The following is a 134,389-nucleotide window of genomic DNA, read 5'->3' as shown; positions in this document are numbered from 1 at the left end:
AGCCATCTCATAATTCTGGTAACCTGCCCCTTGACTGCCTCTTCTCAGTCAGTCCCTGCAGCCCCACGGTGAGAAGAGGGGGCAGGGAAAGTGGGCTGGCATCACATGATGTCAAATATGTTTGCCCAGGGGCATCCCCTCCCCCCAGGGCTGTGGGCAGGTTCCAACCCTGGCACCTGGATACCCTTCCTGCCCCCTCCCCACATTCCTGCCTGCTGTCTGGAAGCCGGGGGGATGGACATGTCACAGCCAAGATAAAGGACTGGAGTCCAGTTGGGTCTCCTAATACGAAGCTTATCTTCATTATTTTACAATGTTTTGTCAATGCACTACAGACCAGTACAATACAGGCCACAGAGTACAAAATGTCAGCGGTTTTCAGCTCACCTTGCCCTACCTGCCAGTCCCACCCTACAGCCCTGCGAGCCCATTTTAGATTTCTGACCTCTAGAATAGATTTGTGTTGTTTTAAGCCACTAAGTTTGTGGTAAGTTCTTACAACAGAAATAGAAAACTAATGCAATCATTGATATTCATATATTAATAGTGTCTTACACTCATTGTGCTTTACTCTTTTTTTAAAAATTTATTTTTTTAATTTATTTATTTACTTTTGGCTGTGTTGGGTCTTCGTTTCTGTGCGAGGGCTTTCTCCAGTTGTGGCAAGCGGGGGCCACTCTTCATCGCGGTGCGCGGGCCTCTCACTGTCGTGGCCTCTCGTTGCGGAGCACAGGCTCCAGACGCACAGGCTCAGTAGTTGTGGATCACGGGCCTAGTTGCTCCGCGGCATGTGGGATCCTCCCAGACCAGGGCTCGAACCCATGTCCCCTGCATCGGCAGGCAGACTCTCAACCACTGCGCCACCAGGGAAGTCCCTTTTAATTTATTTTATTTATTGATTTATGGCTGCGTTGGGTCTTCGTTGCTGCGCGCGGGCTTTCTCTAGTTGCGCCAAGCGGGGGCTGCTCTTTGTCCCGGTGCACGGGCTTCTCACTGCGGTGGCTTCTCTTGTTGCAGAGCACGGGCTCTAGGCACGCGGGCTTCAGTAGTTGTGGCGCACGGGCTCAGTAGTTGTTGCTCGCGGGCGCTAGAGCACAGGTTCAGTAAGCGCACGGGCTTAGTTGCTCTGCGACATGTGGGAATCTTCCCGGACCAGGGCTCGAACCCATGTCCCCTGCATTGGCAGGCGGATTCTTAACCACTGCAACACCAGGGAAGCCCCTGGGCTTTACTATTTACCAAGCATTTTACATCCTTGTCTCCCTAACTAGATTATAAATTCCTTAAGGATACGAACTGTCTTTTCTACTTCTCTTGCACCCCAATACTGGGTGGATGAGGTGGATGAGGGTTCCACATCCTTGGATACCAAGGGCTGACTGTGGTGTCTAATATCTAATGGCTCTAGGAACTTGGTAAAGGAGGAGGAAAGAGGGAAGGAAGGGAAAAAGTGATGCTTATTCCGCATACATTCTGTCCCAGGCACTATCCTAGGCATTTTACAAGCTTCATCTCATTAAATCTTCACACTCCTTAAAGAAAGGCGGCGGGGAATGGAAAGAAAAAGAGAATCTCTCTATTTCATAAGTTCAGCGTTTCATAAGTCCTCATGTTTCCCGTGTTTATTTCCCTTTGGGCTTCACGGGTTGTCAGGAAAGTTCCATTTGAAAACCTCTATCCTTTAAGCCAAGGGAAACACAGAAATGCGACCGCTTTGCCCACGCTTGGCCAGAGAGAAGAAAGAGCTGGGTCCAGAAGTGGGTTGAGAGTGAGGCTTTGAACCAAGAGAGTTGGGTGCAAGACCAGCTCTGCAACCCACTGGCTCCATGAACTTGGGCAACTTACTTACGTTCCCCAAATCTAAATCTCTTCTGCTAAAAAACTCATGCAACATTCACTACACAAATGTGTAGTGAGCTCTCACTATGTGCCAGGCACTATCCCTGGTCCTAGAGAGATGAACAAATGAACACAAAAGGCACAAGTCCTGCTCTCATGGGGCGTACTTTCTAGAGGGGTAGAGAAAATAAATAGGACACATAAATATGTAGTATGTTTGTCAACAATGCTAAGGGGAAACAAATGTCCTTCATAGGTGAGTGGTTAAATAAAGGGCAGTACATCCAATATCATGGAATATTCTCAGCAATAAAAAAAGGAAGAAACTATTGATACACACAAGAACTCTCACGGATCTCAAGGGCATTCTGCTGAGTGAAAAGAGCCCATCTCAAAAGGTCACATGCTACATGATTGCATTTGTATGTCATTCTCAGAATGTCAACATTTTAGAGATGGGGAAAAGATTAGAGGTTGCCCAGGGTTAGGGGTGGTGGGTGTCTGGGTTTGACCAAGGAGAGCAGCATGAGAGAGATCTTTGTGGTGATGGAGTATTCTGTACCTTGGTTGCAGTGGTGGTTACACAAATCCACACATGTATTTAAAATGGCCTAAAACTACACACACATTGGACCAATGTCAGTTTCCCGGCTTTGATGTTGTACCATAGTGACGTAAGATGCCACCATTGGGGGAAACTGGGTAAAGGGTGCATGGGACCTCTCTGTACTGTCTCTCCAACTTGCTGTGAACCTATCATTATTTCAAAATTAAAAGTGTTTTTTAAAATATGTAAGAAAATATAAACTACAGTAGGGAGGAAGGGTAGGCACTATGTGGGCAGCGGGTGTTGAAATTTTGGATAGGGCATGACAACCTCAGAGGGTAGAAGGGTGGTTTAAATGCAATGTGACACGAACCTAGAAATGCTGCAAATACTCAGTAAATGCCAGCTTATTATTGTTTTTATTAGAGACCTTAGGGTTCTGTTTAAATAACTCCTTTTTTAATTGATAATATTGCTGTGGTTATTTTTTTCTAGGTCCATAACTTTTGAAGATGCACAGTAAAATATTTACAGATGACATGGCATGAGGTCTGGGATTTCAAGATAAAACACAAGGCAGAGAAGCAGAGGGATGTGGATGGTCAGGATTGGCGAGGGTTTGGGCTGTGATGGTGGCAGGGGTCCCTTGAATTCCGTCTCTAGGACACAGCAACCTCTCAGCCCAGAGGGACCCCAAGCACAGCAGGAGCCAGTTCTCCTGCGGGTCCCTGAGGTCAAGACCACGCCCACATCATCGGCTTTTGGTGTTGCAGAGAAAAGGATGTGCCCTGCCAATCCGGTGGACCCACATCTTTGGCTGGGGGTCTGTAGGAGTCCATCTGAAAGGGCTTCTCTTTCTGCTTTTTGAGTTGAGACCATCTCCTGGTTTGCTGTTTAGAGCTGGTTTTAGGGTTCGTCCCTGTGTTGCTTCTTTCTTTTTTTAAATTTATTTTATTTTTGGCTGTGTTGGGTCTTCATTGCTGCACACGGGCTTTCGCTAGTTGCGGCGAGCGGGGGCTACTCTTCGTTGCGGAGCACGGGCTCTAGGTGCGCAGGCTTCAGTAGCTGTGGCACACGGGCTTAGTTGCTCCGTGGCATGTGGGATCTTCCCAGACCAGGGCTCGAAGCCGTGTCCCCTGCATTGGCAGGCGGATTCTTAACCACTGCGCCACCAGGGAAGCCCCCCTGTGTTGTTTCTTAATGATCTGTTCACTTAGAAAATCGGGTTCTAAGGGCAGGCAGTGCAGCAGGATGATGTGTGTTTTCCCCAAAGTTGTTTTAGCAGCAGAAACTTTTCTCCCCCCAAACAAATCCTTATGTGGCAACCAAATGTATGAAACAGACCACCTTTCTACTTTTTTACCGTGTGATCTTGAGGAAAGTGCTTCTCCTCCCCTTCGGTTTCTTTGCACAGCCCTTTACAGTTGATCAGCTCAGCTCCAAAAAGTAGACGGGCTAGACGAGGTCCTGTCTTGGAGCCAAGGAACCTGGGAGGAGAGGGTTCCGTTATTTGCTCCAAGTCCTGTGGTTGATAAGCCGTGGGGCCACTTTCTCCCTGAGTCCTCCACTGTGCCCTCGGAAGGCTGGAAGGGTGGTCTCGTCCCTGCAGCCCTAAACATGGGGTCCAGTGACGCGTGTAAGTGCAACGCCTGTGCGTGCTGCAGGCAGTCAGAGCCAGCCCGTCTCCAGCTGGAGAGAACCACCTGGTTCCAAGCCCTCAGCCTGCCACTGGCCACCCAGGGGACATTCACGGCAACCAAGTTTCTTCAAAAGAAGGGAGTTTGCCACTGCCTTCAGGCATCTAAGGAACAGTGGCCTGTGCGAGGGGTCTTTATCAATAAAGATAATAACAGTTAACAGTATTTATTGGGTCAGGGCTCAACATGCATTTCTCACCCAATCCTCCCAACCACCCGACTGTTAGGGTGTCACTATGATTATTATCCCTATTTTACAGATGGGGACGCTGAGGTCTAGGGAGGTGAAATAACCTACCGGAAGTCAGACAGCCAGTCAGTGATGGAAGCAGGCCCCAAAACTCAGCTCTATCTGATGCCATAGGCCTTGATTTTTCTTTTCAGTTTTTTGCTTGTTTGTTCTTGGTAAAAAGTATCACACAACAATCCCCCTTCCCAGTGGAAGAGGGTTTTCCTTCTGGCGTAGTTCTCTGGAGCTATTCCCTGCATATATATTCCTTTTTTTTTTTTTTTTAATTTATTTTTTATTTTTAATTTTTTTAATGCTATTCTTGTCTGCTTACATTCTTTTTAGGTATGTATGTATGTATGTATGTATGGCTGTGTTGGGTCTTCGTTTCTGTGCGAGAGCTTTCTCTAGTTGCGGCAAGTGGGGGCCACTCTTCATCGCGGTGCGCAGGCCTCTCACTATCGTGGCCTCTCGTTGCCGAGCACAGGCTCCAGACGCGCAGGCTCAGTAATTGTGGCTCACGGGCCGAGTTGCTCCGCGGCATGTGGGATCTTCCCAGACCAGGGCTCCAACCCGCGTCCCCTGCATTGGCAGGCAGATTCTCAACCACTGCGCCACCAGGGAAGCCCATATTCCTTTTTAATCTTACTCCAAATGGAGGCTATACACACTACTCTCCACCTGGCTTTTTCACTCAACCGAGCATCTTGAAGATGGTTCTGAATCAGCACGTACAGATTGGTCTTGTCACTTTTCATCTGCTCAGTATTCTGTACGTATGGCCATATCGATCCTTTTCTTCTATAAATGATCACTCACGTGGGCTCCAGAGATTTCTCACCCTCAGCACGGCCAGTGCCATTGCCCACACTCAGCCAGCACTCCTGACTGCCTCTTGTCAAGCGACGTGGCCACGACCCCTCCCTGGGCTAAGATTCTTCCAGTCCTAACCACAGCCTCTGATCCTTCAGCTGGAGAAGGGCCAGGGCAGGTGTTCTCAATACCTCCTGCCATGGGTCAAAGGCCCTGCAGGAGAGTAGGAGGGCCGGTGAAGGGTCACCTGGTCCATTTGCATCCTCCAGGCCCAGCCGAGTACAGACCTCCCAGAGGAGACCCACCCACCTGGCGCGCTCCTCCCTTAAAAGAAGAAACACATGGGAATACCCTGGGGTCCAGTGTTTAGGACTCTGCGCTTTCACTGCCAAGGGCCCGGGTTCAATCCCTGGTCGGGGAACTAAGATCCCACAAGCTGCGTGGTGTGGCCAAAAAAAAAGAAGAAGAAACACGTGGCACGTGCAGGTGGCCCTCACACCCCATCACTGTTTCCTGCCCTCCCCACTTGGGCACCAGCTTCTAACCCCGTTATCTATCTTGTCCCCTCAGGCCAACTTTCCTTCCTCACGTTCTCTCTGCGGATAGTGGAGCAGATGGTGACCTTGTTCTCCAGGGTCAGTGCTGCCTCTCCTGGGAGAGTGGCCTCAGATGACCCAGGGACTCTGCAATGAGGAGGGGGCCCTGGTAGGCAGCAAGCCTGGGGCCTGTGACAGGAGCCGCTTGGACATGAAGCCAAGGCAGGACGATGGGGCCATGGGCAGATTGGAAAATCACCTCAAACCCAAAGTGCCCTCAGTGCCCCAACCAAGTCAAATGAAGCACTGACTGAACCACGACAAAGCTTCAGTAGTTTTCTTTCTATTCTTACAAAGCTTAAGAGAAGCAGGAAGGGGGAGAGGAAAGACTGCATCCTTCTCAATGTGGTGCTAATGAACATGCACCTTGGGAGCAGAGAGATCTGTGTTTGAATCTTAGCCTTGCAACATACCAGCGACACGACCCAGAGCTACCCACTTCAGGCCTCAGTTTCAATAGCTGTAAAATGGGGGTAAGGATACTAACCTTATCAGTTGCTGTGACAAGCCACGTAGAGCAATTTTTACTCTGCCTAGCACCTAGTAAAAACTCAATACATGTTAGCAATGTTGCTGTTTGTCTTGGGGCAGGTTCTCTAGAAGCAGAGGCTGAGACCAAGATTCTTGTGCAAATGCAGGTATGGGCATACCTTGGAGATACTGCAGGTTCCGTTCCAGACCACCGCAATAAAGCGAGTCACATGAATTTTTTGGCTTCCCAGTGCATATAAAATTTATGTACACACTACACTATAATTTGTCAAATGTGTAATAGCATTATGTCTTTAAAAAAAACCAATGTGCATACCTTAATTTAAAAATAACGCTGTTGGAAAAATGGTGCTGATAGACTTGCTCAACGTAGGGTTGCTGCAAACTTTAATCTGTAAAAAGAAAATGCAGTATCTGCAAAGTGCAATAAAGCAAAGAGAAATAAAACGAGGTATGCTTGTACTGAGGGAGTAAAGGAAGCAGGACAGGCAGCTGGGCAAAGATACCGTTTCAGGGGAAGTCCTGCCTCAACCTGACCCCACGAGGAAATCTGGAGTGTACATTATGCACAGAGGTGTCCTGGGGCTGGACTGTGACAGCCTTGCAGCCATCAGCCATTGGCCAAGGATATGAGGGGAAGGAGAGCTGCAAACCTGCCAGGCATCTCTGGATGAGACTGCCGGGGCAATCCTCCAAAGAAGAATGTAACTGTGAGTCCTTAACAGCCAAGCTCTGCAGCACTTGGAGGGTGGGCACACCCACCTGGTGAAAGACATCTGTGCAGGGCACCAGCAGCATCTGCTAGGTTGTTGTTATCATAAATAGAAGTAGCTGCCCTGAGCACTGTGTTGAGGAAGAGTGTGAGGCTGAATGGTGGCTCAGTGGAAAAGGATGACTTGATCGGGACTTCCCTGGTGGTCCAGTGATTGGTTAAGACTCCACACTCCCGATGCGGGGGGCCCAGGTTCCATCCCTGGTCAGGGAACTAGATCCTGCATGCCGCAACTAAAAGATCCCGTGTGCTGCAACTAAGATCCGACGCAGCCAAATAAATAAATTTTTTTTTTAATGACTCGATCAACTAGTAATGTCTGCAATGGGCTTGGGAGGGGAAATTATGGCAGTGATTTTGCTCATAAACTTGAGGACCTTTCCAGCTCTACTTCTCTAGAATAAACGCTGACCAACTACTCATTCATTCACCATATATTGATAGAGGAACTACTGAATGTGACGTACTGCACCTTTGCAGGGCCTTCAAGGAGCTTATTGTCCAGGAAAGAAGAGAAGACACGTGCACACACAAGAGGTACCGGCTCACACACGAATGAGCACAAGCTAATAGTTGCTGAACCCACACCCTCACTGCCAGCCATTCGATAGGGCCTGACAGGAAGGGCTGTGTTTTCCAGCAATGCAGAGCCATTCTCAAAACCTAATCTAAAGAATTCAGTCCCTGGGTTTTGCTCATTTCCTCTTAACATGTGTCCAACTCTTTGGGCCTCTTCCATTGTTCTCCTGGTGCTATACAACACGTTTATTAAGGCCTCGGGCTTTGGACCCAGAGAGAGCTGGGATCGAATCCTGGCTCTGCCACTTACTAGCTGTGTGACCTTGGGCAAGTTACTTAATCTCTCTGAGTCTGTTTCCTCACCTGTCACACTGATCTAACAGCAGCTGCCCCATACAGCCAATGTGACATTTGCTGAGGTGGCATTTGCTTGCCAAGGAGGACATATGTCCCAAGTGAAAGAAGTGTTTCTGCAGAAGTGGGGACCTCCCAGCTCACTGAGGAAAGTAGCACAGTAAGAGAGGCTGGTGGGATGGCCCCCGAGAGGATGGGAGAGGGGCGGCCACCTCGGCTACCTTCTCTTCCAGCTCTCTCTGCCTCTTTCCCTCTGCTGGGTCTCCAGTGCCTACCCCTGCCTCAGTGACCTAAGAGCCCGGCCCCCGGCAGGCTATGATCCTGGCCCAGTCGGGGGAGTCTCTGAGCCTCTATCCTCAGTGCTGCCTGGGCTGCAGCAGGAGCCTGGGAGCCGCGTCCCTGCTGAGGTTGCCGACGCGGCCCCCGAGCCCCGAGAGACCCTCAGTGCCACACCAGACTTGGAGGGGGCTCAGAGAGCCTGGCAGGGCCCGGAGGGGTGCACCCCATTCTCCCAGTGAGAGGAACTGGGGTGGCAGCTGGAGGGACACCTCACCGCAGCCAGGTTTGCCTCCCTCTGGGAAGTGCCAGGAAACAGGGGGAGTTGTGGGGAGGCGACCCAGGCATCCCCGAGCCCCTAAGTGTCCTTCACGCCCCCCCAGAGGCCGCCGGGGAGGAGAAGGGGCCTCCAGCCCCCTGCGGACATTCCCAGTCAGGAGCTCCAGGGACCCCACCAGCCTCGTCAGACAGGTGCTGGGAGGGGGCTGGCAGGGCGAGCAGACTGGGCGGGTCAGAGGCACGCCTGCATCTCCCCCTCGCTCTTTCTCTCTTGCAGCCTCTCTTGCTCGCTTCGTCTCTGTGGGTGTCAGTCTCTGTCTCTGTCTGTGTCTCTGCCCCGAGTCCATTTCCTCTGTCTGGCTCTGCCTCTCGTTCGTCCCAGCCTGTCTCCGGCACCCTGACCTCCCTCTCCCTCCTGCCCCACTTCCCTTTAGCCTCCTCTCACCTCTCAGGTTTTTCTCTCTCTCAAAAGAACCCCAGCCCCGTGAGGTTTCGGGAAGGTGGGGTTTGGTGACTCAGAGGCCAGGGTCCCAGAAGCCCAGCAGTGGCGCAGTCGCCGGCTCCCCGGGAGGCCACGGGCCCAGGAGCCGCGGCTGGGACCACCCCTTCATGTGGTCTATTTAACTTCCTCGTTTCTGACGCGTCCCACATGGAGTGGCCAACAACCAGTCCGTCCTCTCCCCCAGGGTCCCTTCTTTCCAGGGGACTTTGTCATCCGAGAGCATCTTGTCTCCAGAACAGGGAGGGCATGGAGTGGCGTGGTCCCAGCCAGCAGGGTCTGGGGCAGCTACCCGGGCTTTCTGGGTTTTTCCCACAGTTCATCCAGCCCAGCTCGGTTTGGAATCGGCCGTGTTTGGCACATACTGGGCTGGAATGGCGTCACGTGTCCTGAGATGCCAGAGCCGTGAGGATGGGGTGTTAGGTGTGAGGAGACCCTCCTCATCTGTAGAAACATGTCTGAGACCCTGGCCGCCGCTGGGACTGGGAGCAAAGGGTGGTCCCCAGCGGGATGTCTTGCCCAGCCTTGGCCCTTGGGCCTGGGTTGGTGGCACAACTGGCCCTGGATTCAGTTGGCAGAGTTGGGTCGTATTTGTTCTCTCTGCACCACCTGGTGGCATCCAGTGCCACCTGGCACAACGGATGGTACCCCTGGCACCTCTCAGCCGCTGGCCAAGACCTTCCAAGTTCACCCCTTGGTAATTTCCAGGTGTCCAGCTGTCTGGGCCCCATTTTAACTGGAAGTAGGCTGGCACAGAGCTAAGCGAGCACTCCCTGCCAACTTCCTCACCGCCTAGCTTTTGATTCTAAAGCCATCTTTCTGCCAATCCCACAAAAGGAAGCCCAAACCAGCAACAACAAGAAGGGAAAGAACAACAGTAAAAATGTGATGGACTCAGTGGATGTTTACAGCAGGTCTTGTGGGTCCAGAGAGGTCCTTTTGTGCAGTCTGGGCTCAGCCCATGACCAGGACGGAGCATCTGGGCCGAGTTACTGGCCCGGCTACAAAGGCGTCCCCTTCACAGTGGCTCAGGACTCGCCAAATATTCCAGAAACAACAAGAGGGTTTGAGGTTGAAAAGTGCAGTTCAGGGATTTTGTTCATGTTCTTGTAAATGATACACAAGTATTCATCTGAGAGAATGGGAAAAGCTTAGGCAATTTAAACACAATGCAGCAAACAAGGGCAAGGCGATGATGACAGTCTTGGACTCAGTTCCTCGCGGGGCCCCAGCCAGGAGCAGTTTTCGGAAAAGGCCTGGTCCTCTCTGTGGCTGGTCTTGAAGTTGGGTGCTGGGACATTTCTAGAGGACTGGGAGGGGGTTAGTGACATCACATCTCTTTGTACCATAGTTTGTGCAAATTCTGAAAGGAGTGAAGGAATGAAAGGAAGAAGGAATAAATTTTTAAAATAATCTTTTTATTCTCTAAAGAAGTATGGATTTGAGCTTTGTCTCTGTCCTCCTAAAGCTGCTTACTAGGTGTTTCTCTGTTCATTTTCCCCCTATCCTTCATGCACCCACTGCCCAGGTCTGAGGTCGCCATTGGCTATTTTTTTCTGTTTGCCCATTGCCCAGTTGAGGATGTGTTTATGGTTTTTTCGAATGACCTCCCCCACCCCGGTCCTATGAATTAAACAGAGATAGACAGACAGATGAGATAAATATAGAGAGATAGATTGATATTTATATGTATCTCTCTCTCTCTGTATCTATATCCATTGATTGACCTATAGACAGAGGATATGATCAGAGACCAGGAATTCAAGGCTCTGTCACTTACCTGCCCAGAGACCCCTGCTGGTCTTCAGCGATATTAGGGACCACCCCTGCCTAGGAGTGCTCAGGGGTGTGCTAGAAAATATTTAACAACAGGCTCCTGGGGGAAGGGGAGGGGGGAAGCCCTGATTGTAGCCTTTGCTGATTTCTGTGGTGTAAACATTCCCACCATGGCTGATGTCACACTACCAGTGTGATGTCACTGAGTGTGGAGTTGGGAAGAGATGCACATAACTGGCTCTCACATAACTGGCTGTTTGCTGGATCCAGCACACCACACGGGAGATCATTACGGGGTGGATACAGATGGCCTCTGTCCACTGCAGCCGCAGGGGTTTGAGGCCCTTTCCTCTCAGCCGGCTCTTACCCTTTCCCCTCAATTCCTGGTCCACCTTCGGTCCCTCCTCTTCCTCCAGCAAGTACAGACCAGAGGGTCAACCGTCCTTATCAATCTGCCAACCAGCCCACAGCCAGAACATCAGGCCTTTTTTTTTTTTAAGGCAGAACTATAAAGCAAACCACATAAATGTATTATTTTCCCCAGATATGTAAAAAGAAAGTGTATACTTGTTACTGAAAGCAGACAGTGAGGGAAAGGACAGGGTGCCAGCCGCTAAGGGAACAGACCCACTGAGGTGGCCCAGCTCCAGAAGGTCATGGCCTATAACTTGTGGAGTTTGTGGTTGATGGGGTGGGGATGCCTCAGGAAAGGAAGAGGTGGCAGAGTGGGCGACAACGGGCCAGCCCAGAGCCCTGGGAGGTCCCACAAGGAAAGGGAGGCCGTCACACGTATGCCGGGCCGGGCTGGGGAAAGGAGCCCCAAGCACAGTCTGAGAGTCTCTTAGTACAAGGAGGTCACATCGGAAGCTCATTTAACGTAGAGGTTCAACTCCACGCACTCAAGAGAGAGAAGTGACCTTTTTAATAGTTGAGGCAATTCCACGAACCATCCCATGCAGGGGCGTACTCCCTGAGTGAGCCTGAGGGGAGCACGTGGGTCTGATCAGCTAGTGTTACTGCCCTACTTGGGGAGATCATCTTGCCCCTGCGTGTAAGTCTGCTGTTTAAAGACGTGCATTTTTCACCCAGCCTGGCCCCTCCATAGAGGCGACTACTGGGCTAGGACCTGTCCTCAGACCCAGGAGTCTGTCCCACCCTGGAAGGAAACCAGACTGGTCTGTCTTCAACAGAGTGCCTTCCTGCAGGGGTTTCCAAGGGAAATTTGGACAAAGCACGATTTTCACCTGATGGGAAGGCGCAGAGGGAAGGGGGCAATGAGGCTCATGAACATGAGGGAGGGAGACGATAGGAGACTGTGGAGTAAAGTCAGTCCCAGCGGAGCCAAAGTCACCACTGGCTGACCTCGCCTTGACCCTTAGGGGGCTGAACAGCCCCCATCTCACCTTCACTGAGACTTTCACCCCTCTCCACTTTATGGTGAAATGAGGCATATAAGGCTCCCCCTTAGAAAAATTGGGGACCCCTGAACCAGATGTGCACTGTTTCCCCAGCATATAAGATGCTTTGGGGTGGTGCTCAGACACAAGCAACATTAAGTCAACATTCTAGGAAAGTAATTTCCTTCCCATTAATTTGTGAATCTTTCTGGCTATCTTACAGGGAAAGCTGCCACTCCAAGTCCCATGGAGCAGGGGGCTTAAACAACAGAAATTCATTTTCTCACAGTTCTGGAGACTAGAAGGCCAAGAGCAAGATGTCTGTAGGGTTGGTTTTTCCTGTCTCCTTGGCTTGCAGACAGTCGTCCCGTCTTCTCCCTGTGTCATCACATGGCCTCCCCTTTGTGCACTCCTGCATTCTAATCTCCTCTTTTAAAAAAAAACACCAGTCAGATTGGACTAGGGTTCCCCCTAATGGCCTCATTTTAACTTAATCACCTCTTGGGATTTCAACACATGCATTTCAAGGGGACACAGTTCAGCCCATAACACCCAGGTTTAGTGCTGACATCACTCTGTCTCGACCTTCTCTCCTTTTTAGAAAAGAGAGAAGACCTCAGGCTTAGAGACTTGAAGGCAAAAGAACCTGAGTCAGAGCTAATCATGTCATGTTTCCAACAACTGTACATTGTCTTCTAGGACATTTGACACTGATTGGCCACTTATAGCAGTGATTTAATTTAATTTTTAAAAATAAGTACACTTGAGGGGCTTCCCTGGTGGCGCAGTGGTTGAGAATCTGCCTGCTAATGCAGGGGACACGGGTTCGAGCCCTGGTCTGGGAAGATCCCACATGCCACGGAGCAGCTGGGCCCGTGAGCCACAACTACTGAGCCTGCGCGTCTGGAGCCTGTGCCCCGCAACGGGAGGGGCCGCGATAGTGAAAGGCCCGCGCACCGCGATGAAGAGCGGTCCCCGCACCGCGATGAAGAGTGGCCCCCACTTGCCGCAACTAGAGAAAGCCCTCGCATGAACCGAAGACCCAACACAGCCCAAAAAAATAAATAAATAAATAAATAAAGTAGCTATAAAAGTAAAAAAAAGGTATGCACATCTTAAATTTAAAAAAAAAAAAAAAAAATAAGTACACTTGACAAGTGAGTGAACTCTTCAGTATTATGAGGTGCATTATGAAGGTGGTACACAGAGGACTAAAGTTTGCGGAAATGTGATCTAGCCTAAGAGGCTTAGCAAATGGGATTGGATTGATGCTCAATGGCTGGCTGTGTTAGAGCAAGAACTGGAACCCAGGGCCCTACCCCCAAGCCCAGATCCTTTGCAGCAGACCCAGTGCTATGCCAATGGGCATTTGGTGCCATGCTCGGGGGAGTGGAGCTCTGTGGTTTGGTGTCTTGGTCCGTTTAGGCTGCTATAACAAAACACCATAGACTGGGTGGTTTATAAACAACAAACACTGGGCTTCCCTGGTGGTGCAGTGGTTAAGAATCCACCTGCCAATGCAGGGGACACGGGTTCGAGCCCTGATCCGGGAAGATCCCACATACCATGAAACAACCAAGCCCATGAGCCACACCTGCTGAACCTGCACGCCGCAACTACTGAAGCCCACGCACCTAGAGCCCACGCTCCACAACAAAGAGAAGCCACCGCAATAAGAAGACCGCGCACCACAACGAAGAGCAGCCCCCACCTGACGCAACTAGAGAAAGCCCACACGCAGCAGTGAAGACCCAACACAGCCAAAAATAAATAAAATAAATAAATTTTTAAAAACAACAACAACAAACATTTATTTCTCACATTTCTAGAGGCTGGAAATCCAAGATCAGTCTGCCAGCAGCCTTCTTCTGGTTACAGATTACTGACATCTCACTGTTATCACATGGCAGAAGGGGCTCAGGTTCTCTCTGGTCTCTTGCATAAGGGCACTAATTATTGATGAGGGCCCCACCTTCATGACCTAATCACCTCCGGAAGGCCCCCACCTCCTAATACCATCCCCCTTGGGGATTAGGATTTCAACATATGGATTTGAGAGCCGGGAGAACACAAACATTCTGACCATAGCATTTAGAGAGAATTGTCTTACAGGTGAGCCCACCATATCCAGGCTGCAATACACTGGACACGTTCCTTAAACTCTCTGTGCCACTGTGTCTTTATCCACAGGGTTGTGGTAGAATTTAAAATGCTAATATACATATGTGCTTAGCCTAGTACCTGGTCTGCAGCGAGGCCTTGATTAATATTAGCTATTGATCATGACCATAAAAAGAATCATGGGACATCCTCTGAAACAACTGAACCCCAGGTGTGTGTGTTTATTTTTTAAAGAAAAAATCTAGAAACAAACATCCTGTGAGCACTTCCCGTACAGGTACTCAAGCACATGTAAGCACCCGCTCTGGGTAATGAACGGAACCAGTGAACTGCGAATGAGTGATCAGTTTCCATCTGATGCTCCTGGGGCACATGTTAAAATGCAGATCCCTGGACCCAGAACAGGGACTCTAGGAGGAGGACTTGGGAATCTGTTTTAACAAGTGCCCTGCGTCATTCTGATGTGCTCTATGTGTCAGAACCACTGACCTAGAGCCAAACTTGTCTGCCTGTATGGCCTGTGGGCTGGTCAGCCTTTTGACAAGGCCCAGTGTGGGCCCTCCTAGCTACAAGATGAAAACAACCTTTCTCAAAAATGTACATTGTTGGAAGTATTTTCCCATAATTGACTGTAATATGGAGATGTGGGGGGGGGGGGTTGTTTTGCTTTGTTTTGTTTCTTTTTTTAAGTGAAGTCTTTTATTTTGAGAGAACAGTAGATTCATACACAGTGGTAAATAATAGAGAGAGAGAGAGAGAGAGACCCCATGTACCCTTCATCCAGCTTCCCCCAGCAGTGACATCTTACAAAACTCTAGTACAGCACCACAACCAGGACGGTGACATGGATGCTGTCAACTTACAGGGCACACCCATCGGCACAAGGATCCTTCATGCTTCCATTCCTGCCCCACCGGATCCTTGACCCCTGACAGCCACGACATAGAAAGGGAGGCCGCTGCAGAGGGCACACAATGCAAAGCCTCCAGCTCAGCGGTAGGAAGGAGAACCAGTGGGCTGAGGGTGTGGCAGCCTGAGCCAAGGGGGCTCATTTTTTTAGGAAAACACTTCAGAGACAAATCTGTTTAAGGGGAAGCCTTAAACAAGGTGTGCGTGAAATTGAAATCTATAAAGACCCAAGGGTGAGGTGGAAAGGATGTGGGAATGGGCATCAGGGTCCCATGCTTTCTGCCGGCCTCTACGGGGGGGGACGGCGAGGGGAGACAGAGGCAGGGGGAGACGTGGGTGAGGAGTGGAAGAGGGGGCTGGGTGGAAACCCAGGGAGAGATCAGATGATTTCTGCTTCTCAACATCTGAAACGAAGGAATCAAGAGATCAGCCAGCCCCTTCCCTCTCTAGACCTCTGTGATAAAGTTTTGCACAGTGAGTAGCATCTTGGAACCTGTTTTTTCTACAGTTAAAGAAAAAAACCAGTCCAGTGAACTGGTTTCACCTCTGAAGAAACTCTGCGGTTTCTACAGCTTGAACTTGAGCAAAACTGGAACATCAGAAAATTCTTCCCTTCTGTGGCATCTCTTAAAATCTTCCAGTGAGATGCCTGATCTGTTCCCCCCACCCCATTTCCATAAAGAAAGCTGGGTGAATGAGGTTGTCTCAAAAAATATATTTTATTGTCCCTCTTTCTGCTCCCTCTGCCCCCTTCCACTGCCCTTGCCTCCTCTGGGACCCACAGAAGGACGGTTCCTGCTGGAAGGGGTGACCTTCAAGCCAGTCTCTTCTTGAGATGAGCTGCCCAGCAGTTTGTTTGCTTTTCTTTTTCATCTAAACTCCAAATACCACAGAACCAGCACCTGCAATTTTCCCTAACACATCCTTTGAACTTGCTGCAAGTTAAACCATAGAAGGTTTCATTTCTCAGTTGCAATGTATGTCGCCTTCCCCCACCCAATTTGCTTCCAAGAAACACCCCGTGTTCCTCCTTTCCTACCCCGCCTCCCAACAACAACAACAAAATGGAAATACAAACTTCAACAGCGCCCTTGCTTGGCTCTATGTAAACAGCATAGCGAGAATAAAGCCCAGGCTCCCTCGCCCTCCTTCCTCTCACTTCTGAGCCGGGAACACCATAAATAGGGACCGTGCTGAGGGGCAGATAAGGCACATCCAGGCGGGAGAGATGTAATTAGTGGCATCCTTCCTTTGTGTGTGCAGAAGACAGCAGAATGCCGCCACCCACATGATGCTTTGGCAAATGTACTGTCACTCATTTTCACAAACAATTCAATGGGTTTTTAAAAAGTGCCTACAAAAGGCAAAGAAAGGCAGGGGAAAAAAACCAGAATGACAACTCAGCCAGTGTTCCAAAGTTACTTGAGAGTTGCTTTGGGGACAGTGAAGCCAAACTGACTTGATGACTCCTCAAGCCAAAGTTCAGATGGTCAGAGAGACTGGGGTTCACGGGACAGGCAGGGGGCAAAGCGCCAGATTCACAGTCAGAAAAATTAAGCTTGAATACGCCCGTGTTCTTCATGCGGCTGTCACATGCCTCTGAGTCTTACTTTTCCCATCTGCTTAATGGGCATATTGATACCAGCGTTTTACCTCTAGACTTCTGGTGAGGCTCAAAGGAGATCACTTGGAAGAGTGAGTGCTTTGGGATCTATAGGATAGGGACTGTTGTTTAAGGAAGCCAGAGTGGCAAATCACCCTGCAACACTGAGCATTAACTCTTCCACAGCGGCAATCCTTCTGGCCTCCCTTCATTAAGAACGAGGGTTAATATAGTAACCCAGAACATACACGCTCCAGTCTCAGAGCAGCTGCACGGTTGACGAGGCACAATCCAATGTGTTTTCCTTTTATTTCCTCCAAACCCTGAAGGAGATCCAAATACCAAGTTCTGGGAACTTGTTAAAATCCCTGTTTCTCTCCCACCCTCTCCCCTCACCCCCGGCAGTCGCCCTGGCACCCCTCCGTGCTCCTCTCTCCCCTCTTCCCCACCTTTCTGTAGGATGGAGCTCAACCTAGCCTCTCTGGCCTAGAAAGAATCCTTTTTACGTGTGAGGTGGTGATCCAGTTGGCAGTGGTGGGATTCTTGAGGGCAGCTGGTTACAGAGGAAGTCTCCGGGGTTAATATTTATTTTGTATGCCAAGGCGATTGTTTCTTTTGATGGTGTCCTCAAAGCTCTCCGGGGCCCAAACTTAAGAGTTTTTGCAAATGTTGAAAACAAATTATGCCTTTGGGGATTTTTTTTTTTTCTCCTAAATCTCTCTTTTAAGCTCGTTTCCTGCTTTCCCTCAGAGTGAAAATGAAGATTTGAGTTCCTGCCTTTCTTGAGAAGCATCTTCCAGAATATAAACCCGCAGCCTCTCAGAGCTGAAAGAGGTTTCGGGGTTCAGCTAGTCCAATCACAGGTGATGTCTGAAGGCCCTGTCCCACGCCCCGCAGGAGGGTGCCCAGCCTCTGCTTGGATGCCACCAGGGAGGGGGCATTCTCCTCCTACTTGAGGCTCCGCAGATGATGCCTGACTTCTTCTCAAGTAAGCCCTCCCTAAGGGGTACTCTGGCCTCTGTGTCCAGGCTCCACACCTTCCCACCCCACACACCCAGCTCTCAGGGGAGGTTGTAGGAAGGAAATGACCCAGAAATTCCCACATCTCCTGTACAGGAGATGCCCCCAAATGTCTGAGGAGAGGCAAGTTTTGAAGGAGAATGATTTAAACTTGATCAACCAGAATTCCAGTGGCTTCTTCTCAGATTCACAGCTGAAGTTGTTTCCGAGAAGGGAATTGGAAAAGCACTGAAGTCAAGAGCACGGGCCGCAGCCGGGACTGCTGAGAGAGGCCAGCTCCCAACATTTCAATTGAGATGTTTAAGTAATCCACCAAGGAAATATTGACATTCTCATGGAAAAAGAGCCCTCAACTCCCCTTGCCTACTGAGATTGAGGGAAATGGCCTCTTTGGTGTGGAATGGGAGGGGAGAGTCAATATCCCTGGAAAACTGCAATGACAGGGTTTAAATCCACCCTGATGTTAAGTCATGCCTTGGAGATACATTATTTATGTCCCTTTCCTCTCAGTGGCTGGAGAAACTCAAGGGCAGGGCTGGCCTTGTTCATCTCTGGGTCCCACACTGCCTGGAGCTCAGGGACTGTCACATGAGATGTATTCAACCAGCACCTATTCAAGAGAACAGGTTTTCTAGAGAGGGGCATTCACAAGGCCACTGAATCACTCTATTGGCTGGATTAAGACCCAGGCCTTGTTCACTGAAACTTTATATTGTCTTTTTCCATTTTCTTCTCTGAGAGTGAACTCTGAGTCAGAGATAACCTCAGAGGACTTGTCCTAACACAGTGTCTTTGGGTTACTTACACCACCAGGGATGCTCCCTTTTTAAACAGGTACCTGAAACCGCCCGGGTCAGTTTCCCTGGGGCGGGGCTCAGGAGTGTTCATTGCAGTAAGGTTCCCAGATGTTTCTGATGCATAGTGAGGTTAGGAAGCACTGCTCTAGGTAAGGAGGTGGTGTTCTCTGTTCATTTAGTTGAGACAAACCTGTGCTTGTTCACTTTGTCTTCTGGACGCTTGTAATCCTTGCAGCTGAAGTTAGCAGATGCTGGATTCATACTGCGGTTCCCAAACTGCCCACCGAGGCACCCAGAGGCCACCGCAAACTGACAGGAGTGCCAGAGGATATCTTATACTTTCAAGGGAAACACAGGGATAGCTGACACTGAATTAACTCCAGATGGTTCATGGTTTCAACACTAGATCATGTTACATTCCTTCTGATGGAGCCATATCTCTCTAAAGCTGGGTTTTCGGTGGCTGCTGCGATAAAAAGGAAGTACCGCATGAAAATCGCTATGGGACAGGATCTAAGGGTGGTGGCGTCAAGCTGATTCCAAGGTTTGAGAAGCTGGCTGGAGCCCACAGGTGCACACATTCCATTAGTAAGTAATTTTGGTTATTTTTGAATGAAATAGAAATACTCTCTTTAAATTTTGATGTATGTGTGTGATTTTATAAATCAACTATGAAGTTGTTAGGACACAAATACTTATTAAATTGTTTGGACCTGTTTAATAAATGGAACAGTTAGTTTGGGGTTTGTTTGCTTCACCTAAGAACACTCTGAAAAGATTTATGAGACTCCAAGGGCATCGTGAACTGAGAAAATTCAGGAGCCTCTGGACTAAGGAGAAAGGTCAGCATACATAATGTTAATTTATTCTCAGAAGTAAAGGAAATACAAGCTAAATGACACCATGAAGAAACAATAAAACAAGTCAAAAATGTGGAGCATTTTATACTATACTTAGCCTGGTTTCTTCGAAAAAGGCAACGCCATTAAACAAAAAATAAAAAAGATTGGGAAACTGATCTAAATTACAGAGAGACATTACAATGCTAGCTCCTTGATTGGATTCTGGTTTGAAAAAAGGACACTTCAAAATATCCTTTAGTGGGGCTTCCCTGGTGGTGCAGTGGTTGAGAATCTGCCTGCCAATGCAGGGGACACGGGTTCGAGCCCTAGTCTGGGAAGATCCCACATGCCGCGGAGCAACTAGGCCCGTGAGCCACAATTACTGAGCCTGCGCGTCTGGAGCCTGTGCTCCGCAACAAGAGAGGCCGCGATAGTGAGAGGCCCGCGCACCGCGATGAAGAGTGGCCCCCACTTGCCGCAACTAGAGAAAGCCCTCGCACAGCAACGAAGACCCAACACAGCCAAAAATAAATAAATAAATAAATAAATAAAATTAAAAAATTAAAATGTCCTGTAGTTTGAGAAGTTTTAATACGGAGTTGGTATTAGATGATATTAATTGTTCAGTTTACTAAGTGTAATAAATGTTATTACTTTAGGTGAACCATTGCATCTAATTTTCTTTAAAATAGTTTGGCAAAAAAATATGAACATATAGAGGAAACATGGCTAATAATTATTAATAATAATTAGTGGTAATTATTAACAATGATTAAATACAGACAATGGTTTTATTGTAATCGTATTTTTACTTTTCTGAATGTTTTGAAACTCTTCCTATAAGTAGTTTTCATAAAGTAACGGGTTAGTGGTAAACTGAGCAATGCAACTGGTCAGCACTGAAGAAGCAGGGATGTAAAGATATGGATGAATCCACTGAAATCCCTCCCAACTTTGCCACAAAATTGTACAAAGGCAGAATGGCACCTTGGCTGTTAACTATTTTGCAAAGTGACTAATTTTCTTAATGAAAAAAATCAGAGGACAGTCTCAAAGAGTTCTGTGCATGAAGGAGGGGCCACTTTATTCTCACTCCACACAGCTGGACAAGGAGTTGGGGACAGGGTACCGAGATCGCCATCCGTGAGAACCGAGACAGGAAATACAGAAGGTAGGATGAAAAGCACAGCTTCTTGAGAAGATGCCCCTTAAAAGCTGTCCCCCAGATGCTGGCATTGTTCTGTAGCTGGACCTGGTAGTGATTCCATGTGTGTAAACAAATGTGGACAGTCACTGAGCTGCCCACTCGAGATTTGTATATTTACCAAACATTAATTATTCCTCAGTTTTTAAAAAAAGCCCTCCCCTTACCCGTAAAATAATAATGCAGCCCAGAGAGCTGGGGAGGAAAGAGTGAAATTTTAACCTCTTACTTGGAGGCTTCAGAAATAACTACATTTCAGAACAAACACCAGAGATAAAAGATGAGGGTTTGGAGATATACTTTTAAAATCCACCGATGAGAAAGAGAGAAATTTAATATCTCAACAATTTTAAACCTTTAAGCCTCTGTGCACAAAGCTAGTCATTTCTTGATCTCTTTGTTAATGCAGCTTTTGTACCAGGCAGTTTACTGTACAAAGTCCTGCAGTTCTTTAATAAACTCACATCAAAACATTGTTTCCAAGTGCTTAAAAGAAAATTAACAGTGACTTTAGAAATGAATGAAATGAACAAAACAGTCCTCTCCTGATGGCCTGTCTGGGTCTTTGGGGCCAGCAGAGGCCAAGGTTGGGGGCTGGGAGGAGCGGGGCCGGGGGGAAGAGGCAAAAGAAAACCTCAGTGTAAACGCAGGAAGTGCCTTGTGCTCCTGCCTAAACAGCTGTGGGACCGAGGCGGCTAGGAAGGGTGCCCACCTTCCTGCCACTCACACCTAGAAGCCAGGGCGGTGGCCCTGGTCAGCGGGCATGGACCTGGCAGTTCCAGGGCTGCCCCATCCCCAGACCCAGGCTCTCGGAAGGTGATTAGCACGAAGACCCTTTCACAACTGGACCTGGGGAGGGGGGCAGCGCAGGGCGCCTCTGGTGGGGTGGGGACCCCTCCCCGGGGGTGAGTGTGGTGCCCAGGGCCTGGTAGGGTCCTCCCCCGCTGCCGGCCCCTCCCCTCAGAGAGCCCAGCTGCGCCCTCTCTCCATGGCTCAGCAGCTCCCCCGTGAGCCCGAGCCGGGAACTTCAGGAAAGCTGTCCCTGTGCCGGGTTCCCTCTTCTCGCAGAAGCAGAGTCGGGGACATCCTGGAAAGCACGAGGGCGGCTCCTCCCAGGGGAGACCATCATTCTCGCAGGCCGAGGGAAAGTCGCCTAGGATACGAGCAGCTCCCCAAAGGACATCTACTGGATTCCCTTCCCTTTCCTTCGGACGCAAAAGGGCTCCAGAAGAGACCACCAGCTCCCTGTTTTCACTGCTTTTTTCCCGGGTCAGACGCCAACCCGTTCTGTCAGAGACCCTCTCTCAGACTTCCTGCCTTTTAACTTGGCCACTTGGCTGAACTAGGAACCTGGCTCCAGGTTGGCAACGGAGCCCCCTCCCGGCCTTGATACCCAATCCCAGGCCCACCCTGGTCTCCCCTTCCCTCCCCAGCTGCCCTCCATGTCCTCTGGTGCTGACCCTCTCCTGCTCTGAGACCCACTCACTTTCTACATCAATCATTTGAGCGGTATTCAGATCCAGCTCCCTGGCCCTGGGACTCTTCCTGTGTTCACTCAAATGACGTAGAGGAAGAGCCCCAGCCAAGGAGTCAGGAATTAGCCCAGACTAGGAATCTGCTACATCTTCCCTGTGTGACCTTGAACAGACCACATGACTCTGGATCATTAATATTTATTGACCCCCACTATGGACCAAGAACTGTGCTATGTACATTATATGTATTATCTCATTAAATCTCATTGAGTCAATGTTATCCCCATCTAACAGGTGAGGAAATTTAGGCTTGGAAAGATATGTGACTTGCCCAAGATCACACAGCTAATAAACGTTGGAGCTGGGTTAGAATTTAGGCAGTCAAACTCCGAGACATGATCTTAATCAAAATTCTCATGCTAGTCAATAGTAAAAAAGTAATAATAATAATAATAAATATAATTGAGAGAGATTCTTCCACTGCTAAGATTCTGCGGAAAGCTGCAAAATTTAATAGAAGTGGACCCACATTTTCGTGTCTCCAGATGGGCCATGACCTTAACCACCTAAGAAAATTCAGAGAAATACTGCCTCCAGGAGGGGAAAGGACAGCCCTCCTGGGAGACCAGGGTCTCACCTCTGTAATCACCAGGATCTGTAAATACAGATATTTACAAGGCAGCCAGTGGCACTATATTTCTTCCCCCATTCTTCTTAGGAGGGTAAGAGGGGTGACATGTGGACCAAAAGCCACATACTTGCAAAGGCATCCTTCCTCTGGAGACCAAGAAGCAGCAAATTCTTTTCCTGGGAACATCTCCATCAAGCAGACATCTGTTACTCTTAGGCGATCTGTATGCCATAACAGTTTAAAAAACAGAGTTTAAATGCTTAAATAAGAAGGAAACAGTTTGCCCGCGTTGCAAAATAGCATATAAACTGTGCTGGAATTAGCACAAGGGAAACATTTATCTTCCCTAGATAATCTTGAAACTGGACTTTTTTTTTTTTTTTTTTGATGGTGTATAATTATGTTTACTGGCATGGAAAGATGGTCATGATATATCACTAACTGGGGAAAAAAACTAGTTGCAAATACCAAACCAGACTTTTTAAAGGAGCATTTGACTCTACCTCCCTTGCTGGGGCAAAGTACTCTCTGCATATCCTGCCAGGGAAAAAGAAGAATGGGTCAAGACCAGCTGGGTGGTGGCCTTGTCCCTGAGAGAGCAGAAAGAGAGTCCCATTTTTTAGCTGGATTGGGCAAAGATTTGTCTGAGCTGAAATCTGGCCCAGCCTGGTATAGAGAAAGATGGTGGGCTGGGAGGGGGTGTGGGGAGGGGTCTAAAAGACCTGGGTTCCAATCCTGGCAGCACCAACCATGAGCCATGGTGACCTGGTGCAGGTTCAATGCCTCCAAAGGTCAGCCCCCTTTGATACAGTGGAAGCCACACCCACTGCCCAAGTTTGACACCATCTGCAGTGCACCTTGCACAATGCCTGGCACGTGGGAGGTGCTCAGGAAGTGGTGGGCCTCCCAATTCTGCAATCACAAGGGTTGACCATTACCAAAGGGCAACACTGGAGTGCCAGGCTGTGAGTGAGACCAACCAAAATTTGAGATCCTGACCCACTTCACATTCCTTTGTTCACTCAAGGAACATTTATGGAGGGTCTATCAAGTGGCTGCTCGGGGCCAGGGAGTAGACCCACCTCTGGGAACTCAGTGAAACACATCCCGTCCCTGTCCTTGGGGAGAGAGGTCCTAAGCTGGTAACAGAGAAATAGCCACGTGCCAGGGCTCTGAAGTCGCTGGGAAGCGGGTAGGGGGATGCTTAGTGGGGTCCTCGGGGAAGACCTCTCCCAGGAGCTGACATTTGGCCTGAGACAGGGAGGAGCCAAGGTCAGGAGGAGGCAGCCTGTGCAGAGGCTGCAGGAAGCAGCGTCCGTGCCCTGCTCACATCTGAAATGAGCTGTAGAGGGACAGAAGGTGAGCTGGGGCGGGGCTCAGCTCTCCTGGCTTTGCAGTCCTGAGGCCATGGTCATGATCTGAGCTTTCATTCTGAGCACAAAGAAAGGCCCAGAAAGGGCTTATCCAGGTGAGCAACCTGGTCATGGTTGTGCTTTTAAAAGGTGGATCTGGATGAAGATGGGGAGGGGGTGTGGAGTGAGGAGGACTGACCTGTGAGGAGGCTCCACCGGGCAAGACACGAGAGAGGCAGCTTGGTCAGGGCCCAGGGCCGTGGAGGTGGGAAGGATGGGTGCATTCAAGATAGATTTTGGAGCAGAATCTAGAGGACTTGCTGATGGATCAGACTAGAAGTCAGGAAAGGGGAGACCCTCAGGCCTCTTCCAGGTCTCTCGTCCCAGTGGCTTTCTGGGAGTTGGGAAAAGGTCCCCCCTTTCTCCAGGTGGATGCAACACTGTGAATGCCCCTGCAAGCTCCCAGCGAGGGTACCCAGCAAGACCCTCACTCAGAGGCCCCAAGGAGGGACCCCCAGGTTTCTGCTTCAGCAACTTTGGACTTGCAAAGTTTGCAGTGCCTGTGGGAATCCAAGGAGAACCATTTGGGGACCATTTCGACAGAGGTTCTACCCCTGCCCCCATCTGTGTGTGAGGTTTCTCCCCTTCCTGCCCAGGCATCAGCCCTTTCACAGTGCTCACTGCAGTGTATGAGAAGAAACACAGTTTTAAAGCCCTGGAAGCTAATGGTACAACAAGACCATTTAGCACTTAAATACATGCAAGTTCTAGAACATCCGCAGCCCAAATGAAAGTAAATAATGACAGAATGCGAGTCATGACTGCGCTTGCCGAGCATTTGCCAAGCGTATAAACAGCGTGCTCGCAAATTCAGAGCAGGGACCTGGGAGTTGGGTACCAATTCATCAGCTCCCAACTCTAACACGTGAAGGGACATATTAGCAAAATCGTAATGGGAAACGTAGTTAACTAAGTCTTCATTCTCTGGAGTTAACCTGAGACTGGAATTTAAAAAGCTTATCCCCATAAGAACAGAGAGTACTCATTCTCATGTTTTTTGAATGAAATCACTTCACTGCCAGTGTCAACATGAAGCTTAATTAACTCCCTGATATTTAGGGAAAAGACAAAACAACTGAGCATGTAGACTTAAGAGATGAACACAACCAGCCGGTCCTGTCCCCTCAGTCTCTCTCCCAGGGGCTGGTCACTTTCTTTCTTGCAGCGGAGTTTTTGGTTAAAAACCCCATCTCATCTCCCGACCAGCTGCTGGCAGGGTTGATGCTCTATTCTTTATTTTTTTTTGAACTGTGTATAGTATGACTTTTGTCTATTTTATGGCTGCACGTCACAGCTTGCGGGATCTTAGTTCCCTGACCAGGGATCGAACCCATGCCCGCTACAGTGGAAGTGTGGCGTCCTAACCACGGGACTGCCAGGGAATTCTCCATGCTTCACTCTTTAATCCCCCTACATTCCTATAGCTAGTATTTGGCCTGGGATGTAGTAGGTGCTCATTAAGCATCTGTTGTACGAGTAAAGGAGCATCTTTACCAAAATGCCAGTATTCACCCCAGCCCTGGGCCTCCCTGGGGCCCTGTCCAGGCAGAGGATGAACCAAAAAGGGAGCTGGGGTCAGGAGATGGAAGGTTTGGTTCCAGCCTCAGACTCCACCACTCACAAGCAAGTGTGAGTCGTGTCCTTTGTTTTGGTTTTCCCATCTCTAAAATGGGAGAAATAGATGTTCTCCCACTTTTTAAGGTTTTGTGTATGAAGCAATGGGAAAGAAGCCTTTGGAAAGGTGTTCTTCAAGTGTGAGGTGACCCCCGCCCTGCCTTGGAGGGGAGTTCTGTGATTGAGAAGGCAAGATGGTGCAGGAGTGTGAACCGCAACTGACTCTGAGAAAGCTGGGCGGGTCAGCAGAGTGGATCTGGAGGTATCATTAATGACTGAAAAGTCATAGAGGAAAATGTCACCAAGGCCATGCTCTCTGCATACAGGAGGTGGAGATTAGGGCACAAACTGTAGAGCCAGCAGAAAATGTAAAAGGTGAATGGCCTGTTATAAGGCAATAGGGAATGATGGGGCCTGTAGCCAGCTGGAGATTACATTTGCGCTCTGCCCAAGGCAATTGCACTGAAAGCTTTCAGACACATGCCTCATCAAACACAACATCTATGGCCTGTGGGTTGAGATTTTGAGACCCTGCAGACTGTTGTCTTAAGCGTATTTTACTCTGATGCTTTGACCTCTGGGTCCTGGCTGGCACTGGAAGAACTGCCCCTCCCAGTGCTAGCTGATTCTTAAGAGATAGAAAACAACTGACAGATCCAGAGTTCACATCCCCAGGTCCCTTCTTTATGGGGCTCTCACACTCTGGGCCACCCGCCCTAATGACTCAGGCCCAGGTACCAGTTAGGGACAGTCCCTAAGCCCCAGAGCCCACGGAAATGATACAAACTAGCCAAACCTACCCTTTGCCCTGCCTTTTCCAAGGAAACCACAATAAAGGCTTTTGCCTACGTTTTCCTCACTCTCTCCACCTTCTGCCCGACCCTGGTGATTCCCCACATGGCCCTGCATGGTGTGACCTGCTCCTTTCTCTTAAAAACTATCCTTTCAATGATAGTCGTCTCCTGATCTGCTGGGCTCACCATACCTGAATAATAATAAAAGCTACATTTTAGAACACCTGTGAACTGCAGCATGAATTGTCATGGCTGCTGTACTCCCCCCATTGAATCTTGGCACCTAACACGATCCCTAGCACATTGCAGACACAATTTAAATATTAATCAATAAATGGACGGATGGACAGACATAGGGTGAAAGTGAAAAGCTGGGTAGAAGCCTCGGTCTGGCTACACAGATTCCCTACACTTCTGTCTCACTTCTGCAATGGCTTTAGGAAGCTGAATTCTGTACCTGCCTCAGTTCCGCGATTGGCAGGGACGCAGGCAGCCCGGCCAGAGCAAGCTGGGGGAAGTGCTGTGAGAAGTAAGTCATGGCTGACCATAAGCAGCTCACCCTCCCACCCGCATTCAGCTGTTCAGGCACCTCCTAAGCCAGAGGCTTTCTTCTGGCAGACAGTCTTCCAGCTAACTCTGGCTGTTTCGTTCATGTGCTTATGAAGAGCTCACCACCTCAAAGGGCCTCTGAACCCAGGGGTAAAAGGGTAAAAGCCAGAAAGAGGGTTCCCAGCCCACCTGCAGTCTCTGGGACCCGCCCAGCACAGGCTCTCAAAAGAGAGCACCAAGCAGCTCGCTCAGTTCCCTGGCACCTTGAAATTATCCTGCATCTGCGACAGTGCAGTGGGGATGTGGGTCTGCATCCCTGCACTTTTCTGGCTAGTAAACTGCACGTTGAGCTAGAGAACCCATGTTGTTTTTATTCCTTACTCTTTCGAGTGCATCAATCTGCTCTGCTTGAAGATGGACTGAATTTCCCAGATGACAGGGCCCTTGGGTGTCATTCACAGCATTACTATCTCATCCCAGGCAGAGAGAAGGCATGTCAGGGATGACCTGGGGGAGGCAGAAAAGCCCCTGTCGGGGGGATCAAGCATTTGCTGTTTCTGATGAATGCTCAGTTGGGTGGTTTGGTTGGCAGCAGTGAATGGCTCCCTAAGACCATCCCTTCCCCAGGCCCAAGATGGAAGGACAGGGGGCATTCGACCACAGTGAATGGACAGTGAGAATCCGGGGAACGGCCCAAGTGGTCGCCCTAGGAGAGGGTGGTCAGTAGGGTGACTATGCAAACTGGTTTCACCGAGAACAGAACCAGCTGATGCCTATTATCCCAGCGTAATGATTAAGCTCACTCCCCTTCTCTCTCAAGTGTCCCGGTTTGATTGATAAATCATACAGTCATGCTCAACAGCAGGGAATTTTGCAAATGGGAACGTCTGACTTGGAAGGCTCTCAAGAAAGAGTCTGGTTGCTTTGTTTGTACAAACAGGAGTTTAAGTTTTGGCAAACATGCTGGAGAAGGTCTGGCAGCAGCAGATGGCAGGAACAATGAGCAGAAGGGAACTGCACCTGACCTTGGGCTCCGCTGGGGGTACCTGGGCCCAGCAGGATTTCACTCACAGCCTCTTCACCCAACAGGGGACTTCCAAAGACAGCATTTCCTTCCTCTGGTTGAAGTCTCAAGCCCAGAGTTAACAAGTCTAGCAAGGGGTAGGCACCAAGAAGAAAGGGTTTCACCAAATGGGCTGCAAGAGAAGGGAACATCCCCCCAACTCCATCATCAGCACGGGCCAGTGCCACCATCCCATTCAGCACCACCTTGCATCACCATGGGGACCCTGAACAGTCTCCCATTTGTCTTTCTTCCCGGTTGAGATCTTGTTTCTGTCAAAATGAACTATTTATCTTTGTTGCACGAAATGTCACGGATTATGGGCAAAACCAGGACAAACCCACGCGCAAGAAATAAGAGCCCTCTGATGATACCCACACGCAGCTCCCCAGACCTTTAGAGGCTGTGATGAATTTCCTTTCCCCAGCACTGAACTTACTCTCTAGAAGTATTTAACCCAAGAGGCACCTGACAGACAAACCCCCAGTGACCTGAGTTTGTCAGATCAGTTCATTCTTGACCTGATTCACCAAGTGAATCTGCGGACACATGTGACCCACCCACCGAGGCAGGGCAAAGACTTCATAGGTAAGAGGTGGCTGTTAAGTTTCACCTGGTGGCCTCACATGAAGTTTAATCAAGCTGTAAAATACTCAAACTGTCCAGTGTTTTAAGGACTCTTCCCCCTTTGTGTGTGTGTGAGAACTAAAACTTCAAAGCTATTTGTCTTTTTATGTAAGATTAGCCATCATGCAAAACTTACTGGTCAAGCAGGTAATAAAATACACATATCCCATGGAAGGGTTTTGCACATGTCAGTCCTTGCAGATAACAAAGAGGTTATAAACCCTGCACGGTCCTGAGAGTGAGTTCCTTCACTTCCGAAAGCTGCCATTCTTGCCGGTGTCTTGAGGGCTCATGTATTATAAATTCTCGAAGCTCTTTTCGCTGCAGTCTGGGCATCGGGTGGATCTTCGTCCTCTTCCTCCGTTCGCTTGTGTTTTAAGAACAAGTCAGACTTTAAGAATCGGCTGTAGCTGTCATACTTCATAAGGTTGAAGATCTAAGGGGAAAAGGAAACAAATCTGAAGGGTGAGGTTAATCAGGCTATGAATCATCCAATCAAATATTTATTAAATACCTATCATGTGCTGAGGAAAATACATGCCAAACACACAAAGAAAGTTAAAGTAAGTCGTGTGCTAGACAAGCTGGATTTCCTGGATGTTTTAGGTCATTATGAAATTATCTCAATGGAGTATAAGAGCTTAGAGAGTCACACGAAACAAACCTATCTATATCTTCCACAGTAGTATTAAGTTCGCACAGCACTGATTTATATCCTTGTATCAAGAGGCCCTTTAAGAATTTCCACTTCATTTGGGTAGATAATACAGGGATGTATTGCTCCAGGAACTTGAGATGGCAGAAGAGAAACCATTTCTCTAGAGACGACAGTGTAAAGGCCACTGTCACTGTCATATCAGATGATGTCAATATTGTTAAGACCCCCGGAAGTCTGGCATCCAAGATCTCAAACCTATTATTATGCCCAGAAACAAAATGGGGCTTATTCAATGTAGGTCAGGGAAGTGAAATGGCAGTCCTGGCGAGCAGAGGCTTCGGGAACAGGCCTTAATTAAAGAAAATAGCGGTCAGCTGCGGAATGCAAACACTTGCTTGCTCACACAGTTCCAGGAGTGCGTCTCTGGGAAAGAAATCATTCCAAGGTACGCTCATCAGGTGCAAGGGGAGAAACCCTGACACATTAGAGGGCTGCCACCTGCCTCACCCCAAGTCCTCAGACAGTTGCCCCCTCTCTTCTCAGCCACGGTCCCTCTTCCCAGCATCCCCTCTCCACCCACCCCATCCTTTGCCACCACCCTCCTCCCTTGCCCTGCAAAGGGGTGGGAAGAGGAGAAGCAAAAGGGAAGCACTTTCTGGTGGTTGAGGGATACAGTCTCTTTCGAGAAATCTCTCTCCATCTCTCTCAGACCTTTCAACCGAACTTTCAGGGCATTCTGCAGACCGAAAATCCGCCCTGCGCACCCTGGTGCCTTCACTTATTGCACTACCAATGGGCTCAACAAGTGGAAAGTTCCAGGGGTCTCTAGAATGTTGCTCACTGCCAGGCAGGTTATCAAGTGGGTGGTAAAACGTCTTTTAAATCTGTCCTCTCTCAACAGGCACACAAACTACTTTGTAAATGAAATGTCTGATGGTGTCCAGGGACTCAGAACATCTACCTGGGGGCTGGGAGAACTGGACCTCGGCCTTGACACCTTCATTTTCCCAAGACAGCTTCAACCATGGGAGAACCACTTAAATCATTTTGCTTTCAGCAGAGTTTGGGTTTTCTTTAAACTCTTAAACTACTGCCTGCCCTTCCCTGGGTGTCCTCACTGCTCAGAAAGACCACACCTCTGTAAGCTCCCACCTTGTGCCTCTCCGTGGCAGCCATCTATTTTGTAGCCATCTTGTAATCCTAGACTGATTTGCTAAGGTTTGGAGAAATTATTCATTAAAAAAAAAAAAAAAAACCTCCCAGAAAATACAAGAATCATAGCCAGGGGTGAGGCGGGGGATGAGGAATGCCATTATCATTTCATGCAGGTGTTGCCATCCCTCACCACCTGCATTATTCGGCCCTTCCAGGCACAAGAGCCCCCAAAGGGAACTTTGAGATGCCCACCAAGTTCACAGTTTGGAACGATGCTCGAAAAGTGACTAATGAAACCAGCTTCGTGAGTGCCCCTCCTGGCCCCCAGCCCCGCACCCCATCCCGACCAGGTCCGCAGCGGATGGGACCCAGCTCTGCCAGCAGGATGCGGTTCGACCCAAGTGTCTCGTCTGTCTCCACGTGTGGGAGTGGAACATCCTGTTTGCCTGCCGTGGCTCTTCAAAGAAGAGAAGCAAAAAGGCTGGGGCTGGAGGCACCTGGGCCAGGCCGGAGGCAGTGGGGGAGGGAGGAGAGGAGGTGGCTTCAGCCAAGCGGCTGGCAGGACTCACTCAGCCTCCAGGAGATGCCAGGACACTGCAGGCTCGGCTGCCCCTTTGGCACTCCTGGCGTCAGCAAGCGTGAGGGGAGGGGGCTGTGAGCTATTTAACAGGAGCAGACGGGCCACTCCCTGCCGTGGGCGGGTGTGAGATGCCCGTGAAGGACTTCAGGATGGGGCTGCCCTCTCCATGAGCCCTCACCTGCTTCCAGGTGCAGCTCCTGGTGCCGCCAAGTCAGGGGATGGCAGCTGCAGCCATCAGACTGGGACAGATTTGAAGAAGAAAAGGGATGCTGATTCCAAGAGTCTCATTTTCTGGGGCTGTGAGCTGCCTGGTATCTCTGCATGGGGTCTTCACTGCCACCGGCAAAGGGTCTCCTGGGCACTGGCCTAGGAGCTCATGGCAATAGGCAGCTCCCATCCCAGGTCTCCTCGTGGTTGGTGCTCAGTGAAGATGGCTTAGAGGATAGAGAATGTCCTAAATATCTCTTTCAAGAAAGTGGCCAGGACTTCCCTGGTGGTACAGTGGTTAAGAATCCGCCTGCCAATACAAGGGACACAGGTTCGAGCCCTGGTCTGGGAAGATCCCACATGCCGCGGAGCAACTAAGCCCGTGCGCCACAACTACTGAGCCTGCGAGCCACAACTACTGAGACCGTGTGCCACAACTACTGAGCCCGCATGCCACAACTACTGAAGCCTGCGCGCCTAGAGCCCGTGCTCCGCAACAAGAGAAACCACCGCAATGAGAAGCCCATGCACCGCAACAAAGAGTAGCCCCTGATCGCCGCAACTAGAGAAAGCCCAAGCTGCAAAGAAGATCCAACACAGCCAAAAATAAAATAAAAATAAATAAAAGTTTAAAAAACAAAGTGATTGATAAATTAAAAAAATAAAAAAGAAAAGAAAAGAAAGAAAGTGGCCAAAGACCAGGTACCCAGCTGCTGACCACAGCCATCTTTATCACGGGGCAAATGGCCATGACGGAGGTCCAACAAACATTCACCCAGTGAATGAACAGAATCCACCCACCGAGCAATGACAGAGGGCTGGCAAAACAGTTCAGGGTGGTAGCAGCCCCACTAAGAGCACCTTCAAAGCACACATCAGGCGATGCACGGAGCATCCTCTCTAATCCTCACCGAACCCGAGGACCCCAATCACACAGGGGAAGGAAGGAGGACTTGGAGATGTGGTGTTTGGGCCCAGTGGCTGGTATATTGTCAGCTCGGCTGCCGTGACAAGTACTAAGGGCTGGGTGGCTTGAAAATCAAAAATTTCTTTCCTCAGAGTCCTGGAGGCTGGACGTCCAAGATCAAGGTGACAGCAGCGCTGGTTTCTCCTGGCTTGCAGGTGCCCATCTTCCCCAGGGTCATCTGGTCTCTGCTCTGTGTGTGTCTATGTCCTGATCTCCACTCCTTACAAAGACACTGGTCAGGCTGGAGTAGGGCCCACCCCAAGGACCTCATTTAACGTTAGTCACCTCTTTAAAGACCCCCATCTCCCAACACAGTCACATTCTGAGGTACTGGGGCTTAGGAGTCTGACATATGAATTTGAGGGGAGACACAGTTCAGCCCATAACAGTGAGGCAAAGAGGACGCAGGATGCAGACTCTGGCCGTCCGGCCCTCCAGCCCCCACTCCTGACCTCCAGGCTATCCTGCCCCTCATATGGCAGAGCAGGAGGCAGTCATTAAAAATGAAGAGTGCATAGGAGTTTAACATGGAAAAACGTACCCGAGTGTGAAGTGACTGAACACAGAATTTTTTAAATGCACGTAAACTAAAAACAATGATCCCAAATACATTCTTTAACGAGTGCTTGTGTGTATAAATGGGAAATAAACATCCCCAAAGGTCAGTATAGTAGGTTGAATGGTGTTCTCCCCCCCAAATTTAGGTCCACCTGGAACTTCAGAATGTGACTTTATTTGGGAATAGGGTTAGTTGAGGATCTCAAGATGACATCATTCTGGACTTAGGGTGGGCCTAAATCCAAGGCGTGTTGTCTTAAGAAAAGGAGAGACACACGGAGAGACACCCAGAGAGAGGAAGGCCATGTGAAGGCAGAGGCAGAGATTGGAGTGATGCAGCCACAAGCCAAGGAACACCAAGGACTGCCAGAGGCCACCAGAAGCTGGAAGAGGCCAGGAAAGAGTCTTCTCTCCAGCCTTTAGAAGGAGCACGGCCCTGGCGACACCTCAGTTTCAGGCTTCTGGCTTCCTGAGCTGTGAGAGAAAAAAATGTCTGTTGTTTTAAGCCACTCAGTTTACAATAATCTATTACGACAGCCCTTGGAAAGGAACACAGTCAAATTATTGATTTCACCTCACTCCTGCTTGAGCACAGAAAATGAGATGGCCCTAGGGGTTCCAGAAGGTTCCACAAAACCAGGACTCTCTGATGGGGAGGACTGGCCTCACCGGGGCTGGACCGTGACCATCCCCTGACCATGCGCCTCTCGTTGTCCGCAGGGAAGCGAAAGAAGAAGGTGGAGACCCAGGTGGGCGGGGGGCGGGGCTGCAGGCAGCCTGCGGAGCAGAAAACTCAAGTTGGCAGCTAAGTTGCATTCCCTACCTTTTTTTTTTTTTTTTTTGCCATCACAGTTGTGGCCCAGCAGGTTTCAGGTTTCGGCAGCCCCACATCTGGGGGCTGGACGCCAGGACTGTAAATTGCTTAGTGTCGTGACCTTGGGAGCCAACCCTCAGGCTGCTGGCGGTGGGACTCGAAGTGAAAACAGAGAAGGGGGTCTTCCTGCCAGGAGGTCCCCCCACTCAAAGTCGTTATACAAGACGCCCCGCCCTCCCCAGATCCCAGACCGCGCGACTGATTAGCATTCCCCTTTCTGCAAAGGAAAATATCCACGTGGTGCTTCAATTTGAGACTATTCCGAGTCTGCTGCTCCAGAAAAGGACTCCCTTACGGACGCATATTCATCCGTATAGACAATGAGAAGCTTAACCAGCCTTGAGGGCCCCTCCGTGAAGGTTTCATCCCTGTCTCGATCAAGTGCATTTCAAGCCTAATCAATCTTTTAACCCGTCTTAGGGGACAAGGCCATTAGAGGCCTAAACTAAACACGCATCCTACCTCCTCTTCAAAGCCCTCCACCATGTTATTTCAACTGGGTACCAGGAGGAAAAAACATGAATCCTTTACTGCAACAGAAAATTTTATTAATGGGATTTCCTATTTGCTTTAAGAACCTGGTTTAGTTTTTACATGAAAAGGACTGAAAGAACACATAACTGTCCATGAATTGCAGTTCTAGAATGCAACTGCACACCTAGACCGCAGACATGCTTTCACACCACACGGACAGACACAAAGCGTGAAGAAAACCAGCCTCCACATCCAGCCCTCAGGCAAGTATCAGCGGGGCGCTGCAGAGACTGCTGGGGCCAGGCGCAGATGGGGACGTCCCCACCCCCTGATCAAAGATCACCGCCCCCTCTGGGGATGGGGGAATGGGGTGCGCTCCCCCAGGGGATGGGGGAGAAGGCCTGAGGGCAGCTGGCAGAGAGCAAGTAAGAAGATAAAGCTCAGGTCAGCCCTTGTCCCAAAGCACCAGGGAAGGCCACACAGAAGGTTCTGTCACCTGGACAGTGCTCCTTCTTCCTGGACAGGCCCCCCGCCAAGGTGGACGCCGTGCCAGGGTGAGAGCAGGAATCCAGGAAGAGGCCGAACACGGACAGAGACAGAGACCCCTGCCCGGGGAGCAATCCCCTCGCACACCCATGGGTTTGGTGCTGTCTCACTGCCGCGGGGTGGGGAGGGGGCGATTTGTCCACTTGTTCCTGGAGTCCTTTTTTTTTTAATTTTTATTTTTATTTTTTTTATTTTTTATTTTATTTTTTGTTCCTGGAGTCCTTAATACTCAAATCCAAAGCTGAAATGACATGCTTTCTACGTGGGGTGAAGGCGTTTTATTTTCGCCTTTGGCCATCAGGGAGAAAGTTCAGTGCTATCTGGCACCCATCCCCCACCCCCTCTTCTTCCCCTAAACACCATTTTAAAGTTGTAAAAAAAAAAAAAAAAAAGTATTTCAAATGCTGTCCTTCCCTCCCCACCCTCAGAAGCCAGAGGGCCATGGCAAACGCCAGGATCCAATGCTCCTTCCACTTGAATGAAAACCCACGAACCGCTCTTTCTGGCTTTGCCCGTTGGAACATGTCATTCTCTGGACTGGGCTTGACCGTTGAGAGCAAAAGGCAGCTGGCACCAAGACTGAGGTGCCCAGTAAGTCCGGTTCCAGCTCCCACCGCACCCAGACTTGGAGAAGCGAGGGGCTAGGGGAGGGAGTGGACTCCTAGACGACCCCAGAAGGTGTGGCAGCCCCTCCCCCACACCCCTGGGTCCTCACCAGCTGGCCCAGCCCTTCTTACTGAGGTCTACAAAGGAAGCGCTTCTCATTTCTTGGGTTCTGGGGAAATTCAAAGAAACAACACTGCTAAAAAGGGGCCTGGTGCATGGTTCCTTTCGCTGTCAAGGATGTGGCTGGGAGTGCTGACATCTCACTGAAGTCTTTCGATTTTTTTTAAACATCAGAGGTTGAGGACTTCCTTTTCAGGGGAGAAAACCACCTCCACTCTGCCCTCCCCAGACCAGACGTAGCACCAACCCCGAAGCCTGGGTGAGGGCATCCTGACAACACTCAAAATCTGCAGTAAGTGTAGGCACTGGGGTCCCTAAGATTTATGGAAGAAGAATGAGCAGCCCTGCCCGCCTCAAACCTGCAGGCTTCTCTTTCATGGTCTGAGAGAGCAATGACCTTGACCCTTCCCTCTTCTTCAATCTCCTTGCTATTCCAGGGAACCCATCATTCTACTCTGTGGAATTCAAACCAGAGGCTTCAGAGCAAGAAAGATGTGTAAATTGGCACCCAGAAACTTGCAGGAGCAGAATTCTGTTTTAAATTTTTCATATGGCACAACGTCAAGTCACTGAGCAGATTTCAAAGTGTTCCGTTTTCAAACATTCGGGGAAGGGTCTGGAAGGATACACAACATGAGGCAGAAAGTGAGAGGGAAGAGGCAGAAACTGGGGGATTTTAGCTTTTCATTTCATCTCCTCCTGGATTATGTGAATTTTCTTCTCTTCATCTTAACAATGCATGTAGTAATTTAACAATTAAAAATAATTTAAAAAATTAACTTGTCCAGAATCCTGGGCAAGGCAGTAACAGGATGTGCTCATGGCTAGTGCTGGCTTAGCGGGTTCCTGTGCTGGCCTTCCTCCCTGGAGTTCTAGCCATGTAGCTGAGCAGGACACATGTGTCCAGGCCACCAAGCTGACACGGCCAGAACAGACTGGCGTTGTCATTTCTTGTACATGTTAGGCTGCTGTGACTAATTTGATCCCTTCATGTCGTGGGTGACTCTCAGTGCCTTAGTGACTGATGGGAATATTCTAGAATCAGCCAGGGCTGGAGGTACAGGAGAGCACAACTGAGCAAGGGAGGCGAAGGTGGGAAAGGAGAAGAAGGTAAGAGTGTTGGTTGGTCTTTAATCACCAAAGACCATGCTGCTGTCCCAGCGCCCAGGAAAGGAAGATGGCGGCACAGACCAGAAGGAGAACAGTAAGAACAAACACCACTGCTTCCCGTGGATCATGGGCCTCAGTGTGGCAGGAAGAGTCCGGCTGAACCAGAAGCGCTGGGTTCACGCCCCGTTTCCCCTCTTCCAGCTCTGGGACCTCAGGCCAGTCAGGTCACCTTCCCCTCAAGGGAACTTTGTCCCATAAAGTGAGGTGCCAGGTTCCACCTTCCCCAAGACTACTTGATAGTCAGATGAGATGCACACACAAAAGCACGGTGTAAACTGTGAAGAGGTTCCGCCTTAATGTTTTCCCAGAATTCACTGAAGTGTAGAAAACTGACATAGACATTATTTGGTGCTTTTTAAAAGGTGGGGACCTAGCCAGGCTAGGGCATGTGGATTCTGCTACATTTCTGAAAGTTACGCTGAGCCAGGGTTTCTCCACCTGGGCACCACTGACGTTCTGGACCAGATACGTGTGTGTGTAGGGGGTCGTGGCGGGAGGGGGGGGCGGTCAGTGCTGTCCTGTGCATTGTAGGGTGTTTTGACAGCAACCTGGCCTCTGCCCATTAGGTGCCAGGAGCGCCCCCCCAACTCCGATCATGAAAACCGAGAATGTCTGCAGACATTGCCCCATGTCCCACGAGGGGCAAAATCACCCCCAGTTAAGAACTACTGCATTAAGACAATTTAAAGGACATGCACAGTTAACACCTGTGGAGGGCTGGCTGCACGCCAGGCGCTGCACCAAGTCAGTGTTTCACAGACGTGAGTGCATTTCATCCTCACAACTGCCTTACCATAACCTGCATTTCACAAATGAGGAAACTGAGGCTCAGGGAGGGATGGCATCTTAGCCAAAGCTTCAAAGCTGCTAAATTCTAAAGTCAAAGAAAACTCGGCTCTACGGAAACAAGGTTGTGGCCATCAGGGAGCAACTTTTTAAAATGGGGCATTGGGACTTCCCTGGTGGGGCAGTGGTTAAGAATCCGCCTGCCAATGCAGGGGACACGGGTTCAAGCCCTGGTCCGGGAAGATCCCACATGCCGCGGAGCAACTAACCCCATGCGCCACAACTACTGAGCCTGCGCTCTAGAGCCTGCAAGCCACAACTACCGAAGCCCGTGCTCCCCAACAAGAGAAGCCACCGCAATGAGAAGCCCACGTACCGCAACGAAGAGTAGCCCCCGCTCACCGCAACTAGAGAAAGCCTGTGCACAGCAATGAAGACCCAACGCAGCCAAAAATTAATTAATTAATTAATTATTAATTAATTAAATGGGGGCATTGAAGGCTTGTGGACTGTCTTGCTGCTTGGAGAGGCAGCCGTGTTTGCCGAAAGCCCCACGTTACCGATGAGGCCACAGAAGCCACACCGAGAAACAGGACCCGCCTGGGGTCAGATGGAGGCAGTCCTGGAACATGAGCTCCCACTTCCCCCTCCGGCCTAACTTAACATACAGTGACAGTGACAGTAAATCTGAGCTCAGCGTCCAGGAAGTGATGGGCAGGGAGGGGTAAGGGAGGGGGCAGGGGGTTAGGTCACCCGGGTACAAACAATGAGCCACGGTCAGGAGACTGCGGGTTCGCAGCTGAGTTTCTAGTAGCAGAGATGGCTCTGCACCGAGTCATCTGCATTCTCTTGCCTGGCTGATGAGGGACGGGCACAGCCGGAGCTGGGGATCAGAGCCAAGGTGCCTGGCTTTCAAGAGGACCAAACCTTATGAGCCCAGCCGGTACATTCTATAAATAGTCACCGTTGAAATTAAACTGGTTGCCATGGCCTCAGGGCCTAACCCCAGCCAGTTCCTCCCAACTTAGCTTCTTCATCTCCCTCCCTCACTCCACTGCAGCCACATACCCAGTGGATTCCTGCCCCAGGGCCTTTGCAACTGCCATTGGCTCTCCCTGGAAGGTCCTGCCCCCAAGTCTTCTCACCCAGCTTCCCGTTGCCGCTCAGATCTCAGGCATCTCTTCAAGGAGTCCTCCCTGATCACTAGACCCAAAATAGGCCCCTCTCGGTCACTCTTAGCCCGTCATCTGTTGTATCCCCTTCTGAGCATTTATCTCTGTCTATCCTCTTGGGTGGACAGGTGCTGATTTCCTCACTGCACACACAGTTCCTAGCACAGTCCCTGGTACATAGGAGGCCCTGCATCAGTATTTATAGCATAAAGGAATGAAAGAAAAAACAAGTTCACACACCAGCAAACCAACCAGAACTGAACTAGACCTCCCAGGGGAGTTTTTAAGACAAAAAGCCACTGCAGTGAAGTGCAATTCATTGAAGAAATCAGCTCTTTGTAAGATCACCTCCTCCTTCCTGCTTCCCACAACTTAAAATTGTCCAACAGCAGCCTTTGACTGTAGGCTAAAGTTCCAGGGAGATGCCCCCAGTACTACCCTCACCTCTCCTGGCTTTACCTGCACGTGCCGGGCACACAACTGGGCCACGTTGGCAGAGCAGGATTAAATCAGAGAACAGTCTCTCTAATTATGAATTTTCCAGGTAATAAAGTTTTAAGCCCCCAAACTTCTCTTAAGATATCATTTATGGGGACTTCCCTGGTGGTCCAGCTTTAAGACTCCACGCTCCCAATGCAGGGGGCCCGGGTTCGATCCCTGGTCAGGGAACTAGATCCCTCAGGCCACAACTAAAGATCCTGCATGCTGCAATGCAGATCCCACGTGCCTCAACTAAGACCCAGCGCAGCCAAATAAATAAACAAACAAATAAACAATTTTTTTTAAAAGATATCATTTATGATGGAATTCTTATTAAAACGCCTAACACATTCTTCAGTGAACACGCTGACCACAACTTAAGTTTTGCTTTATAATCTGGGGTCATTAGGATCACTAACTGCATCACCATCCTGTAGCACAGGGATGCCCCCAGTGCGGTGTGTGGGGCTGTGAGAGTCCCCACGCTCAGTGGTTCCCAATCACTGTGCTGTGATTTTGTGTTTAGTATCATTTCTCTGCTTCCTCCCTGGTTGTCAGCCATCACTTCTTGCTGCCCCTCACTCCACAGCCTCTACCAGCACTTCAAATGGGCTGTGAACTGAAAAACCAGAACCTGTTAGAACTGTGTGTAAACCAAGAATCAACAGGACCTGAATGAAGACCTGAGAGGCTCTCCTTTAAATGAGATTCGTGGATGTCAGGTCATCTCATCTGATGCTCAGGGAAGATCCTCCCATCCTTCTAGGCTCCAGCTGTGTCCCGAAGTCCACGCTGCCCTCTCAGCAGCCTCAGGGGCTCGGGGTCACTGCCTGCCATGGGAAGGGGCTGTGGCCCCTGGAGTTTTCCTGGTGAGCCGGTGCTGAAAGCAGCCTGCTCAGACAGCTCGGCGATAAAGCCAAGTGGTGCTCAACGAAGCCAAAGCCGCTGAGGAGGTTTTTAAGTTATGTGAAATCTTGTGGTTCCAAACATGCTCCCCTCAGCTCCACTCTCCTTCACTTAGGAAAGCAGGGCTCTTGTGAGGGCCTTTGGGGAGCAGAGACCCATAGACTCTGCTGAGCATACATTTTGACAGTTGCCAGCAAGGCCCCAAGAGGCAGAGGTTTCTGAAGTGAAACAGAACCCAGAGGCCTTCGCAGGGACCCAATGTGGACTCAGCTCAGATTCCAAATACCTTCTTTCCACCCAATTATGCCCGAGGAAGATAGTTAGTACCTCTGTCTTCCCTGAAATAAATGACTTTTAACAACAGGGTATAAAAGTACTTTCTTTACAGTAAGTAGTTTGAACTGCATTGTGCCACATATGTTAGATATGTGTGCACATGCATATTTATAGAAAAAAAAATGATGGAAAGTCTAGACATTAAATGTTATCTCCAGGCATAAAATTATGAATTGTTTTTATCTTTATCTTTTGGTTTCCCAAGTTTCTTTCGTTGAGCATGTATGATTTTTCTAGTTAGGTCTATAAAAGTTATTTTAAAAATATTTTGTCACTTAAAAAAATTGTCCTTGGTCCCTTGTATTTCCTCCTTTCTGCACCAGCTAAACCTCCCACAGTCTGAATCCAACAGGGGTGCCCTGGTCACAGAGGCCTAGCTCCATTGTGAGATGTGTCGCAGGCCTAACACAAGGAGAGCTGGTGGGACGGGAGAGCTGTCCCACCGCGTGGAGAGACAGCAGCCCACCTCGTTCCTTGCGGCTACCTTGCCTTCTGCGATCCCAGAAAAGGATTGTATTCACGTGGCAACCCCTCTGCTCCAACCGGTCTCATGCGGCTTTGAGGAGCCGTGAGGGGCTGCCCACGAGGCCGGGACAGCTGCACAGGCTGTGAGTGTGTGCGGAGTACAGTCTTTGAAGGCAGGTGCATCGGCCTCCAGCACGCCCTGTACCTATGGGACTTTGTGCTAACAAACCACTTAGTCTCCCTGAACCTTGCTTTTCTCACCATCAAAATGGGAATACTACTACTCACTGGAGATTAAATGAGATAATATATGCCAAGGGGGCACAGAAGGGCACCCCTGGAGGGTAGATATTGTTCTTATTGAGAATACCTAGAACACAGGGGCTTCAGTGCAGGTTCTCAGTCCTGGCTGCATTTCAGAGTACCCTTGGAAGTTTGTAAAAGATTCTGAGGTCCGGGTGGGGCAGATACCCTCGTGTGGCTACAGACACAAGAACTGCCTTTAACCATGCATTCCTTTCCCTCCACAAATCCATGTCCATGGCATCCCTCCCATTGGCTCAACATCACCACCTCCAGGAAGCCCTCAGCAAGTCTCCCATGCTAACTGGAGTCCCTTCAACACTCAAATTTGACTTAGAATTCATGTGGAATTTGCACTTGCCACTGTATCAACTGGAAAACATTCTCAAGCTAATATTTTTATTTTCTACCTGTCTATTTGTTTTCTATCTGATGCTGAGCAAATGAGGCCTTCTGCATGCTGGGACATGGCTCTGGGCTCTGTGCGCACTCCAGGTGATCAAAAAAATGCCAACTGATGCCGTGGACCAGTGGTTTTCAAAGTGTAGTCCCAGGACCTGCAGCATGAGCATCACCTGGGAACTTGTTAGGACGGCAAAGTCTCAACCCACCTGGGAACCATCAAGTCCAGGGGTTAACTCTGGGGCTGGGGCCCAGCTTCTGTTTTAACAACAGGTGGCTCTAGGCTTGCTCATGTTGGAGGAGTGCTGAATTAAGCTAAGAGCTGGTCTCCACTTGTGTGCCAAGTAAGGCCTTTGCTTCCCCAATAACAACAGGGCCAGCAGAAGTTTGAAATCTGTCAGTGTTCCATGGTCCACATGTGTGCATACAACGTTTCATAAGAACAGAGCATGCTGTGAACAATCACATCTGCAACTTCATGCCTAAAAAAATCTCTGCAATGCAGTTTCACCCCTCTTGCCGATTTTACTGCTGGCATTCCTCATACGAAAATTTGCCAGAACCCTAAAGTTTACCCCTTCTAGGTCCATTTTTTTAAACCTAACTTTTCCTGCTTTAAGTGGACTACGTTGGCAAAGTGGACTACGGGGCCAGCTGAAGTAGGAGGCGATGTTTGCACGAAAGCCCCAGGCTCCCCGCCACTCCCAGTCCATGTGCTTTTGCTTTTCTAGATTTTTCTGGCTGCTCCTACCTTCAGCGGTTACCACTCGTTGCTTCCTCAGTGTGGGTTCCTCAAAGAGCTCCAGCCTCCCTTCTCATCTGGTTGAGAAGACAGATAACCCTGCTCGGTCAAACTACGTGTAGACCAAGAGTAACGAGGCCGGAGGGCGGCTCCAATGGGTCAAATCCTGGGCCTGGCAGGCCAGCCTGCTCTGTCACCAACCACGGCCCCTTCACATGCCGCAGCCTGGCCCAGTCAGGTGGGACGGTTTCTAGGGTGTCGAACATTTGGTTCTAACTGAATTCTTCCAGGCTGGGAAGAAAATGCCAGTTTTCAAATCAAGGTGCGTGTAGGTAAGTCAGGTTACCTGGTCCTGGAGCTTCTGGAACATCAGTGGGTGCGGTTCCTCCAGTATCGTCTCACTGAGCCGGGACTGGCCCTCGACGTTGACTTGTGAAGAGGCCTTGCTGGACAGAAAGGTCATGTAGATCTCCTTTGCCTTTTCCTGCATCTGGGGGAGACACGGAGAGCCTGTTATCGGCGAGCACAGCCCTTCCCGGCCTGAGCCCAGAAGGAGCGCTGCTGTAAGAGCCCTGGGGGATCTGGCTGTGGCTCCAGAGCTGAGCTGGATGGGAGGTCAGGGGGCGGGGGGCTCATGGTCAGTCTGGCCCCTTCCCCTCCTCTTCCATGCATCTGTAGGCCACATGTCCTGTCTCAAAACCGCTACACTATCCGTTCCAAAATGATGTCGGAAAGAATCCCAGCCCAGAGTGAGGGACATTCAGTGGCATTCACAGCCATCCCGTGAATGCTCCAAACCAAGGCCTCATGGGAACATTATTCAGCAATAAAAAGGAATAAAGTACCGACACATTCGACAACATGGATGAACCCCGAAAGCATTATGCTCAGTGAAGGAAGCCAGACACGAAAGGCCACACGTTACATGATTCTGTTTCTATGAAATATTCAGAAGAGGCAACTCCATAGAGACAGAGACATGAGTGGTCGGCTGGGGGAGGGGGAAACGGGGAATGGCTGCTTAATGGGTAAGGGGTCTCTGTTTGGGGTGATGAAAAAGTTCTGGAACTGGATAGTGGTGATAGCTGTATAACACTGTGAATGTATTTAATGCCACTGAACTGTACACTTTAAAATGGCTAAAATGGTAAACATGAGAGCCCTAAAAAATGGTCAGCATGGTAAGATGTATGTTGTGTCTATTTTACCACAATACAAAAAGATCAAGTTAAATCATGAACACATATCCCAACCAGTGATCAAGCCCCTACTATGTGCCAGACACATGCTAGGTGTTTTACAACTATGGTCCCATTTCCTTAATCCCTTGGGCGCCCATAAAGTGTCATTTTTCCTGTTAGTGTCACATCCCTGATGAGGACACAGAGGCCAGGAGAAGTGATGTGGCTTATCCAGGGAGCCTACAGGGAGACATAGGACCATCTGATTCCAAAGCCTGGCATTTCTGCTCAGTTCCACGCCTGCGCGATACATCATCCCCCCAGCAGGCGATGCACTGTCAGCCTTCCAGGGCTGGGGGTTGTTTTCAGGGAAGGAGGTATGAGAATTAGCAAGAGAGAGAACACTTGCTGCCTGCTCAAGTGCCGTCGGGCTGGAAGGCATCAACCCTAAGGAGGCACTGCCCTGGGAGGGCTTGTCAGCGGGGTTCGAAAAGGTGTGCACATCTGCACTTAGGTTGCACCAAAACCCAGCAGTGGCTGGTACAGGAATGCTCTCACGGCGAGTGCTCTTAAACACAGCAGGCCTCTGTGCTGGCGTCCTGCAGGGCGTCCCCTGAGGATTCTATGCTCTCTGACTTCCTGTGCTGGCACCTCACAGGTGGCAAATATGGGGGTTTTCTCCAACCATTAGAGCCTCAGTATTAGCTCACCCTACAGAGGAAGCCAGACAGCAAATGCCGCTCACATGGAGCCACGGAGCTATGATTCGCGGGGGGACGCAAGGAGGCTTTTCGGGGTCTGCCTAGAAACCGCCATTCTCTCCAGAGAGCCCACCTGGGGCCTCACACGTGCTGCAGAGCTTGGCTTGGGAAACCCCAGGCTCTGAAACCCTTTGGCCTCATGGAAACCACCAGAAGGCTTCAATAGCAGGTGCTTGAAAGAAGGCGAAAAGCAGTCCTTTAACTCCTTTAGGTACCGGGACTAGTTGACAAACGACCGCACGAGACGGAGGCCTGACCACCTGCCATCCCCCCAGAAAGAAAGCCTTGGCAAGACGTGCAGGAAGGGGGGCCTTAACGTGGCTACTCCAGGGGACAGGCCTGGAGACCGCTGTGGAGACCCGGATGGGGCAGTACTTTGGGGCCACCCGCCTCTTGAAGACCCACTCCCTCCAGGAAGCCATGAGCTTCCCTCCCACCACCCCCATCTGTCAGGAAGGAACGTTTTTGGAAAACCACTTCCTGTTTTAACAATACTTCATGAAAGTAGACTTTCAGCCAGTCAGATTAGCAAGCTCCATGTGAGGCCCTGGAAGCAGAAATCACTTTAGGCCTCCCCTCCTCCTTCCCTCCTCCCTGAACACACACACACACACACACACACACACACACACACAGTTTTCCAGATGGATGCAGGCTGCCTTGGGTGGTTCTGAAAAGAAGAAGTATGAGTAGCTTGAGGCTTAGACTGGGGCGGGAGGGGGCGGGAGGGGGCGGGAGGGAGGGCAGGAAGCAGGTTCCGGGGAGGCGGGGCCTGTAGGTGTATCAGCCTCGGGCCTCTCAGCAACCCCTGCATGTCCCCAACACCCCGAGTCTCTGGGAAGAGTGCAGGGCCTCCGAGGCGCCCAGGCCAGGGCCACCCTCATTTCTGACCGATCACTCAGAGTGACGGCTTCGTGGGCAGAGCTTATCTGGCTGGGCTAGGAAGCGTGACTGAGAAGGGAAACCCTGAGACTGCCAACCGCAGGCCGGTCATGGGAAGGCCTGGTGTCCACGCCAAGAACACTTAGCAAAAAAGAAGAACTGGGTCTCTTGAGTTATTCTGGTATATTTTCCAGAGCTTGGTTAACCCTATTGCAGCTCCTGTCGGGACAGAGTGAGAACATCCCCCACTGGTGAGGCCGCCTGGGTCTGGGACCCTCGGTGTGACCTGGAAGGATGGTCGGCCGCTCTCCTACCAGACTCTACAGACTGTACCAGAGCAGCTGCCCCACCGTGGACAGCAGCCGTGCCCAGCGCCCAACCCTGCCCCAGACGGTGCTGGAAAAGGATCCCCCCTGGGCCCGTGTGATGACTCCTGGCATCAACCTGAGGACTGCCCGTGGGAGCGCGTGCACCCAGGTCTGCCTCCCAGACACCCCCCAAGCCCGGGACCTTCCTCCCCGCCTGGCAGTGCATCAGCCTCAGCGATGCCCAGCAGAAGCCAGCACCCCAACGCTGCGCCCAGGAAGTGCGCGTTTAGGAGAAGCAAACTCACTTTAGTATCAGCCCCAGAGACAAAAATCGAGCCAGAGCAAAGGCAAAGGCATCGGCAGCCCACGCTCCGACGAGCGTTCCGCTGTACGTTCTGGCTCCTCTCCCTCATCCAATAAGCGTGCTTTCAATTTTTCCATTGGGAAAGTAAAACAAAACCTTTTACCCCACATCCCCCTATAGTTAGTGACTTCTTACTGAAACATCTCAAAAGAAAAAAATGTGCATTTTGTGTCTCCACTTTCTCCCTCCCACCTGCTCCCCGGCCCCTGGCTTCTGCCCACCTTGCCAGCTCGGCCTCCCACCAGCTCACTGACGTCCTTCTCCTGGACTGCTCTCTGGCCCCTGGCCCTGCTCAGCGCCGCTGCCCTCTCAGGATTCCCCAGCACCTCCGTGCTTCTGTCTCCTTTGCCAGCTCCTGTCCCTCTGTCCCCCTCACCCCCATGTATTCTGGGGTTTCCCAAGTTCTGCCCTAGGCTGAACGCTTTCCTAGCCACATGCTCTCCCAAGATTTCAGCCCATCCCTCTCCCCGAAGCTACTGACCATGTAGCCAACTGATTTCTAGTAATGTGGGCTTGGATGTCCCACAGACACCTCACACCTAACCCCAAGGAAAGAAGTGGTCCCCTCCTGGCAGGGCGTCCTGCCGTCTCTACTCCAGGAAGCCGGGAACAGTGATCCCCCAATGCCTCTCTCACCCCGCACCCTGCCTGTCACTGAGTCCTGCTCATCTTGCCAGCCCATTCCCCTCTGTCCCCATCACTCTGCCAGAGATGGACAACGGGACAGGACACATAAGGAAATTAAAGGATCAAGCCACTACCTTTATTAATATCAGCTTCAGAAAGAGAATGAGGCAAAGAAAATGTCAAGTAAATGATTTGAGAATATTTCTGAGAACAGGCTCAGGAAATGGAAAGCAGTTGGAGGGACAGCGAATGACTCTGTAGAGAGCAGCAAGGAGAAACCTAGGCGCCGGCAAGGTTGGTGAGGGGAGGTGGCAGGGCTGGGGATGCAAAGAAATGTCCCAAAATGGCAGGAACTCAGGGGCATCTGGGAACCCAGGCAGGAGGGATAAAGAAGGCAGCAGAAAGAAGCCGTTAGACCCCCAGGTCCTGACCCCCAGCTCTGAGCAGTTATCCACCCCCAACCCCCGAGAGCCTGGAGTTTTCTTCTCTAAAGAAATTGACTCAGGGAAGCTGCAGACAGAGACATGAAGGAGGGCAATGAAGAGATGCCAAACTGAACACAAGGGTTAAGTGAAATTCCGCACACAGACGCCCAGCAAATTTCTCCCAACCCAGCTGATTGGAGGTATGTTTAGTTTATAAACACATCGGGGGACCTCCCTGGTGGCGCACTGGTTAAGAATCCACCTGCCAATGCAGGGGACACGGGTTCAAGCCCGTCCGGGAAGATCCCACATGCCGCGGAGCAGCTAAGCCCATGCGCCACAACTACTGAGCCTGCGCTCTAGAGCCCGTGCTCCGCAACAAGAGAAGCCACTGCAATGAGAAGCCCATGTACCGCAAGGAAGAGTAGACTCTGCTCGCCGCAACTAGAGAAAGCCTGTGCGCAGCAATGAAGACCCAACACAGCCAAAAATAAATAAATAAAATAATTTTAAAAATAAAAATACAAAATAAAATAAAATATAAACACATCTGGCTTGTGGCCACCAGGAAGAGACTAGAGGGCCCCAGTCTATAGAAAACAAAAGCAGAAAAATTCCATAGGAAGATTTAAAGATAAAGTTGAAATCTCCAAAAGAAAAAGTGGGAGCCAAAAGCCACAAAGATGAAAAACTAGGAGGGTAAAAAAGATAAAATTAAGGGCTCAGTCCAGGAGAGGAGGACCATCACTGGGAAAGAAACTAGAGAAAACGGATGGAAAGAAGTTACTAAAAAATAATGATGATAAAAATAACAATATAAGAACATCTCCCAGAACTACAAATTTCCAGATTAAAAGGTTCCACAAAATGCCCCACACGATGAATGAACCTCACCCCCCTCTAAGCCTCTGACTGTACAGTTTTAGAATACTGGTGATGAAAAGGCAAAGAAAACAAAACAGCTTACATGTAACATACTGATTCTTAACAAAAATGGTAGATAATGGGACAATGTCTTCAAAATTCTGAGTGAGTTTTAACGTAGAATTCAATTCTATGCTCCATCAGATTATCCATGAAGCAGGAGAAGAGGAAAAAAATAACATTTTCACTCAACATGATCTTTAAAGGTCTACCTGCCATGTGCCCTTTCGCAGGAAGCTATTGCTGGTCATGCTCTCCCAAAATGAGGGAGTGGCTCCAGACAGATGAGGATCTGGGTCCAGGAGGCAGGGGAGGGACAGAGGGAATGGCCACTGGTGGCAAAGGAAGACCTGGGGGCACCCCAGTGGGTGGGGTAGTCAGGGGGCCCCGGGAGGAGTCCCCAGGGCAACTCGGACTGCAGAGATGATCTGAGAGACCTGTGTAACACCGTATCGAGAAGCATTTTAAAGGGCTATCCGAGAGTATAAAAATAAGAAAAGCAAAAAATGGTCCAAGAAGAAAAAAATGTAATCGTAGCATCCTCTTTGGCTCAGCAGCAAACAGTAAACAATAAAGTTTTAATAAGGAAAATGCAGTAGACAGGGATGTAAAGTAAGTGAAACCTTGGTTACATTAAGAAGACAGTAGAGGACGTCGGAAAGTTACACAGTGAGCCAGGAAGGAGTGGAGATGCCGGGCAGGCCCATGCCAGACCCCAGCCCACACCGTGAGCAGCTGAGCTTCTATCCGGTCCCGCCTGGACCTGGCCAAGTCCACGTCAAAGGTCAGAAAGACACAGCCCAAACCAGAGACAGAGTGAAATCTGGAGGATGCTGAGGGAATGAACCCTTCTTATTCCATCTGCTTGTGAACTGAATGACTTTCATATAAGGAGCACTCATCACTTTTGGATTTTTAAGTAGTTTTTTTTTTTTTTTTAAATAAAGAAGATGGTGTTTTAGCCTTTCAGGAAAACCTTTACTATTACTTTAAATAAGAACATCAAACACTCTAAAACCCTGGATCAAGTTTTAGTGTTAAATAAATACAATAAAATTAATAAATACCATAGACCCCTCCCCCCATAACTGTTAACTCTAAAACACTATAAAAATGCATGGTACTATTATATTTAAATATCAGTGCAAGTTGCTCTCAGAGTTATGATTATTAGACATCTTGTACCACCCCACCACTTCCCCACCCCCACTGGGTTGGTTTTTACAAATCTGTACGAGCTGCTGTACCATCTCAATCCTTGTTTCATAGTAAACAGGCCTAATATGCATGTGCTGATGAATGAATGAATTCAGGGATAGCCAAAGAATGAACACCTTCTTGGAGCTTTTTCTGAGGTTTTATAAGACATAAATGTTGCTTTATGTTAAAAGATAGATGGATCTCACATGCTAATTCATGGGGAAGAGGCTCTTCAGAGAAAAATGCTAAACCATAAAGAAATAGCAAAGGGAGAGAACTACTTTGAAAGCTGACTGTGGGATATGAACACCTGGCAATTACGACCCCAGGGAGGGAGGGTGGGAGACATCACCCTCCCAACTTCCTAAAGCCCCAGCATCCCCACCATAAACACAGGGCGTTGAGACCCTCCCAAACTAAAGGGCTGCTTTCCTGTCTGCCAGGGGGCGAAGCATAGACCAGGGAAGGCAGCAAAGACACAGCAGCAGTCCACTGTTTGGAGCTTCTGAGAATGCAAGCCCCAACAGAAAGGATGGCACGCTCCTCTCTCAAGTCCACCCCTAAGGCTGCAACTGCAGCTCAAGGTGAGCAGGAGGGCGGGACCCTACCCACGACAGATCCTCAGGTGTCAGCTGACCTGAGTGGAGACTGGGAAGGAAACAGCGAGCCGGGCACTGTCCTAGGCACACAGTCCCAGTGGGAGAGAAGACAGATAAAGATCACAAACCTTATAGAGCCCGCATGATAGAGGGAAAAGCAAACTGTACAGAAGATAAATAAATTATACAAGGTACCAGAGATCTGGCTGGATAATTATAGTAAAAAGATGAAAAAAAAAAAAAAAAACAACCAGCACAGGTCTTATTTAAATAGATGCAAAAGTGAGACTTGCATCAATCCCACAACTGCCTTAGTTCACTGTAGAGATTAATGGTCCACAAACTTCATGCTGGATCCGACGTAATAAGTCTGATTGTGAAATGCAGTTGGGCTGACTTCTCCCTGTGCTATGTCCTCTCTGTTTCTTAAAATCAGTGAAACAGAACTTACTTCTGGTTCTACTTCCCCTGCAGCCAGACCCACTACATGGTCTGGAGCGGAGACCTGGGCTGCATCCCGGCTCTGTCTGCACCGAGCTGGACGGCTGTAGGCGAGCCACAGCTTAACCTCCCAGACCACAGACCAGCATCTGGAAGGGTGGGAACTGTCACGACACTGAGTGTGATGACCCAGACCAAGGTGTGGACCCCGCAGGCCTCACACGTGCTCCTCCCCTTCCCAGCTCTGTCTGCATCCTCAGGCAGCTGACAGCAAAGCAGCATTCATTGCCCAGAAGCAACATCCAGGCCTCAGGACACAAACCTTCAAGGAGTCACATGCTAGGTGTCAGGGCTGGGGGAGCAGAGAGGGGCTGCCAGATTCTGGAAGCTCTGGCTGTAGGATGTGGACGGGCCAGTGCAATCCAACCCCGTGGCTTTTCAGTGTTCACCTTGACACCCCGGTTCTCCAGCTGTGGCCCCAGTCTCAGACACAGCAGACCCAGCCTACCCCTCAAGAACAAGCCTCCCGCCTACTGGTCTTCCTTCAGCTCTTGCCTCCAGGCCTTCCTCCCCACAGGCTGTCCCCTCTTCCAGGAACACTCCCCCCATCTCCAAACTCCACTTAGATGTCAGCTTAGGAGTCACTTCCCCAGGGACCTTCCCGACACCCACTGCCTGTGCTCCCACGGATCCTGCACTTCCCATTTCTGTTCTCGTCACACTTGCAAAGGCTTGTTGAACAAGCAGCTTCCCCTCTAGAGGCCTGTTCCCTAAAGAGTCTCATCTGTCTTGTCCCTGTGTGTCACCCATGCTTTTCACAAGGCCTGGCCCCGAGCAGGCGCGCTGCAAAGATCTGGCAAACTGAACTGAATTGAGGGCCATGTCAGCATCACGTGCAGGGAAAACGATTGGGCGGCTCAGGGGGCAGGTTCAAGTCCCAGCGCAGCCGCGTGGGGACCTCAGCTGCCTGGGCTGTACACTGCAGGGGTGGCTGGCTGGCCTGTCAGCCCCTCTAACCTCCAACACGCAAATTAAGGCAGAGAAATGGACATCTGTCTGCCTGCTTGACTCTGAGCTAGGGTTTTAGGGTGAGGCCGGGTGAATCCACTGCCCAGGCCAGCATTTATTGATGGTTGTCCCTGGGCCCTGTGCTGGGTGCTGGGGGCAAAGGATTGCGATGGGCATGCCTGCCTGAAGGGGCACAGCCAACACCTGAGACCATTCACCAACCCAAAGGGCTCAGATAAAGTCATCCAGGGTGAAGAAGCAGGAAGGAAGCAAATGCCCAGCGTCAGGCCCGGGATGGCTTTCTGGACTGACCTAGGGGATTCAGCTCAAGGGATCTTGGAATCCATCCTTGCCCCTACAGAGGGGAAGGTGATAGAGCGAAGGTCACACTGCTCCATCTTGGGGAAAGGGTGTCTGAGGTGGAAAAGCCTTTGAATAAACCAATGAGAGACATTTTCTGCAAACGCATAATGGCTTTTGGCCTCATGGATTCCAGCTTTTGGAGCCAGAGGCTTAAAAACTGGCAGCCCACAAGCCACATCTGCCCATGGATATGTTTTGTTTGGCAGGCAAGGTTTTACATTTTTAAAAAATTAGTTCCATCATTTATAAAATTGGATGGTTTCACATAAGAATCCAAATGTCCAGCTTCTCTGGAAAAACAGGCAGCATCAGACTAAAGATGGGAGAAGATGCCTTAGGAAGCAAGGTCTCTCAGGGTTCTGGGGCAAGGGTGGGCAAGCGAAGACCTAGGTGGGTAGAACCCAAAGCAGGGAAAGCTCAGACGGCCACAGACCCCAAAGCGTTCACTGCCAAAGTCAGCTAAACAACCAGCTACAGCCTCTGGAGGCAGGGCAGGCCACCCCCTGATGGCCCCAATCCCCACCACTCCCTGCAGCCTCATACAAAAAAAACCTCACTCGTGCACATTATTACCGGCTCCTGTAGGCATTTAGCCACTAGCCTCTTAGAAATACACAGGCATGAGCCTCGTAAACACACCCAATCCACCAGCCTCCTTCCCCATAATCTCCTCCACCTCCCCAACACCCAACCTTCAGTGGCAGAAAATCTGGCTGGCATTGGAGCTAAAGGCTACCTCCTGCAAAGAGCACACATCCACCCAGGAGAACAGTCAGAAACTTTCTATGTGGGATGCCTGCCAACTACAAGGTGTTTCGTAAAGATATACTGAATAATTGACAATCCATCTAATGCGCGTTGTGCTTTTATCACCACACATCTGCTTTACGGTGTCCGTACAAAACACAGACATGTCAAACTCTGGGGGAAGCATTCACACAATTTATTCATGAAAAAGAAATCATACTCGATGAGAAACTCTCAATGACTTAAATCATTATTTTTACTTTAAACATTTGTCCATTTGAACAGCTCCATTTAAAAATAGATTAACAAGGCTTCCCTGGTGGCGCAGTGGTTAAGGGACACGGGTTCGAGCCCTGGCCCGGGAAGATCCCACATGCCACGGAGCAACTAAGCCCGTGCGCCACAACTACTGAGCCTGAGCTCTAGAGGCCGCGAGCCACAACTACTGAGCCCAAGTGCCACAACTACTGAAGCCCACGCACCTAGAACCCGTGCTCTGCAACAAGAGAAGCCACCGCAATGAGAAGCCCGCGCACTGCAACGAAGAGTAGCCCCCGCTCACTGCAACTAGAAAAAGCCCGCGTGCAGTAACGAAGACCCAACGCAGACAAAAATAAATTAATTAATTAATTTTTAAAAATAGATTAACAAACTTTTTAAAAAAATTGTTAATATTTGATCAATACAACATAGGCTATTCTGAAGCTGAAATCTTCCCCAAAATCCAATGTGGATCAGATTTCCCTAGGCAGTTTCAAAATTTATTGGAAAGGCAAATGTAACTTTATAAGGAGAGAAGAAAATTACCAAGAATGTGATTATAGAGTAGAAGTACCTGCTTTTTATCTTGTGTTTTCTTAAAATCTTCACATGCTAGCCAAAATAAAACATTTTCTTCACTGAATTCCTTTTTTAAAAATTCCTATGGATGAAAAGAAGAAAAAATATCAAACAGTATTCTACTTAAAAAACAAATAATGCATTTCCCTTCAAGAACTAAGTCAAAATTCAACAAATGAGGGTGTTCATTCACCCTGTAAAAGCTTCACCCTGAAAACAAAGTGTATGTTTAATGTTAAAGCTGGAATTTCATATGCATTTGAACTTAATGGGTTTGACACTGTGAAGAAGAGTAAAAATGAAGTAGGAATCTACTCACAATTCTCAACTGACAATAAATTACCAAAAAGTAAATTAAAGTGGAAGATATATTAGTTCCTTCCAGTGTTTAAACAAAGTACATTTCTCCAAAATCAGGCTCATTTTTTTAAACAAAAGAAAAGAAAACACACTAAGCATGTCTAAAAATGCCACAGTGAAAACTATTTCAAGCTGGAGGTGTGCTTTCTTTTGGCAGATGTTGGGGGCTCAGTGGCACAGCCAGCTATCCTGCTGTGCACAGAAAAGTTTTCTCCCCGAGATCTAGACGGTGCTCTAGATGGTGGCCCTGTGTCCAGAAATGCCTGCTACCCCCTCCTTGGAGTCTGCTACAGAGACCAACAGCATGAGGGCTTATCCTGGCCTGACCCAAGACTTAAAGACAGAAGTCAGTGGGACTCAGGCAGATACAAGGCATTCTTGAAATTCACCTGTGCTTCTTCTGACACTTGGGGTTTCTGCAGGCCATTTCTAGGTAGTCCTGACACTTCCCCACCCACCTGCCCTCCTCTCTGAGTTCATCTTCACTTTGTCAGCTGATGTCCAGCCTCTTTCACTCTGTTAATATGTATCCTGAGAATTCCCAACATACAAGTGAACAAACCTTCACACCAGAGAGACCCAGACCACCCCCTCCCAGGTGTCACAGAGCTGGAAATTCTTTGTAGATTCTGCCAATGAGCACAGTACCTCTTCCTCATCACCCCACCCCCCTCCCATCCAGCTATATAAAAACCAGAAAGAGGGACTTCCCTGCTGGCGCAGTGGATAGGACTCTGCGATCCTAATGCAGGGGGCTCAGGTTCAATCCCTGGTCAGGGAAATAGATCCCACATGTATGCCACAACTAAGAGTTCGCATGTCACAACTAGGGAGCCCATGTGTTAAAACTAAGGAGCCCGCCTGCTGCAACTAAGACCCGGTGCAACCAAATAAATAAATTAAAAACAAAAACAGAAACAGGCTGTGCACGCCCCTCCGTGCTGGTCCATGACTACCCAGGAAAGCATTTCCATCTTGGTCATGACAGGTGAGAAGTTCTGCTTCTCAAGTCGGGACAGACAGTGTTAAAACCTGGCCTGTGTTCCACCCACAGGCTTCTAAACTGCTTTGTATGTGCATCAAGCCCGGTGAACAACGAAAAAAGTCAAACCCTAAATCTTTTCACGCCTTCCGGGTCTTCAAGCAGATTCTCCAGAGAAGCCGCCCATTTGGCTGTGCTCTTGGGATTCTGGTGGCTGCTGCTGGAACTCCCATCACTGTCGTGGATGTCTGCAAAGCAAAGTTTAGACTGTGTATGTGGCTCAAAGATTCTGTCATCTTACAACGGGCATTATGATCGTCATCAACACCATTATGGCTAAGATGTAATAGTAAGCTATATGCCAGAACCTACTCTCCGTGCCTAACACAGTGAATTCATTCTAGTCCTGACAACAGCCTTATGAAGGGGCTGCTGCTATTCCCTCCATTTTACAGATGCGGAAAACTGTGGCTCCCAGTTAAGAAGGGACTTGTCATTTCCCAACACTCCCCATATATCCTTCCCTCACCCACGTGTCCACTGGCTGACCCACAGGCAGCCTTCAAGTCTCCCTCAAGCCCTCCTCCCAGGGACCTTGACTCAACAGCAACTCTTCCCCATTACATTCTGTGCACAGTCTTATAATTACCCTGCTGTGTTGTGACTGCACAACCGGCTCTCACCAGTCTAAAAGCTCCTCTGCATCTTGATGTATCTCCAGCAGGTAGCTCATTGCCTGGCACATAAATTAAAGTGTGTACCAGGGCCGGGACTAGGGTGGGGAAAGGGAGGCACTGGCCAGAGGTGCAAAATTTAAGGGGGTGCCCAAAAAGCTCAGGCATCATATAAATGAGGTTTTCATGCAATATTCTGAAAAATCAAAATTAATGCAAAAAAACTCCATAATGAGCAAAATACCAAAAATTTAAATAAAGACAGGATCATTATAACTGATTTTTCCTTGTGCCTCTCAGGCTCCAATACGTCTCGGCGGGACGCTGTTACGACGGGCATAGGCTAAATGAATCAGTGACTTTGCACCTGCACATCTGCTGCACTCTCTTACTCTTACCTCTAAAAAGAGCCTCTTGACTAAAGGAAAGGGGACGGGGACCTCCAACTAACACACTCTGGCTACTTGCCTGAAGGAGGAAGTAACAACACAAACACACCTCATCTACAGAATTTGGCCCCTTCCTGGAGTCAAGGGAAAATCCATGGAATGTCACTTCAGATGGGCCCAGGTTCCAAAGCCAGTTTTGCCAATTCGAACTATGTGAACATGGGCAAAACTCTGTGTAAAATGAAGATAATCCCCCTATCTCTTGGGGTTATCAGAAGGATTAAAGGAGGAAACACATCAGGCACCTAGATGCTCACAGTGAACCCTCAAAAAATATTAGTTCTTCTCTCTGCTTCCTTAAAGTAATGATTTATCAAGTGAACTATTTTTATAGCTAATACTTCTTTTCTCCACTGCTCTCTTTTTTTTTCAAAGTAGAGACATGTCTCTCTAAAGAAAAGTTTGAATCTGGGAGAAAATAAACTTTAAATTAAGAAATCAGCAAAACAAAACATTTTAAAAGGATAAGTTTTAAAAGTCTTATGAATATTAACTGCTGCAAGTAGCTAGGCGGTCGGTCATATGGTTTCAAATGTTTTTGGAGGAAAGTTGTATCAGAATATGTTGAACATGGAAGTAACTCAGCTTCTGTGATCTATTGTATTCTATTGGAGGTCAACAAACATATTAATTTCTCAAGCAGCTGAGACTCGGTCTCCTAGCATCTGGGAAAACTAACTGGGTTCTATACACTGATTGGGTGATTTGGGCTAAATAAAGCAGAAGCAATATGCATTGGTGATGGAGCACATAAGAGAGTTGTTTGGGACAAATCCATTCCTTTACTTGAGAGGCAAACTCACTCAAACATCACAAAAGGACCTGACACTTCTCTAAAGTGAACCTTCAGTTCATGGATATTAAATTAGTTCTCTGCTCTCTTTGCAAATGTTAAAACGGGAAGCTTCTGAACACTGCATTTCTTCCCAACGAAGTATAAATCAAATTAAAAGATCATTATCGTAAGAAATTTCTGCAACAGGGTTCATTCTGCCAAGCATTTCACAAATTTACTCCCTGTTCTTTACCCGAAGAATACAATTTGACAGTTTACTCCACTCCCCTAGCAGATCTTCTCTTAAGTAAATAAATTAGAGACACAAGTTCGCTGTTCCGGAAAAATTGTAGGTAGCCAGAAATTTCTCTCGCCATTGCAGAACAACTGCTTTGGCTATAACTTTTCAACCTTGGCCTGTAGTGATTCCAAAACTCTTGACGTTCTTTTCAATAATAAACCAAACCACATTTGGGTTTTCATGGCCTCACTGTCTTGCAAATAAATACACTTGGTGGATTCCCATTTAGCCAATAGAGTGCTCTGGTTAACTAGGTCTTCTGGTTAACTGAGAGATAAGATAGCCATCCCCACCATGAGACAATTGCTCCCTCACTCCCCTCTTTTATTTCATACTCTAGTCATTTTGCATATTAGGTTTCTGTGCTGGCTTTCGTGTGAACAAAAAGTTTTACAACTCAAAACCCACTCATCTGATCTAGTCTCCTTATTTAACAGACTGAGAAATAAAGGTCCAGAGGGTAAGGTGACTCAGCTAAGGAACTGCTGGATGGAACCAGTACTGGGACTTAAATATGCGGGCAATTGTCCCCACCAGGACCACCTCTATGGAACCCCAGGGTGCCTCGGAACACAGGAGTTTGCAGATGGGTGGCCCTTCCTTTCAGTTCCCTCCTAGGCTACCATTTCCCTTCCATCGATGTCATGAAATACATCTATGGCTGACACTGTTACAGAAGGCACAGAATTTTCAGGGCTGGCCCAGAAAGCATACCAAGACACAGAAAGTATCTCGAATAGCCATGGTTATTAGTTTCTGGCTTTGGTGTCATGGATAAAGAGAAATTTCTTCTTGCCCTTCTGCTTACCTTCTGCCCTAGCAGATCTTTTACTATAGGAATCTTCTGCTCAAACTCTACTGCCATGTGTTTTCACTTTTCCAGAAATACTGACTTGAATTTTGCCAAGACTTCCTGATTGTCTTTCAATTTTGATTAAGGTCTTTGGCTTAAAAGGCTTGATTGCTCTAGTTAGAGCAACATTTGCAAACTCCATTCACTTAATGATGTCTCTCTTTTCCAAGTCATTATCCCCAACCTCCAATGAGACTGGCAGAGGTCCACTCCATTCGGCAATGCCCTAAGAGACTGCCCCCTAACCTGAGGCATTTCCATTTCTCAGGATCCTCCTCGGTACAAGTAGACTTCCACTATTTTCCGATGCATGTAAGTAAGGGCTTCCTAAGACAACTTGGTTCACTTTAAATGTTACAATCAGTCCAATGATGTATAGGAGAAAGAAATAACCTTTCTTCACAGCAAGCAAGTTTACTTCTGAGCTTAAGAATAAAGCAAAACCAAGAGTTCCCAGCTTCCCAACTCCTTCCCAGTTCCCGGCACTTGGAAACACAAAGGTCCAACACTCTTCTTTCCTTTTTCATTGATAAAAGTTTCCATTTTAGATGGATTACACAAGAAGGTAGGTTGGGAATGCACAGCTGGAAAAAGAGTTAAAGCTATCTTTCTAGCAGCTTTAAGATCACTCAAGCTAGTAAGGAGCAGTTGGTGATGACATTTGTTTGTTTTCATTTTGTCCAGCTCTGCTCATTTGTTGTTGTCATTTAGATCATCTGTAAAACATTTCTGCAATGAAAAAAATAATTTTTTTTTACCTCCTGGGCCCTTCAAAGCATTTTAGATCTTCAGATTTTTGCAGGCACGATACTTACTTACGTTTCAATATACTCATTTTCAGATGAATCTGTCATTGGCTAATAATAACCATTAACACTTAACGAATTATTCACAATGTGCTGGGTACTATTCCAAGCTTTTTCCATGGGTTAAATCATTCTGTTCTCACAACGACCCTCAGATGTGGTTAGTATTATCCTCACTTCACAGATGAGGAAACAGAGGCACAGTAACTCGCAAGGGGCACCCAGCTAGAAACGGGGAGTCACGGTCCAAGCCCAGGTCATTCTGCCTCCAGAGCCCAGGCCATCTGCCACAATGGCCTGCCATTGTTAGTTTTGATATTTGCTCATCTTCACACTCACAGAAGCCAGAACATGACGGCCTTAAAAAGAATGATAACACTTATGCGTGAGAAGACTGCAAAAACTAAGAGTCCAATTCCTTGCAGACAAAAACCCACCTACGACTGGGCCAGAATCATCCAGCACATAAACACAACAGGCATACGCTTTCCATTTACGTTTACGCTGTTCTGTGTGGTAAAAGCTGTTATTTCAAAGCCGGCACAGCATCCAGGTACAGAGGGCTGAGGCTGACTGCTTGCAGCATATTGTGTGATGCATTATTTATAGATGCTATGATGTCATATCTAACAGAGACCTTCTCCAGACATTAATTCCTTGGAAATCCATACTCAAAAGGCATCTCTAACACTCATCAGAACAAATTCCTGCTATTAGTCTTCAGGAAGGTCTGGCTAATTATCCTACATAGACAATTTCCCCAAGTCAGAGATTTTAGTAAAATCTCCAGCTTCCTCATATCCAGCTTCCTCAACAGCAGAGTCAACTTACATCCTCAGAGGGTTTGTCAAAGGCACCCCCCAAACGCACAGCACATTAAAGAAAACAAACTAAACATTCAAGCCCAGGAAAAGGCAGAAATGTGAACCTTAAATTCTAACGTGGTTTGGTACCACACACACACACACACACCATACTCCTTTAAAATACTCAGGCAAAGTACACACCCCACAAAACTGATTTAAAACCTCATATCACCTATATCACATCAAACATTACATTTTTTTAAAAAGTCATCCCACTTAGAAGCAGAGAATCCGTTTTCACAACTGGTGATCCATGTAAGGCTCCAGAGAAACTGGGTCATGGAAACCCTCTATCTAAATATTACTTAAGTGTTTATCAGCTCCAGTATCTAGCTTCTGAGAATAATGACCCTTCAGGCATGCAATTCCCTTGGTAGGGAGGTTTGCATGAACTGCCATTAGCAGAAAATAAAAATAAAAACGTTTTGAAATAATCATACTGATAGCAAGCATCAAAGACCGGAGCAGGCCAACAGGCTGGAGAGGTCAGCTGGGCTCAGAAACGGCCTCATGGCAGTTTTCCCACGAGGTCTGAGGCCTCAGAAAAAGTCAAGTTGCTCAGGCGAGCCCTCCAGAGGCCCCCTGTGCACCTGCGTCTGCACCACACACACCCCTACCTCTACTCTGCCCGCCAGCACCCAGCGATGGGTGAGCTGAGGGCATATCTGATAGCCAAAGGAGTGGGGACCCTTCCTTACGTGCCATGCTCTGGGGTCTTCCCGGGGAGGCCCCCGCAGCCCAAAACTCCGCTGCCTTTTCAGAGACGCTTTGTGCGAGACAGACGGTGGCTGCGGGGCTCCTGAGCACCCTTTTGGGTCCGGAGGAAAAACAAGCCTCAACATCCTCTTCTGAGTGGACTAAACAACAGATGGCCCCGGTTTCCACTTTCTACCAGAGGGAAGGAAATAAGAACGCCAGACTGTTATCTGTAGCCTCCCTAGAATCCTCACTTTCTAGGCAAAGGCCCAGAAAAAATAAAAACTACCCAGGAGCCCAATTCTGGAGGTGAAAGTGAAGACCCTGTCCGTATTTTTTCTCACTTTCCAGAAGCCCCCATGCTTCCTCTGGGACCTGACTTATGCAGAAATGTGTCCTTGCTCTCCCCTGGCCCCCACCTCAGGGCAAATAAGTAACTTCTTCCATCCGGTGTCAGGAGGGTAGACTGTGTATTTCTTGAGAGTAAGAGCTGTGTCTTCCTCAGGGTCTGCAGTGCCGGGCGCTCATGTATAGATTTATAGTGATAGCTGTTTTCTGATAGATTGTCAGGTTGAGCGGGGGACAAAGCAGAGAGGAGGATGACGGTTGTAAAAAGAGATGGCATTTACTGAACACTGACTACATCCCATCTCAACCTCACAGCCCTTGGAGGTTGGGCCCATCGGTGGCCCATTTTACAGATGAGGAAACTGAGGCACAACAAGGTTAAATCACTTGCTCCAAAGGGGAAAGCCAGGAAGTCGATGAGCTGGGACTCAACCCTAGGCTGTCTGGCTGCAGAGGCTGTTAAGGGAAGGGCAGGGAAAGATGCAAGAAATAAAAGGCGGGCCCTTTTTCTCAGGGAAATTAAAATTAATTGAGAAGATGAGGCCAGGCATTCCCAGATGGCCATCTGCCTGCAATGCCACACACTGCCATGACGTTTTCTTCACTTTTCTTCCATGAAAGAATGAGAATAAGCAGAAGGAAATATTTACCAAGTGAGCTGTGCTGATCGAGTGGGACAGTCTTGGGTTGTGTTTTTTAAGTAGATAATTACATTTATTTACAGGGTACAAAAGACAAGAGCTACACAAGGGAGCACGGTGGGACAGGTCTTCCTATCACCCCTGTCCTTCAGCGACCCAGAGCCTCTCCCCTAGAAGCAACAGCCTCTGGAAGATTCTTGTGTATCAGGACAAGTTCTTTACATGACATTATATCTCTCCTACTATTTGGGCTGTTGAAACATCCTTCATTTGTGGGATGATAAAGACTGTTGATGATGGTATTGTTGGTTTTTAATGTCCCAACTGGAGAAAGAAAGAAAGAAAAGAAAGAAGGAAGGAAGTGGAGCAGAGAAGCAGGGAGGCAAGGAAGGAAAGAGAAAAGCCCACCGCTCCACACTCACTCTCTAAATACACGCGAGCAAGATGACACACTGGATACTGTGTGAGGTCAGGCAGGCAGCTCTGGGCTCGGGTCAGAGATCTCAGTCCCCTGGTCTGTCCCTTCAGAAATGGGCAGCCTCTGCAGCTGTCCGGGGAGAGACAAGATGGGCAGGCTGCATTTCAGGTGCAGAGAGGGAGGCAGGAGGCCCGGAAGAGTGGGCCTCCTGGAGCTTTGGGAGAGGACACAGGACAGAGGTGGGAATGTCCAGCCACCCAGGGGCGGGGCGGGCAGCGGGGGGACTGGGAGAGAAGGCGAGCCAGATGAGGGGGTCCCTGAGCCCATCACAGAGCGGGGGCAGCAGAGCCGACCCACTGGCACTCGGCCGGGCCCTCGAGAGACGGGAACCTACTGGGAAGGGAAATTGGTCCCCGGAAGTCTGCAAGGGACTGTTTGGCTCCAGTGTGCGCCTCCTGACAGCTCTTATCGCAGAGCTGCTTCTCTCGCCTGCCTGGGCGCCTGCTGCCACCCCCCGGGGCTGCTGCCGTGGAGAGCTATCTGGGGGAAGCAGAAGAAACTGGTGAGCGTAAATTTAGTACAATTTAAACAGCAAGTTCCCAGAGCCCAGCGGCAGGGGGCCGAGGGGATTACTCAACCCCAGGGAGGGAAATGACTCAGTTCACCCAGAAAGCCCTAGGAAATGGCCCAGCCAGGCACCTGCCTGGTTTCCACAATTTCTAACAGTGAGTAAAGGAGACATCAGTTCAAATACCAAGTCTGTGAAGGCAAGTAAAGCACCCCGAGCGCCCGGCACCCACTAGTCCGCGAGCTGCCCGTGGTGGCGTTCAGGTCGGCACCGTGGACTCAGCTGGGGGGGAGGGGCGGACCACACGTGTATAAACCACGCCCCTCGCTCAGCCCCGCTTCTCTGTGCCCGCTGCGTTCTCCCTGAATCTGAAGGCTCGGCCCAGTGATTTTCTGCAGGGAAAATTTCCCCCAGCAGCCAAGCCGGCCCTGCCGCTGGGTTGTTACAACAGAGACATTAAATTATGTCAACTGTCATCTTTAAATAAAAACTTAAGCCCTGCCATAAATCTGAAACTGGTCCCAGAGGTTTAATGGGATAATGTATAATAGGCTCAGGGCGGGGGCGTGGGGAATTCCCCTGGCGGTTCAGCCCGTGTTCTGCTCGCAGGGGGTGGTGGAAGGCCATGGCTCTGGCTTTGCTTTTCAAGCGAAGAGCATCCCATTTACCATCAACAGTGCAAGTCGCTGTGGGGGGCAGGGTGGGTGCACAGAACCCTTGGAGGGGTCCTCACACTTCAGTGCCATAAGAATCGACTGTCAAAAATGCAGCCAACTCTCCCACCCACCTCGGGTCCGCAGGACTGAATCCGGGACGGGGGGGGGGGGGGGGGGGCGGGGTCTGGAGGGGCCTGGAAAGCTGCATTTTGTCTAGCCCACCTCCACTCCCACCCCCTTGTGGTTCGTGAACACACTTTGCGAAAGCTCAGGAAGGAGAATATTTGCACTTTGAATTGCACTTCGAAACTTGGAATTAAGCCTTGGGAGCACCAAACCTCAGTTTAAAGACATTGTCTCCAATAAGATTTTTTAGAAAAGCAAGAAAGGTTTGGAGTAAAAGGAGCTGGGAGGCAGGACTGCAGCCAGGCTCAAATCAGGGTCCAGCAGGGGTGGATCCGGTTTTTGTGGGGCCAGAAACTTACACAATCTGGAGAACCACTTTAGGAAAAATAATTCAAAATTACCAAAAAAAAAAAACCAGTCCAGGGTCCCATGGACCACTTGGCTGGCTTCCCAGTGCCCTTGCCTCAGGGCCAACATTCCCCCCTTCTCACTGCTGGGTGGTGATGACCAAACTGGCAGGGGCTCATTTGTCCTTTCCCATCAGGGGGTAGACATTAAACCTAAAAATCATAAAGAAATCAGGCTCTTGGAAGTCAGGCATTTAATACCAATCCATGATTTTTAGCTACTGATCTTTCTATCAGTGACCTAACCACATTTCATCAGCCTTAAAATGTGTTACCCTGAAAGAGGTACACTCCACTGGTGTCCCTAAAACTGCCCCCAGTCTTTCTGGGGTACAACCTGCCCATATGCAACAGCACCCCAAAACCATGTATGGCCCATAATTCATTTGTTCTATTTGGAAGACTTCAACCCAAAAGCGAACTGTGCAGGGATGTTCAAAGCAGCTCTATTTATAATAGGAAAAGGCGGAAAAGATAACAGCTAACCATTATTACTCAGTAATGCCACGCACTGTACTAGGGACTTCATATATATGCTTTCATGTATTTGATTCCACAGCTCTATGGAACCCACTTTACAGATGGGAAAACAGACGCAGAGGTGTGCTGGTAAACCAGCTCTCCCTGGGAAAAACAAAAACAAAAAAACTTGATTTTTAGCATCTGCTGATTTCCACGGTGTAAATGGCCACTGGTGCCAATTTCAAGCTACCTACAGTTTAGCAACCAGCTTCCAAATTTCCCAATAATTTAGCAATTGGCTCAGAGGAAAAGTAACTTGCCCAAGGTAGCTGAATGATAGAGTCATGGTGGGAACCAGGAGTTTAACTTCAGAGTCCAGGCTCTGACCACCACTCCATAGGCCTGTGAATATCTAACAATAAGGAATGGCTAAAATGAACACCCACAGGGGAATCCTTTGACCCACAGGTAACACAGAAAGGTTTACATGATCACTAACACTAACTCTAATATAAGCAATTTATAACTCTATGAAGTCCTACTTTATTAGAGTTGTCCTAAATATTAAATGCAATAATTTGCAAAATTTTATGGATGAGAAACCAGCTTCGATTTAGTGTTTAAAGAAGGGTATTTTATTCCCATTTTGCAGATCCTTATCTGCACAGAGAGGCTCCACAGCTAGTAGTGGTGGAGGTGGGATTTGGACCCAGCCAACCTACTTTCAGTCCATCCTCTTCACCAGAGTGTCCCTCATAAAATACATTAGGTGAAAAAAAGATATGGGCCAACACGTACAGCCTCTTGGTACTAGCAGAAGCGTCTCGGAGTGGGAGGCGGCAGAAAAGCCTCTGAACTCCAGAGTCAGGCCGAGCTGGGTCTGAAAGATTCTCCATCACCTAAGTGTGACTTGGAGCACGTTACCTAATAGCTCCTGGCTTCAGTTCCCTTCTCCGTAAAGTGGGGAGAACAATGCCTATCTCAATGGGTTGCCCGAAAGGTGAAGAGAGAATTCACAAAACAGAGTGAACACAGACCCGGGCCCACAATTAGCGCTCAAAGGGGCTTAGCTATTAGGAGCAAAAGGGGTAAGATGGTTGGAATCAAGGGCATGGTTTCATCTTCACCATGGGTTCTTTGTCCTATCAAATCGTTCCAAATTGTGGCTGGTCCAGAGTGACAGCCAAACTGTATCCTTTGTCGGCTCTTCCCTGGCGCGAACTGCAGATGCGCCCTTCACCTGGTATTCACCCTCCTTCTCTGCCCCATAGTTCGGCTCCTCGGCGCAGAACAGAAGGCGTCCGGCAGCCAAGGCCTGGCAGCCCTGTCGGATGCCCGGGGTCCAGGCGCGCCTTTCCTGGCGCCGCGTGGGCATCATTCGCACCAACGCCCGCAGCGGAGGCAGAGGACTCCCGAAGGGAGGGAACTTGCGCGACGTTCTGCTTTCGGAATCTAGAGCCCATACTACCTCCAAAGTTTGGAGGTGTTTTGGATCTCCTTTTTCTCCCAGACCATCACTAAAAAGAAAACTGCTGTTGTTCCTCCTTTCAGACAAACTTCCTCCCCAGCGCGCTTCTCGGGACTCTGCGCTCCCGCCGCGGCTGGGACCATAGGGGCGCTGGACGGAGCAGGGAGAAGTGGCGCGTTCGGCCGGGGCTCCCCTCGGTGCGGCATCGCAGAGCCGCGCCCGAGCCTAGTAAGGATGCCCTGGGCGGGCAGCGCCTGCCCGGGCGGTTCATCGCAGCCCCTGCGGGCGCCCCAATCCCCAGCACGCGGGGTCCCGGGAGCTTACCTGACGGCGGCCGCTTCCTGCTCAGCCGACTCACGGCGCGGTTAAACATAGCCGCGGGCACCCCAGGGAGGAAGGAGGATCCGCTGGGCAGCGCGGCGGCTGAGCTGGAGGAAGGCGAGGAGGAGGAGGCCGAGGAGGAGGAGCCCGCTCAGCACCGCCCCGGAGCGTGCGGCCCCCACCCTGCCGCCCTCCTCCCAGCCAGACGCCGCGTGGCGCGCTCCGTGCGCCCTACCGGCCCGCCCAGGAGGGGGCCCTGCGGCCCCGCGCCGGGGTGCCTGGGCGGGCAGGGCGCAGCCGGGTCACTCCCAAACGCCGGGACCTGGCCCAGATCCCAGGACGGAGCGCACTCTCTCGGAAGTAGTCCGCGCCGCCCGGGACTTAGGAACCCTGCCCAGGCGGTTCGCGGGTCCTGGGAACCCTTCGCCGCCCGGCGGGGTTCTCCAGAGAAGCCGCCCGAGCCCCGCCCTACCCCCAGCTCCAGCGTCCATCCCTGCCTCCCGCCCTCTCCCTGCAGCCCTGGGAAACGGACGCGGCGCCTTCGGCGCACTGCGCTTCGTGGCTCCGCGCGCTTTTGCCGGGCGGCCGGCGAGGGTCACCTCCTGGTCCAGAGACCGGGAAACTGAGGCCTCGTGGTTCTGCAAAACCCAGGTGCGGCCCACGGCCTTCGCCTCCTTGTCCTCGGGTTCCAGGATCCCTGCGCGCCCGGGCTTGCCCGTCCCGCGACTCCGTGGGCGCTGGGCCTTTCCACGGCCGCGAAAGCCAGCGAGGCGTTGCCAGGACCCGGGCCGCGGTGTCCGCGGGCTGAGCGAGCCGAGCCGGAGCCGGTGGGCGCCCTCTCCCGGGCCGCGCTGCGCGGGCTCCGAAATTTGGGCGCCTTCTGCCCTTGGTCTTGAGGCTCCAAGGGCGGACCTCGGGGGAATTCCGTAGGAACCCCTCAGGTTCCAGCGCGGAGCTATACCTCTGCCCCGCACACCGGCTGGCCGGAGACACTAACTTTCGGGACACGTGGCGCACCTTTCGGCAGGGCCTTCGCGCTCAACGCTCGGAATCACTCGGGCCGCACTGCGCTCTACTTCTGATTTCTCCTCTCCCGCCGCCAGTCACCTGCTCAGGGCCGCCAGCTCCACTCGAATCTATTATCTCATTTCTTCTGCAAAACAGCCCAAGAGGAAGTATCATTAGCCCCATTTTCTTCAGGATTTGGTTTACGAGGAATTGTCTTTCCGGCGAGTCCTAGTTTTCTCCTCTGTATCAGGCTTTGTCTCTAAATTGGTCTTTATTTTTAGCTGTACTAATTGCTATTTTTCTTAACTGTTCCCCAGTCGTCGGTCCCCCCTCCACCCATCCTTTCTCAGTATTTTCACTAGTTGGCATTTTCTTTTATGTCTTCTATTCTGAGCTTTCCATTCCGCTAATTTTTCCTCCCTCCCTCTACCCACCCCTTCAGCCCCAATCCCACCCCCATCTCTGGCCTTCTATGCTCGTTTCTCATTTCTCTCCCTACCTTCCCTTCCCCTCTCAAAGTATTTTACTCAGAGTATTTCTAAGCACCCTGCCCCTCTGCTGCGGGTTTGCAGCTGCAACTCGAGGAGGCAGGCTATTGTGACCAGGAGCCGAGTTAGAATCCAGCTGAAAAGCTCGATTTTTAAAGCGTCTCCTGTTGCCGGCCTCCTCCGGCCCTGGGCTCCTGCCAGCTTCCTCTCCGTTATAACGGGATTGAACCGTGATGCTTAAACTCCAGGCAGCATGTTCAGCCATTGTAAGAGTAGGACTTTCAAACTCTACAGAGTCCTGCATACAAATGAGGTAACAATAACCAGGGAATTTGTGCAGCACCTCCCCAGAAAGCGTCTCCAGAGACCAAATTACAAGTAATTCTAACGCAGGAAGTAGGGAGACTGGCACAATGGGTGAAAGTTAGGCACAGCTAAATGTTATGCCACTTTCCAGGTCCACCCCTGCTGTGTCTGGAAAAAAACCTGCTGTGGCCTAGGACATCCTTAGGAATCTGTCCTGAGCTAAGACTGCGGCCAGTCTTAGCTGGAACAGCTTTCTGAAATGAAGGGAAAATAGAACAGCTTCAAATCACTTTTACTATCCTGTTAGCATATCAGATAGTGAGTACAAAAATAAAGACCCATGGTTTAATGTTCACAGTTTAAAATTTGTTTCGGGGCATGAAAAGACTGTCCTCATGAAATTGCTATAAATACCTGTTTCAAGTGTCTGAGAATCCAAAAGCCAGTTTTCAACATGTGCTGTGCAGAAGACCATGTATAGAAGTATAGAGCCGCACAGTTCCTATGGCTTGCCAAAAGAAAACACACACACACACCCACACATAAACACACACACACACACACCCCTCCCACGTGATTCAAGTTCTGCCTGTGGTTTGCAATGGCTGAAGGTACTCTCCATCCAAACAGCATTGCTCAGGGGCTTCCCTTGTGGTCCAGTGGTTAAGACTCCGTGCTCCCAATGCAGGGGTCCCGGGTTTGATCCCTGGTCAGGGAACTAGATCCCGCACGCCGAAACAAGGATCCCACGTGCCACAGCTAAGACCCAACGCAACCAAATAAATGAATATAAAAAAGAAAAAATAGCATTGCTCACTTTCTGTAGCTCATCTCAAGCCTTTACAAACACTGGTAGCCAGTCTGAGCAAGAAGAGGACAAGTGGTTTGGCCCCTTCCTACCCCTGCTGGTCTTACCCCTGCTGGTCTCACCTTTGGTTGAATAACTTTCACTGGGGACTAGGATGTCTTCTGGTAAAGCAGAATTTCAGAGTGATCATTGACTCTATAGAGTTTGACATTTTTAATTCTCAAAAACTTAAAAAAAAAACTGGTAAGCTGGGAATACGTTATAGTCTTTTACAATAAAATATATTTTTATCTCATAAAGAATATGCTCAGCCATTTGAAGCAGATGAGATATAGTAAACTAAGTAAATACATAAGTGCACAGCTTGAAGCCAAGAGACCTGGTTACCAATCCTGGCTATATAGCAGACCAGCTGTGTGTCTTCCCACACCCCATCCCCCCACCCCATCCCCACCCCGCAGCCTGTGGGATCTTAGTTCTCTGACCAGGGATCGAACCTGCGCCCTCAGCAGTGAAAGTGCAGAGTCCTAACCACTGGACTGCCAGGGATTCCCCAGCTGTGTGTCTTTAAACACAGCCTCCTAGGATTGGACAAGGAAAGGATGCCACCCACATTCTAAGGGTGTGGTGTTCACTAGCAATAAACAAGAAAGCACCTGGTATAGTGCCCAGCACATGTAGGCACACAAAAATGTACTGGAATCTGAATTACTCACTCCCCCTACAATGCTGTTTTAATAAATAATAAACTTTAGCTTATATGCGGTGAAAAGTGGCATTTTAAAAAGGAATTATAGGAAGTTGGCAGGGTTAGTAACAGCATGATGCAATTGACACACACAGTGAAGGCGGGAAAGTAAATTGTTAACAACCTCTCTGGAAGGCAAGAGAGGCAGATGTGTTAAGATGATGTTTGGCAACATGCATAAGAGCCTTCAAAATGTTTATACCCATTGGACCAGTGAATAATTCTACGACTGGTAATTTATGCCAAAGAAAGAATAGAAATACAAAGATTTGTGTGCAAAGTTGAACATCATAACACTTCTTTTATCAGTGCTATTTATGGTAGCTATAAATGTCCATTAATAGAATGACTAAGTTACAGTATATTCCTATGATGGAATATTGAACAGTTGTAAGAACTGAATGAAGACTATTTGGTGATGTAGGGCAGGGGTCCCCAGCCCCCGGGCGGTGGATGGGTACCAGTCCGAGGCCTGTTAGGAGCCAGGCCACACAGCAGGAGGTGAGCGGCGGGTGAGCCAGTGAAGCTTCATCTACCGCTCCCCATAGCTAGCATTACCGCCTGAACCAAACCCTCCGGCCCCCGCCCTCCCTCCCCCATCCGTGGAAAAATTCTCTTCCACAAAACCGGTCCCCTGTGCCAAAAGGGTTGGGGACTGCTGATGCAGGGAACGTGCTTGTGAAGCTGTCATTGAAAAAAAGCAGGATAAAAATATAGAGAGTTTTCAGTAGGAGAGGAGAGGAAATATAGTACATTTATGGATAGAAAGCTTTATGGAAACGATTCCCAAATGTTACTAGCATTTATCCCTAGATGATGGGATAATGGGTGATTTTAATTTCCATTATTATATTTTCGTGTTTTACAAAATTTCTGCAGTGAATATGCTTTTCAGTGGGGTGTGGGGGAGGGGATCAGTAGTTGGAAACATCAAAATCTCTACTGTAGGTTTAATCTGTAGGTCTACTGTAAGTTTAATCTACAAATATTTAAGCCCACATCTTTACAGCGTTAGTTGTGCTTTCTTTAATTTCCCGTGGAAGAAGCAAGCAGACATTGACTGCCTTTCCCATCTTTGATCTCCCTTGCTTTTCAAGTCACACATTCATGGCATATCACAGCTGGATGGATCCTTGGAGATCAGCATATTATGCTGCAGATCAGGAAACTGAGGCCCAGATGGCTTTGGCTAGGAGTGATGCTAGGTTCATGAGTCATAGGAAAGTGGTCTTCCTGGCACAGCGCTCTCTATCGTGTACCATGCTGCATCCATGAAGATACACCTGCAAAAGGAAGACCTTTATGTACGTTTAAGATTCAAGTCGGGATTCCTGCTAAACAAAGGCAGGTTAATTATTTCAGTATGCAATCATACTTGTATTTCTCCCATCTCAAAGCAAAAAAACCCAAAAAAACAAAAACAAAACAAAGCAGTTCCCTATTGCTCTATTTCACTGCAGCACTTCTCAGCAAAGTGCCTCAAATGAGTTCTCTGTACTCATCGTCTCCCATCCCTCTCCTCCACTCTCCTAAGCTCTCTCCGGTCTGCTTGCCTCTCCACCACCCCACTCAACTGCTCTTGCAAAGTCACAGTGGCATCCCCCTTGGGAAATTTAAGTCAGTTCCATCTCTGTCTTACTTGAGCGACTGTCAGCATCGGACCCTGTTGATGCCTTCCTCCCTCGAACCACTTTCTTCCTTTGACTTCCAAGATACCACTCCCTCCTGGTGTTCTTTCCACCACGTTTGCTGTCCCCACTGCCACCTCTCCTTCCACTTAAAGGTGGGCACGGCATGCTTAATTTTAGGATCTCTCGTCTTGCACACTTACTCCCTTGACCATCTCATCAAGTCTCATGGCTTTTAGTACCATTTAAAAAAATAGACTTTGGGGACTTCCCTGGCTGTCCAGTAGTTAAGACTCTGCGCTTCCACTGCAGGGGGCTCAGGTTCGATCCCTGATCGGGGAGCTAAGATCCCGCAAGTCGCGCAGCGCTGCTAAAAATATAAAAAATAAAAATAGACATTGTTTTTTAGAACAATTTTGGTTCCACAGCAGAATTAAACAGAAAGTCCACAGAGTTCCCATGCACCCCTCACTCCCCGCCCCCAGTACAGCCTCCCGCACCGTCAACCTACCCCACTAGGGTGGTACATTTGCGACAAGCGGTGAACCTGTATCGACACATCATTTTCACCCAAGTACGTGTGAAATACCATTTTTAACTTTTTTTTTTGGCCGCACCACTTGTCTTGTGGGATCTCAGTTCCCCGACCAGGGATCGAACCTGGGTCCTCAGCAGTGAAAGTGCTGAGTCCTAACCACTGGACCGCCAGGGAATTCCCTGGAATACCATTTTCAGACCACAGAACTCCCACCTTTCCATCTCCAGCCTGGACTTGCCTGTTTGACATCTCCTCTTGGATGCTGACTAAGACATCTCAAACTGAGTGTGTCCAAAACGGATCCGCCTCTTCCCGCCCACACCCACACTACCTGCAGCCTTCTCCTCTCCCCTGAAGACAGCTCCACCCTTGCAGTTGCTCAGACCAATTATCCTGGAGTCCCTTCTGATCATCCTTCTTCTCACACCTCACATCTAGTCCATCAAGTAACTCTGCAGGTTCCACCTTCAAAATAAATCCAGAAGCCCACGCTTGCACCATCTCCATCTCCACATCAGCCCCGTCCAAGTCACCATCCAGTGCCCTGGTTTACTACAGCATCCTCCTAGCAGGTCACTCTGCTTCCAATTGCCATAGTCTATTCTAAACGCAGCAACCAGAGTGAGCCTTTAGAAACAAGGGAAGTCTCACCATGTCAACCCTCTGTTCAAAGCTGCAGTGGCTCCCCATGTGGCCCCAAGAGAAAGCCCAAGACCTTATAAAGACTGACAAGACCCCACATGACTGGGACCTCTCTTCCCCTCTGACCTCCTTTCCCGTTCTCCTGCCTCACTCATCTGTTCCAGCGAAACCTCCTCCTATCCCTCAACCCCACCCCCCAACAATCCCACCTCAGGACCTTTGCATTGGCTCTTCCCTCTGTCTAGAACACTCTGCCCTGGGTATGTGTGGCGCGTGCTCTCGGTTTCTTCAGGTATTTAGCCAAATGTCACCTCATCAGTGTTTAAAATGGCAATCCCACGCCTGTACTTCCACGCCCCGTTTTCCTCCACTCCTGCCATGTTTCTCTACAGCGCACACCACCTTCTAACGTACTGGAACTTACTTCCTATGTTTGTGTATTGTCTGTTTCTCTGTACAGTACCTACACTCACTCTACTCTCCACTCTCCCTAGAATGTAAGCCCTGCTTTCCCAGCACCTAGAAGAGTGCTTGTCACATAGTGAGCACTCAACAAAAATGTGCTGATGAATCAAGAGGAGAAATACTTATCCCCTCTCTCCCAAAACTCCACTAAGATGACAGAAAAGACCTTACAAATACAGTATATTTTTATCATAAGGTACAAACCTGCCTGGGCGAGGGTACTGGAAAGGAGGCAATAATGGAAGAGATATTTCTTCTTTTTTAAATTGAAGTATAGTTGATTTACAGTATTATAAAATGTCAACCAATCTGAAAGCAGATAGAGCAGCAGAAACTGCTTTAACAAGATAAAGGAGCTACCAGCAGATGCGGGCAGCTGGGCGCTGGTGAGGAGGCCAGGGTACACTGCAGAGCTGCACGTGAGTTCTGGACCACAGGGCAGGCAAGGGCTGAAAACGGGTTTTGGATCAATCTCTGTATAAGGAGGCCTCAGCCTCCCTCCCACCCTAGCCCAGGAAACCAGAAATTATTGTGGGAAATGTGGAGGCACAGAGGCTGTGGACTTAGGGACCACTGGCCAGGCTGAGGTGCAAATGAGACTCTGGGCTGTATGAGAGTTAAGTGAAGGTCTGCATCCTGAAACGGGAGGCCCCTTCCCCTCCCTGCATCCAGAAAGCCAGCAGCAAGTTGCTGATAAATAAAACAAAACACAATAGATATGAATGTTTAGGGATTCCCCAAAGTTATCACATCTAATTAATCATAAAGAAATACACCGTCCACAAGCCTCTTTCACACACATACAGTTTCTGAGAGCTTTTGATGCCTCCCTCTCAAATATGAGGGGTATGCGAGGATCACAGACGTTTAAGGAATGCCTCTGACATAAGAGACCAGAACAAACAAGATAAGAATTCAGGGGAAAGACAATAGAGAGAGTAGAATAAATCTTTTTTAAAAACTGTATTTACCTAAGAGAGAGTGAAGTTATTGCATCCATAAAACAAGAAACAGAGCCTGGAATATAAATATAAAGACAAAATATTTTTTAAAGGAGGTTGGAAGAAAAAGTCAAGGAAATCTCCTAAAAAGTAGAACAGATGAAGAAATGTATAATAGGAGAGAAAAAAAACTAGTAGAGAACCCGTCCAAGTAATAGGAGTTCTAGAAACATATTACAGGGAAAATAGTGGAGAGGAAATTAAAGATACAATTCAACAAGATTGTCCAGACTAGAGAAAACTCATCTCCAAACTGAAAGAGCCCACAAAGTGAGCACAATGACACACCTACAACAAAGTACACCAGCATGAAATTTCAAAACAGACAATTTCCAAAAAGCTTCCAAAAAGCATACTACTGGTGGGAATATAAAATGGTATAACCACTTCAGAAAGCAGTTTGGAAGTTTCTTTAAAAGTCAAACATGGGGCTTCCCTGGTGGCGCAGTGGTTAAGAATCTGCCTGCCAATGCAGCGGACACGGGTTCGAGCCCTGGTCAGGGAAGATCCCACATGCTGCGGAGCAACTAAGCCCGTGAGCCACAACTACTGAGCCTGCGTGTCTGGAGCCTGTGCTCCGCAACGGGAGGGGCCGCGATAGTGAGAGGCCCGCGCACCGCGACGAAGAGTGGCCCCCGCTCACCACAGCTGGAGAAAGCCCTCGCACAGAAACGAAGACCCAACACAGACAAAAATAAAAAAAAACAAAAAAACAAAAAGTCAAACATATACCGAGTGTATAATTCAGTCATTCCACTTCTATGTATTTACCCAAGAAAAATAAAAGCATATGTCTACACAAAGACTTGTACATGAATGTTCACAGCAGCTTTATTTGTAATATTCTCAAACTGGAAACAACCCAAATGTCCATCAACAGCTGAAGAGATGGACACTCTGTGGTATATACATACAACAGAATCAATATTTTAAAAAATGAATTATTGATACATTCAACAACATGGATGAATCTCAAAACTATTATGCTCAGTAAAAAAGCCAAAAGGGGTACATACTGTATGATTCCATTTATGTAAAATTCTAGAAAATGCAAACTAAACTATAGTGACAGGAAGTAGATCAGTGGTTGCTTGGGGATAATAGGGAGTGGAATGGGGTTGGGGGGTCAGGTGGGAAGGATGGATTTCAAAGGGGCTCAAGGAAAGATTAGAGGTGATGGATATGTTCATTATCTTGATTGTGGTGATGGTTTCACAGGTGTATACATTTGTCAGAACTTGAATCGCATACTTTATGTATGTGCATTTCATCGTATATCAAGTATACGTCAATAAAGCTGTTTGTAAAATCACCTGTGAGTTGAGAATGTAAAATGGTGTAGCCCCTTTGGAAATAGTTGGGCAGTTCCTCAAAAAGTTAAACATGAAATTACCGTATAACTCTGAAATTCCACTTCTGTGTATCTACCCAAGAGAAATGGAAACAAACGTCTACACTAAAACTTGTGTGTATGAATGTTCAAAGCAGCATTATTGATAATAGCCAAAAAGTGGAAACCCAAATGTCCATCAACTGATGAAGGGATAAACAGATGTGGTGTATCCATACAATAGAATATTATTAAGCAATACAAAGGAATGAAGCCCTGATGTATGCTACATGCGTGAACCTGAAAAATATTTCACTAGGTGAAAGAACCATCACAGAATACCACATGTTGTATGATCAAATTTAGATAAAGTTCGAAATAAGCAAATACGTAGAGACAGAAAGTAGATTAGTGGTTACCTAAGCCTGGAGGCAAAGAAGGAATGGGGGGTGACTGTTAATAGGTACAAGCTTTCTTTTGGGGATGATGAAAAAGTCCTAAAATTAGGATATGGTGACGGTTGCACAGTTCTGTAAATATACTTAAAATCATGTAATTGTATGCTTTAAATAGGTGAACGCTATGGCAGCGGTCCCTAACATTTTTGGCACCAGGGACCGATTTCGTGAAAGACAATTTTTCCTCGGCGGGGAAGGGGGGAATGTGGTTCAGGCGGTAATGCGAGCGATGGGGAGCGGCAGATGAAGCTTCACTCGCTCGCCCCCCACTAACCTCCTGCTGTGCGGCTCGGTTCCTAACAGGCTGCGGACCAGTAGCGGTCCACGGCCCGGGGTTGGGGACCCTTGCTCTATGGTATATAAATTACATCTCAACAAAATTGTTAAAGAAAAAATTTTGGGGGGCTTCCCTGGTGGCGCAGTGGTTGAGAATCCACCTGCCAATGCAGGGGACACGGGTTTGATCCCTGGTCCAGGAAGATCCCACATGCCCGGAGCAACTAAGCCCGTGCGCCACAACTACTGAGCCTGTGCTCTAGAGCCCGTGAACCACAACTACTGAGCCTGCGTGCTGCAACTACTGAAGCCCGCGTGCCTAGAGCCCGTGCTCCTCAACAAGAGAAGCCACCGCAATGAGAGGTCCACGCACCGCAACGAAGAGTAGCCTCCACTCGCCGCAACTAGAGAAAGCCCGCGTGCAGCAACAAAGACCCAACACAGCCAAAAATAAAAATAAATAAAATAAAATAAATTTTTTTTAATTGCAAAGATCAAAACCAGCTCACATACAAAGGTTCAGAAGTCAAATTGTCATTGGACTTCTTGGAAAACTACTGGAGGATATGGTGCAACAATATAAGAAAATGCAAAAAGAGGGGAAAACTCAGGCTCCTAGGAACAGGGGACCCAACATCAAAGAGAGGCAAAGTCCCTGTTGGGATGCCAGTGGGCATGTGGTAAAGTCAGGACAGCCAGTCCAGAGGGAAGCATGACAGTGAAGGCTCCAGGAGCCTCATTTTATGAGTTTGAATGTTTTGACATTGTATTGAAAAGCATTTGATACATCTGTGGCTCTATTTGGTTAAAATTAGTGACAAGTTTATAGAAAACTAAGCAAAGAAAAATCAGTCATTAATTAACTCCAGGAAAAACCCCAAAAAGTTCAAAAAAGAAAACAACCAAAATATACGACTTGTAATTAGTAATGACAGAGTCATAAATGCTATTAACTGGAAACGGATACATTTGGGGGAAGGGGATTGAAGAGAACGAAAAGTAAGACAGCGAAATACTCATCTACCATAATGGGAAGTCAGCAGCAAAATTCTAAGATTGTTGCCTTAAGAGACAGCAGCATTGTATATTGTTCCTGTTATGTGGAGGTAAATATCAGAAGAAACAGTTAAAAATTTTAAATGATGGCCTCTGAGGAGTAAGCTTGGGAGAGGATGGTGAAGGGGAGTGCTCTTTTCCTTGACTTTTTTGTACTGTTTGACTTTTTAAGCTATTATATATGTATATCATTTTAAAATAAAAATTAATTTAAAAAATTCTAGTAATCATCATGTGTCTAATACATAACAAAAGAGGTAAGAAGACTTGGTGATATCACCAATAACAGCTAGATTTCACTGAGCACTTTGTATGTGTGTGGCACTGTTCTAAGTACGGTTTTAAATACTGTTCTCATTCAACAACCCCTTGAAGGGGTCTTAATCCAGCTGCAAGTAAAATTGTGGGTCTCCATGGATTAAACAAGCACATTCACACACATTTTCATCTGATCTTCCTTAAACCTCATGATACAGGAATATAGACTCTCTTGAGTCTCAGAGAGGTCTGGAGAACGGTTCAATGTCACAGGTACGACTGAAAAAACAGGACTGGAATTCAGGTCTTCGGGCTCCTGGTACTCTTTATACACATGCCTCATATCCACGAAAAAATGATTTTTAAAAATCGCTGTTCCTGGTGTCTACTTTGTAACACTGTTCCTTCATCATATTTTTATTTATTTATTTTTTGATGTAGACCATTTTTATTTTTTAAACATCTTTATTGGAGTATAATTGCTTTACATTGTTGTGTTAGTTTCTGCTGTATAACAAAGTGAATCAGCTATACGTATACAGATATCCCCATATCCCCTCCCTCTTGCGACTCCCTACCACCCTCCCTATCCCACCCCTCTAGGTGGTCTCAAGGCACCGAGCTGATCTCCCTGTGCTATGCAGCTGCTTCCCACTAGCTATTTTACATTTGGTAGTGTATATATGTCACTGCTACTCTCTCACTTCGTCCCAGCTTACCCTTCCCTCTCCCCGTGTCCTCAAGTCCATCCTCTACGTCTGCGTCTTTACTCCTGTCCTTCCCCTATGTCCTTCAGAACCATTTTTATTTTTTAGATTCCATATATGTGTTAGCATACGGTATTTGTTCTTTTCCTTCTGACTTACTTCACTCTGTATGACAGACTCTACGTCCATCCACCTCACTACAAATAACTCAATTTCATTTCTTTTTATGGCTGAGTAATATTTCATTGTATATATTTATCACATCTTCTTTATCCATTCATCTGTTGATGGACACTTAGGTTGCTTTCATGTCCTGGCTATTGTAAATAGTGCTGCAATGAACATTGTGGTACATGACTCTTTTTGAATTATGGTTTTCTCCAGGTATATGCCCAGTAGTGGGATTGCTGGGTCGTATGGTAGTTCTATTTTTAGTTTTTTAAGGAACCTCCATACTGTTCTCCATAGTGGCTGTATCAATTTACATTCCCACCAACAGTGCAAGAGGGTTCCCTTTTCTCCACACCCTCTCCAGCATTTACTGTAGATTTTTTGATGATGGCCATTCTGACTGGTGTGAGGTGATGATACCTCATTGTAGTTTTGATTTGCATTTCTCTAATTATTAGTGATGTTGAGCATCCTTTCATGTGTTTATTGGCAATCTGTATATCTTCTTTGGAGAAATGTCTATTTAGGTCTTCTGCCCATTTTTGGATTGGGTTGTTTGCTTTTTTGATATTGAGCTGCATGTGCTGCTTGTATATTTTGGAGATGAATCCTTTGTCAGTTGCTTCGATTGCAAATATTTTCTCCCATTCTGAGGGTTGTCTTTTCGTCTTGTTTATGGTTTCCTTTGCTGTGCAAAAGCTTTTAAGTTTCATTGGGTCCCAATTGTTTATTTTTGTTTTTATTTCCATTTCTCTAGGAGGTGGGTCAAAAAGGATCATCCTGTGATTTATGTCATAGAGTGTTCTGCCTATGTTCCTCATCTTATTTTTAAATGTTAAAGGAGAAAAGGGTTTGGCATTTTCATGTATCTTAACCAGACCTTCCTTAAAATCCAGATGAAAACTGCTCTCTGAAAAGCCAAAAAAAAAGGGAAAAAGAAGTGCATTTTTGCACATAAACTCACACACAAATAAGGAATGACCATGACATAATAAGAGTTTTTTTTTTTTGAACAATCGTATTGCAACACACACCTCCCACTAAGTGTGGTCCATTCTGTGTGATCATGCAGACACTCCTTAGCACTCCTGAGACAACGGGGTGCTGCGACTGCTCAGACCTTTCAAAAAAACTTCTCCCTGGGTACGTCTAATGGTGAGCAATATCTTGCGGCCATAACCAGTTTTTGGAAACTGCTAAAAGCCATTTGATGGAAATCAGCAGAATGACATGGGTGATACAGTGGTGAAATGCTGGTGGGGGGCTGCGAGACACAGCTGCAAAATAGCTTGGCCAATTTATGGGTGTGGCTTATAAACCAATCTCAAAAACGACTTCAAAAGAATCAGCATTTGCGAAGAGGATTACAGGTGACTACTTTTTAAGACAAATATATACTTCACATTTTGGATATATAAAATCTGGCATGATTAAAAGAAATTCACTTTATAAAAGCAAAAAGTTACATTACTAAAGTTTATGGCCATCATATAACACACCCACAAATGTTCCTTAGTACTTAGTAAAAACAATGGACATTTTGTGAACTAATCAGTCCCATAAGACAGAATTCAATGAAGAACATTTAAAAAATTATTTTTTAACCCAAGCCTAATTGATATTGAAAAATACGAAAGTTTTAACGATTTTAATTAAAAGTATCTGGTTATTCATCTACGTTTATAAACTAATCTCCAGAATCTTTTAAATGCTTTTAAAAATCATAAAACCTAACCAAGGTAGAAAGCAATCTTCAAAAGACAGATCATTTATCAAGATGTTCCCATTTACCATTTCCAAGTACCATTTGATCAGCCATCAAATTTCACCTAAAAGCTATTTTATAGCTGTTTCGCATGTAGTTGAAGAAAATGTTAAAAATGGTGGTAAACATATAAGAAAATCATCTGACAAAATACAGGGACTGCAGATCATGTCGTTCTTGCCTAAATTTTAGCCAGATAGAAACTTCTCTGAATCACTACTTCTTAGACGTTCATTGACCAAATTCTCAGGAAATGTACTTTGGCTCACAAGTTTGATATTCTTATCAGATTTTAAAGGAACATTACATGTGAGTTTTTGCACCTTAAACCAAAAAGAAAAAAAAAGCTGAAATAATATACAAAACCATAACTCAGATCTTGAAGATAGCTGGGGTGGAAAAATACATGTGTGTATACACAAATGAACATGTATGTATATATTCACCCATATGCATGCACATGTATGCATATATACATATTTAAATGAGTTTGTAAGCAAGCTGAAAAGCAGTGCGTTTTGTTGGCCCAGCAACTGGATAAATGCACTTTAGAAAGAGTCTGCACAGCTACACCTCTCAAGAGTAGGCATTAGTCCCACACAGAGATCTGGCAATCATCAGATCCTAAGTTTTCAGCCCATAAAAAGGAGTTACATTCATAGGAAGGCAAATACCACAAATTTCTGTTTATCAGGATTGTTAGATGATCTCTGTTGATAAAGACAGGAGAATCCACTAACAGTACTTAGTTTTACATGCTTCCAGTCATAAATACCAAAATACCTTCTTTAATAACTGTTAATCCCACACATTTACATCATAGGCTATAAAGTGCCATTTTTGATCCAGTCCGTATTTTGAAGGGATTTACAGATACAGGTAAAATTTGTAGCCAGGCACTATTTACAACCTTGAACAATCTTTCCAGCTGAGGCCACGTCTGTTCTCAGCCACTACTACCCTCAACCTTTTTCAGTCATGGTCACCAGAAAGTTTTTTCACCCTTAACATAAACAGCAGTAAATTCTCCAAGGGCAAACATACCATATTCCTGACTTTATAGGATAAATAGATACACGGTGGTTGAGGAAGACTGTTACCTGCTACATTTTGCAGGCATTGTTCTCCTAGTGTTGCTGAGGTTGATGGCCTACCTTATTTCTTCATGTCTAATATTTTTATGTCATTAGGTTAAAAAAATGCCAGTAGATTAAAATCACCTTAAGGCAATGTAAGAGGAAATTCACTAATAAGCTGATGACTAGCTGAGATCTTAACTCACCTAATGTCTTAAATAACTAAGTTCTGTCACATAAAATGAAAACTTGACAAAGCAAAGATGTGGAAGAGTACTGTTTCTCAAAAGGAAAAGTATCTAAGAACAGTCACCTAACAAGAAGAAAGCTGAGTAAATTTACACGGAGACTCTAATTCTGTCAGAGAGAAAATGAGAAGAATTCTGAGAGCAGTTACAAATCTGAAAGGAAAACAGTACCTAGGCCCAAGAAGTAACGTTTCTGTTTATTATTTTTTAATGCGAGCTATAAAATTCAAAAGTTATATACTTTGTGTTGAAAATACACAACATAAAAATTTCCATCTTAGCCATTTTTAAGTGTACAGTTCACTACGGTCACATTGTTGTGAAACAGATCTCCAGAACGTTTTCATCCTGCAAATCTGAAACTATACCCATGAAACAATTCCCCTTTCTCTCTTCCCTTCAGCTCCTGGTAACCTCCCTTTTACCTTCTTTCTCTATGAATTTGACTACTTTAGATACTTCATATAAGTGGAATTACACGGTATTTTTCTTTTTGTGACAGGCTTATTTCACTCAGCACAACTTCTTCAAGCTTCATCCAGGTTGCAGTGTGCATCAGAATTTCCTTCCTTTTAAAAGGCTGAATAATATTCCATTGTATGTATATACGTTTTGTATAATCCATTCATCCGTCGATGGACATCTGAGTTGCTTCTATCTCTTGGCTACTGTGAACAACACTGCTATAAACATGGGTGTACAAATATCTCTTTGAGAATCTGCTTTCAATTCTTTTGGATACATACCTGGAAGTGGAATTGCTGAGTCATGTGGTAATTCTCTTTTTAATTTTTTGAGGACTCTCCAGATTGTTTTTCGTAGCAGTTACACCATTTTACAATCCTACCAACAGTGCACAAGTGTTTTAATTTCCCCACATCCTCATCGACATTTGTTATTTTGCTTTTTTTTTGGAGTATTAAAAAAAAAAAAAGCTATATATTTTACGTCCACAGTAAAGTTTTCAGTTTAAGGTAAGTTAAAAAAATGGAAATAACTGTCTAAAAATTTTCAAAATTTTAAAATGTATATAGCCAACTAGATCATTGTTCCCAGAACTTAAAACGTTTTAAACTCCAAGTTATTTTTACTTAGATCTCTACTTATTCTTTCTTTTGAACACCCTGTCCTTATTCTAGCCCATCCGGGAGCAGAAGATAAGCAAGGGTGCATTCAACTGTGAACACGGGAACAGCTGCCAGTGGTAGAGAAGGGGATGAGGCGGGCGTGCATGACAGGAGAAGGGCAGATTTGGCACCTAGACCGGCTTCCCTCTTGAAGATTTCCTTTCCAATCACTGCCACAAGCACGTTCAGGAACATCAACAGCAGCTCCTGAAAGGAAGCTGACTTGCCTTTTCCCCAAAACAGCTGAGAACTGAGAGGCTCCCATCACCAGCAGTAGCCACCTAGACTGCCAGAGGAAGCTCTCAATGGCCCACTTGACTTTGGGAGTGACAAGGTGGAAGGCGCAGCAACTGTGCCTTAAATAATAATAATAATAAATGACCCACACTGCTTCCTGTAGCAGTGCATTTCTCTCATTCTAACAGATCTAACCAGACCCATGCTCCAATTTTGTACACACAATGCATCTATTTCCCTTCTGTTCCTACTTTATCATTATTATTTGCCATTAGGCCCTTTGTAAAGTTTGCAAATTTACCTCATAAAAACTTACTCATTCACTCAACAACTATTCATTAAGCATCTGATACATAGGCACTGTGAGAGTGGCAAACGAGACAAAATCACTACCCTTGTGGAATTTATAATCTGGTAGAATGCCATTAATCAAATAATCACATAACTATCTATGTCTATTGTTTCAAGGACCATAAAGAAAAAAATAAGGGATAATGAAAGTATAACTGGGCAATCCTTAAATTAGATGTGGGAATGAGGCAGTCAGGGAAGACTTTTCTGAAAAAAATGACAAGCTGATACAAATAGCCAAGTAGACAGTGGTAGGAGCTTTCTAGACTAAGATGGCATATGCAAAGGCCCTGAGGTGGGTAAGCTCAGCCAGGGTGACTGGAGCTTGTTAACAGGGGGGAGGGGGAGAAGGGCTAGATGGGTAGGAAAGCACCCAGTTGTGCAGGGCTGTAAAGCATGTCAAGGACTTGAGATTTTATGCTAAGTCCAGTGGGAAGTTATTGAGGCATTTTCAGGCTACATGTTAGTAAATGTTTATTAAAAATTAATGCAACTGTATACTAAGATTTATTAAGTGAACAAAGAAAGGTGCAGAAGTGTGTATACAGGGCTTCTCTGGTGGCACAGTCGTTAAGAATCCGCCTGCCAATGCAGGGGACACGGGTTCGAGCCCTGGTCCGGGAAGACCCCACATGCCGCGGAGCAACTAAGTCTGTGCGCCACAAGTACTGAGGCTGCTCTCTAGAGCCCACATGCCACAACTACTGAAGCCCGCGCGCCTAGAGCCCGTGCTCCGCAACAAGAGAAGCCACTGCAATGAAAAGCCCACGCACTGCAACGAACAGTAGCCCCTGCTCACCACAACTAGAGAAAGTCCACGCACAGCAACGAAGACCCAATGCAGCCAAAAATAAACAAATTAATTTTTTTAAAAAGTGTATACAACACACTATCATTTATGCGGAAAAGGGAGGGAGAATAAATGTTCACATATAGGTATCTCTGAAAAAAATACAAGACACTGGTTAACACTATTGTCTCTTGAGATGGGAACTAGATGGCTAGGAGACAGTGGGAGGAACAATTTTTTACTGTATAGCTTTTTTTAATCTTTTGAATTATGTATCACACTTAAGAGTTACTTATATAACAGTAAGTTAAAAATTAAAAAGTCACTCTGGCTGTTGTGTAGAAAAGACTGAAAGGGTTAAAAGCTTAGGTTAAGACATAGGTAAGACATCGGAACAGTTAAAAATGAAAAAGATTGATAATATGTAGTGCTGAGGAAATGCGGGGAGTAACTGGAATTTTCATATGCTGCATGCAAGTGCAAACTGATGCAACCATTTTTGGAAATTATTGGGCAGCATCTGCCAAAACTGATCAGACACATATCCTATAACCCAGACTTCCATCCCTAGGTATACTCAACAGAAATGTGTACTATGTTCCCTAAGATTTATAAAAATTCATTACAGCACTATACATAACTACCAAGTGGAAAACCAAGTGTTTAAAGGAGAGTAGAATGGATAAATTGTAGCACATTCACACACTACTAGCACACTGAAAAACTCAGCTATGTGCAACAAGAAACCCATTAACACTAAATCAGAAACAAAAGAATATACACTGCTTAATTCCATAGTTATACAGTTCAAAAACAAGCAAACTGATTTAAGATCATAGAAATCAGGCTAGTGGTTATCTTAGGGGAAGAGTGGAGGTTAGAGACTAGAAAAAAGCATGAAGGCTTCTGGACTGCTGTCAATGTCCTATTTCCCAATCTCGGTGGCACTACATGAACGTGTTCGCTTTGTGAAAGTTCAGAGCTGTACACGTGTGTGTACTTCTCTGTGTCATGTCCTAACTTCTTAATGTATATATACCAGGTAGGAAGCTACTGTAGCAGTCGAAATCGAAGATGGTAGGTTAGACTAGCATAAGAATAGAGAGCAAGTAAAGACGAGATTTATAAAGTGAGATGTTTTTTTTTCTTTCTGCTTTTTCATTTTGTCACCAGTCTAGTAGGTCTAATAAAAGCATCAGCAAACTGAATGTCAAGACAAAGGCATTTGCTTGAACGAGGTAACAAATTTGAGTAAGGTTGTAAATTCCTGGGAGTAAACACAAGTAATTTCCAGATATATTAGAATTTAAAACCTTTGCGTTTGACAGCACTAGTTTCAGGACACATTTAAGACCCAATCAAACTAGAAATATAGAATATAAGGCATTCAATAAACATTTACCCTTCGTGATAGAAGGGCAAACCGAATTTTAAATACACTATTTTAAACGTGCACTTGCAGGTGATACCATACCATGAGAGATCAATACTATTAAAATTACTACCTACTGGGGCTTCCCTGGTGGTGCAGTGGTTGAGAATCTGCCTGCCAATGCAGGGGACACGGGTTTGAGCCCTGGTCTGGGAAGATCCCACATGCCGCGGAGCAACTAAGCCTGTGCGCCGCAACTACTGAGCCTGTGCGTCTGGAGCCTGTGCTCCGCATCAAGAGAGGCCGCGACAGTGAGAGGTCCGCGCACCGAGATGAAGAGTGGCCCCCGCTCGCCGCAACTAGAGAAAACCCTCGCACAGAAACGAAGACCCAACACACCCAAAAATAAATTAAAAAAAAAATTGTTACCTACTGTTTTCCTACAAGTCTTTTATAAACTGTCTTATTCTCACATAATTAGGAAATTTCCTTATATCCTAACCAGTTTATCAGTATTGTTGAAGCACGCACAAACTTTAGATGTCTATGTGATATATATATATAGCAATTATATACATAATTGCTACTTGAAGAATCTCAACTCTGTCACTTCCTATGGTTATTTCCAAGTGGTCTATTATACTCAGATGCTGCGTGTCCAGGAACCCAATTCTGCCTTGCTGGTAGCCCCTCTTCTGAGAAAATAATGTTCCCCAAACTATCTGACACCACGGCCCAGTATCACTCATGTCCTTGAAGAGTGCTATACAGGAGTAGCTATGGTTCCTACCTGGTACATCCAGGTACATTACCATCAGGTGTACATTCTAATCACCTTTGAAAGATGCTTAACAAACTATATTGGGTAGCAATCATAGTGATCATGCACTCTAAAAAACTAGTTTTTCTGGGAAATGTGTGACCACTACCCATGGGATTTTCTTCCCCTGACAACAGCTAGAAAAGGAAGGAAACCATGCCAATCAATTTTATTTCAGATTACATTCACCCACAACTGTGGAGCCTCAGAATCTGCATTTTAACAAGCACTCAGTTCATTCTGATCAAGTTCTACTCAAGTTGAACACCAAGTGGTATTATGGTTCTAAGAGGGAGACTAAAATATCCATTTACCTTTACTTCCTCAATCATGTTCATGCATTAAACATTTACTGAGTATTTACCATGTGCCAAGTATTCTTATGTAAGTCCTAGGGTTTGTGTAGTTACTAGAAGGTCCTGCCCCCATGGAGCTTACATTCTAATGGAGGAAAACTGACATAACCAAAGACAGAAAAATAGTGAAGCAACCTGGGAATGAAGTTATCCATTTTTAAAAATAAAGATTCCTGGTTATAATAAACTAAATGTGGATTGTGAAGGATATCGTAATCCCATCATTTTACTGAAAATGCTCAAAGGCAGTATTTTAAAAACAGCAGCATGTGCCCAACATTCTAATACACACATAGATACAAAAATAAATTAAAACACACATTAAAGGAAATTGAAAAGAAATGATCAGGGCCAGTAAATGACACAAAGATGTTGGTAATACTTTATTTTCAATAACCTGGTAAAGTCTCCTAGTCTTCTTGACAAAATGTGCAGTTTGAGCTAACATATTAAATATCCACACCCAAATTCTGATTATCATGCATGGTTTACTACACTTGCCCAAGACTGTCTATTCCCATGTCAATGCTCTTCAGAATCAAGGACTTCTCCCCTCTTCATTACCCTAGTCACCACTCCTTTCCTAATCTCATTAAACAGATAACCAAGGATGAGCTGGGCAATATGCTAAAATATAACCTAGCCAAAGGAAGTTAAAAATGTTCTTCCAAGTTTAGTCCTTTTCAAAAAAAGAAGCTAACTAAAATTATTGTATCTATTTTGTTTAGCTATGTTAAGACTTAAGAATTGGCTTTATTTTTGTGAGCGAAAGCAATCATATAAACCACATATGGAACAATTCAACTCACAACTTTTAACCAGTAAAATGAACTGTGAAAATCTGAAATTTATGCAATATTAGTATCAATTTTCGTAACAGGCACAGTTGCATATGGCTACATATTTCACGCCCATTTTGTCCAGATGGTTTTGGACTTCTCTTCACTGGTATACCGAAACCCAAGGAAGAAAGATACAGGAACAGGAGAAAAAAAAAATCACGGGTGGGCAAGTTATGATATCCACTGGATATATACACAGCAAAACCTGGCTTACCTCAAAAATACAATTCTGCAGCACCACCTGACAACCACACTGTTTGCAAACTCTTGTCAGTTCACAAGAACGACACACAGTCAAAACAGGAGGTCCACAGGCAAGCTAAGCCCAGCTGCAAGATCGACAAGTGGACAGCTCCACCCCAAGAGATTACTTTCCAACGTAAAATTATCCTGGCTTTCCTCTGACAGCTATCCAACAGCACTTCGGTTTTTGTCATGTTTGGCAAACTTTCCAAGCTGACTTCAAAATATTAGATGTGGATCACTTTGCCAGAGGAATATCTCAGAGCAACAATGTTTATTGAATTTTGAAAAATGCAACAATCTGAAAAAGTGAAAATTCAGCATTATGTATTAGAACTAGGTTGGAACACTAAGGAAATCACTTACTGGATACATACCTTTTGTCAACTGTTACTCTAACTGACACTGTTCAAAAGCCAGACTAGGAACATTATGTGAATTAATCTTCTCTTCCCTCGAACAAAACCCTAATTCAACAAAAGGGTCCATGACTATTAGCACCCCCCGCCCCACTTTTTTGTCTAAGATAAACAACTATATATAATTCCTCCTCCTCTATTCACATTTGGGCAATTCTAAAATCAAGTTATTCTCGCCCCTAAAAGAGATACTTATACAAAGTATGTTGTGAATTACAGTTTCTAGTTTATCTGCACTCATTTAAAAAACAGAAATAGACCACCCCCCCAAAGAGACCCAATTTACATAGGCACAAGCCCAGGTTTCATACTAATATGGCATTTAAATACCACACTAATTAACCACAATTTGGAACAGCACATTTTTAAAACGTCACAATTATTCACATAATTTCCTTGTTTAAAAATGGAATAGATGGCAAAATAATCTGTAGTGATCTATCTGAACATAGTAAGTAGGACATTTTATTACTACACAGAGAATTCTTATTTAACAAAACCCACTCATTTGGACCTCTTAAGAAGGCTTATATAATAATAAAAGCCTAAATCATTTTTGCATCTTTCCAATACATACTAAAAATGCAAATTCAATGTTTATGATGTATTAAGTGGAAGCCCAAATGCTGATTTTCAATGAATAGGTAAGATATAATTTGGGTATACCTGCTAGAAAGGTGTCTAGATAATTTATTAAATTCTTTTTCTACTTTTTCTGTTTGTCGAGTGCAATCCTTACTCATAGGTACTACCAAAGGTCAATCTAGAAACGGTAAAATTATGGTTCCCATTATTTGTGGTCTCTAATGAGATTTTACTATATTAATATTCAAGAGCATACATTTTTAAGGATGCAAATTTCTACTCCTCCATACCCAGAAATTAAAATTTAATCCAACAAAAGCAAATGGACTTTTATCACGTATAGAGAACACAGAAATAGGTCCTGAATATATGTATACTCCACATACCTTACTAAGAACTTAAAAGAAAATGGAATTACTTATTTCACGGCAGCCTGCAAGAAATAATTATGTAATAAACGACAATAAGAAAAAGCCACTTATCATATAGTCTAGTCTTTATTGAAAGACTTACTTCAACTGTTGTTTACAGCTTTGGCTTAAGTTGGCCAGTCATTTTAGCCTCTCACTGCCAGCAGACATAAAAATCAAGTGGTAATGGCACGGGGGGAAATACTAGTAGAGAGATGAGAGTAAAGAAGATGCCAGTCAGAAACACATCACCAAAATAAATGTCAAAGTGATTATGAAATAAACATTTTCTTGCCTGCCGAAGAATCTCTGCTGCTGTTTTTAATGAACATGGAAAATGCAATGATTCTTAGGCTTAAATTGGATCAAGATAGCACTGACTTCACTTTGTGTTATAAAATAGTCTTGAATATGTGTTAACTTGACAGTTGTATTTTAAAACAGTGCATTTCATCTGGATAAGTAGCTTTATTTTTTAAAAACCATTTAAAATGAAATAACTTCCATTAACTGAACTGAGCATGTAATCTTGTTCTTTCAGATAAGACGAAGGACACTTCAGTCGTATGTTTACTATGCAATATAACTAGTCTGGACCATTTTATTAAATCACAGAATATACAAGCAGCTATATTTAGATGGTACTGTATTTAGCTACTTAATTTACTGGCAGACCAAAAAAGGTAAATTGAGAGTTTAATAGGCTTTTCTCAATATATATATTAAAAAAATCTTTAGTTCAAGTTTCACATATATTTAAGAAATTTTAACTAGGAGGTATAATTAATTTGAGTGTTCTCCTTATAAAATATAAAGTAAATTTTCCATAACATCCCCCAAAGACACTAACCATGAACAAAAGAAATAAGGGTAAATTTTATAACAGAAGAGTGTAATAGATGAGTACTGTGGTTAAAACTAAAGTGCCATAAAAAATTTGGCCCAAAGATGAACAACTTCAGACCCTGTAAATTTTCATGTTCAACACATTTCTAAATGGGGGAAGAAGGAAAATACCAAAATTATTGTGGAGACCAATTTATAAAACCATCATTATTTTAAAGCTAACCGTAAGACGTCAAAAGTTTAAAAAACAGTAATCTGTGGGTGCTAGCTGAATCTTATTACTTAACGGTAAAGAGTTTTCTCATTTTGGTGCCCAGACCTCAGAACATTTCAAATACGCTGCCTAAACATTTGCACCCCCTAGCTGTCAGAACTCAAAAACATAGGATTTTTATCTCTTTTACATTCCTGCTATGATAGAAATTTGAGGCAGATTTTATGCACATGGCCTGAAAAATACCTCAGAAGCAAATGTCAATCTTACCCAATCAATTCATTTACAAACTCTGCACTCATACAACTCAGCCTCTGTTCAGGTTTGTCATCCCATGCACACTACCCACAAGGAAAAAATTAATTAAAATAAAAGTCACAACTCTGTATACTATTTAAGTTGAATATCCAATTACAAATTGGTACATTAAACTGTCTAAATAAGATGTTTTAGCAATCTTGTTAAAAAAATTCTTGGGCAAAATATATCTAATTTTAAAAAACACCCCAAGATTTTTTAAAAACATTTTACTATACAACTTATAGGAACCTTGAAATAGGTTTACAAGGTTTTAATCAAGGTATTTACATACCAAATGATGTAAAGCAAAAAAAGGAAAAAAAAAAAAGAAATCTAATTTCCAATGACATTTTAAAATGTACTAATGCATCAAAGATTTGTATGAAATTAAAATTAAGGCTTTTTCTGTATAGTAATTTGTATAATTTTAATTTTACATAGTAGCCAACCTTAGAAATGTCAGTCTTAAACATTCTTATTCATCCACTGCATTCAATGCAGTGGAATGTGTTAAGTGTTACTTCAAATAATTACATTGCTGCTACTTCTATGTTGAAGCATGCTTTTTAAACACTGTATTCAATATTTACAATGTATATCATTTAAACTTCATGTAAAAGCATAAGTATGACTGTCTGACTTTAATACAAACACCATACTTGGAATTTTCCCCCCAAAATGAAATGTAATTTACTACAGTTTTAATAATCAACACTTTTTAAAGTTTTAAAAATATGTCTTAATCTGGATCACCAATATTTGCTCAAGTAAGTCAGACAATGCTGTTCCTTATTTAGGTTGCAAAATTTCTTTTATCAGTCTGGCTTCAGTTTCTTTAGGCACAGAGAAAGTATTTCCTCCAAAGCGACTCCAAAATCATGCATTTCTTCTCAATATCACACTTTTTTTCTGCTGACTTCAAATGTGGTCCACCTTGGGGGAGGGGAGGGGAGTATCAAGGTTCAAGATGAACTTATTTGTGATTCCCAGTTTTCCATGATCCTCCCTTTTTTGCTCTTTTAAAAACACAGTGAGTTAAAATACTGAACAGCAAGATAAAAATGGAATAGTATCTAAGAATCAAAATGTATTACCCATTTCTCCTATTATATCAAAATTTGTAGTCAGAATTGTCTTAATTGACTTTATTGTAGTTTTTGTACACAAAGAAAAATCATGTTCATATCCATCATGAACAAAAACTTAAAAAGGCAGAACTAGAAGACATGTGTCCTTCACCAAAGCAAAGCTGTGCTAAAGGTTCCAAACATTTCAATTTTTAAAATAAATATTTTCATTTTCCGATGTCTACTTTCATGTCTTCAGAGTGTCACAAGGAAATTGAAGCTATCATGAATTACATTTTGTTTAGAGTCCCAGCTCACTGTGTTTGGTAACTGGCCATGCCATATCCAGCCTGGTTGGGAGGAGGTATTACAGGGGGAGGGGCTTGTCCTTGGGGAGGCTGAGCACCAAATCCACCCATCCAAGCAGCTGAAGGTGATTGACTTGAAAGAAAAAAAAAAAAAAAAAAAACTTCAGCAAATGCAAAGAAAAAATTATCTATACAGTTATACAAAAGTCAAGCAGAGCCTAATCATAAACAAGAAATCAACACACTTACAACAGAGAGCAAAGAAATAAATGATACATATCCACATATGCAAAATATATATTCCAATATTAGTCTTAAATTTTTGCTAAGATAACATATGACTTCTCTGAAAAGTATCTCAAAACTGATTTTTTAAAAAATGACAAATGATTCAACTCATCATCTACCCATCATATACTGCACACATGGTATATCAATTTATAAACAATTTTAAATACACAAGTTTACTTTGTAAACAGGAAGAAGAACTGGTGAAAATAAAGGTTTGGGCTGGCTAGAAAAAGCACAAGGGACCAACACAATCTAACAATAAAGGAAAAAAAGTGAGCTACTTTATATTAGATAAATTTCAGAGACTTCTCACACAAGCCAACAGGCATAAATCATTAAATTTCTGAACATATCCAGACAAAGATCTTTTCCATGCAAAAATAAACAAGTAGATAAAACAGTATATTAGAAATGTAAATCAAATTCTACCAACTGCTCATAGAGATAGGAGGACACATCAAATGTTACCCCAAACTCCCTTTCCACCTAGATAATAAAAAGCAAATTTTTAGCATTACAAATCATTTTTCATAAGGTTTCTACATGCTTATAATGCCACATAGTTAATGCCATAGTTCAATGTATTTAGTTTAAATAGATTCTCCCTAGGAAAACACACTTTTTAATTCCTTTTGTCGGAACTATATGTTTCTATACTGGAAAAACTCAAACAACTTACTCTACTCCAAATCCTTGTTGATTCCATGGTTGCCCATATACTCCATAAGGTGGTACTTGCCACCCATTTGCCATATACTGTCCATACTGTTGTGGGTTTCCATAAACTTGGCTCCACTGGCCCCACTGACTATAGTCGACCTAGGAAAAAGCAAATTACTGTTTTAGGGAACAAGAAAGAAACACAGTATTTGAAGAAAGTGGGAGACAAGGAAGAGAAAAACTAAGCACCCTTATGTGAATAGCACTCTGTTATTTATCATTGTCTAAGTTTATTGGGGTGGTGACACCTGTGAAAAGAAAGTATTAAGATTCAGTTAATACCGCAAAATAATCACTTTTGAAATAGCATTAATAAAATCAACTGAAAGCAGCTATATGCTTTACTTTTTTGTTTGCTTTCTTTTACAGTTTCTAAAGCTTTTATGTAGATATGTAAGAAGGAAACCTTAAAAAGTGCTATGAAAAATTGAATTACCTGTTGGAAGTTTTTAGTCATATCAGGAGATTCTTTACCCCAATAGCATTTAACAACATGTCCTTCAATTGTAGTACCATTCACCGAAACAATGGCGTGGGCCGCACTTTCATGGGTAGAAAATCTAAGAGAGGATGAGAATGAAGTTTTTTGTTTTTTATTTTTTTAAGTACTTAGTAAGTAATACAGAAACTCCTTAATTTATAACTATCAACTTGGTATTTTCCTAAAGTACATCATGTAGGAGTTTAAAGTTCTACATTGCAAAGAAGTACTAAAATAACAAACTCTGATACCTGAGGGGATATCAATTAATATAACTGAAAGGAATGGATCAAACGTAAGGTAGGATTTTACCTGACAAATGAGTAGCCCTTCTCTGGAAAAACTCTGATTTCCATAATTTGCCCAAATGGTGAGAATGTCTGTCTCATAAGCTGATCTGAAAAACAAACATACAAATAAAATATTTAAGCTTCATGTTATCATGAAATTGCTGCTAATAATGATGAAGCTCCAGAGAAGGGGATTAGAAAACCAGACACTATACCTGTTAACCCAGAAGCAATTCCTCCACAGTACACAGTACAATTTTTTGGACTTGATTGGTTTACTACATCTTCAAATCTCAACTGCTTAGTGTTATCTATATGCAGAAAGAAAACAAAAATGTTGATGGGGCCTCCCTGGTGGCGCAGTGGTTAAGAATCTGCCTGCCAATGCAGGGGACACAGGTTCGAGTCCTGGTCCGGGAAGATCCCACATGCCGTGGAGCAACTAAGCCCATGCGCCACAACTACTGAGCCTGCGATCTAGAGCCCAGGAGCCACAAGTACTGAGCCTGCGTGCCACAACTACTGAAGCCCACACGCCTAGAGCCCGTGCTCTGCAACAAGAGAAGCCACCGCAGTGAAAAGCCCGCACACCACAACAAAGAGTAGCCCCCGCTCGCCGCAACTAGAGAAAGCCTGCGTGCAGCAACGAAGACCCAACACAGCCAAAACAAAAAACAAAAAAACAAAAAAAGTTGATGGTTATACAGCATTATAAAACTGATTACCATATACTATTAAGATATGCCTCATTGTGGGGAGAAATAGAATTTTTTCTCCTTAACACTATGATTTGACCTATAAAATCACCTGGTTCACAGCTCCAAATATACTCGCATCAAAGCTCAGTTATTTTCCCACAATTATATTGAAGATAAAATGAGTCTTGAAATGCTAATAAAATTTCAATTTTAAGAAATTAAGACTAAACTAATACATGATTTTGTGAAGTATCCATAAAAACATGTAAAGGAGACATATCTTACTTTCTTGTGTACTTTTAGGTGCAGGTGGTTTACGTGTGGCCCAATTGGTTCTGATTTGACGACCACCCAACCACTGACCTCCCATATGCACAATTGCATTTTCTGCATCCTATGGAGAAAAAGGAAAAAAAAAAAGCAATTACAAACACAGAGAAGAGTGGTTCATAAGACTCATTAAGATGAAATAAAACGTTGGCACTTCTGGATCCAATAAATCTTATCAGAAGTGACTCATTAAAGCAATATTTATTTATAGATTTTAAAATACCAGGATAGGGACTTCCCTGGTGGTCCAGTGGCTAAAACTCCGCTCTCCCAATGCAGGGGGCCCAGGTTCAATCTCAGGTCAGGGAACTAGATCCCACATGCCGCAACTAAGATTTCGCACGCTACAACTAAAGATCCTGCATGCTGCAATGAAGATCGAAGATCCCGCGTGCAGCAACTAAGACCCGGTGCAGCCAAATAAATAAATTAAAATATTAAAAAAAAACCCCAAAAAACCAGGATAGCATTTAAACATCAAGGGGAATTATAATTCAAACATAAAAGGAGAAAATTACAATCCCACTGATCACCAAAAAAAAAGGACAAAGTTGTTTTCAAATATCTTAATTTTATGGTTGATTTGTAATATGACTTTTACTGAAGAATATCTAAAAACTCTTGATACTGTGGTCTAAATATCACCTAACCCCCCCAATCTACATTCTAATAGCAATGGACTATGACACAAGATTTAAAACTTAAGACGGAAGACTTCTGCATTATGATTTAGAATGCTGTAAAACTGAGTTCTACAATAAAAACTGAGTAAGGTATGGAACACATGCCCCCTACAGTGGAGGTGAGGAGTTGTAACCACTGGACTGCCAGGGAATTCCCAAAAAATGAATTTAGGAAGTAATGTGAATTTGCAATGAATCTAAGCAAAAAAAGGATACAACTCCTGCCCTTTATCTTACTGCTTCAATAAAATATAAATAATTTAAGTTGTTGAAACTGTTCCAAAACATTAATACCAAAGCCCATTTTATTATCTGATGTTACAGTTAATGCAAATGCTTAGATATTTGGTACCTCGTTCTTAAATACATGCAAAAATCAAGACGAATTGCTTAAAATTTCATTTACATAATTTGCTGTAGTCACTAACGTCCCAGCTACAAAAATATGGATAATGATTAAAAAGTTAAGGGACATCCCTGGTGGTCCAGTGGTTAAGAATCCGCCTTCCAATGCAGGGGATGCAGGTTCGATCCCTGGTCGGGGACACTAAGATCCCACACGCTGCGGGGCAACTAAGCCCACGCACCACAACTAGAGAGCCCACGTGCCCCAGGTACAGAGCCCCCGTGGTGCGTTACAACTGGAGAGAAGCCCATGCGCCACAACTAGAGAAGCCTGCATGCTGCAACAAAAGATCCTGCATGCTGCAACTAAGACCCAATGCAGCCATAAATAAATAAATAAAAGCATTTAAAGAAAGTTAAAATTGAGATTTTCATGGTTAAGACAAATATAATTTTTAAGAACATTTATTTATTTTATTATTTATTTGGTTGTGCCGGGTCTTAGTTACGGCAGGTGAGCTCCTTAGTTGCGGCATGCGAATTCTTAGTTGCAGCATGCATGTGGGATCTAGTTCCCCGACCAGGGATTGAACCCAGGCCCCCTGCGTTGGGAGTGCGGAGTCTTAACCACTGTGCCACCGGGGAAGTCCCAAGACAAATATAATTTAACTTCCCTTCAAATTCTGAGATTAGCTCACTTGTCCTAGTTGTGAGTTCTACTTCTAACACATCTTACCCTTACCAAGTCACAAATGCAAGCTTTAATATACTTCATTATAATCAGCCTATTTTTCCCAGTTATTTCCAAGCTTATGAAAAAAAAGAACGAACTACACCCTATTATTAAAACAAAATTACACAATAGTTGTGTTTGTAGTCAACATCCAAAAATATTCATTAGTAACTAAATTTTGCATTAAATTCAAATTGAGTTGAAAGAACATACCAGTTTATTATAAAAAGATACAAAGCCATAGCCTTTGGATTTTCCAGTTGCCATGTCTTTAACTACTCGGGCATCCCTGTGAAAAGAAGCACAGCTAAATGAGGGAAGTAAAAGTCATCCTCAAAATAAAAACTAAAAGGAACCACACACACTGTATTGTGAGCATTTTTTTAAATAAAATTCCAGTTAGCCCTAATTAACTACAGCCATTCCTGAACTCTCCCTAACGCTTCTTTACCTGTTAGAAAAAAGCAGTAGGACAAAAACATGTAATAAACATGCAACCTAATCAAATAGCCTGTGCTTTCTAAACTAAATGCTCAAATTTGAAGATTAATAGGAACAATAGTTTCCTTTTCTAATATTCTATTTGCTAGTGTCCTCTAAGGTTTACTGGTTCTATAAATTACTGTAACAATGCTAACTACTTTACCATGCAATCTCTAAATAGTTAAATGTCTTCTGCCTAGTGATACAAAATATATGAAATATTAAAAAATTGAAAAAGAGGAAAAAATAGGAATTAAAAAGGCATACATGGCCTGTTAACAGATTTCTTTATTTTTCTTGGTCAATTCTCTACCATCATTTTGGAGTTTGGGCAGCTGTAAATTTTGAAAAATTGACATTTTCAGAAATTTAAGAAAGAATAAAAAACTAACAACAATGCTAAGCACACCAGTACGAAAACAACAAATTTACACAGAAATTTTAGTGAGTAAGTTAAAATGATTGGAAATATAGAACTCCACTGAATATAGAATGTTAAAATGTAAATACTAAAATATGTATATATAAATAATGTATAATAAGAATAAATAGAAATGAGAAAAAAATCTACAACTGAGTTCCAGTGTGCACAGTTCCTTGCAGTTAGCCTTCAAGATCCTGTCCATTCTTATGAGCAATTCTGCAAAATAACCAGAATGCTATTACTTTTAATTGTGACTTGGACTTTAGAAAAACTGCAGGTCTCAGGTATAAATATAGATTGAAAAACAGCAACCTGTATTATTTTTTATACTGATTTTTAAAACAGTACTACTTACCACATCTAGATTAAAAAGCAAAGTAAATATCAAAATAGAAAATTAAGAATTAAATCTATCAAATAAATTAAATCTATAGAACAACAAATCGTAGAGAGAAATACTGTTGTTCTTAGGCGAAACGTATTTTTGTAAAGTAGTAGTAAAACATTTAACTTCAATCTATAGGAAATAAATACATAAAATAAAGTGATTTTAAGCAGATAGATAAATTGTGATTAACATTTTATAGAACTTGTAACACTTTAAATTTTCCAATATATTTGATCAAGTAACATACAGCAAAATCTGAGCACCAACTTTGTTTAAAAAAAAAAAAAAAAAAAATCAAACCACAATTGGGCCCTACCCTAGCAGAATCAAATACCACTAACAAAAAAAATCTACTAATTAATCCCACATTTATGGCTCAGACATTGAAACATTTTACTACTATAATAATGCTACTTTTCAGCTAAAATATCAAAACACATTTATCATTATAATTAAACATGTACATTTCTAATTTCACAATATATCCAAGGATTTACCTACTTTCCCCATTTATAAATTTCTCCCATAGAAGTTTAACACACAGTATAAATCATTTATTTTTGGTTAACCCATATCTTTAACCACCAAATTTTGAAAACATTTGACAAAAAGCTGGACTTTATAATAAGTTTTACCACCCAAACATCTGCTTTAAAGATAACAAACAGAATCACTTAATTTTTAACATGTTATACACAGGATTAGATGAAAACAAGACCCCAAAACACTGAAATGACATTAACATTTTCAACAACATCTACTAATCAAAAAAACAAAACAAACAAACAAAAAATCACACTAACTAGGGAAAGAAAATCTTAATTCTGATACAAGTTAATCAAGTACAATTTTGCCTATCACTATTGAATATAGTATTGATTATGATACTTACGATATTTTACCAAAGGGGGCAAATGCTGATTTGATATCTTCTGTTGTAATTTCTGGACTCAAATCCCCAACAAACACGTGGAAATGATCTGAAATCAAAGCATTTGGTAATCAAATACTTAAGAAGTCAGGTACTAAACCTTTTTTAGGCAACACTAAAGGAAGAAAAAAACCTATTTGAGCTGGTAATGCTGCCAAGGATAATTTCAGAACTCTTCCACAGTAAAATGCAGCAGGAGTACTTACTGGAAGTATCTTTTTTCTGGCTACTTGGTGTTGTTGCCCAGTTTACTTTGACCTCCTAAAAATAAAGATTATATTTAATAAAATTATTAGGCATGTCATTATGAATCACAACACTTACCACTTATTAAATCATTTTATCAAGCAGGATTATTTTGGTAAAAGCACTAGGCTGAATAAAGCAAAACCATCACTTGGCAGAGCTGAATATTTGTTAAAAACTTGCTAAGAAAGGATACAAACTAATTTGACATGCAAATTTATATACTCATAAGATGCCATCATTTATTATCTTACCTTTCCCAAAATTTTTCTCCCATTCATAGCAGCTAATGCAGCAGCTGCATCTCTGTGTTCATAAAATTCCACAAAGCAATATGGGTCATTGCTTGTATGCTGCAAAACAGAAAATCCAACAGAAGAGTTGACCCTTCTGCTATCGGGTTGCTGAGAAGAAAATCCAGGAAAAAACATTACTGATAGCTAGGCATGTACGAGGTGAGATTGCATAAGCTTATGAAAGCCTAACACTTTAAAAATAAGATTTACACCTATACCTGACTTTGCACCTCAGAATACTGTTGTACTCAAACAGAACTACAAAGCAGTACAGAATCATGACTACCAGCATTAAATCAAAATATAGAATTCTGGTGAAGTATGTTAAATATAAAACAGAAGTTTATATTAGACCAAACAAAACCTCAAGTTCAGATTTGAGAGATAAGGACCACTCCTTACCACTGCTCTTCTCTCCCAACATTATTTTCAAAGGGATGAATTCTATTTATGCATCATAATCCTTCATAAACTGTATCCCATGACTATAAAAAAAATACAGAAATGAACCAACTTTACAAACTTTACTCCTGATCGAAACTAGGATTAGTACTATTGATACATATAATAAGACGAGATTATGTATTTCTTTTCTGTACAAGGAAGGAATAAGAATAAAAAAGAAAAATTTCAGATTTATAACCAGCTGTTGAAATGAAATCCCTACCTTTCAAAATCTTCTGAAGCTCTGGAGATTCTATACACTTTGAATTGGTCTTCCAAAGACCAGAAAAATATACTAGTGATTAAGAAAAGATTTTCTGAAAATGTGTCTGAATAAAATATTCCACAACAAAGCTAAAATTTTATATCACAAAACACCAATATAAGAGAGTGAATACCTAAAGAGTGGATATAAGTATATGTATAACTGATTCACTTTCCTGTACACCTGAAACTAACACAACATTGTAAATCAACAATACTCCAATAAAAATGAAAAAAAAAAAGTGAGTACCTAATATGACACCAATAAATATAAAACACCAACATAAGATGAGAAACTACCTAAGATATAACAACTGTAACACCTATGAACCAAAATGGAAATGAATTTTATAAGATTGCAACCTATATTGAACAGCTATACAGTTGTACAAATATATTTTTTACATAAGGTTAAAAATATCACTATTCAATGTAAACAATATCTAAAAATAATGTTTAAAATGTGGAATTCCAGTTGCACTTACAAGGGATTAAAAATACCAGATAAAATAAAGCTCTTTTCAACAACCACTGTTTTTCATTCCAGGAAAGTTTTAGAAGAAAAATCCAAAATAAGACGTCTAAAACAATAGTGGTGAAGCAACCAGAAGGCATTTCCTTGAGGGGAAAAAAGCGTAATCATTAATACTGACAAGAAAACTACTACGGGCTCTCATACAAAATCCTATTGTTGTAGCCAAGTGAATGCTGTTCTTACGAGGCAGAGAAAGGAAATAGGGAAACGACTCCAAACAGAAATACGCACTCAAATTCCTCTTGTAGAAGAGTTAACCTTTACCAGTAACACTCACTGAAGAAAAGGTTTAAAGGTAAATAAGAAGCTAAAACTGTGCTAGTCAACTTTTCCTTTTACTCCTACCTCTTCTGCCCTGATGGTCTCTAAGGAAAACACTGTTAACCGTAGCAAAACATACAGGAGTCCAATGGTAGAACTATGATAACAACGGGCTTCAGTAAACTAGTCTACTCATGCATACTGACTTCAAATTTATCTAACCAGTAGTAGGCCAGATCCCATTCAATGTATGTACATACATGTACACACACACACACATATATTCACATCACACTGCATTTCATCTCATTTAAGACACCATTTTTTGTCACTGTCAGAGATGTTAAAATTTTTTAACATTTGCCTTATAATTGATAATATACATTTATTATAGTATACAGGGAAAGCTAGAATCTACGATAAACAGTATCTAAAGTAAAACATCGTAAAACTAAGGGGAGGAAAGGGATTTCATACGCTAAAATGAAATTTATGAAAGGAAACTAATAGTCTGTACTAGAGTTCATGAGTTCATGCCCTTTGAAAGCTTCCCATTTACACCACCACCAAGTGACACTCTGAAATCAACTGTGTCCTTACCATGGTGTTGTCACCAGTTTTTGTTGGATGACATAAATGTCGAGACAAAGAAATATGAGATTTTACAACTATTTACAAGTTCAAATGTAGGAGTTGTAGAATATGGATAAATTATGAAAGTTCATTTCGAACTCCTCTACCCCTTCATATGGCTGACTGTGCACACAGGTTTCAAAAAATATATGTATCAAATGTTTCTCAAAAATTTTCTAGCGACTCTCCACTTTCTCACATTTCATTCTTTCCTAAACCCACTCCAGTCAGTTTCCAACCCAACCATGGCAAGGAAACTTCATGTTGAGCTCACCAATAACCTCCCTGCCATCTCTGTGATCCCTTTTCTGTCCTCACCTTGACTTTGAAGCAGAATTCAAAATGTTGACAACTCTCCTTCTCTTCTAAATATTCTCCTGTAGATTCCACCATACTCTCTTGGTTTTCCTGTTTCCTCACTGGAGGATCTTTCAGAAAGTATTTCTTCCTCCTTAACTCAAACTATAAATGTCACTTAAGTGTTGATATGCTCCCGGGCTCGAACCTAGGCCCCCTCTACTCTCTTCTCTCTCAGCGCTCTCTCTAGATCTAGGAGCTAGATCTTATCCAGTCCCGTGGCTTCAAATTATCACTGCAAGCTAGTATCATCAACACTGGTCTCTCTAGAGTTCCAAAACAGTTTATCCAACTGCCTACATATAACGTCCATTTATATGTTTAATGCACATCTTAAAATTAACATTGCCAAAACAGAGCTCGATTCCCACCACTCCCCACCCCCCAATCAATCCTGTGCCTCCCTCAGTCATGCCATACCCATTTTAGCAAATAGCATTACCATACACACAACCGCAAACAAGAATCTAAGGGGTCTTTCTTGATGTCTTCTTTTATGTCCCACGGCCAATCCAGTCCTACTGATTCTACCTCCAAAATGTATCCCAAACTTATCTACCTCTATTTCTATGGCTACGACTCTAATGAACAAGCTCCCCCCACCCCACATCATCTCCTACCTAGGCTAGTGAAATAAACACAGCTGGTTTCCCTATCCTTCCACTCCTGCCCCCTACAATCCATTCTCCATACAATAATCATTTTCCAAATAAAGTAGCGTTAAAAATGCAAATAAGAATACTTCATCAGGAGGACTTCCCTGGCGGCGTAGTGGTTAAGAATCCGCCCGCCAATGCAGGGGACACGGGTTCGAGCCCTGCTCCGGGAAGACTCCACATGCAGCAACAAAGCCCGTGCGCTACAACTACTGATCCTGCGCTCCAGAGCCCGCGAGCCACAACTACTAAAGCCTGCGTGCCTAGAGCCCGTGCCCCGCAACAAGAGAAGCCACCGCAATGAGAAGCCCGCGCACTGCAACGAGGAGTAGCCCCCGCTCGCCGCAACTAGAGAAAGCCCGCGCGCAGCAATGAAGACCCAATGCAACCAAAAACAAACAAACAAATAAATTAATAAAAAAGAATACTTCATCGCCCTACTTAAAACCCCCACTGCAACCAGAGTAAAATCCAAACACTCTGTCACGGCTCATACTGCCACATGTGATTCGAAACCCCGACTGCCTACTCCATTATACTCATTTCCCACCATTCACCAGGTTCCAGTCACCTTGGTCTTTGGTTCCACAAATGCACCAAGCTCATTACCAACTCAAGGCCTCTGTATGGACTGTTCCCTCTGCCTCCAGCTCTTAATGTAGATGGCACCATCTTGTTATTCCTATCTCAGCTCAAAGAGGTGATTTCTGATAGTAGTCATTACCATGTTGATCCCATACCAAACATCTATAGTCTAAAAAAGACTCATTTGATCTTTTAAAATTTGGTTGAGTCAACTGCCCACTGATTAGAGATTTCTAGATCATAGATCATAACCAAAAAGCCTCAACATTCAATTAGGCAACTTCAGTTCCCATCTCCTTAAGAACCTACATTATTACTTTCACAAAATAGATGCCAACTGCAGCAAGACGTCATCCCTCACCACCTAGCCTATACAGCACCAACGCTGCAATCATCATCACAGAACTGTTATATTCTCTTCAAAGCTCTTATTCCTATCCGGAATTATCTTGTTTACTTGTTATTTACAATACTCTCACTAACATGTAAACTCTTGTGAACCTCACTGGTCTAGCTCTGCATTATATCCCCAATGCTTGGAACAGTGCCTAGTACAAAGTAGATTTTTGATTAATTAAAGAAAGAATGAATAAATAATCAAAGACAGGAAGAAAAGAAGAGATAATATACCAGAACAGAGTGATAATTATCCTTATTAGTTAAGAATGAAGATCAAAAGGCCACTCTGCTTTACATATTTTTAACAGTTCCCCTCCGTCTCAGAATATAACACAAACCCCTTAGCACAGCTCTGGCCCCTACTGAACACTCCTGCCTCATCTCCTGGCATCTCCTAAGACTAATCCCTTTCGAAACTCCAACCACGTTATGGTTTCTATCTTTCCCTCTATCTCACAAGTACTCCCGCTCTCTGTCTACCAGGCTTGATCAACATTCTTCTCTCTACCTGGATTCCCTTCTTTCTCAAATTCCTGTCTAGCCAGTTTCCATTACTATCCTTTTCGGTTTCAGCCTAGACACTGAATCCTCCCCTGACTGAAGACTGTATGGACCTATAAGCTCCTACAGCACTTGAAACTGTCAACTTCCACAGTATTTATTATCCTATATCATTAGTGCCTATTAATTCCTCTGTCTCTCTCATAGACTGGAAAATTCTGTCGGGCTAGGAACCGTTTTATTCACCACTGTATCCCTAGCACTTACCGTGGTATCTGGTACATACTAAATAGTTGAAAAAAAAAAAAAAGTGTTAATAAATAAACTGAAACCCGAGTCATTGGGCACTGCTACAGAGTCTTAACCAGGAAAGTATAAAAAGTAAGATTTTTTTGAAAAAAAGGAAAACAAATTATCCTAACAATTTAAATTCCTATCTACATAAAGTTGTTCAGTCAGCATTTACTAAAATTGCTGAAGATGCTTGGGTGGCACTACGCTCATAATAACCTAATGTTCTTCTACACACACCAATTATCATTGGAAATATTTGAAATATAACATTCTTATTGGAAATATATGAAATATAACCTAGTTTTTCAACATTCTGAGATAAGCTCTAACAACTTTTTACAAGTAGAATCACTTGAAGATAACTACATCATGAAGGACCCTTTGAAAATAACAGCACAGAAACTTTGTCCTCTCAGATAAAACTCCATTCTAAACCTAGTTTGTCAGTCAAATCAAATAAGTCAACACAACATGAATCTCTCCATCTAGTAACTTGAAACTTAAAATGATACTAATCAACTCATGTATCTCAAAATGTCAAACATTATGCTAATTGTCAGCACAGGGAACTGGGAAGATCTTACCTCTGTTATCATTTTACAGCTTTTACAGGGTCCAATCTGACTGAATAACTGAAGAATAAGAACTTCTGTCACATCTCTGGAGAGGTTACCTACGTATCTGTACAGAAAGAAAAAAAAAATCAGCAATCTTCCTTCAGCTCTGGCTCTAAAGCATTATCATCTACTCATCACCTTTTATTTCATTTTAACTTCCTCTGTCTTCAATAAAATTTTTCCAATTAAGCCTGATCCTTTGAGTGTAAGAGTAACTCTCATTTAGGAAAGTAATAATTGTTCTTAGGTCACTAAAATATCACTTCAAAAGACTCTATTAAAAACAAATCAATATGACCTTGTTTACCCCCCAAAGCATATTATTCTGTACCTATATATCATTTTCTCATCTTATTTGTTAGAATAAAAATAATAAAAATTTAAATCAGTCTCAAGACAACTACAATTTTTGGATATGAAACACAATTCAAAATAATGTATAACACACACACATAATACCACAAATATTGATTCATTAAAACACCTGATCATAGAAGGATATCAGACACAAGGTGAGTTTATCTTAGACCCCCAACCAAAGCAATTACATGAACAAAGAAAAAAATTAAAGTTACAGCAAAACACAAAGATTGAAGGATTTTGTTCTTTCTGTCTTGCTAGTAAGATTGTTATCGATGGTAGGTCTTCTTAGTTTTGTTTTAGGAGAGCAGGGTAAAATAAAATTCATACTCAAAAATGCATCAGAATCAACAAAATACATCTTTATGTAGATAACAAAGCAAATATAAAGATTTCTCTAGAAATTCAGAGAAAATTTAAGACAAATCCAGGTATACTTTTGACTATAACACATCTAAAGATTCGGGGTTTTTAAAAAAATTACAAATTGAATGTATGTATTTTGTATAAGAAACTTAAAATACACATTAAGTTTAAAAGAAAACACCACCACCACCCAGAGATGACCACCTTGTATCATGGATCTTTTTTTTTTAATTGGAGTATAATTGCTTTAAAATGTTGTTAGTTTCTGCTGTACAGTGAAGTGAATCAGCTCTATGTATACACATATCCCCTCCCTCTCCCCCATCCCACCCCTCTAGGTCTTCACAGAGCACAGAGCTGAGCTCCCTGTGCTATATAGCAGGTTCCCACTAGCTATCCATTTTACACATGGTAGTGTATTTATGTCAAACCTAATCTCCCAATTCATCCCACCCTCCCCTCCCCCCCCCACCCTGTCCAAACATCCGTTCTCTACGTCTGCCTTTCTATTCCTGCCCTGCAAATAGCTTCATCTGTACCGCTTTTCTAGATTCCACATATATGTGCTAATATACAATATTTGTTTTTCTCTTTCTGACTTTCTTCACTCTGTATGACAGACTCTAGGTCCATCCACATCTCTACAAATGACCCAATTTCATTTCTTTTTATGGCTAATATTCCATTATATATATGTACCACATCTTCTTTACCATGGATCTATCTTAATTTAGCTTAATAAACTTTAAGTCTTTCTCGCACTCAGCATATAGTTCCTAAAACTCACATCTGTTATGATCCTCATAAACCAAACAACATTTATAAAATTTAACACATTTTCTTCTGGAAAGTAAAAGGACATAAGTTTTATTTTCCTAACTATAATATATAACATCTGGAAACAATGTACTGAGACCAATATAAGCCTTGAATCTACGGTTGCCATAGTTTAAGATAGGATACTCTGAAAGGGAAAAATAAGACTGAGAAAGGTAAGGTTAAGTGTTAAAAAGAAAAAAAATTTTGATTAAGAATGAATAGCAATTTTCTTTTCACCTAAGAATTTCACTGCAATGGGTGCCAATAATTTTAACACACTCTAAAAATGAAACACAAGTCCAATGTTACTTAAATGGAAGACTAAACCAGTGACAAACTGGTTTAGGTCCACTATGCCACCTTTTTGTTATATTTAAAGTAGAGCAGACCCATCAGTAGGCTGTGCAGTGACATACTTTTCCCAGCAGTAGTGAAAGGTTATAGGCTTCTGAGCTAGCCAGACAATTGCCTTTTTTTTTTTTTTTTAAACTCATAGGGGTTTGTGAACCTGTATCCATGGAATTTCTTTTTGTACAAGGTAGACCTATATGTAAAGAAAATGAACAGTGACCTTGGTCTCTGAAGTGTTAACACTCAACTAACCTAAAATGCTAATAGTTAGCTCATTTCTAAGAGAATAGGAGTGGATAAAACTGATTTTCACATATCAAATCTAACTAGTAACAAAGTTAAAATTATCACTTGAATGTAACAAATTGTAAATGATTTAAATAATTTTAATTTGTATGACTGTTTAATGATTTTTCCAGGAAAAAACTGCACGGGCATTAATTACCTTACATACCTAACAGTCACAATTAAAGCTGTTAACTGTTTCACAGGATTTTTATTCCAAGTCAACCTATTTCTAATCAATTACAGATTTTGAAGAATTTCTAGAGGCACATTTAGATATATTAATTTATATTTCAAGCACTGATAACAAAGAGCAAAAGGTTAATGTAAATTTAGAATGTCATGAAATACTCAGAGAAAAACTTTAGTTTTAAGGTTTCCTATTTTTCAAATATCTCCACGAAAAGTTCAGTTGGTAAAGCAGCAAACTCCAAAAACTAATATAAAAATGGCCTTCCATAACAACATGTAGAACATCTTAATTTGCCAGGATAAAAAGGATATAATTCACCATATAATTTCACCTAAATTATACCCAAACCTGAGACTGCCTTTTCCTTTACTCAGAGTTCTGTAATTCATTCACCTACATTTGCCTTCATCCATCACAACACTTAATACAGAAACATTTTATAGCTTTTAAAATACTACACAGCTTAAGTACCTTTACGTTATCATAAAATTATCTGTCCCAAAATAAACACTAACAAAAATATTCAACTCTTGACCTGGTAAAAACATCATCTCTTGGTAGCATATAGAAATATTTCCTTTTTCTTTCTAAATCATCTACACTTCACTTTCTTTCTGCTTTAGTTATAAAATCATCAATATATTCTAAAGTTCCAAGGGTTTAAATATAAAATTTCTACTTGAAGAACATATACAAAATAACAGAAAAAGACAAATGGCTCAAATTCTTGTATTGAGATCAATTCAAAGAGTAAACACTTAGGAAATTCCAAAACGATTTTTAACTCAAGGGGGGAAAAAAAAGCAAACCTTAGGTCCATTTTGTCTTCTAAGAACAGGAACTGTAGGAACTAACGCATTAAAAACGGAAAATGATGTCTTTATCCCTAAAGTCAGGGTTAAAATCAAATTTGAGACTAGAACTTGGCAGTTTCACAGTAAGCAAAAGTTCACATTGCCAAACTACTTCCTATGTACAACCGGGCAGAATTTTAAGTTAAGAACATCATGCCTTTCAGAAGACTAATCACACTTTTCAATACTGAATGTGCTCTCACTCTGAAAACATTAGCCCTACGAAGGCTGAAATTACCAGCACTTTTACACAAGACACTATGGCTAAGTAATATTTTTACTTTTGTTCTTGCAAATTCCTATATAAGAGAAGATTTTGCAACAATATCCTTCAATGGGCCTCTAATGTGCTGATCAATTTGTCGGTATTTCATTTTAGGAAGGAGGCAGGGTGGAGGAAAGGTGCAGGAGGTACAAGTGAACTGACCAACTATATAAGGAATATCAACACACATACACATACATTTTAAAGAAACAGAGAATATGATTAAATTGAATGAGAGGCTTAATTACAGCCACAATATAGCCAAATCTATGGTACAGCTAATCAATTTTATAATGGGATTTAACAGTATTTACTGCTATTGCCCTTAGATGTTCAGATTATACTCTAAATCAATGGTTTATTTCCTCCTTTTGACTGAGTCTCTATCGGGAAGAAAACAGCCTTAAAGATGGCATTGCATTAACATGGTATAATTCCAGATCCACAATTCCTACTCATTTTGGTGCGAGTAGACGAAGAAAAAAAAACTACAATAGAACACCATTACAATTTAATGTTGTATAACAGATTCAGATATACCATGGATCAAATCACTGCACTCAAAGCTACACACAACACAAACCTGAAATGTGGGTCCTACAAGGTAGGTGTCATGCAGTTCACTTCCAACACCAGTGTTATACAGCATGATCTCATTTGTTTTTTTGGATCCCAAGATACCCAATACATTTACCCCCCAATACAAAAAATGTCAAATGGGAACAAAGAACATCAGAAAACAGACCTTCAAAGAAACTATATGACAAATTTTAGGCTCAACATCAAAGCAATTCTATATCACTTTAAATACCATCAAATAAATTAGTAATACTGTAGGTAATGAATATTTAAAGACCTACCTAGGCTATAAACACCATATTGTTTTCTGATGATAGAACCATATGTCTTAGCTTGTGTGTGTCTGCAGGAAAAAAACCTCACTAGTAACACACAGGCATATTAAGGAAACAGTTTAAGATAAGCTTTGTTAAGAGTACATTCTTTTAAAACATACTAGGCACTTGAAAGCCTAATCCAAAGATCACGATGTAAAATAAAAGAAGGATCTCCATAAATAAACAAAAAAACCCTACTAGGTATCAACCTCTAAAGTCACCTTCAAAGTTTTTATCATGTTACTTGTATCTAAAAGATCCTTTTGAGAAGAAATATGTAAAATGAACACTTTAAAAAAATATGCATTTTTATTAAAATCTGACAAAAATCCAATTGTGAAACATTTGCTTTTATCTCAAAATTTTACATTTCAAATTTTAAAAAAATATATAAAAATCAAGACCGCACCGCATATGACCACCATGTCTGCTTATATAATTTTAAATCAACCAGGACTTTTTAAAAAAACGGACTTAATATTAATTTAATGAAAGGAAGTATACAGTAATCATTGTAAAATATTTGAGTACCTCTTACGTTCCAGGCAGTGAACTAAGTGCTGCAGGGGTAAGACCTAGGAAGATGTAGCAGTCCTTGTCTAAAAAAAAAAAAAAAAAATCCTTCCCATGGAGAAGAGTGGGAGAAGGAAAAAGGAAGACAGAATAGTAAACATGTACTGACATACAGGTACAACGAAGCTCAAGATATTTCTTTACTTATATGTATACATGTCCCACTTTTAGATAACTGTAAACATAGACAACTTAATTGTGTTTCTGAGAAAGAACAGGAGACTGGAGAAGGTAGAGGTAAGAAATAAGTGACAAAGAAGTTAGCTTACTAGTCTATGGTCTAAGATCTGATGGAGATGAGAAGGCAGATGCAAAGTGCTTATATGAATTAAAGGTACTGCAATAGCATTTTGTTTAGCATGACAAAACAGGAATTCTTCATAAGGAACAGATAGATACAGTTAATGAGAAATATGCCTTGAGAATTTACCAATTATTCAGTAGCTATTATGATGCGATGACATTTCAGATTTTTAAATACAATGTAACTGTTATCGTTGTTAAATACATGCCTGCTAGGCCTAAATCCAGCTTTCCCAGATGCTTCCATCAAAGAACACATTGCTAACTAAATACCAAGTCTTGGCTTCAACAGATGTTAGAGGACAAATTTCAAGTTTGTCCCAATTCTCTTTTCTGGGAAAAGAGAGCAGAAATGGAAGACAGCACAAAACATAAATATTGATACAAAACTTCCTACTAAGCAGACTTCCCATTCAAGCATTTGATGTACTTAAGTTGACCTCAAATTCTCAAAAGGGATAGCAGATACTTTAGTGAGACATTAGAGAAGTAGGAATAAAAAAGTGTAAGCCCCCCCCCCAGCCAAAAAAACAAACTTGTATCAATATTGAACATAGACATCTACCCTCTTTACTGAGCAAACTTTGGTAGGACTAGAGATGAGAAACTAGTCAAACTTCCTAAGTACCCATTCACCTTCATCTGTTCCCCAAAAAGTAATTTCCCCATCAGACAGCAGAGCCAAGTGAACTATGATCATATCAATACCAGGCAGAGGCAAGAGAAAACAAAGCAGCGACCTGACTGACTCCTTGCACCCGAGGCAGGTGTGCTGAGCTTCGAGAGGCTAGGAAAACCCAAGGTGCCCAACTTAAACATTTAATTAGAAATCACACTTTTAAAAAAAAATGCAGGAAAAAAGAAAGGAGTGCCACACTATTTGGAAAGGAATGCAAATGCTGAGTCATCACTCTTCATTAGGAAGGAAAGGAAACTCGAATAAGCGGTTCAAAGACGAAATTCATTCATTACACTGGGCTTCAGAGTCAAGAGCAACAGCAAGATAGAAGAAAAAGCGCTCAAAAGACACATCGAAGAGCTGATAAAAACATCATTTTATCCAACCCTGAAGGTCTCGACCCACAGATGAGGAGGAGGTAACACCACTTTAACAACTGGTTGTCAGTTTAGCGCAGGTAGCGCTCAAAGTAAACTTCTTCATCCAAGAAGGGAAAGATGCTCCGGCGGCAAGAGGAATCCCTTTTGCACTTTGAAAGTAGCGGGCGCTGGGCGAGTGTTTCTGACAGCGTGGGCGGGGGCACGTGGGGCAGAAAGACAGTAGGGGCTTGAGTGGTGTTAGAATGTCCGGCTTCCTCGGAGAGCTCAACTTGGGATAAGAGCCGGGAGCGACTGGAGACTTGGAGGGCGCGAGTGCTAATTCCTCGCGGCCCGCAGGGGATGTGGCTGCGGTCCCACCCCCAGTCCCACCCCCACTCCCACCCCCACCAGGCCCAGCCCCCGTGGGGAACCGGCAGCTCCCGGCCCAGCCCAGGGCCCCCAGAGCAGAGGGGGAGCAGGAGCTCTCCCGGGCCTGACAGGCTCTGCCGTGCAGAAACCCGGCTTAGGAGGAGGATGCAAAGAAGGGCGCGAGAGGAAAAGGTCGAAATAAGCCCCGGACCCCAGGAAGTGACTGTGTTTGGGGGAAGGGAGGGCTTCCTTTCTAAGGAAAAAGGGACAGATGAGGAATGCACTTCGCGTCCGCGCCACCGCGGCCAGGGAGCCGCCGAGGGTCCCGCCTTCGGCCCCGCTCTCCTGCTCCCTCCCACAGCGTCCCGCGGTGCCCGGGCCTCTCGGCGCCTGGCACCCCTCGTCTCGGGTACTCACAGAGTCCGGGGCTGCCCGTCGTCTTCCATCATGGTGGGTGCGACGGAGCGATCCCGGGACAAGGGGGAGGGCAGGGCCGGGGAGGGGAGGGGGTGGGGAGGAAGGGGAGGGGGGCTACGGGCACCGGCTGGGGACAGAGGAAAAGGCACCGAACCCCGCTCTCGGGCTCTCTCCCCCCAGCCCGCTCCGGACACTGCGCTCCAACCAGGAGGAGCAGGAGGAGGAGGAGGATGAACAAAATGGCCGCCGCCACCAGCCAGGCAGGAAACGGGGCAGAGCGCAGGCGCGGCCCGCCAGGTCACCGCTCAGGCCAGCCGCGACAGCCTGAAAAGGGGATAACTGAGTGAGGAGGAAAACGAGCCGCTGAGGAAACCCTGTGCCGGGTCACGACGGGTCACGTCGTGGCTGTGCGCCGGCTGGTCGGCGAAGCCCAGCCAGCTCAAGAAGAGATAGAGTAAAAAAGAGAACCGCCAGGAAGCTGAAGTCTCTGGGAATTGTGGTCCTGGAAATGAGAGAGGGAAGCACTTTCCCAGAGGGCTTCTGGGAACTGCAGTCCAAAGAAGACGGCCGGCGCCCGCTGCGTGCTGGGACGCGAAGAAGAGACTTCTGGGGAGTGTAGTCGTACGTGGAATGTGCGGCAACCAGGAAGCCGGCGTGCTGGGAGGGGAGGGGAAGAATCAAAGCGACGTTAAAAGGCGGGGAAACGAGACGAGAAAAACTGCTGTCCGGGAGGTAGACTACGAGTCCCAGAGTGCCTCGCGCTGGGGGCTGTCCTAGGGCTGTTCCAGGCATTTTAAGGCTCTTCTGTTGGCTCAGCCCAAGCTGCTGCTCCGCCTCCGTACAGCCCGAGAGCGGTTTCTTCAACTGCGGCTAAGGCAGTGCTTTGGCTCCGCGTGGTGTCCGAGCCCTCAGGCCCTTGCGGCCCTCCTGTATTAATCAAAACGGCCGGCCCGCGGTCATCAACCGCCGCCCCGCGCGAAGGGCGGAGGGGCTGGGGTGGATCTCAGGCCCGCGCTGAGCTGCAGGCTGCGCTCGCCGGGGCTCCTCCCGCTTTCCCAACGGCCGGCAGCGTCCTGTGGGCGCTTTTTCCCGCAAATAGGTATTCTAGCCTGGGTAGGCGGCTTGTAGATTGCTTTACAAGTTTCAAAGGTTTCCCCATCCGTTAACTCATAGGATAAGAGGGTAAGAAGGGCAGCCCTCAATTAAAATGACTCTTCGAGTCAGTGTACAGGGGGTGATAATGCCCTCCTACCCCCTTATTTAGTTCTTAGAGAGGAAGTCTTTGGGCAGAGACGTGCACAGACTTAAGATTATGTTTACAGACATCCATCATGTGGACGGGGAACGAAGTCTTGTTCGAACATGTGGGAAACCATGTTCAAACTGGCTACGTAACACTGTAGAATTTGCTTTGTCGCCCGCAGCAGTTCACGGTATGCTTCCATCCCCACCCCACCTCCCTCTCTAAGCATCTTTAGGAAAACGTGATTGAGTTCGTACCCGCTCTTGTAGCCTAGTGAAGGGTAATGGTGAAGAAAGATTTTTCAGCCTGTTGCCGGAGCTTGAGGGTCCCAGTTAAACAGTGCCTTGAGAGCTGGTTTTACAAACACTACCAGTGAATCCTAATCCTGTAAGGGGAGTGAACCGTGCAAGAAAAGCGTTGTAAAGTCGATATGGGGAGGAGGGGGGATTTCGCTCTGGGAGGCTTCATAGAGACCGTGAGGAGAGAGTTGAGCCCCATGAATCAATAGGAACAGCAAAAGGGCACAGAGGCCAGGACCCATGGCTAAAATGTATGGGTTTTGGGGGAGGGAGGTGTGGGGGAAGACATGGAGTAGGGATATTGAGAGCTAAGTTAGAGAAGTGGGCAGGGACTTTATAGAACCGTGTTGTTAAGGATTGATAACAGGCTGAGGAGTTTGGGCTTTGTCTTCCAGTCAATGAGGAGCTATTCAAGGGTTTTATTTTTTTAACTGGACCTGGGTATAGAACTGTATTTATCATAATCCAGTTCATCATTGATCCATGCCTGGCCCGCTGTATTAATTTCCTATTGTTGCTGTAACAAACTTAGTGGCTTAAAACAACAGGAATGCATTATCTTAGTGTTCTGGAGGTCAGAAGTCCGAAATCAGTTTCACTGGACTAAACCCAAGGTGTTGGCCGGGCTGGTTTCTTCTGAAGTCTAGGGGAGAATGGTTTTCTTGCCTTTTCCAGCTTCTAGAAGCTGCCTGCATTCCTTTGCTTTTGGACCCTTTATCTTCAAAAACAGCAGCATAACGTCCTCTTTCCTCTCTGACCACCTCTCTCCTTACCTCTCTTTCTGACTGATCATCCTTCCTCCCTCTTTGACTTACAAGGACCCTTTGTGATTTCATTGGGCCAGGATAATCTCCCCACTTTAAGACCCTTAAACACATTAGCAAAATCCCTTTTACCATAACATAATAAATTCACTGGTTCTGAGATTAGGACATAGGCATCTGTGGTGGGTCATTATTCAGCCTACTTTTAAAAATGTAATAATAACTGTGAGTCCTCCACCCTAAAAAAAAGTTATTAGGGCAGCAATTTACATCTAACTCTTCGGTTTGCCTCACACACACACTAACTCATCCTCCTGCCTCCCCTCACCTGGGTTAACCATAATCCTGCATCCTGAATTTACCATTTCTTGTTTTCCTTTTTACAAAATTTTATTATATATATACGTATATACTTATACATACACATATATTTCCAAAAAGTGTGTGTGTATACACATATATTTTTGAATTGTTTTTAAAGATGTTATAAAAAAAGAATATGCCTATTAGAATGGCTAGAATGCCAAACACTGACACCACCAAATGCTGGTGAGGATGTAAAGCAATAGGTACTCATTCAATGCTGGTGTGTGTGCAAAGTGATACAACCACTTTGGAAGACATTTTGGCAATTTCTTACAAAGCTAAACATAGCTCCTAGGTGTCTCAATGAGTTGAAACCTTATGTCCGCACAAAAACCTGCACGTGAATGTTTACAGCAGGTTTACTTGTTATTGTCAAAACTTGGAAGCAACCAAGATGTCTTTCAATAAGTGAATGGGACAACTGTAGTACATCCAGACAATGGAGTGTTATTCGGTGACAGAAAGAAATGAGCTATCAAGCCACAGAAAGACATGGAGGAAAAGCCAGTCAGAAAAGGCTACATACTGTATGATTCCAACTGTGTGACGTGCTGGGAAAGGCAAAAAATATGGAGATGGTAAAAAGATGAATGGTTGCGGGAGATGGGGGTAAATAGGTGGAGCACAGGGCATTTTTACAGTGGTGAAACTATTCTGTGTGGTACTGTAATGATGGATCCCATAGAATGTACAGCACAAAGAGTGAATCCTAATGTAAACTATTGACTTTGGTTAATAATAATCTGTCAACATTGGTCCATCATTTGCAACAAACGTACCCATAAATGCAACATAGTAATAATAGAGGAAACTGTATGCTGGTAGAGAGAGGATGTATTGGAACTTTGTACTTTCTTCACAATTTTTCTGTAAACTTAAAACTGCTCTAAAAATAAATTCCATTACAAAGGGAAAAGAACAATGCCTTTGTATCCTTTTGGACTTTTTTCACCCACTGTAACATGGGAAGAGTCAGCCATATTTTATGTATTTAGTTCATTCCTTTTCACTATTGTATGATATTCCAGTGTGTGAATGTAGCACATTTTGTCTGATTTCTCGTTAATGGACATCTGGGTTGCTTCCAGGTTTTTACTGTTGTGAGCAGCGCTACTATGACTATGCCTGTACCCTCCTGTTTTAGATGTACAAGAGCTTTCTTTGGTTTATTCGAGTCTATACCTAAAAGTAGAATTGTTGAGTCACGGGGTATGTGAGTATTCAATTTTAGAAGATAATGTCAAATATTTTTTCCAAAGTGGATACATGGATTTGTACTCCCATTAGCATTATGTAGGAGGGCTTATGAGTGGATCCACAACCTCTTCAACACTTGTGTTTGTCAGACTTTTTACATTTTTATCTGTCGAAGTGGTAGCTCAGTGTGGTCTTAATTTGCATTTACCTAATCAACAAGATCGAGCATCTCTTCATATTTAATAGCCATATGTGTTTCCTCTTCTGAAAACTGCCTATTGATATATTTTGCCTATTTTTCTATTGGGTTAAATGTGCTTTTTTTCATTGATTTTAAGGAATTCTTTTTTTTTTAAATAAATTTACTTATTTATTTATTTATTTATTTATTTTTGGCTGTGTTGGGTCTTCGTTGCTGCGCCTGGGCTTTCTCTGGTTGTGGCGAGCGGGGGCTACTCTTCGTTGCGGTGCGCGGGCTTCTCACTGTGGTGGCTTCTCTTGTTGTGGAGCATGGGCTCTAGGCGCGTGGGCTTCAGTAGTTGCGGCACGTGGGCTCAGTAGTTGTGGTTCATGGGTTCTAGAGCGCAGGCCCAGTAGTTGTGGTGCATGGGCTTAGTTGCTCCGCAGCATGTGGGATCTTCCCAGACCAGGGCTTGAACCCGTGTCCCCTGCATTGGCAGGCGGATTCTTAACCACTGCGCCACCAGGGAAGTCCCTTAAGGGATTCTTGATGCTAATCCTTTCGCAGTTATGTATATTGCAAATATCTTCTCCCAGTTTACAACCTCTCCCTCTTTAAATGTCTTTAATGAACAAAAGTGCTTAATTAATTAATTAATTAATTAATTTTTTGGCCACACCGTGTGGCTTGCAGGATCTTAGTTCCCCGACCAGGGGTGAACCTGCGCCCTTGGCAGTGAAAGTGCAGAGTCCTAACCACCAGACCATCAGGGAATTCCCAAAGGTGCTTAATTTTAAAGTGGTCACATTTATTTGGGGTGTATGTGTGTGTGTGTGTGTGTGTGTGTGTATGTGTATGTCTGTGTCTTGTTTAAGAAATATTTCCCTACTTCGAGGTCTAAATTATAGACTCTGAAAGATACTCATCCATAGAGTCTACTAAAAGTTTTTAAACTTAGTATTTGAAATTTAAGTCATTAATCTACCTGGAGTTAAATTTTATACAAATGTGGGGTAGGGATCCAATTTCATATTTTTCCATGTGGATAATCATTATCTTAAAATTCCATTCATTGAACAGCTCCATGCAACCTTTCCCAGTGGATCTGACATGCTCCTTATGTCATCGTGTAATTTGGGCCCTCTAAGAAGGTAACAAGATGGAATTAGATGTGCAAGAGATGCATTGAGGAGAAACTCTTGTGAAGGATGAAAGGAGAGAATGGGAATAGGCAAGAGTCTCACAATACAGCTTGGACACTTATGAAAAGAGAAGGGAGGAAGGAGGATTGCCTAGAAATTGCCTTCAACTTGTTGCAGCTGTAAGAAAGGCTTGGCTAGGCCATTGGGGACCCTCAGAGAAAAGTTTGCCTCTTAGAGGAGACCCATGTCAGACAGAAATGGCCCATCTTCTGTACCCCTGGTGTCTCAGTCACTGGCTGAAAGCAGCCTTGGGAGAGAGTGTGGTCTCTAAGTGAATGCTACAGTGGATATAAAGTTGCTGTCTTCTAACCTGGGCAAGCCCTGGAGGCTGTCCACTAACTATGCTCCTTGCCCCAGGTTCTCTTGGAGGGAGGTCTTAGTAGGGTACCTTCACGGTCACCAGAGTCCTATGCCAGAGTTTCAGATACGCACCGGTTTTTTCTGGGCTCTCTATTCTATTCCTGTGCCAATACAAAACTATTATCTTTATAATAAGCTCAAATCGTGGTAGGCTTAGTCTCCTCCTTCCTGCTTTTCTCTAGAAGTGTCCTGGCTACTCTTGGTCCTTTACCCTTCCGTGTATATTCGGAGATTCTAAGCAGAGGAGTAATATCAGACCTGTACTATAGCAGGATGACTCAAGCAGTTGTGTAGATTATCATACAGATGAAAGATTTCCGGTTGAGAGAGCTTCTGGGACATAATTTCAGTAGTCCAGGTAAGAGAACAGGAGTTACAAATTGAGTGGATTTAGGCAGTAGCAGTGAAGAAGACAAAGTTATGGATACAAGATAACAGGGAGGCAGTAAGGTGGGAGAAAGGAAAAATCAAGTTAAGTCCCATGTTAATGGCTTGGCCATCTGCCCAGGTTGTGGGGTCTTTCACTGAGTCAGGAAATACAGGAAGAAGAACAGGTTTTAGGGAAAGTTAGTTTGGCTTTGCACTTGCTGATTGCGCATGCACTTAAAGCTGCCCAACGTTCAAATGGATATGGTAGTCTAGAGCTCACGTAGGGACCAAGACTGGCTATGGGAGTAATTAATCTGTAGGTATAATTGAAGTCTTAGGCGAGAGAAAGTGTCACCTGGGGAGGGTATGGAAGGTAGGAGGGCTGAGAATATGAGAGGACACTAACACATAAGGAGAAATCAGAGGAAGAGGAACTATACCTTAAAAATTGATAAGGAACAATCAAAAGGAAAGGTTACTACCCAAAACCCATTAGGATGGCTTCTATCGAAAACGCCAAAAAACAAAAACAAAAAATAACAAGTGTTGGTGAGGATGTGGAGAAATTGGAACCCTTGTGCACTGTCGATGGGAATGTAAAATGGTACAGCCACTGTGGAAAACAGTATGGCAGTTCCTCAAAATTAAAAATAGAAATAGCCATATGATCCAGCAATTCCACTTTTGAATGTATACCACAAGGAATTGAAAGCAGGATCTCAAAGAGAAACCATACACCCACGTGGATAGCAGCATTATTCACAATAGCCAAAAGGTGGAGGCAACCCAAGTGTCCATTGATGGATGGATAAACAAAATGTGATATACACATGCAATGGAATATTATTCAGCTTTAAAAAGGAAGGAAATTCTGACACATGCTACAACATGGATGAACCTTGAAGACATTCTGCTAAGTGGAATAAGCCAGTCACAAAGGACAAATATTGTATGGTTCCACTTATATGAGATACCTAGCATAGTCAAATTCAGAGAGAAAGGAAGTAGAAGGGTGGTAGCTGGGGGCTGGGGGAGGGAGGGATGGGGAGCTAGTATTTGATGGGCAGAGTTTCCGTTTGGGATGATGAAAAAGCTCTGGTGATAGGTGGTGCTGATGGTCGCACAATATGAATGCACTTAATGCCACTGAACAGTACACTTAAAAATGGTTAAGGTGGTAAGTTTTGTTATGTATATTTTACCATAATCTTTTAAAAAGAGTCTGAGAGAGATTTCTTCAAGAAGATGAAATGTAATGAATACCTAATTTGCTTGATCTTATTGAAAGGAGAGCAAACAACTGGGGGAAAATTGGAGGATAAGTTAATAAGTACATGGAAAACCGAGTGAACAGGAAATAACACATTTACCAACTCCTTAAAAAGAAAATTATATAGGAAAGGAGAAGTATTGATAATTATATTGTATTATTTGGCTCAGCTGTGCATAGCATTTACATGGTCATGATAATAAAGACACTGAATATTGATTTAACCAAAATTATGATATGGTACATATTGGAGGATGAGAGGACAGAAAATATGCATTTGTGTGGTAGATGAGGGGTGAAAGAGAGATAGATTCATATCTTTTATAGTGGGAAGTCAATAGATAATACCTAAAATTGAGGAACCGGGAAATGGCAATATAGTCAAGCTATTGAAAGATAGGGACGTAAATACTAAAAATGCAGTTGAGTTGAAAATGGATGATTCTGGGAATAGGAAATGAGAGAGGTTCCAGGAGAGAATTTCTGGTTTTCCTAACAAGCCTGAGAGATTCTGATTCTTTAAACGATGTATATAGATCTGACAAAAATTAGAATTAATCTAAAAAGAAAAGAAAGCATCAATATGGTTGCACCAGTGGAAAAACTAACCCTCCCCTCCCCAATACTAAGCTTCAGACCTGAGAGTGCCCTGTAGATGATGAAAGGCCCTACTTTTGGTAAAAATCAAGCAACTAAAACATATATAGCGAAAGGCTGATCTAAATTTGAAATCAGACAAATGAGGAACGCAGACACACTGAAAACCTAGCCCGTAGCAATCTCATCCTCTACTGCATGTAAAGTCATTTAGAAACAATTTCAAAAAATCACAAACCTCTGATCTGATGAAAGGTAAAGGGTTCTCAAATCTGTGGTCGGTTACAGTTGGGGACTGGGATCCATTGTGTCCTCCAGAGGCCTTAACGTGCTCCTTCCTGTGGTGCTTTAACTCCCTGATCTCAAGTCTGTTCGATCAGGACCCTAACGTGGACACAGTCATCAGTTAAGAGACTCTACCTTAAGTTCTCACCCCCTTAACCGCTTTGAAAAACAGTTTGACAGTTATCTATAAAATTAAACATAAAAATTACTATATGATCCAGCTGTCCCACTCTAAGTTATTTACTCGAGTGAAATGAAAACTTATACTCACACAAAACCCACACCAGGAATGTTTATAGCAGCTTTATTCGTGTTCACCAAAAACTGGAAGTATCTTGTGACAATTAATTTTACATGCCAACTTGGCTAGACTGTGGTGCCCAGTTGTTTGGTCAGACATTAGTCCAGATGTTGCTGTGGGGGTGTTTTGTAGATGTGAGTAACATTTACAATCAGTTGACTTTAAGTGCTGGAGATTACCTTCATTAATGTGGGTGCGCCTTGTCAAATCAGTTGAAGGTCTTAAGAGCAATCACTGAGGTTTCCCAGAGAAGAAGAAATTCTGCCTTGAAAATGTAACATAGAAGTCCTGCCTGAGTGTGCAGCCTGCTGGCCTACCCTTCAGATTTTGGACTTACTAGCCTCACAACACATGGGCCTCAAAATAAATTTTTTGTCTCAATAGATAGATAGATAGACATAGATACAGATATTGATACGGATGATGTAGATAGGTATAGAGGTATATATGCATGTGTATATATGTATAGGTGTATGTATACATATATGTACCTATATACATGTATATCCTACTGGATCTGTTTCTCTGGAGAACCCTGACTGGTACATATCCTACATGTCCTTAAACTTCTGAGTAGATAAACTGGTACACCATTCATACAATGGATCACACTTAACAATGAAAAGGAATGAAACAGCAAGCATGCAACAACAGCAATGAACCTCAAATGCATAATGCTAAATGAAAGAAGTCAGGTTCCAAAGTCTACGTACTGTGTGACTCCATTTATGTGAAATTCTGGAAAAGGCAAAACTGTAGGGACAGAAAACAGATCAGTGGTTGCCAGAGGTCGAGGGCTGGAAGAGGAGTTGACTGCAGAAGGGTTTGGGGAGATCTTTGGGGTGTGATGGAACTGTTTTATAGCTTGATTTTCTGATAGTTACTTGACTGCATATAAATTATACCTTCATAAAAATATTCTAAGAAATGAATAGGAGGCAATCATGTAAAGAAAATTATTCTACTGAGAAGAAACTGTATGGTAACACAAAACTGCCTACTTAAATATATTAATGATACATAGAAATTGAGACTAAATCTGCAATATAGTAATTATCTTAAAAATCACGTCGGGACTTCCCTGGCGATCCACAGGTTAAGACTCTGTGCTTCCACTGCAGGGGGGCACAGGTTCAATCCTTGGTCGGGGAACTAAGATCCTGCATGCGGTGTAGCCAAAAAAACAAACAAACAAACAAACAAACAAAAAACTATAGAACCACACAAGGCAGTTAATAAAAATATTTTTTAAAATAATATGTCATGTACATTAAATTTAATTGAGATATGTACCCTACATAAATTATACTTTTTTTATTGAAATAGTGTTACTTAAGAAATTTATATAAAAAAACCCAAACACCAATAAACTGAGACTGTTAAAAACAAAAAAATCCATGTTGCTGCATGTGGCTTTAGTTTATTTTCTCTGCTGTGTTACATTACATTGTGTGACCATTGCAGTGTATTCATTCTTTCATTAATGTGCACTTTATGCTATCATGAGTAGTGTTGCTATGAATATTAAATAAAGTATTATTTAGTAATAATAATTACCTTTTCCTGAAAATTTACCATTATCCCTATTGCCTACAGATAAAACCCAAAGGGACTCTTATGGCTGCATCAGTAGCTTGTCCTGGGCTCTGGCTTCTGCCTGGGTTCAGCCAATGGGGAGTACGGGCTAGGTTTGCCAGATAAAATACAGGACACCCAGTTAAATATGAATTTCAGTTAAACAACAATACTTTAGCATAGGTATTTCCCATGTAATCTGGCAACCCTCGTATTAGCACGTAGGAGGAAAGAGAAGACAGTATTTATTTCCTCAACTTCCTGCCCACTGGGTCGCTACGCTACAATGGGCTGGCTGTGACACACCCCCGCCTCGGCCATCGGCCCTCAACATACAGCTCACCAGGTTCTAGTAACTGGTCCTTCTTCTTGCTCTGTCAAACCTAAAGTGGTAGTTGATAGCTCCCAGCTATTATTAGTACCAGGGTACTGTACCAACTCCTTGTTGCTGTTACTAAACCCTGCCCACACTTTTGAAAATAGATCCCTGATTCATTTCCTTTCAGTTCCCCAGTTCGAGTGTGTTGTCTGTGTCCTGCAGAGGTGAGGCGTTCCCAGCTTTTTGAGGCAGAATACATACATCTTTCCTTTCCTGGCCCTCCCACAGCAATTTGTGTATACCCTTCTAACTCCTGGAGAGGCCAGAGAATAGGGCCCCTCCCACAGGCCCAATGTAACAGATCCAGCTAAGACCCTCTGATTCTTTCTCTCCTGCTGGTTTGTCACTATCATCTCCTTTAGGGCAGGAAAAAAAACAAAAAACTGTTCCAGGGACCTCACGGCTTCCTTTCCTCTCTGTGCTTTTGGTATGAGCTCTGTATTCTGAACCCTCCAGGCTCTTGGTCTCTGAAACCTCAGGAAACCTTTTCTCTCTCAATAAGCCTAGCTCTTGCAATTGAAAAGTATAGCTTTCAAGACCATTGTCTTGGTTAAATGTTTGAGAAATCCACTCAGAAGCTCTGTGAACTTCTGTGACAGGCCTAGCCCTGACACACTCCCCCCTGAGATGATAAATGTCACTGCCTTTATGGATGAGGGCCAGAGAGCAGTAAGAAGATATTGGGATAGAATAAAGCCTGTTATCTCCAAATTTTATCTCATTGCATGGTACCTAGTATAGTGAGAGTTCAGTGCAATTGTGCTTAAGAAAGATGAAAAAAGAGTTAATAACATAAAAATAGTTATCCCTTATTGAACATTTCATCTGGGCTGTGCAAACAATACCAGTCTTCACCACGCCTGCAAGGCAAGAGAGATTTCGTTTCAGCTCTCACCCGTCTACCCTGTGCTCTGTGATTCATGCCAGGGCTGGGAGTCTGCAAGGTACATTTCTCCTTTGTCAGCTGGCCAAAAGAGGGCCACTAGGGGGAGTTTGGAAGGCAGAAGGGACTTGTTCCTTCTTATTTGCTTGCCAGGAACAGCAGATGGTTCCAATTTCCAACTTCTTTCCACATTCCCGGCATTGCTGGGTGGCGCCCACTTTTCAGCTCTCTGTGCCCCAGCTCCGTGAGACCCCTCCTCCAAGGTCCTGAGGTAGCAGCAGTAGCTGGAGCCCCCTCCTCTAAACTTCTAGGTTCTTGTGATCAACTGTTACACCAGTGACCCTTGATGGATGATGCCTCTTGAAGTCAATGCCCTTGTGGAGTCCCCGCCAACGTAACTTGGGCTAGGCCAGGTGATCTGCTGTGGCCAGTGGGATATCAGCTAACAGGAAGCAGAGCCTGGATCAGAACTTATGCTTTGGGACTCATTTTCTTGGACTGTTGCTGCCACCATCACATGAGGGAGCCCTGTTTAGTTTCCTTGAGGATGAAAGAGGCAGAGAGGCCAACCACCAGGATGTCCCAACCTACTTCCCAGCAGAAGACTGCAGCATGAATGAGCCCAGGTGAGACCTGTAGAAGAACTGTCCAGCCAACCCAGACAAGGTGAAGCCTCTAAGCTTTGGGGTAATTTGTTGAGCAGCAATAGATGGCTGAAGCAGTTCTAATAAGCCCAACCTCTTCTCTCCACCAAAGGAATGGTAGCTGCTGCTTGTGGTTATTATCTGTAGCTTCAAAATACCTGTTTTGTTTCTTCAGTCTTCCAACACATGTTTAACAACTTCCCCATGTTCTCTCTGTTAAATCAACTAGTGTAATTTCTTTTGCTGACTGATACAGTATTATTATACCCATTGTACAGATGAGAAAACTGAGGCTCAGAAATTAAGAAATATGCCAAAGGTCACTGCTAATAAGGGTCCCAGGCTGACTCCAGAGCCCTTGCTATACTTCATAGTAACATTATTAATCTATAGCAATAGATAATTGTACTAGATAGTAAGCAAATTGTTATAGATTGTTATGATGACAATTATTTGAAGTTGATGTCACATAGGAAGGGTTTTGTTGAACATCCAGAAGTCTCCAGCTTATGAGCCAGCAGAGGGAGCTCTGTCCCCAAGGACCCAGCCAGCCGCTGGCTGACCCAATGGGGAGTAAGGGTAACATACCTCTCACCATCAAAGGTTTGGGCAGAGGAGACTGTGGGCTCCTTGAGGAGAAGGGAAAGGAAGCAATGTAACATTTATTAAGCCTCAAGAACTGTGTCAATTTAAATTTTAAAATATTAAACTAGAGCCGCTTGTTTGGAGTGGATTGTCCTCCAGGAGAAGGAATCCAGGGTCCCTTCCTCTCCTCCTCCCGGCCTACGCCTGATTCCACCCTGAGGTCAAGAGGAGTTTCTCTGGAACTCAATATGGGCCACACTTGCCAGTGGACAGATTTACTGAGTTAAAGGGACCTCGGGTACAGTGTGGCTCTTTCCTCAGTCTCTTCCAGTAAAATGATAGCAGGAGTAGGAAAAGGCAGGCCTGCTCCCTCCCCAAGAACATGGGACCAAACTGCCTCTCATCCCTCCCCCCTTCTTTTCCCGACCTGCACCAGCTCTGCACTTGGCTCCTTTGCTCTTGCCCTCTGGCTACATTTCTCCCTGATGATGAAGGGTCTGTGTGAAGCCAACTTTTCCTCTCATCACGGTGGCAAAATCTGAGACTCAAGTCTGAGTTCTGGGGTAGGAAGTACTAGACCTCAGAACCTGTAAGCAGGCCTCACAGCCCAACCAACCCGGGCAAGAGGGGGAATACCGGTCCAGCCCAGCTTACCTCCTCTCCCTGCATTGGGGTTTAGAGCAAACAATCAATGACCCCTTGGCCTCCCAGTTGCAGGCCATTCCCTCCTGTTTTGGAACTAGGTCTAGCTAGAGCTGATAGGCCAAAGGTAGAATTTGGGCATTCCAGACTTCCCCTAGCTAAATGCTATTTTAAAACATGATGTAATATGTAACACATACTAAAGAATATATATAACATATGACAGTGTCAAGGATAATAAAGTGAATTCTTAGGAACCCACCACCCAACCTAAGAATTAGTACATAACCCACCCCCAGGTTTCTGTCTATATGCTCCCCCTCCTCTCATCTAATCTCTACTCCTTTAAGTTAAGGGTTAACTTAAACTAGGCTGAATCTTTTTCCATTCCCTTCTTCTTTCAAATACTAATTTATCACTGTTGTATTTCTTCTTTAATTACATTGACACTAAAGTTTCAGGCCCTCGATTTGGATTTGTCCCATTGTTTTCTCATAATCATATTCAGGCTAAATATTTTTGGTAGGAACACCTTATAGGTGATGCTGTGTCCTCAATACATCCCATTAGAAGCTACCTGGTGTTGATTTGTCCCATTACTGATCATATTAAAGAAGATGTGAAGAAGATAACTGGTGAAGATGTCCACCAGATTTTTCCTTTGGAAAGGAAATTACTGTTTGTAATTAATAAGTAATCAGTGAAGTAATCATTCGAGTTGATGTAAATATCCTTTTCCCCAACATTTTTTCAGCAGTGGTTTTAGCACTTACTGATGATTCTTCCCTGAAACAATTAGTACTACAGTGCTTCCAAAATTTTCTAGTAAACTCTTTTTCACCAACCCTCGCACTCTCCCAATATTTGATTTGAAGTCATATCCTTTTGTTCCCAGTTAAGAGCCATAAAGTAATCAAAAAGCTTATTCTCTTATTTCACCTTCATTCTTTAGTTTATTTTCTCCCAGTGTTTTGAAGGTATTGTCTACTCTTTGCTGGCTTCTATTATTGGAAGTGAGATGTCTCTTGGCACCTAGGGCTGCCCTAACAAAGTACCACAAACTGGGTGGCTTAAACAACAGAAAATTTTCTTCTCCCAATTCTGGAGGCTAAAAGTCTGAGATCAAGGTATTGGCAGCATTGGTTTCTGCTGAACCTCTCTCTGTGGTTTGCAGGTGGCTGTCTTCTCCCTGTGTGTTCACGTGGTCTTTCCTCTGTGTGTATCTACATCCTAATCTCCTCTCTCATAAGGACATCAGGGCCTATGTGCTCAGGGCCCTAATGACCTCATTTGGCTTAATTACTTCTTTAAAGACCCTATCTCCAAACACAGTCGCATTCTAAGGTACTGGGGCTTAGGACTTCAACACATGTACTTTGCGGGAGAGGGGGGGTGGGGACATTTCAGTTCATAGCAATAAGAATTACAGTATGTATCAGGTATGGTAAAAAAAAAAAGAAATCCACACCCAACACAATATAGTGCAATTGCTGAACACCGAAGACAAAGAGACGATTGTAAAAGCAACCAGAGGAAAAGTCACGCCTCATTTAACAGTAGAATGGCTCCCTGCCAGGCATCCTGGAATCCAGCTTCTAAAAGCTGTCAAAGCTCAGCTGCGCCCCCCCCCCGCCGCCCCCCCCCCCCCGCCGGATGTCTCGTCCTGAGGTTTGCCTTCTCTGAACTTACTCAGCACTAGTTTAGTCCCAAGCCTGTAATGTGGCCTTTCTGCTCACCTGCAGCAGAGGGGTTCTGGCAAAAGCCCCCAGGTGGAGCCAGACCTTAAATCTCTCTCCCACCCAGACCAAAAATGAAAAATCCATCTGGGTTACAGCACCGCTTTAAAAAGCAGATTGGAGGACTTCCCTGGCAGTCCAGTGGTTACAGCTCCGCGCTTCCAATGCAGGGGGTGCAGGTTCGATCCCTCGTCGGGGAGCTAGGGTCTCCCATGCCGTGTGGCGCAGCCAAAACAATTTTAAAAATAAAAAAATAAAAAGCAGATCCGTGTTGGGGCCGCGAAAGCTGGCAGGTGGGGTCTGAGTAGAGGGTCAGTGTGGGAGATGAGGTGGGTCTGTATTCCTGGCTGGGGAAATGAAGGTGGCACAGACATTATAGAGTTCACAGTTTTGCCAAGGGTCCCAAAGGCAGATGTCTGTGCAGCTAATTAAATCGTCCCTGCTGCCCCTGACTTTCGTGCCCACAGTCACCAGTGCCTGAGGCCTGGCATCTTATGATTAAATTCGTCAGGTGGGGATGTTTGGTCTACCCACGAGACAGGTGTCTGTCTTAGCATTTCCTATAACCCCTATTGCACCAGACATCTGTGTCTGTGCCAGGCAAGTGCTCAGCAGAGGACTGATGAGTGGGTTGATTGGAAACCCTGGAGGATCTTTGTATCCTGGAACCTGCAGGGGTTCTGACCTGTCGGAGGAATTTATAACTAAGCTGTGCATCTGCTGCTGTAACAACTGTCTCCACCACTCTTGCCTGGAATACGGGCACCACCTTCTCCACGGCGTTCCTTCCCTTCAATGAATTCTCCACATAGCAGTCACGTGGTCTTTGTGAAAAAATAGGAATCAGACTACATCACTGTTTTGCTTAACATCTTCTATGGCTTCCCATGGCACTGAGAATAAAATCCAAGCTCCTTGCTATGGTTTATACGACCCTGCAAGATCTAGGCCCCCTTGGCAGAGTTTCTTCTCCTTCTCTTTGTCACTATGGTCCAGCCACCTGGGCTTTCTCAGTTCACCAAACATACCGAGCCCTTCCCCACCCCCAGGACCTTGGCCCTTGTTCATCCTTTCGCCTAGAATGGTCTCTCTCAGCTCTGCCCGGATCCAGGCCCTTCTCATCTATCAAGTCTCAGTTCACATGTCCCCTCGCTAACCTCCTATGGAAAGTGGACTCTCCCAGTTACTCTCTATTTCATCTATCCATTTTGTTTTCTTGCTTGTTTACGTCTGTCTCCACATCTAGAACCTTACAGGACAGGGACCCTCTCTCATTCTGTTGTCCATTGCATCTCTAGCTCCCAGCACAGTGCCTGGTGCATTCAGTAGGCTTCATGTGCCAGGTGAGGTCTGCCCTGGGTCCTGGACCCTGTAGCAGAACTCTTTTCTTACATTCCAAGGGAACCCAAAGCTCAGCAGAATCACCAGAGCTGCAGCTCTGGCTCAGTCCAGCTCCTGAGCGTCCAGTCTACCATCAGAATTTAAATGGACCCCAGGAGCCAAAAAGAGTTGAAATGCAGAGCTAGCAACTGTTTACCTCCATAAATTCGCCTCCCCATTGCTCACAGTATTAACTCTGGTTTCAGGCACTTCCACTTCAATTAAGACTTGGCACAAAAAAAAAAAAAAAAAAAAAAAAAAGACTTGGCACAATTCAAAATACCTCTGACCAGCGGGACACTGACTGAATTCCAGGTGCCAGGAAGCCAAATGGAAAAATAACAGTAAAACCACTGGTCCTTTGACATTATAGTTAAAAGCTTGAAAAAACAACTATTACACTTCCTTTAATGTTGATTCTGTTCCAGATTAATCTGGACTAAGTGTAGTAACTTACACTGTTTTTAACAGGCCCCATTAGGCACGTCCAGTCCGGTCCACAGTGCTCTTGATCTGAGGTTCCAGTTTGTCTCTCTGCACCACTGTTGGTACACAGTGCCAGTCAAGTCTATAAGATTTGTAGATGTTGTAAAGGATGTTTGAATTATTCCAATGGTTGTTTGCATGTATGTTCAAATATAGAACCTCTGGACAAGTTTGTAATTATATATTTTAAGTGCTCTCCTTTCGTCATATAAATTATGGTACCTATTCAATGAAATACTGCCCAGTTATTTAAAAAGAACGTGGGAAATCAATATGCATTAATATGGAAACAGGCCCAAACTATTGTTAAGTGAAAACAGCAAGTTGCAGAGCGTTAAGTATAACACCTCTCTGTGAGCATGTGTATGTAGATAAATTTTGTTGTAAGCATGGAGTATTTCTGGAAAGAGACCCTACATCATCTCTGGAAGCACAATGGCTGTGATGGCTGTCATTAACATATGTGAGGTGCTTGCTCTCCGCCGGGCATTGCACCAAGCATTTTTCAACGCCTTCATTTAATCTCCACAATAATCCTAAGAGGAAGATATTACTGTTATCTCTCAATTACAGATTAGGAAACTGAGGCCAGGAGAAGTAACGTAACTCAGTTTCAGTGTCCTAGATTTTTTTTTTTTTAACTTTGAATCTACATTACTTCTCTCATAAAATCTTTCCCTCTTGGATTTTGAAACTGAGAGGGGCAGTAGAAATGTTCAGTCCCACAGGTTCTATTACGACAGTGAATGAAAATCCAGGTTGCATCACATCTCGCTGGATGCACTTTCTTCCGGCAGCCTTGCATGGAGAAGGTGATCGGGAGCCCCTGGAGTCATAGCAGAGCTCAGTGGAAGCAGGAAGGAGGAGAGGCCAGTGGGAGGCGCTTCAGGAGCCTCCGACTCTGATTTCCTAAGCGTGTGATTATGGACGAGCTGACCCCACTGCCACTAGGGCGACATTAAGGAGGCCTCAGAACTGAAGAGTAGGGGCTTCCCTGGTGGCGCAGTGGTTAAGAATCCGCCTGCCAATGCAGGGGACACGGGTTCGAGCCCTGGTCAGGGAAGATCCCACATGCTGCGGAGCAACTAAGCCCGTGCGCCACAACTACTGGGCCTGCACTCTAGAGCCCATGAGCCACAACTACTGAAGCCCGCGCGCCTAGAGCCCATGCTCTGCAACAAGAGAAGCCACCGCAATGAGAAGCCCTCGCACCACAACAAAGAGTAGCCCCTGCTCTCTGCAACTAGAGAAAGCCCACACACAGCAAAGAAGATCCAACGCAGCCAATAAATAAATAAATAAATAAAATACTTTAAAAAAACACAACAAAAACTGAAGGGTAGCACTGTCCCCCAGTAGCCTACATAATTTAAGATTACCCACTGACTGCAGCCTTTTATCCAGTGGTACCTGGATAAAACCCATTACCATTCAACACTCATCGTGATGCCAGGCCTTACATTAACAATTCATTTGACACCCACAATTACCCATGAGCCTCTTATCCCCATTTTAACAGCAAGGAATCTGGCACTTTGTGCAACTCAATAATTTAAGGCCCACAGCAAACTGCAAGATTCGGACTTGAACTCAGGTCTGTCTGATTCCCTGTGAACTTCCACTGTGGGCTTCCCGTGGGTGACCTGATGGTGGACAGGTGTCACAAATTTCATAGGTTCAGCCCCCCCTTACTAAGCATCCTTCACCCAAACTGTGTAGGGTACAAAAAGTGAACAAGTGCAAGGCTCCTGCCTCTCGAGCCAGCCTCTGTCTGCTCTCAAGTCTTCTTCGCTGGAGGAACATTGAGCAAAGTGGCCATCTGCTACCAGATTGCCCTATGGCCACCTGCCTAATGACCTCTGAAACTGCCCTGAATCTTGTTCCTGTGGTCTACAGCTGAGATCTTCCTGGACTGATTGTTGTGTCCTGGAATTTTCACCTGGGCTCTGGTGCCTCAGCCTCCGTGGACTGGCCACTCTGCCACCCATGGACCTTAATTTTAATTACTCAGGCCCCATTGCACTCTAGAGATCCAGCTTGGAAATGCAACTGCTTGGCCTCTGCAGAGCTTGGGAGGGTTCATCGTGCTCTGAATCTCATGCTCTGGAAATCTGGTGCCTTGGAGATAAGATACTTGGGCAGTTCCTGAAGGATTTTCTGAGGCTAAAAATGATGGTGATGGGCAAAGCTAGTCTTCCACCACTCCCACTTGAACACGGGGCTGCCTGGAGGCACAGCCACACACACGCGTGTGCATACACACACACACAGCCACGCTCACACACCACGTTTCGTACCTCTGGGTCCTGGCTTGCTCTTCCCTCTGCCTGAAATGCCCTCTCTTCGCGTGGCTGACTGTTATTTAATCTTGGAGATTCAGCTCAGATGTCACACCCTCAACCCCCAAGCTGAGCTAATGCTTTCACAGCACCAGGGTTTACCTCCATGCCAGCCTCCTACAGTGAAACACACCTTCCTCTTTGGACTGCAAGTATTTAAGGATGGAGCCCAGGTTCAGGTCCCCCGCGGTTGCTCAGGGTCTCACCTGATGTCTGGCCCGCGCGGGCGCTCAGAGCAGGGAGGTGGCTCTGTCCAGCAGTTGTGTTCTGAGCCTCCAGGTGGCCTCTTCATTGTGCTGCCACAGGTTCCCATTGTGCGGACAAGTTACATAAGTGCAGGGCTTGTAAGTTTGCGGCTTATCTGAGGTTCCTCTGCAGAAGCCGCAATTAAAACAGCTTCCACGATGGAAAAATCACTTCTAGAATTCGATTTCCAAGCTTGTGGCCTGGATCGTTCAAGCTGATTACCGGAAACGGTTGGAGCGCTAATGCTCCCTGTGCTGAACCCAAATGGGTGTGTTTACTAGGCCGAGAAATGTTAATCCTGTCTTTGGCCCCAGAAATGTCTGGCCTTCACTTTGGAGGAAAATAGAAAAATAGAGTAGTATAGCCAGCTAGGCTCAATTATATTCCTCTTAAGGAATGTTTTTTCAAAACAAAGCTGGCAGGGGGTGGGAGTGGGGTCCTGCCAATTCTAACCTGGGGCTGCTGTGGGACCTCTGCTGTTCAGGAGATAGTGTGTTACTGACATTGATTTTAAAAATTCAGAAAAACAGTTGTGAGTAGTCAGCCTTTAGCACCATCACAAGGCTGGCCAAACATCAAGAGGGTCTGAATGCTGAAGGAGGAGTGCGCCTAGGGGAAGGAGCAGAGGTCTGAATCCGCTCTCCTTATGTAAGTAAGAGGGTGCATGCGATCAAATGACAACAAGAAGAATTGACTGAGCCCTGGCTTCTTGCCAAGCATCATGCGAAAAACTCTACATCCCTTACATCATTTGATCCAATAACTCTTGGAGGTAGATGCTAATACTAACTCCATTACAGCCGGGGAAACCAAGGTTCAAAGAGTGGCCTGTCCGAAGCAGCAGGTGTCCTACATGCTTGCAAACACTTTTTTACAACTTTAAACAATTTTTTCATCCCCCACCTATGGTAGCAACGCAACCGGCCCTGCTTCTGCATGGCCACCCCTGTGCTGTGTAGTGAGAATTCAAGTTGTTCTGACTGAAAGATTGGCAGGTGCTCCCCAGCTGGTAGGGCAGCAGGTGCCCTTTTCTCCCCAGGATTCTTCCACGCTGAGCCCAAGACAGCAGAGACAACAGATTCATTAACTAAATGAGTGACCCGCCACCTGCTTGCCCCGTCCAAGCTCTGCGAGAGTCTGTCTTGGGTTACGAGTGCAGGGAGCAGCCGTGGAGAGGAGTAGACCTTTTGAAGCCCCGTGGCCCTGGCATGGAAGTATTTCCGGGCCTCCCCTACCACCTTCCCACCAATGCTAGGGAGACAGAAAGGAGGGAAGAGTCCCTCTTTGTCAATCAGGAACGCCACCTCCTAGTGCTGGCACCAGAAGAGAGTGCTGAGCCTCTCTCCGGCCCCTGAGCTCAGCCCTGTGACCCAGCCCCAGAGCCCCGGCCTTGCATGCACGGTTTGTGGAGCGCTGTAATTAGTTAATGAACCACCTGAATGATATTTCTCTAGTCGTTCAACCAGCCCCTCTCCTCAGGGTGGTAATTGTATTTGAGGTTATTTTAAAATGTTTCTGTATCCAAATAGAGTTTACATCAGCAGACAGCGTGATTAGTAACCCTGCTCTCCCTTGGTGTTTCTAAGCTGTGCTATGAACTGCCTGGTGGTGAGTCGTGCAAAACTGGCTTCTCCAGCCAAGGGACCCTCTTCCTAACCCCAGGGGGGCTTCTCTGCCAGAAATAACCGACCGTCTGAGAGGGGAAGTAGTAAAAGTAACTTCTGGCCAGAATCCAGTTGACCTTGGTTTAGAACAGGTGTTTTCAGAAGAGGTGTTCTGCTAATTTGATCATCGTCTTGAGATGTGAACTCACTCTCCTTTATCTTTACAAGAAAATGTTCTGACACTAATCTCAGACTACCTTCCTTTACCACCTTTTATGGAATTATTAGAGTGATACAGTTAAAAGCATGTACCCCTGCTTACTAAACATCTCCAAGCCTCCATTTCTTTGTCTGTAAAATGGGGATCATGGCAGTGACAGTAACAGGAGTTAACATTTTAGAGCTTATCATGTGTCAGGCACTGTTCCAAGTATTTTACATGAATTGTCGCACATGAGCCTCAGGATAACTCCGTGAGGTAATATGATTAGGTAATATAACCAGATACCTATGATTACCCTCACTCTTCCTGTCAGGGAACTGAGTAGTGGAGAGGGTCAGTAACTTCTCCAAGATCACTCCCCTGCAAGTAGGAGTGACCAAATTCTGGAGACTGATTCTAGAACCTACGCACTAACCATTATGCTACTCTGCCTTTTTCATAAGGTTGTGAGGACTCAGTGACATTCACTAAAGAAATATTTACTCTGTGCCAAATACTGTCACGGGTGTTAGAGTTAAGGACAAATTCCCCCACACACCCCCATAGATATCACATCCAAGTAGGGAAGATTATCCATTTAAAGCTTTTAGTGTAACACTCAGGAGAAGGCCAGTGCTCAGTTCCAGGTGTTAGGGCTTTAGAAGTTTCTACATGGTATTTTAGTTATTTATATACACGTTTTAATGCTCCTGCTAGATTGTAAATTCCCTGAAGGCAAGATTAAATTCTGATTCCTTTCTATATGTTTTCTAACTCCTTACACATAGTAGGAAGTCAGTAAATATTTGTTGAATTAACAAACCTATAGATCCTGAATGTATGTGAAAGAATTGCAGAAAGTGCTTTATCCATGTATTAATGCAAACGTTTTCAATGAAAAGTTAATCTATAGAGGTAGTTATATCTGAAATGTGTTCAATAGAATTACACACCCATGTCAATTGCTAAGAGGATCAGATGAGAGGTACATAAAATGCTCTTTGAAAACTAACACACCAAACCTAAGTAACATGTCATTGGTATAAACAATACAGAGATGTATTATATCTCTTCTAGGCTTTCAGTGGAGCAGATGCTAATCCTAGGGCATAAAATGTCCCTAGAATGTGGATGAGAACCTACCAACCACACAAGGTAGCAGTGAGTAAATAGTGAGAGTTTACACACAAGCCAATACAAGGGATTTTTAAAATTATTTATTTATTTTTTTGGCTGTGTTGGATCTTAGTTGCGGCATGCGGGATCTTTTGTTGCAGCGTGTGGGCTTCTCTCTAGTTGTGGCGCATGGGCTCCAGAGCACGTGGCCTCAGTAGTTGCGGCACTTGGGCTCTCTAGTTGTGGCACACGGGCTTAGTTGCCCTGCGGCATGTGGGATCTTAGTTCCCCAACCAGGGATCCAACCTGCGTCCCCTGCATTGGAACTCAGATTCTTAAACACTGGACCACCAGGGAAGTCCCTACAAGGAATTTTTATTGTAAGAAACAAAAAGCTGTATTAGTTGTCTATCACTGTATAACATATTACCACATTTTGTGGCTTAAAACAACAGCAAACACTTATTATCTCACACAGTGTCTGTGGGTCAGAAATTTGGGAGCAGCTTAGCTGGAGGTTTCAGCTCAGTGTTTCACTCAGTCAAAATGTCTGCCAAGGGCTTGACTGGGGCAGGAGGATACACTTCCCAGGTGACTCACTCACAAGTTGGTGCTGGTTGCTGGTGGGAGGCCTCAGCTCCTCTCCATAAGGGCCTCTCCACAAAGCTGCTTGAGTGTCTTCTCAACATGGTGACTGGTTTCCCCCAGGGGGAGTGATTCAAGAGACTAAGGCAGAATCATCAATGTCTTTTATGTTCTATCTTGAAAGTCACACACCCTCTCTTTTGCAATATCCTATTGGTCACATGAGTCAGCCTTATTCAATGTGGGAGGGGACTATACAAAGGCAAGTACCAGGAGGGGATGGTCATGGGGCCATCTTGGAGGCTGGCTACCACGAAGGGAAACTGGAGCTCAGAAATCAAGAACAGTGGCCACAGCCAGGCCTCCCTGAGACAAGAGCTAGAGGGTATCCTGAAGCCAAGGCAGCTCTGGACACTTAGGTAGCAGGCATCCCTAAGTCTTCACTCTTGTTCTCTGCCCTTCATGTGACTCAGTCACACCTCTGTCTTCTGCCAGTTATTTCTTTTTTTTTTTTAATTAATAGTAATCTTTTATTTATTTATTTATATATTTATTTTTGGCTGTGTTGGGTCTTCATTTCTGTGCGAGGGCTTTCTCTAGTTGCGGCAAGCGGGGGCCACTCTTCATCGCGGTGTGCGGGCCTCTTCACTATCGCGGCCTCTCTTGTTGCGGAGCACAGGCTCCAGACGCGCAGGCTCAGTAGTTGTGGCTCATGGGCCTAGTTGCTCCGCGGAATGTGGGATCTTCCCAGACCAGGGCTCGAACCCGTGTCCCCTGCATTAGCAGGCAGATTCTCAACCACTGTACCACCAGGGAAGCCCTGCCAGTTATTTCTATGTTTCTTGCTTCACGTTCCTAAAAGCAAAGCTTGAGGGTTCAGTTCATCTTTTTTTCCCAGGTCATTGCAGGTCACATACCAGCCACTGAGTTGGCTTCTGGGGACCCACTCCTAGCCCAGACATTTAGGGGAGTTAAGGTTCACATGGTCCAAAACATAGACACTTTAGCATAGAGTTTAGTCCGTGATCAGGATAGTCTTGCTAAGATGAGACTGGGGGGAGGTGGGGTCAGAGCTCGAGAAGCATAGTCTGCCCAGTATGACTATTGCTCACCAGACACTGTGCTGGACAGATGGGCCACAGATGGGGAGAAAGAAGAAAAATAAATACAAATAAGTTGATCCTTGGCCTCTCTGTTTAAAGAGGAAGATGCCCA

The 134,389-nt window shown here is 45.0% G+C and overlaps 2 protein-coding genes and 1 non-coding gene across 9 annotated transcripts; all 3 read right to left on the bottom strand.

The window, feature by feature from the left end:
* Positions 1 to 27,721: 27,721 nt before the first annotated feature.
* Positions 27,722 to 66,182, bottom strand: RGS10 (regulator of G protein signaling 10). The gene is made up of 6 exons (XM_059899738.1): positions 66,098 to 66,182; positions 65,104 to 65,207; positions 54,395 to 54,513; positions 52,919 to 53,005; positions 42,600 to 42,743; positions 27,722 to 29,182 (listed from the first exon to the last, which is right to left on the bottom strand). Exons 2-6 carry the CDS (start codon positions 65,150 to 65,152, stop codon positions 29,036 to 29,038), a joined length of 546 nt encoding a protein of 181 aa, XP_059755721.1. The 5' UTR covers positions 65,153 to 65,207; positions 66,098 to 66,182; the 3' UTR covers positions 27,722 to 29,035.
* A 4,543-nt stretch (positions 66,183 to 70,725) lies between these two features.
* Positions 70,726 to 70,798, bottom strand: TRNAE-UUC (transfer RNA glutamic acid (anticodon UUC)). Its single transcript has one exon. It is a non-coding gene; the product is annotated as a tRNA-Glu (tRNA).
* A 16,899-nt stretch (positions 70,799 to 87,697) lies between these two features.
* Positions 87,698 to 110,848, bottom strand: TIAL1 (TIA1 cytotoxic granule associated RNA binding protein like 1). 7 transcript variants are annotated; one of them, XM_059900616.1, is made up of 14 exons: positions 110,339 to 110,835; positions 108,170 to 108,237; positions 107,603 to 107,664; positions 103,217 to 103,313; positions 97,662 to 97,811; positions 97,368 to 97,422; positions 97,123 to 97,210; positions 95,149 to 95,224; positions 93,130 to 93,238; positions 92,362 to 92,457; positions 92,169 to 92,253; positions 91,812 to 91,935; positions 91,335 to 91,474; positions 90,120 to 90,497 (listed from the first exon to the last, which is right to left on the bottom strand). In XM_059900616.1, the coding sequence occupies exons 4-14, from the start codon at positions 103,226 to 103,228 to the stop codon at positions 90,371 to 90,373; spliced, it is 1,062 nt and encodes a 353-aa protein (XP_059756599.1). In that variant the 5' UTR covers positions 103,229 to 103,313; positions 107,603 to 107,664; positions 108,170 to 108,237; positions 110,339 to 110,835; the 3' UTR covers positions 90,120 to 90,370. The 7 variants fall into 7 exon arrangements, with proteins under 7 accessions (XP_059756596.1, XP_059756599.1, XP_059756600.1 ...); XM_059900617.1 differs by lacking the exon at positions 108,170 to 108,237 and adding an exon at positions 98,106 to 98,188 and having other exon boundaries at positions 97,662 to 97,760; positions 110,339 to 110,832; XM_059900615.1 differs by lacking the exon at positions 108,170 to 108,237.
* Positions 110,849 to 134,389: the final 23,541 nt, after the last annotated feature.

Source organism: Balaenoptera ricei, chromosome 16 (genome assembly GCF_028023285.1).
Source record: "Balaenoptera ricei isolate mBalRic1 chromosome 16, mBalRic1.hap2, whole genome shotgun sequence".
Classification (NCBI taxonomy): domain Eukaryota; kingdom Metazoa; phylum Chordata; class Mammalia; order Artiodactyla; family Balaenopteridae; genus Balaenoptera; species Balaenoptera ricei.
Note: the sequence above shows the minus strand (reverse complement) of the source record. Positions and strands in the feature narration are given on the sequence as shown.

Coding starts and splice junctions, on each gene's coding strand:
- TIAL1 (XM_059900613.1), bottom strand. CDS start 110,370: ATGATGGAAGACGACGGGCAGCCCCGGACTCT. Junction 93,239..95,148: donor TATCTTTTTATAATAAACTG/GTATGTTCTTTC, acceptor TTTTCTCCATAG/GATGCAGAAAATGCAATTGT. Junction 91,936..92,168: donor AAGGGCTACTCATTTGTCAG/GTAAAATCCTAC, acceptor ATCCTCTCTTAG/ATTTTCTACCCATGAAAGTG.
- RGS10 (XM_059899738.1), bottom strand. CDS start 65,152: ATGTTTAACCGCGCCGTGAGTCGGCTGAGCAGGAAGCGGCCGCCGTCA. Junction 54,514..65,103: donor CAGGAAGCGGCCGCCGTCAG/GTAAGCTCCCGG, acceptor TTTGCTTTGCAG/ACATCCACGACAGTGATGGG. Junction 42,744..52,918: donor AAACACAAGATAAAAAGCAG/GTACTTCTACTC, acceptor TGTCTCCCCCAG/ATGCAGGAAAAGGCAAAGGA.